Below are 140,470 nucleotides of genomic sequence, written 5' to 3' on the forward strand. Positions count from 1 at the left end.
CTCCCAGAGGAGCCGGGGGTGGGGTCCCTAAGCACCCCGCGCTCTCACCGCCTCTCCTCTGCTCTGCCTCGTTCTCCGGTTCACGCTTCAGCACCGCCGCCTCCTGGGCTCCCCCCGGAGTGGGAGGGAGCCGCTGTCCCCCCCCCCCCCGTGCCCTTTCCCTCCCAGGCCGCGCGCCGGGGCGCTGGGCTTTCCGCAAGCTTACAGACTACCCCGCCGACCGACGGACGCGTGAGCCTGCTGCCGGCCGCCGGGATCCCGCGGGTGGGAGGCGGCCTCGGCCGTGCTCAGGGGAGGGAAGGGGGAGGGGGCGGAGAAGGAGGAAGGGGAGGAGACAGATCGCGGCCCTAAGCGCCAGCGGCGCTGACACGCGAGTCCCCGGGCGCCCCATATCCTCGGCTAGGCCCACCTGGGACCCCACGAGGCCTCCTGACCCCAGCAGGGTGCAAGGCATGGAGTGGGGTGTCCACTGGAACGCCTGTTTGAATCTTAGTCATCTTTCCATTCCAGTTGCCCAGTCCAGGGCCTGGTACAGAATAGATGCTCAATAAATGCTTGAACGAATGGAATAAGATCCAGAGGTTGTTTAAAGAAAGATCTTAAAGCGTTCTAGGGTAGGCTTCTTTTCTCCTTCCACTATTCTGGGGGAGGGGAGTGAGGTGGGGCTGGCAGAGGGAATCGTAGAATCTGAAGTGTAAGTATGGGACAACTGAGGCCCATAGAGAGTAAGAAATAGGCCCAGGATCACACAGCAGCTTAGAGCAGTGCCCAGACAGCACCCAGCGCTGATTCTCCTACCAGTACCCAATTAGCCAGCCCAGAGCCCACTTCCCCAAGGCAACTAACCCGCTCCAGGTAAGTGGGATGGCAACAACATCTTGCCTCCAGGAGGGTGAGGTGGACCTGGGCCAGGAGGCAGAGACCTTGGAGGAAGGTAAGGGTAGGCCCTCCGTCATCTCATTAAGGGATGCCTGCAAACAACAGGTGCTCGATATATGCTCAGTGAGGGTTAGCTGGATGGAAAAGGAGGCAGGTGGTGGCAGCAGCTCAAGTGTTAATGGGATGACCAGCTCTCCCTCCTCTGGCAGGCTGAATGCAACTGAGAATACACATCATCTTGGAGGGGGATGGACCACCCGGGGCCTGCGGGTGTTTAGATTAGGGAAGATGAAGGATATGTCCGGGAACTCCAGCCTGGGTGGCAGACGGAGGTCAGTGGCCTGTTTGGGAGCCTGTCCAGAGCAGCCCACGCTCCTCTTCCTCTCCAGGGCAGATGGTGATAAACTAGGCAAGGTCAGGGGCAGACTGCTCAGGGGAGCGTTCCCAGAACCGAACTCTGGCTCCCCAGACAGCTGGAGTGATCTTCCCCTGACACTGCGCCCCGGGGCCCCTGCTATCTCCTGCTCTCCAGTGCTCAAGGGGCTTTTCCAGGTTGGGCATGACTCTGTTTGCTTCTGCCTGCTGCAGGCTAAAGACAGAGGCTCTGTATAGAGCCAGCTCTGCAGTGCTACCGCTCCAACAGGATGGCTGAGCTCTGGGATTTTAGCCTGGGGTTCACCGATGGCTTTCCAGGGGTCCACGAGCCCCGTCCTCCCATTACAGGCAAACTTATATGTCTGTGCATTTTTTCTAGAAGGGCTCTGGCTTTCATCAGATTTTTCTCAAAGGAGGCTGTGACCCAAAAGATTTGGAGCTGATGCTGAACAACCTTATTTACAGAAGGGGATCTGGACCTCAGGGTGGAGAAGAAACTGGCTCAAGGTCACATGGAAATTTAGCAGCAAGTTGGAAAGAAGCCGCCAAGACTCCAGACTGTATAATGCTATTTAAGGTCTGACTAAATGTCACCTCCTCCGGGAAACCTTCTCTGAACTCATCCCATCTTCCTCTGTGTTCCTTTGCACATACCTTGATGTGACACCCTATATCACAACTAGCCGCTTCAGTGGAATCTGTCCCTGCTAGAGTGAGACATCCATGAGATCAGAGACTGTGTCTTATTCATCTTTGTGTGGTGTGGCTGGTGTTTATTACATAAGCATTGTCGTTTATTGAGTGACTATTATGTGCCAAGGCACTTACATAATGCTCGCTCCTCTTCACAGTTGTCCTGCAGGGTAGGTAATATTGTCCTCATTTTACAGGTAGAAAAAAATCTCCTGGAGCTCAAAGGGGTGAGGTGGCTTGCCCAAGTTCCCACAGGGAGTGAGTGGCAGAGCTGGAATTTGAACCCCAAACCCTTTTGCACCACCCACATCACCATACTGCCATGGTGTTTGTTCAGCGACGAATGAATGGCAACCACCTGAGGAGCTGGTGCAGCGTGGCCCTAATGGCCCCTCTCAACTGGATTGTGGAGCATCTGGAAGTACAAAGCCCTGCTCCCCAGGCATCCTGGGAGAAAGGGATTCCAAGGAGGGGAAAGGAATTTGGCCTCCAAGGAGCTCACAATCCACTGGGGAGATACTCAGACACCAGTGGAGAAGCCAATAGAAGAAAAGCAATCCATCGTGAACTCTTTTTAAAATGTATTGTATGTGTGTATGACATCCCTAGTAGAAGAATCCCAGGATTTTGTCTTCTGTGTGTTTCTGTCTTGCTTCCTTGAGGCCATGATACTAGCTGAGGTCATCAGTACAGTGAGTTGGGAGAAGATGATTCTGCCACTTTTCTAGATCTTTGAGTGACACTTCAAATCCGAGGCTGATCCCACTTATTTAACCTGTGTGTGAGTTTCACAATGACTTTCTTGCTCTGTGATCATCAGTGATTTCAGATTTGCTAATGTAGCCATGCTTCATCATCACAATTAGAAACCAGACGATGACTTTGGAGCCTGACCTAAAGGAACTTGGAGTTTGTCTTTCTTCTCAGCATTGTTGATGCCCTTAAGAGCATTGGCCAGGATGTTCATGTGCACCATTATAGCAGCATGGAAATACGGCAGAAAGAGATGACTCATTTTTTGTTCTCCTATCCATCCATCCGTCCACCCAACCATCCATCCATCCATCCATTCATCTGTACATTCAGCTCTACAAGTACCCTCCCTCCCTCCCTCCCTTTCTCCTACCTACCCATCCCTCCATCCATCTATCCACTCATCTATCTGTCCATCTATCCATCCAAAAAATACCAGACCCAGCCCATGAGTCAGGCACTAGGCTATCTGTGGTGACACAGAGATAACCCAAATAGCATGGTTCTTGCTCTCCTGTTTCTCAGAGTCTAGTGGGAGAGTGAGCTGTGAATCAAAGAATCACATAAAGTATGATTAAAATTTTGCAAGAGCCATGAAGAGGTTCAGGATATCATGAGGGCCTCTACCAGGGGTCCCACCAGGTCTAGGGAGTCAGGGAGGGCTTCTCAGAGGAGGTGACATTTCAGCTACTCCCCGAAGGATCCATAGTCTTAATGTGGCTAAGCCAGTGGGAGGAGGAGCAGGAATGTGCAAAGGCCCAGAGGTGGGAAAGAGCTTGGTGTGTTAAAGCAACAGAGAGGAGGCTGGAGTGGCCACTGAGAATGGATCAGGGGTGAGCGTGGGGCAAGTCGAGGTGGGCAGGGCCACCATGCAGAGCCTAGCATGGGTTTGGGATTTTTATCCTGAGAACCATGGGGAGTTACTGAAGGGGATTTAATGCAATCTGAGTTGTGTCTGAAAGAGCCTGACAGTAACTAGACTTTATTGAGCACCTACTGTATGCCCGGTGCTGGGCTAAGTGCCCCAGAGGGAGAAGTGAAGATGTGGGAACCGTTTTCTCCGGGACACAGAACAGGATGGGTGACCCTGAAGACCATACCAAGGTCATGTATGATCGGGGCATGGGTCCTGGGAGGCAGATGTCCCCCCTGCCCTCCACCCCGAGGAGCCAAGTGAGTTAAGACTTTTCCGAATTCTTCTCTCCATCTCCCTACATCCTGGTGCGTGGACCAGCTGTGACCTTTCCTACAGCAGCGGGGGGAAAGTTTAAGTGGGAAATAAGAAACAGAGCAAGAAAGATTGTTTGGGTGTCTTGGGGACTGAAACAGGGCCCCTGGAACTCGGAGCGTTCTGCTGAAAACAGGGGACTTCCTCCGGGCTGCAGGATGCAGGTGGGGTGGCGAGTGGTACAAGGTCATTCGCTGCCAGCTGAGAACTGGTGGTGGAATTAGAGAAACCCCAGAATGGTAACATACACAGCTGGCCCTGGTGGGCGAGGAGCGTCCACAGTCACAGCGGCCAGGGTGGGAGCTGCTCTGATGGCCATATGTCCAGGTCGTGGGGTTGCTGCCAGGTGAACACAGATCCCTGAGCCTCACCCTAAAATTTGGATCTAGCAGGACTTGTGTGGGGCCTGAGTATCTCTGAGTGAGACAAATGGCTTACTTTAGAGCTCTGGGCCTCACTCTGGATGCACAGGAGAATCTCCTGGGGAGTGGTTAAAAACTATCCATGTCCCAAGCCCCACCCTCAGGAACTCTGATTTAGTTGGACTGGGAGTCCTGGCATCAGTAGTTTTTGGCCAGTGGTCCTTTCCTGGATTGGGGCGATTGAAACTGAGAGAGGGTTAAATCAGCCCAGGTAATTGGGCCGATAATACATAGTATGAGCCCTCAGCTCTCGTTTTGGGCCATCCGCTTGTTCGTCCGATCAGAAGATGTTTATTGAGCATCTACTATGTGCCACACACTGATCTAGGCACTGGGAATACAATAATGAACAAAAGAGTCAAAAACCTCTGCCCTCCTGGTGCTGACATTCTAGTGGGGTGGAGGGCAGAGATAGACAGTAAACAAAGACATAAGTAAAATACATAGTATATCAGAAAGTGTAAGTGCTGTGGAGAAAAATAAAGCCTTCTTAACATTGCTGGTGGGGATGTGAATTGGTGCTACCATGTTGGAAAACAGTCTGGCTTTATCTCCTAAAGCCAAGCATGTATGTATCCTACGACCCAGCAATTCTACTCCAAAGTATGCACCGTGGAGAAATGCTGGCCCATCTACACCAGGAATTACATGGAAGAATATTCATAGGGGCGCTGTCCAGAAGATTATGGTGAGGGGATTATGATGGGGCAGGGGGAACCATCTGGTTAGATGTAGGTTATTGTCAAGGCTATAGTTTTTGTTTCGAGTGGTGGTTTCACAGGTGTTTATTATATTATTAAATTTAATAATTAAATGCTGATGAGAGTAGGCTATGAATCAAGGGTTATGATTACCCCCTCTTTATTTTTTGTGAACTTGGGTTAAAGAAAAAAAGCAAGCAAGCAGGAGAGGGGCTAGAGCATGCTGCTGGTGGGAGGTGGATTGCAATTTTCTTTCTTTCTTTTTTTTTTGGCATGTGGGATCTTAGTTCCCCAACCAGGGATTGAACCTGCGCCCCTTACAGTGGAGGCCCTTGCAGTGGAAGTGCAGAATCTTAACCACTGGACCGTCAGGGAAGTCGCAGTTTGCAATTTTCAATCAGTTAATCAAGGAAGGCGCCACTGGGGTGACATCTGCGCCAAGACTTGAAGGAGGGGTTAGTGAACCACAGGAGAGATGTAGGGAAGGGTGTCCTAGGCAGAGGGCAAAGCAAGTGCAAACGCCCTGAGGTGGGAGTGTGCTTGGCATGCTCTAGGAATGGCAGCAGGGTCCGTGGGCTGGAGGGAGGGAGTGTGGGCACTTGTCCTGCATGGAAGAGAGAATAAAGCAGGCTTTGGGGAGGGGACAGGGAGGATGGTCCAGGGTTCCCCGAAGAGCCCAGATCCTGGATCTGCTCTTCTCAGCAATTTGCTGTTCGATTGTTTTCTTGGATTCCATGAGACACTTCAGTTTCCTTGAGGTAGTTTAACTAACTGGGTTTCTATTACTTGCAACCCAGTGAGTCCTACCTGGTTAAATCACTGACCCTGTCTGGTCCAGAAGACCATGGTGAGGGTTACTCCAGGAGAAGTTTCTCAAGAGATAAGTGCAAACTCGGGAGTAGATGCTGTGCAGTAGAAAACCACCCGGAGATGGGAGGAGACCCAGGCCGGCATCAGATACGGGGCATGGAATGGTAATTACTCCATCCGCTGAGTGCTTTTTAAGCATCAGGGGTTTTATTAACTTCTTTCCATCCTCCTGGGTATTAATATAGATTTTACAGATGAGGAGACTGAGACCCAGGGAGGTAATGACATACAAAGTGAGCAGCCGAGTGGGAAAACCCCATGTCTGGTTGACGGTGAAGCCCCTGCACCTGGGATAGGAGGTCTCTGACTCATTTCCGTTGGCGTGTCCCCTCATCTTTGGGTAACTTGGGGGCAGGTGAGTCCTTGTCACTTCTCCCTCTTCTCCAGCCCCTGGGCAATCTGGAGGCCTGCGGGCAGCTAGGCGTGGTGGGCGCACTCCATCCAGGACCCGCTGTGTCTCCAGCACGTAGGGAAGGGACCCAGAGAAAGAACGGGGTTCAGAGTCGGCTGTGGCGGGCATGTGGCCGCGATGCGGTGCAGCTCTGGGGTTTATGCAAAGCTGGTCCATCTGGGGAAGGCGGGGAGCAGAGAGGAGCTCTGACTTTCTCCAGGATCCTAGTGCATTTTTTTCCCCCTCTAGAAACCGCCAGTTTCGTCCCGGGGTGGGAAGGGTGGGGAGGGCTGTGAATTGAAATGGAAGCATAGCGCCCCCTGGTGGCCTATTTTGGGTCATTGCTCTAATGCTGGAGGGATTTCCAGGTAATTCATTTTATTTTTGCTGTGGTAAAAACGCGTAACAAAATTTATCATCTTAACCACTTGTAAGCATACAGCTCAGTCGTGTTAAACATATTCAAATTGTTGTTCAACCAATCTTCAGAACGTTTTCATCTCATAAAACTGAAATTCGATACCCATTAAACAACTCCCCATTCCTCCCTCCTCCCAGGCCCTGGCAATCACCGTTTTACTTTGTCTCTATGAATTTGACTGCTCTAGGGACCTCCTATAAATGGCCTCATACAGTATTTGTCTTTCTGTGACTGGCTTATTTCACTTAGCATAATTTCCCCAGGATTCTTTCCCATTGTAGCCTGTGTCAGAATCTCCTTCCTTTTTAAGGCTGAGTAATATTCCACCGTACGTACACACCACATTTTGTTTGCTTCCACCTCTTGGTTATTGTAAATAGTACTGCTATGAACATGCGTGTGCAAATATCTGAGATCCAACTTTCAATTCTTTCTAATCTATACCCGGAAGTGGAACTGCTGGATCTTACGTACTATGGACTGACTTGTGTCTCCTCCCCCTCCCCCAATTCATTTGTTGAAGCCCTAACCCCACAATGTGACCCTATTTGGAGACATGGCTTTTAGGATGTAATTAAGGTTGAACGAGGCCATATTGGGGTCCTGATCTGATAGGACTGGTGGCCTTATAAAAAGAGGAAGAGACGGAGTTCTCTCTCTCTTCTCCCGGTCTTCATTCACACATTGAGGAAAGGCCACATGAGGCCACAACGAGAAAGCGGTCCTTTACAAGCCAGGAAGAGAGCTCTCACCAGAACCTCACCAAACTGGCACCCTGATCTTAGACTTCTGGGCATACATTTCCGTTGTTTAAGCCCCCCAGTCTATGGTATTTTGTTATGGCAGCCTGGACTGACTAATACAATTGGTAAATCTACTTTCAGTTTTTGAGGAACCGCTGTATTGTTTTCCACCGCAGCTGCACCATTTTACACTTCCACCAACAGTGCACAAGGGTTCCAATTTCTCTGCAGCCTCACCAACACTTGTTATTTCCTATTTTGTTGATAGTAACCATCCTCATGGGTGTTGCAGGTAATTTTCCTCCTGACCATTCAGTGAAGGCTTACGTGTGCCCAGTACCGGACTAAGTGGGTTCCATGTTTGCCGTCATTTAATCCTCATGTTAGCAAGTGAAAGTGTTAGTATCATCCACATTTACAGATGAGGAAACTGAGGCACAGAGGTTGGAGGGACAAGTAACTACCTTTAATGTCACCAGCCAGTAATATTTACATCAAGGGCTCGAACTTAGTTGTGTGTCTCTCTACAGCCCAGGATCTTGACAGCAATCCTATTAACCTTGGTGATGATGGTGGTGATGAAGACAGCTAGTGGTCACAGAGCATTATGCCTGTGCCAGGCGCTGTCCTCCACTTTTTAACATATATTTTAACCCATTTAAGTTTTATAACAATGCTATGAGATATAATATTATTATCCCCATTTAACAGATGGTGAAACTGAAGCACAGAAAACTCAAGTTGCATGTTCAAGGTCAGATGGCCACTAAATAGTGGCCGGGATTTGAAGCCAGTGTCCTATTCTGCCTTCCTATGGGCACACATAGCTTCCAGCAAATCCTGTTTATGAAAATCCAAATCCTCCCAAAGTAAAAATAAGGGAGGGAGTATTTGCTGTAATAAAAGCATCACTACCACAACTCTCCCTCCTGGTGTGTATGTGATGCTGTACAGTTTGCAAAGGATTCTCACAGCTCAGAGGGATTAATCCTCATGCCACCTTTGTTGAAAAAGGACTGGTTTTGAGTATGAAAGGGCCCGTGACTGACCTGAGATCATCTCTGGGTTTCTGGGAGCTGGTACTCCAACCCTGGGCTCCCAAGGAAAGCTCAGGCATTTGTATCAAACAAATCAAGTTTGTACCTGGCTCCCTTTTTCTTTTTCTTTTTTGTTTAAATTTTTATTTTAAATTCATTTTGGGGGGCTTCCCTGGTGGCACAGTGGTTAAGAATCCGCCGGCAAATGCAGGGGATATGGGTTCGAGCCCTAGTCTGGGAAGATCCCACATGCTGTGGAGCAACTAAGCCCGTGCGCCACAACTACTGAACCTGCACTCTAGAGCCCGTGAGCCACAACTACTGAAGCCCGCACGCCTAGAGCCTGTGATCTGCAACAAAAGAAGCCACCGCAATAAGAAGCCCGCGCACCGCAACAAAGAGTAGCCCCCGCTCGCCACAACTAGAGGAAGCCCATGCGCAGCAACGAAGACCCAATGCAGCCAAAAATAAATAAATAAATAAAAAGAAAATTATTTAAAAAAAATTTCATTTTGGACTTAAAGAGAAGTTGCAAAGAATGCAATGACTTATTGTATATCCTTCACTCAGAGTCTTCAAATATTACCATTTTACCATATTTGCTTTCTTTATCTCTCTCTCTCCAGTTGATTGGATGAGGCCCACCCTCATTATGGAAAGTAATCTGCTTTACTCAAAGTCTTCCAATTTAAATGCTAATCACATCTAAAAATACCTTCACAGCAACATCTTGACTGGTGTATAACCAAACATGTGGGCACTACAGCCAGGCCAAGGGAACACATAAAATTACCCATCCCAGCTATCAAGGTTCTTTCATCCTTCTGCTTTTCTGTCCTAGATGTGTTGATATTTCAGCCTTAGCATTGTCACCTCAAGGTTACAAGATGGCTGCTGAACTCCAGAAATCACAATCTCAGACAACAATACTGTCCAGAGCAGTGGCCAGGGAAAAGAAGATTAAAAAGGTCTTTTCTTTGCCCATCTCTCTCTTAATAGACAGTCTGGGAATAGACTGGAAGACGGTCTTCCCAGAATCCCTTAGCAGACTTCTCTCTATGTTTAATTGGCCAGAATAAGGTCACATGTCCACCTCTAGACCAATCACTGGAAAGGGGACACAGGATGCCAGAATTGGCTTAGACCAATCAAGACTCATCCCCTGGGACCAGGTGGATGATTTTGGGTAGCAAGGGAAAATAGAGGAATTACTGCTGCCTAGGCAATCAACAGCGCTGGTGTGTACTCATGCTCCCTAAATGCTGAGGAGTGAACCAATGGATGACTTAAACTTGGTAGAGGCAAGAGTCCGATAAAGGAAACCAAGTGTGTAGAGAGTTGGCTTGGGTCTCCTTTGCAGGCTTAGCTTTCATGGCTTGCCCAGTGCCCTTGACGATTAACAGGCTACCTGGGAGACCCTAGCTGGTCAGGTAGACAGGGCAGCCCAGTTGCAGAGGAAGAAGTGGCCACCACCAGCCTTTGTCCTCTCTGATGTGACAATCTGGTTCCGTCCCATGGCCTCCCAGCCTGGGCTCTGGCCAACCCTCTGACACTGGGACAGCCATCTGCTGTTCTAGAAGCTGACTCTGCAGGCGGGAGACCATGGAGATTTCCCCAGCAGGGAGTGGGGGTGGAAAGAGAGAGGGAGGAGGAGGAGCTCTCAACCCCAAAGCTAAAAGCCAGTAAGAGAGGCCAAGGGTATCCTGAAATGGGTTGGAAAATTCAATCCTCATTTATAGGATACTTTCCAAGCCTTTTCACATTTATTGTCTTGTTTAAGTATCCCCACAGGCAAGGGAGACAGATACCATTCTTCTCATTATATGGATGAGGCTCTGGAGGTCCAGAAAGTCAAAAAGCCTTGCCCAAGGCCACTATATACATTTCCTATTGCTGCTGTAACAAATGACCACAGACTTAGTGGCTTTAAACAATACAAATTTATTACCTTACAGTTCAGGAGGTCAGAAATCCTAAAGTCAAGGTGTCGGCAGGACTGTGTTCATTCTGAAGGCTTCAAGGGAGAATCTGTTTCTGTGCCTTTTCCAGCTCCTAAAGGCCACTGCGTTCCTTGGCTTGTGGCCCCTTCCTGCATCTGAATTCAAGGCCAGCAGTGTAGCATCTTCCAATCACACTGCCTTTCCTCACTCTGACCTCCTGCCTCCCTCTTCTAAGGACGCTTGCGATTACATTGGGCCCACCATCTGGATAATCCAGGACAATCTCCTCATGTCGAGACCCTTAACTTAATCACATCTGCAAAGTTCTTTTTGCCATGTGCGGTAACATATTTGTCGCTTGTGGGGATCAGGATGTGGACATCTTTGGAAAGACATTATTCAACCTATCGTAGTTACCCAGCCGAGGAGTGACTGAGAACTTCTGAGCCCCTACATTGCTCCTTTGCCCTTCTCCTCAGCAGTTTCACTGTGGCTGCAGTCACTGACAGATCCTGTTTGTGCCTTGCACACCCCAGTGGCAGCATTTCAGTGGATCCTGCATTTGCCATTTTTAGGTAAGGAATGAACACATGGGCCCTGGAGTTTGGTTGTCTGAGTTGAAATCCTAGCTTCAGCTCTTCCTAGTTGTGTGATGTTGGGCAAGTTACCCTACTTTTTTGTAGCTCTGTTTTCTCATCTGTAAAATGGGAATGATGATAATAGATACCTGTCCCCTAGGTGTGGAGTATAAGGATTAAATGATTTAATGAATGTTGAGTGCTCAGAACAATATCTGGTTCATAATAACTTCAGTACATGTTAGCTCGCTTTTTTGTTTTTAATTGAAGGCATGACAGCCCATCATTTACTCTCTACCAGTGTGCTTTGCTCTCTTCTAACTTTGGGGTCTGAAGGTGTCAGGGTATTTAATGCCAGCCGCCGCAACAGACAAACCTGGAATCACAGTGGCTAAACACAATAATCTTTAACTTATCACTACTTAGAAATCATGATAGTTATTAGACTGGAGTCTTCATTTCAGCCAATGCCCAAGGGCTGGGCTAATCAATGGGGACCTTGGGGGCTGTAGCTGAGGGTTTTCTATGTCTGCCAGGCTCTCGGGTGGGATTGTAACCCCTGAGGGTGAGGGTCTTTCTCTGGGACTTGGATCATTACAGCCGCAGTGAGTGAGGGTCACCTGGCCCAAGTTGGGGTAGGGGGCTGCTGCTCAGGTTCAGGGCTCAGCTGGGAGTATTCTGGAGGTTTCTTATCACTCAAGGAGAATCTTTTTGTTTTTGATGACCCATGGCCATTTGAACCTTTTCTCCACTCAGGCTGAGATCCACAATGGTTCACTAGCTTCCCAAGCCACGTTTACAGGAGTCCATATAGTTAAGAAGTTAAATGCTTAGAATTCAGAGACAGAGAGGCCCAGGGTAGAATCCCATCATCCTACTCACTTGCTGCAGGCCCTTTCGAGGCTGGAAGGAGACAAGGCACTTATCTCTCAACATCCTTCCCATCCCCCACAGACTACTCCCCCCCAAATCAAGGCCTTTCTCCTCTCAGTGCTACAGCCACCAAACCCACTCCCCTGCCCCCATCCCAACATTACTGTCCTCTTCTCTTATGGTCAACGAAGTGAGCATTTTCCATGTTTAAAGATCATTTTAACATCTTTTCTCATGAATTGTCCGGTCACAGTTTTTGTCTATTTTTCTATCTGTTTTTCACATTTTCCCCTCAAATTTAAAGGGTTATTCATAAATTAGTGAGAATGGCCCTTTATCCATGATACATAAATATCTTATAAATATCTTCTCCCAGTTTGTCACTTGTCTTTTGATTTCGTTTATGGTGTTTTCGACATGCAAAAGTTAATGAAAGTTTTATGTAGTCAAATGTACTAATCTTTTATTGCATTTGGATTTTGAGTCATAGTTAGAGGCCTTTTTTTTTTTCCCACACACAAGTTATGGAGGAATTCACCCATACATACGCTTCTAGTAATTGCGGTTTCATTTTTTACATCTAGATGCTCATCATTTAGGAGTTTACTCTTTTTTTAAAAATAAATTTATTTACTTTTATTTATTTATTTTTGGCTGCGCACGGGCTTTCTCTAGTTGCGGCGAGTGGGGACTACTCTTCGTTGTGATGCGCGGGCTTCTTGCGGTGGCTTCTCTTGTGGAGCACGGGCTCTGTGTGCGTGGGCTTCGGTAGTTGTGGCTCGCAGGCTCTAGAGCACAGGCTCAGTAGTTGTGGCACACGGGCTTAGTTGCTCCGCGGCACGTGGGATTTTCCCAGACTAGGGCTCGAACCCATGTCCCCTGCATTGGCAGGCGGATTCTTAACCACTGCACCACCTAGGGAAGTCCCAGGAGTTTATTCTTGTGTGTTGTGTGAGGAGTGGATACTGGGTCAAAAGAAAAGAAAAACAGAGAAAGTATTTTTGGGACAACTGGTAAAATTCGAATAAAGACCCTGTATTAGACAATAGTATTAAGTAAATGGTAAATTTCCTGAGTGTTATAATGGTACTGTGGTTATGGAGGATAATGTCTTTTCTCTTATATGACCACCTGCAGTTTTTAGGGTTGATGCGACTCGATGTCTTCAATGAACTCTCAAATGGTTGAGCAAAATTACGTATAAGTATGAAGAGACAGTTAATAAAATGTGACAAAATATTAGCAATTGATGACAGGCATATGGACATTTATTATACTTTACTATTCTTGCAACTTTTCTTGAGGTTCAAACTTTTGAAAAATAAAAAGCTGAGAGGAAGTGTGTCATTGCAAGGTTTGAGCAGGCTGACGAGGGCGCCGGGCCCCTTTAAGATGGCCCGGTGCCTTACGTCCCGCCCCAGGCCCCGCCCACCCGGAAGGGCTCGGCCCAAGCCCCGCCCCTCCACCGCCTACGGCCTTTTCTTTCCAGCCCCGGCCCGGCCCTCCGCAGCGGAGTGCAGTCACGTGAGCCGGGCTGCGGCGCCCCGCTCCGCACCGTCATGGTGGACCCGATGTATGGAGCCCCGGGCGGCCGCCTGGCCCGGGCGCTGACGCGGGCGCTGGCGCTGGCCCTGGTGCTGGCCCTGCTGGTCGGGCTGTTCCTGAGCGGCCTGACCGGCGCAATACCGACCCCGAGGGGTCACCGGGGACCGGGAAGGCCGGTCCCACCCGCCTCCCGCTGCCGTTCGGTGCTCCTGGACCCTGAGACGGGCCAGCTGCGCCTGGTGGATGGCCGCCACCCTGACGCCGTGGCCTGGGCCAACCTTACCAACGCCATCCGCGAGACCGGGTAAGGGTTGGCGCGGACCAGCCGGGGGAGGGAGTTGCGTGGGCGCCGGACCTCGCCTGCCCCTAGGACCGGCCTCTTGCCGGTGACAGAGTCCCATCCTTGTCTCCCTGGGGGTCAGTGTCCCACCTCTGAGGCTGCTGCACCGTAGTTGGGTGGGGCTGATGCCGCATCCCTCAGCTCATGGGGACCAGTCCTTTGCCTTCAGCCAGGGATGACAGTACCTCTGTTTCCCTAGTGATACAGTAACTCTTATTCCCACGTAGGCCGGCAGTCTCCCCCTCAACCCTCATCTCACCTCCATGACCAGAGGGGTGGTAATGGCTCTCCAGGAGAAATTCTCACTTCTTTGGTTTTAGCTTACCCCGTGGGTGCCAGCCCCACTGCCTTCTTTCCAGAACCAGAGCAGCAGGACTGAGCTTGGATTCCAGGCCAGTCTGAAAACAGAGGGTCCCTAAATTCACAAAGACCCAGAGTGTATCATTGCTTGGCCTCTGCTCCTTGCTTCCCTCCTCTCTCCTGGTCCAGGGGGAAGTCACTTGGCCAGATACTTAGTATGGGGCCAAGCACTCCATCTTTGGCAGTCACCGTCACTATCCTTATCACTGGGACCCAGGCTGTCATTCTGTTGTATGGCTCTTACCTAACTCCTCTGCCTGTCTGGGCTCTCATTTCCCCATCTGTGGCTTGGATTTTGATGATGTGCTCTGGCTGGGAAGTCGGGTGGTGTCCCTCTCAGGCCTTGTACCAGGGCTGGTGCCCATTCATTCATTCACTCACCTGGTGCTCTTGGCTATGGGGACACAGAGCTGAGGGGGTCCCCATTCAGTCAGGGAGACAGTGCCAGGAGGGAAAATCCTGGGCGTGGGGAACATCTGCCTCAAAGCCTTGTCAGCAAGGCCCAGACCCTGGAGCCACGCTGTGTTGGGGAATCTTGGGGAACCCTGTGTCCCCCACTCCCCCCCCCCACCTGCACTGTCCCATCCTGGGGTCATCCCAGTGCTTAGAATACGTTACCCCCTCCAGCAGGCACGGCTTCTCCCACTGCTGCCCCCATCCATTTTGCTGGCTTGCATTCATTTCTGCAGGTGTTGGGGAGACATAGGACACTGTGGACACCCCCATTCTGGTGCTTTGTGGCACTTGGGAGTGTATTAGATAGACAGACCAGAGATTGTGGGGAGAGGATTTGCTGCAGACCCAGGAGCTGGGTGCGGCTAATCTGGGAAGGCTCCCAGGGAGAGGAAGCCACAGAGTGGGCTGGCATCTGTAGAGGGAATCAGAACTCTGTGGCGACTTGACTCTGGAATCTGGTGACCCAGTCTCTGCTGACTCATATGTTTTGGGCCCCCGCTTAGCAGAGCTAAGAGAGATGACAATCTCTGGATGCCAGGGACGGGGCACAGAGGTAAGGCTCAGCATGGGGAGGGGGCTTTGGCCCCAGCAGTTCCCCGCTAGGCTGTGTTGCTGTCAATTATGGAAAACAGAGAAGTGGGGAGAGGGCTCCCCTGCTTGTGCTGGATGGAAAGTTCTTCCAGGCTCAGCTCTGGCGCTGTGTGACCTTGGGCAAATCACTTCATCTCTCTGAACCTGTTTCCTTCCCTGAAGGTGGGCCTTGAAGGGAAATTTGGGGAATCACAGAAAGCACCTCTGTTTATTTACTAAAGGAAGGAGTGAATGAAAGAGAAAGGAGCGCGTGTCTTCTGCCCCCATTTAGCAGGTGGGGAAACTGAGAAGTGAGCCCTGGTCTCTTCCACACTTCTTGCTCTCACTTCACTGTTCCAGCATCTTTTCTGTCCAGTCTGCCCCTTTCCCTGTGGGTTTGACAGCACTTGGGACTATGATGTAGGGAAAACTGTATGGGAAGCCCCCATTTTATAAGCAGGGAAACGGAGGCCCTCAAAGACACCCTCCTGAGAACTCAAGAGTGAGATGTAAGAAAGACATCTGGGGTGTCCTGGCCCCCGAGCAGTAAAACCGCTGATTTGCAGGTGACTGTCTTATTTTTTGGAGGGTGGAAATCATGGTTTGACTCTTCTGTTCACCTAGAATTGGGATCCTTCTTCCTTTCTGGCTCCCAGATTTCACCAGATCCTGGGATTGTCAGGATAACTTGCACGTCTCCTTCCCCCATAATCTTTCCGCTTACTTGTGCTGTATCTGACTCTGGACTGACACTCCCCATGGAGCCTGAAACATTTAGATTTAATGCTAGGGGATCAGAGATGCACCCAGAGGCAGCGCCTGCGCCAGCCTGTCTCTGGTCTTGGTCCTGGGGAGGCCGAACCCTCCAACCTTACCTTTTCCTCCTTTTCTGACCTGATGCCCCCCAACCTGCTGATTGACCTAAATAGCCTTCGAGTTGGGAGAGGAAGTGAATACCAATAAGAGGGAACTAACCTATTAGGAAACTGGGAAACATCCCAAATCTACCACCCAACAGGCAGAAACCCAGCCCAGTAAAATGGATAAATACCACCCAACTGTTTCTTTTTCTTTTCTTTTTTCCTTTATCTATTTTTTTTGTATTTTATTTTATTTATTTTTTTATACAGCAGGTTCTTATTAGTCATCCATTTTATACACGTCAGTGTATACATGTCAATCCCAATCTCCCAATTCATCACAGCACCACCCCCAACCCCCGCTGCGCTCCCCCCTTGGCGTCCATATGTTTGTTCTTTACATCTGTGTCTCTATTTCTGCCCTGCAAACCGGTTCATAGGTACCATTTTTCTAGATTCCACGTGTATGCGTTAATATACGATATTTGTTTTTCTCTTTCTGACTTACTTCACTCTGTATGACAGTCTCTAGATCCATCCACGTCTCTACAAATGACCCAATTTCATTTCTTTTTATGGCTGAGTAATATTCCATTGTATATATGTACCACATCTTCTTTATCCATTCATCTGTCGGTGGGCATTTAGGTTGCTTCCATGACCTGGCTATTGTAAATAGTGCTGCAATGAACATTGGCGTGCATGTGTCTTTTTGAACTATGGTTTTCTCTGGGTATATGCCCAGTAGTGGGATTGCTGGGTCATATGGTAGTTCTATTTTTAGTTTTTTAAGGAACCTCCATACTGTTCTCCATAGTGGCTGTATCAATTGACATTCCCACCAACAGTGCAAGAGGGTTCCCTTTTCTCCACACCCTCTCCAGCATTTGTTGTTTGTAGATTTTCTGATGATGCCCATTCTAACTGGTGTGAGGTGATACCTCATTGTAGTTTTGATTTGCATTTCTCTAATCATTAGTGATGTTGAGCAGCTTTTCATGTGCTTCTTGGCCATCTGTATGTCTTCTTTGGAGAAATGTCTATTTAGGTCTTCTGCCCATTTTTGGATTGGGTTGTTTGTTTTTTTAATACTGAGCTGCATGAGCTGTTTATATATTTTGGATATTAATCATTTGTCCATTGATTCGTTTGCAAATATTTTCTCCCATTCTGAGGGTTGTCTTTTCGTCTTGTTTATGGTTTCCTTTGCTGTGCAAAAGCTTTGAAGTTTCATTAGGTCCCATTTGTTTATTTTTGTTTTTATTTCCATTACTCTAGGAGGTGGATCAAAAAAGATCTTGCTGTGATTTATGTCAAAGAGTGTTCTTCCTATGTTTTCCTCTAAGAGTTTTATAGTGTCCGGTCTTACATTTAGGTCTCTAATCCATTTTGAGTTTATTTTTGTGTATGGTGTTAAGGAGTGTTCTAATTTCATTCTTCTACATGTAGCTGTCCAGTTTTCCCAGCACCACTTATTAAAGAGACTGTCTTTTCTCCATTGTATATCCTTGCCTCCTTTGTCATAGACTAGTTGACCATAGGTGTGTGGGTTTATCTCTGGGCTTTCTATCTTGTTCCATTGATCTATATTTCTGTTTTTGTGCCAGTACCATATTGTCTTGATGACTGTAGCTTTGTAGTATAGTCTGAAGTCAGGGGGTCTGATTCCTCCAGGTCCACTTTTTTCCCTCAAGACTGCTTTGGCTATTCGGGGTCTTTTGTGTCTCCATACAAATTTCAGGATTTTTTGTTCTAGTTCTGTAAAAAATGCCATTGGTAATTTGATAGGGATTGCATTGAATCTGTAGATTGCTTTGGGTAGTATAGTCATTTTCATAATGTTGATTCTTCCAATCCAAGAACATGGTATATCTCTCTATCTGTTGGTATCATCTTTAATTTCTTTCATCAGTGTCTTATAGTTTTCTGCATACAGGTCTTTTGTCTCCCTAGGTAGGTTTATTCCTAGGTATTTTATTCTTTTTGTTGCAATGGTAAATGGGAGTGTTTCCTTAATTTCTCTTTCAGATTTTTCATCATTAGTATATGGGAATGCAGGAGATTTCTGTGCATTAATTTTGTATCCTGCAACTTTACCAAATTCATTGATTAGCTCTAGTAGTTTTCTGGTGGCATCTTTAGGATTCTCTATGTATAGTATTGTGTCATCTGCAAACAGTGACAGTTCTACTTCTTCTTTTCCAATTTATATTCCTTTTATTTCTTTTTCTTCTCTGATTGCCATGGCTAGGACTTCCAAAACTATGTTGAATAATAGTGGTGAGAGTGGACATCCTTGTCTTGTTCCTGATCTTAGAGGAAATGCTTTCAATTTTTCACCATTGAGAATGATGTTTGCTGTGGGTTTGTCGTATATGACCTTTATTATGTTGAGGTAGGTTCCCTCTATGCCCACTTTCTGGAGAGTTTTTATCGTAAATGGGTGTTGAATTTTATCAAAAGCTTTCTCTGCATCTGTTGAGATGATCATATGGTTTTTCTCCTTCAGTTTGTTAATATGGTGTATCACATTGATTGATTTGCGTATATTGAAGAATCCTTGCATCCCTGGGATAAATCCCACTTGATCGTGGTGTATGATCCTTTTAATGTGTTGTTGGATTCTGTTTGCTAGTATTTTGTTGGGGATTTTTACATCTATATTTGTCAGTGATATTGGTCTGTAATTTTCTTTTTTTGTAGTATCTTTGTCTGGTTTTGGAATCAAGGTGATGGTGGCCTCATGGAATGAGTTTGGGAGTGTTCCTTCCTCTGCAATTTTTGGAAGAGTTTGAGAAGGATGGGTGTTAGCTCTTCTCTTCTCTCTTTTATTTTTTAAAAAAATTTTTATTGGAGTATAGTTGATTTACCATGTTGTATTAGTTTCAGGTGTACAGCAAAGTGAATCAGTTATACATATATCTACATTTTTTTTTTTTTAGATTCTTCTCCCACATAGGCCATTACAGAGTACTGAGTAGAGTTCCCTGTGCTATAGAGCAGGTTCTTATTAGTTATCCAACTGTTTCTTTGAAAAGTCACAAAAGATAAACTTACACCATCAAGAATGGAAGAGGAGTGATAGCCGCAGATGAGGTGGTACATCCCACATAGTAGTGGGTGTCCAGGGCACACTGTACACTGAAGGGACAATGAAGGTGAGGGGAGATTTGTGACCCACTGCTCATCTCACAAGAATGGTCTGGCTTTTCCCAAATGTGGCCTCTTCATTAGATCCTGGAGTCATCTCAGAGGTATTAGCTGCCCCTGACATAAAACCACAGTGTGGCCCATACACTTTCCAAAAAAAAAAAAAAAGACTGGGGAAATAGATTCAGTGCAGCCGACTTTTTATTTTTGCCAAGGAAGTAGTGCATTAAAGACAAACCAGTACAATATTTATTGATCTCTGCCCATTTCATCTAATAAAAGATCCGCTATTTTAGAACCAAACAAGCAGGAAGGACATGATCTCTGAATCAAGAACAGTCTAATAGGGACATTTTGCTTTAGAAACACATTCTTTCCAGTGGTTTGTTGTTTTGTTTTGTTTTGGCCAGGGACTGGGGTAGAGTCTCCCAAAGTTGTCAGCCAGCACAGCAGTGAGGGATTCCAGAAGCCATTTGCTGATGTCCAAGCCTTCCCGTTTTACAGATGGGGAAGCTGAGGCTGGGAGAGAGTGGAGGTGTGGTATGACGCAGGGTTTCAGGTTTAACATCAGAGAGATCGAGGTTCAGATCTCTGCCCGGACACTTCCTACAGGTGGCTGTCGGCAGCTGCCTCACCCCGAAGAAAATCATTTGATTAGGGCTTAGGGCCCGATGCAGCAGAGGGATCCTCAGAGATCAGCCAGAGGGGCTCTAGCACTGAAATTCCCTCATGAATGGGAATCTCTCTCTTTCCAAGGTATTCTGGAAAGATAGGCAGACACCTACGTAGCCAGGTTTTCTGAGAACTCAAGCAAAGTGCACAAACCCCATCCAAACCGAATCACCCCAGCTGCCCTTTGGAATAAGGCGGATCAGAGAGGAATGCAGAAGGCACTCTCTCCGACAAGGGCAGTGACTAATTCCATATTTACGGTACTGTGGCCTGGCTGGGGGGCGGGGTTCGGGGGGGAATTGTCACTCTCCACTCATCCTTTTCCTTTCTGTCCAGCTTGAAAGAGTCACACTGCTCTCTTTTAAATCTTTGTAACTGTTACACAAGTACTTAACTTTCCATGGTAAAAAAAATTCTAGCAGTTTAGAAAGGTGAGGTGGAATGTGGAAGGTAAACTGCGCTCCCCACTCTTTCTTTTTGTATATGACCACTGTTAGTTCTTTCTTCTAGAATTTTCTATGCATAAACAGGCCTAAACATACATACATATATACATGTGTATACGTACTGGTATGTGTGTGTGTGTAATGTTTTTGTACATGGGGTTATCCTGAGTCCACCGTTTGTCCTTCTCTAATCTTATTTTTTTTTTAAAAACTTTGTGTCTGACATCTCATCAGCACCTGGCGGTCTGCCACATGGTTCTAGAAGCCCACCGCATATATGGATAGATTATTGTAACAGGCCCCTAACCCTGGATGTTTTGGGAGGGTCCTGTTTCCCTCAGCTCTAGTCAAAAATGCTGCTGTGAGCTCTATTTACAATAGCCAGGACATGGAATCAACCAAAGTGGCCATCAACAGATGAATGGATAAAGAAGATGTGGCACATATATACAATGGAATATTACTCAGCCATAAAAAGAAACGAAACTGAGTTATTTGTAGTGAGGTGGATGGACCTAGAGACTGTCATACAGAGTGAAGTAAGTCAGAAAGAGAAAAACAAATAACCGTATGCTAACACATATATATGGAATCTAAAAAAAAAAAAAAATGGTCATGAAGAACCTAGGGGCAAGATGGGAATAAAGATGCAGACCTACTAGAGAATGGACTTGAGGATACGGGGAGGGGGAAGGGTAAACTGGGACGAAGTGAGAGAGTGGCATGCACATATATACACTACCAAACGTAACATAGATAGCTAGTGGGAAGCAGCCGCATAGCACAGGGAGATCAGCTCGGTGCTTTGTGACCACCTAGAGGGGTGGGATAGGGAGGGTGGGAGGGCGGGAGATGCAAGAGGGAAGAGATATGGGGACATATTTATATGTATAACTGATTCACTTTGTTGTAAAGCAGAAACTAACACACCATTGTAAAGCAATTATACTCTAATAAAGATGTTAAAAAAAAAAAATGCTGCTGTGAACAAGGACGCTGATACGTATCCGTGGGGGCTGTGTGAGCACTGGTCACGGGGTGAGTTCCTGGCTGCGGCCTGTCTTCAGGGCCTCAGCACTGTGGCCTTGACTGAGCCTGCTCCCTGCAGAAGGAGAGCTTTCAAGCAGGCGCTGTCTGGAAGAAGGCCACTGGCCTCTCAGTTATAACCAGGACTTGGCATCTGAACAACCTTTTTGGTTTTATGTAAGTTGTGTATGTTCTCCCTTGATTCCCCCGCTTTTTTTTTTTTTTTTATCACGAGGGGAACTACATTCTGTACCCTGTTTTAAATTTCTTCCCATCACCAAGTCTACTGGATTGCTCCAAACCTCCCCTCTCAGGTTCATGATGAGACACATATTTAGTGAGTATAAAACGTGAGTTCTCTTCTGGCACCTGCCATGGCAACCCTCTGAAGTGGGAATCGCTTTGCCCATTTTACAGGTGAGGAAACTGAGGCCCAGAGAGGTTAAGCAATTTGCCCAGAGGTACGCAGTTGATAAGAGAGAGACCTGGGGATTCAGACGATGCCTGAGGGACCCACAATCCCAGACTCTCTTTGTCCTCCACTCTCCTTGAAATTTAAGACCTTTATTCTAGTCTCTTCTGTTTTTCTGTCCATATCTGTGATTATATGTGAGTCATTAGCCGGAAGTTCATGGCTCTTAGATTTGTTTGATAAGAGCTAACTCTTTCACCTTCAAGGACAAAACAATCCCCCACAAAACTCAGTTAAGGTAGAGGCTCAGGGCACATCATGCTCTGTGATGTTAGTCTCAGCTCTGTTGGGCAAGTGACTTCACCTCTCTGAGCCTCAGGTCCCACAACTGTAAATTGGGAGAATCAAACTCATGTCATAGGGTCTTTGGGAGAATTTAGAGAGAAAAGTAGACATGTGATGTGCTTAGCACTGGGGGCTATTGTTATCCACCATAGCAGGGCCTCATTACCAGTCCCCACAGCTCCATTTTATCTTGTAGCTCAAATTCTTTGGAATTTGTAGTTCCAAGTTCTTTGGAACTCTCAGAGCTCAGGCTTCCTTCTTTTACTTTCCCTCTCCTCCCCCCCACCCCCCTTCTCCCTGCAAGCTCCTACTTAAACTTCAAAACCCGGAGCAGCTGTCACCTCTTCTGTGAAGCCTTCCTAGATTTTACTCCGTAGCAGCAGGGTACTTTATTCCTTTTCTCGTCATAGCAGTTACATAGCAGTTACATATATTCATTCTTGTATACCCTCGGTGTCTGGCACCCAGTGGGTGCTCAAAGAAGCTTGATTGCCAAAACTATTGGGTGTGAGTATTTTGATAGTCATTTCCTCTCCTGTGTCTTCTCTAGGGCAGAGCTGTGCCTGTCCTGGAGCTCTTTGGTGACTTTTTAGCCAAATTCCTGTGAGACAGTCCTGGCTGAGCCTGGCTCTCCGTGTTGTGTAGCCTCTTCAAGGTCTCATTAGTGTCTTCTGTTGCCCTCATTTTCGTAATAGAAATTGCCTTCACAAGTGTTTTCCTTAGTTACAGAAGTCACCTGGGTGAATATTCTTTGTGTCCTTGGAGCAAGGATGAAATCCAGAACCATAAAGGAAGGACTGATAGGACAAAACTGAAAACTACCATATGGCAAAAACAAAAGCAAAAATCAATTAAAATACAGGCATTTTCAATATTAGTGACAAGCCAAGGGCTAATATGTATATAGAGAATTTCACCAATCAATAAGAAAAGGTGATGGGAATTCCCTGGTGGTCTAGTGGTTAGGATTTGGTGCTTTCACAGCCGTGGCCAAGGTTCAATCCCTGGTTGGGGAACTGAGATCCCGCAAGCCACGGTGCAGCCGAAAAATAATAATAATAATAAGATGAAAAAAACCACGGTAGAGAAAAATGAGTAAAGGACATGAACCAAAGAACTATAAATGACCAATAAGAAATAAGAAAATGTATGTAACTTAACTCATTAAAGGATTATAATTACATGATTGAATTTTTCAACTGTCACCTTAGTAAGGATGAAAAAGATTGATTTTAAGCAGGGAAGTGCACAGACAGGAGTTTGTACGTTGTAGAAATGCAGTATATACCCCAGGCATCACCTGGGAGCTCGTTAGAAATACAGAGTCTTGGGCTTTACCCCAGACCTCCTGATCAGAATCTGCTTCCTGAGAGCCAGCCTGCCTGGAATTGAATCCTAGCTTTGCCCTTCCTTAGCTCTGTGACCTTTGGTATGTGTATCAGCTAGTATTGGGCAACAGTGTTGTGTAGTAACAAACTGCCCCCAAACTCAGTGGCTTGAAATGACAACCGTTTATGCCCGTGGATCCTTGGAGCAGTTGGGGCAGCTCTGCTTCATGCTATAGTTCTGCAGACCTGGTCAGCAACATGTGTCTCTCATATTCTTGGGACCAGCGAGCTGGCCGGGCATGTTTCTCTCATGGCCATAGCAGGGACACAAGTGGAAACACGGGAGGCCCTTTGAAGGCTAATCTCATAACTGACACAAGTCACTTCCACCGCATTCCATCGGCCAGAGCAAGTCATATGACATGACTGAGCCCAAATCAAGGGGACAGGGAAGGACATTTGGCCAGTGGTGGGAGGGATGTAAAGCCACACAGCAAAAGGCAGGGACATGGGGGGAAGAGGCTGCGATGCCATCTACCACAGCAGGTACATAACTCTGTGCTTGAACTTCCTCCCCTCCTGTACGATGGAGACAAGAACGGTGCCTGCCTTGCCGGACTGTGGGATTGTCATGAGGACTAGTACATGAGTTAATAGATATGGAAGTGACTAGAACAGTGCCTGGCTCAGAAGAAACCCTCAGTAGATATTAGCTGGTATTATCGTGGGGGAGGGGTGGAGAATGAAGGTTAGTACAGCCCTGGGGGAGGCTGTTTGTCAGTATCTATTAAAATTAAAAATACATGTGCCCTTTGACCTAGCAGTTCCTGTTTTAGGGATTTAGCCTGACACGTGCACAGAGACAGACTGACAGACATTCACGTGAATGGCAGTTCATCACTGCGTTGTTTTCTATGGTTTAAAACTGCAGACAGGTGCACGCCGAGCTGAGGGCCCGTTTCACGCTTGCCCTCTCGCTGACCAAGTGTCCCCTCTCCTCCCCCTGCAGGTGGGCCTTTCTGGAGCTGCACACGAACAACCACTACAATGATAGCCTGCAGGCCTACGCAGCGGGCGTGGTGGAGGCCGCCGTGTCCGAGGAGGTAAGGGCCAGATGCGGGACCCCGGGGTTCCCCCCGCCCATCAAGTGTGTTCCCCAGGGAGCTTTGGAGGGTTCTGAGGTATGTGTAGAGGGGGCTCTCCCACCCCCAGCCTTCCATCTAGTTGGGGAGAAAAGGCTCACATGTATTTGTTAAAAATTTACACTGGGTGCTATTTGATGCATGTAAAAAATACACAACACATTCCAAGTTACGAAGCTTAGTAATAAAATGAACACCCAAACTAAACCCTGGACTGTTACTGAAACCACTGAAGCCCCCTCTCAACTCCGTTCCCCTGCGTCTCCTACCCCAGAGACACCCACCACACTACATGTGGTGGCTGTCATTCCCTTTCATTCATTCATTCATTCATTCATTCATTTATATTGAGATAGAATTCACATGCCATAAAATTCACCATTTTATAATGTACAGTTCAGTGGTTTTTAGTATATTCACAAGGTTGCACGACCACCACCACTGTCTAATTCCAGAACCTTCTCATCAGCCCAGAAAGAAACCCCATACCTGTTAGCAGTCACCTCCCTTTTTCCCCACTCCACCCAGCCCCTGGCAATCGCTAATCTACTTTCTGTCTCTACGGATTTGCTTATTCTGAACAGTTCCTATGAAAGGAATCATCCAATATGTGGTCTTTTGTGGCTGGCTTCTTTAACTTGTCTCCAGGGTTCCTCCACATTCTAGTGTATGTTAGTACTTTATTCCTTTTTATGGCCGAATAATATTGCATTGTAGGGATAGACTATTTTATTTATCCTTTCATCAGTGGGTGGACATTTGAGTTATTTCCACTCCCTTCCTTTGGTTAAACTAGTTTTACTACATGTGATGAAACCTTAAACAACATATTATTTTGCTTTACCTGCTTTTGGGCTTTTTAAAAGTGATAATCACAGATTTCAGAAGGCAGACCTCATCGGGAGTGGGTGAGGCCGTGGTGGGCTGGCCATGCTCCCACACTGTGTGTGAAGGTGTGACACCCACGTTGGAATGTAATTTGGCATTAACGTGTAGAGTTGAATACACACATGCCTTAGGACCCAGGGGCCCCACTCCTTCGGTGTGTACCTTAGAGGTGACCCAAGGGGTTCAAAGCAGCCCCGAGGCAAACACGCTCAAACGCCACCGGTGGGTGCACGGGTAACCGGATTGCAGTACTGTCACACAGTGCAGGATCATAGAGCAGTGAAAATGAATGAGCAGAGTGGATGGGTGTGAGATGCATGGTGGTGAGAGGGACAGAGCACGTCACAGGAGACGGTGTACAGTGTGACAGCGTTTAATAAACTCCCTCTCCTCATTCTGACACCCAGCTGCAGTTTGAGATGCCCTCCTGGGACCTCGATGTCTGGGGAGGTGTCAGACACTGGGTCAGGCCACGCTGTTTTGGGTGCTTGGTGGTATCTGAGACAAGATTCCATCTCTCAAGGGCCCCGTAGCCTGAGCCAGGAACACTGAGGCAAGGCCCGAAGTGGTTCTCACGTGAGGAACCCCAGACACACGTGCCAGGGGCTTTGCCCACGTTACCTCTCTGAGCTTGCACACCAGCCCCCGAGGGAGGCTCTCCGTCTGTTGGGGTGACGGGGACGATGGGCTCATATGGTCTTTCACCCCCCAGCAGGCTGGCCCAGCTTGTTCATGTGATGTCGGGGCGGGGAGGTGGGGAAGGCCTCTTGAGGGCTGGTGGAACTGGCACAGGATTCTCTTGCCGGGTTCACTGCGGTGTCCTCAGTGCTCAGGACAGGACATAGTAGGTGCTCAAAAAAAAAAAAAAAGGTAGTTGAGTGACTGAATACATGTATAGATGGGGGGGGGTCCCCAGTAACAGAGGAGGCGTAATCTAGGGCAGACTGTGAGTGCTGAAGGCTTTCAGAGGAGGGAGGCATCCAGAGGCATTGGGCCCTGGTGGGGGTGAGAGCTGGCTGGGTGAGAGAAGCCAGCGTGAGCAAAGGTGCAGAGGTGTCCTCACCAGAGCTCCTCGACTCTTTGGAGACCTGGATAGGGGTGAGGACTCTGAGCCCGAGTGGGGGCCAGTGGGGTCCTCAGGGAAGAGCGCAGCCCCGCTGCCCCGCCCCTGTCCTCGCCCACCCCACAGCTCATCTATATGCACTGGATGAACACGGTGGTGAATTACTGCGGCCCCTTCGAGTACGAAGTCAGTTACTGCGAGAGGCTCAAGAAATTCCTGGAGGCCAACCTGGAGTGGATGCAGAAGGAGATGGAGTTGAACAATGGCTCTGCTTACTGGCACCAGGTGGGCGTGGCCCCCATGCTCAGAGGGCTGGGGCAGCAGGCTGGGTCTGCTTTGGGGACCTGCTACCACTGCGGCTGCTACTGTTCCAGCTGGCCAACCTATCTGTCCCCTGCTCCTCCTAGCCAGCCGTTTCTCCCTTCCTCCCTCCCTCCCTCATCCATCCACCCATCTACCTACCCATCCTCCCATCCATCTACTCATCCATCCACAGATCCTTCCAGTCTTCCCTCCCTCCCTCCCTCCATGTCCATCCTTCCCTTTCTCCCTCCCATACAGCCATCTATCCATCCACCCACCCACCCCTCCATCCATCTACCCGTTCATCCATCCATCTATTCATCCATCCATCCATCCATCTAGCTTTTCAGCACATTCGTCCACCCACAAGTCTATCCATCTTTCACTCTCTTCTTCCCATTTATTCATCTGTCACCAACCTGCCCATCTTAGCCTAGTTGTCAGATATTCTATCCACCCGCCTTGTTGATATACCCCATTTGGTTGCCTGTCTCTCTCTCTGTTCATCATCTACCTGTCTGTCCATCTACCCTCCCATCTACCTGCCTAGCCATCTTTCTGACGGACCACGTTCCCTGCTTCATTCCTCCTCTTCCTTCTGGCCAGAGCCTGGGCACCTCTCAGTCTGTCCATCTGTTGGTCCATCCCCTCTGCTCTGTCTCTGCTGCTCGTACATCTCACCAGGGGCTGCCCAGTTCTCCAGGGTGATGCCCACACTCCTTAATGTGGCCTCAACACTCCCCCTGCACCCTCTCCCTCCCCAGCCTCATCTACTGACCTTCTTGATCTGTGCTCCAGCCTCCCTGGCCTCCTCCCAGTTCCTTGAACAAGATGTCACCTCTTCACTCAGGGCTTTAAAATGTGCTGTTCCTTCTGCCTGGAACACTTTTCCTTCCCCCCCTCTGCCCGGCTCACCCCCACCACTCCTCACCTCCACGTCCCCTCCCTGCACTTCTTCGTGGCACTCTTGTGAGGCATTCAGGTTCTGTCTTCAACTGGACTTGGGCCCCATGAGGACAAGGCAAGGACCACATCTGCCTTGTCCACTGTGGTATCCCCAGTACCTAGCACAGGGGCTGGCACATAGTAGGTGCTTTATAAGTGAAGGTTTGTTGAGTATTTACAGATGAAGGAGTGAATCCCTCTGGTCCCATCCATCTGCTTCAGTACCTGCCTGAACATCTGTCCTTCTCTTCACTCTCCTGTCCATCTAGATGATTGCCTTTCTCTCTGTCCTTCTCTCGTTTAACTCGGTAGCCACCATCCATCCATCCATCCATCCATCCATCCATCTGTCCTTTTGTTCATCCATCTTATGGATGCTTGCTAAGTACCTGGTGTATGCCCAGCACAGGCCAAGGCCCGGTGGGGGACACAGTGATATACTCCATGGTTACAGAACAATGACAGTGACAGTGGGGAGAAGTCAGCCACGAGACAAGTGCGCTGAGCCAGCAGCACAGCCAGTAAAACTCAGAACAGGGAGCAGTCAACAGTGGGCCAAGGCAGGCTGGGAGGCTTCCTGGAGGAGGTGGGTTTGAGTTGGGTTCTTAAGTGGGGTGATTTGGGGTTGCCACAGGATGGAGACATATAGTTAAATGATGGCAGGAGGGTGCTTGGCATGGAGGGGTGGGTGGTGGTTAAGGGGGGGGTCAGGGCTGGCTGGAGCCTGGAGGGTGCACCTGAGCCTCCCTTGCTGGAGCCCCTCCCATTGCAGAAGGCATGAGCCTGGGGGAGAGGCCTCACACTCCCTCTGCCCCCTGCCCCCTCCCCCTCCCCCTAGGTGCGGCTGACCCTCCTGCAGCTGAAAGGCCTAGAGGACAGCTATGAAGGCAGTGTGATCTTTCCAACTGGGAAGTTCACCATCAAACCCTTGGGGTTCCTGTAAGTGCCACCCCCAGAGTGGACAGGGCAGGGGAAAGTGCCACACACGTTATAGTCAGACAGACCTGGGTTCCAATACCAGCCCTGCCACTTCCTGGCTACATGGCCTCGGACCGGTCGCCCAACCTCCCAGTGCCTCAGCTTCCTCTTCTGTGAAATGGGTATGTAATGGCACTCCCAGCAGGCATGGTAACCCTCCGGCACTCTGACCCTCCTCAGCCTGTTGCAGATCTCTGGGGACCTCGAAGACTTAGAGCTGGCCCTGAATAAGACCAAGACCAAGCATGCTATGGGCTCTGGCTCCTGCTCCGCCCTCATCAAGCTGCTGCCTGGCCAGAGTGACCTCCTGGTCGCCCACAACACCTGGCACTCCTACCAGTACATGCTGCGCATCATGAAAAAGTACTGGTTCCAGTTCAGAGAAGGGCCCCAAGGTGGGTAGATGTGGGTGGGTCTGTGTGTGAGCATGTATGTGGGTACACAGTGGGCATAGTACTGGGAGGTGTGGGCCTCAGCCCCGTATACACTGGGGTCACCATAAGGCCACTCTAAGAGTTCATGTTATTTTTAACATGTTTATTTCCTTTTAATTTTTATCTCACAAGGCGTATCAGTAAGCTACTGCTGCATAACAAATCACCCCAAATTTAAAACAGCAAAGGTTTAAAACATAGCCATATATTTTTGCTCACGTGTGCATGGGTCTGCTGGGTGGTTTTGTTATTCTGGGACAAGCCTGCTGATCGTGGCCGGGCTCACTGATGCTTCTGTAGTCAGCTGGGGTGAGCTGGCTGACCTAGAATGGCCTCGTCTGCACGTCTGGGGGTTGGCTGTCAGCTAGGATGATGTGACAGCTGGGCTACATGGTCTTTCATCCTCCCACAGGCTAGCTCAGGTTTGTTCATGTGACATCTGGGCAGGGAAGTGTGGAAGGCCTCTCGAGGGCTGATTGAAACTGGCACAGCATTCTGTTGCTCAAAGTAAGTCAAGTGACCCATGCAGATTCAAGAAGTGGGGAAATAGACCCGACCATGTGATGTAAGGAACTGCAGAGTCACATTGCAGATGACGTGGATACAAGCATGGGGAGAGTTACAGCCATTTTTGCAAACAGCTACACAGGAATGGATGAATACGTTCTTCCTGTCAAATGTGAAAACCTTGCCACTAAGGCCCAAGTGCCGGATAGTGTGCCCGTCATTCCTGGCCCCAGTGTTAGTCTAGAGGTAGCCACTGCCAGATGTTTGCCGTGCCTCCTTCTTGGCCAAACTTAAAAAAATTAATGTTGCCAGGAGGTGGCGAGAGGGTGGGGAAATGTATACCCTCATTCACTGCTAACGGGAGTGGGAGCTGGCACGGCCACTTTGAAGAGGAGCCCAGCTGGCGTCTAACAAAATTTAAAATCTGTCTTGCCTGTGATCCAGCAACTCTCTGGCTCATATCTGTCCCTGGAGAAACATTTCTATTTCTGCAAGGGGATTGTGTACGTGGATGTCAGCTGCATTAGTGGTTTGGAAACAACCTAATGCCCATTAATTTAAATTTAAACTTCTAAATTGACATTTGTACAGAAAAGTGTGCTCATCATAAGTGACCAGCTGGAATTTTTGCACGTTGAACACACACCTGTGTGTGTAATATCCAGACAGAGAAACAACATTCCCAGCCCCCAGAAGCTTCCTTCCTGTCCCTTTCCAGGCACTGTCCCCAGCCCGTAGTGACTTCTCACAGCCTGGATTAGGTTTGATGGATTTGGAATGTTTTGCGAATAGAATCATGCAGCATGGGCTTGTTTGCATCTGGCTTCTTTCACTCAGTGTAACGTCTGTGAGTTTCATCCACGTTGTCCTCTGTAGCTGCAGATCTGTCGTTCCCATTGCTGTGTATCCACTATCGTCTTAATATCTGAAAAACCTATATAAGTCATACACGTATGTTATAGAAAATTGGAAAATGCGGCAAAACACACATACACACAATGAAAGTCACTGGAACACCCCACATCCCACAAGAGATCATTTCTGCAAACACTTGGTTATGTTTTTTTAGACTTTTAAAAAACGTACCTCACTTTTCCATTTGTTTTAACTTATCAATATTTTTATTATACTATTTATATGTAAATACACCCTCACTGCCACAGATTCCAGGAATAGAGATGAAGAAATACATCTCCCTTGATACCTTCGTCCCAAATTCCAGATCTCTCCTAAGAGGAAAGCACTGATGCCATTTTGGTTTGGATCTATCTAGATTTTGGGGGATGCATTTATAAGTGTGTATATATGGACCTTTTTAAAATTAATAGACTTTATTTCTTAGAAAAATTTTACATTGACATAAATTGAGTAGACAGTACCGAGCGTTCCCATATATCCCCCTTCCCACTTTCCCCTGTTACTAGCCTCTTGCATTAGTGTGGTTCATTTGTTACAATTGATGAACCAATATTGATACATTATTGTCAACTGAAGTCCATGGTTTACATTTGAGTTCACTCTTTGTAGAGTTTTATGGATTTTTGATGAACGCTCAATGACATGTATCCGCCATTACAGTATTCTACAGAATAGTTGCACAGCCCTAAAAAGTTTGCTTTCTGGGTTTTTAAAAAAAACATAAATGAGATCATGCTACATGGATTGTTTGCCACTTGTTCCTCTTGTTCCACAGCCGGCCTTGGAGAGCTTTTGATATTGCCATGTTCGGTCCACCTTTTAACAGCTGGATGTTAAATTTTAATTAGTCCCCAGTTGAGGATATGGGCCATTTCCAGGTCTTTGCTCTTCCTCCCTTCCTCCCTTCCTTCCTTCCTTCCTTCCTTCCTTCCTCCCTCCCTTCCTCCCTCCCTCCCTTCCTTCTTTCTTTTTAAAAAATATTTATTTCTTTATTTGGCTACACCATGAGGCTTGTGGGATGTGGGATCTTAGTTCCCCGACCAGGGACCGAACCTGGGCCCTCACCAGTGAGAGCAGGGAGTCCCAACCACTGGACTGCCAGGGAATTCCCAGGTCTTTGCTGTTTCAAACAGTACTACAGCAAGCAAGTGGGCCCCCAGATGTGTTTCCTGGTGGAAACGCTGGGTTAAAAGATGAGTATAATTAAAATTTTAGTTTCTAGATAGATAACAGCCAAATTGCCTCAAAAAATGGTTGGGCCAATTTACACTTCCACCGCCATTCTGTGAATATGTTGTCTTTCCCCACAGCCTTGCTAGCACTGGGTATTATGGTTCATTTCAAATTTTTTTGCCATTCTGCTGGGTGATAAATGATGTCCCGGACGAAGTTTGTTCTGTTTTTTTTTTTAAATTCACTTTATTGATGGATAGCTTAAATACACATTTAGAGCATATAATTTGATGGGTTTGGACAAACATCTGCAGTCATGTAAACACCATTCCATGAAGATATAGAACATTTTCGTCACCCTAGAAAGTTCCCTGCGACCTTTGCAGTTAGCTTCCCCGCCTCTCCCCAGGCAACCGCTCTTCTGATTTCTTTCCCATGAGGTTAGATTTGCCTGTTCTAGAACTTCATATAAACCTGCACTAACTTTTAAAAATTTTCGAAGGGAACTCCCTGGCAGTCCAGTGGTTAGGACTCTGCCCTTCCACTGCAGGGGGCACAGGTTTGATCCCTGGTCAGGGAACTGAGATCCTGCATGCCTCACGGTGCAGCCAAAAAAAAATCGTTTTTTCTAGTTTTTTTAATTAATTTATTTATTTAATTGAGGTGAAATTCACATAACATAAAATTAACTATTTTAAAGTGAACAATTCAGTGGCATTTAGTGCATTCACAGTGGTGTGCAACTGCCACCTCAGTCTAGTTCCAAAACGTTTTCATCACCAAGAGAGGAAACCCTGTACCCACTGAGTAATCACTCCCTTTTCCCCCTCCTCCCAGCCCCTGGCAACCACCAATCTACTTTCTATCTCTGTAGATTTACCTGTTCTGGACATCCCATAAAAATGGAAACATACAATGGTGGTTTTCTTACGACTGGCTTCTTTCACTCAGCGTCATAATTTCAAGGCTTCTCCATGTCGTAGCAGGTGTCAGCACTTCATTCCTTTTTCTGACTGCCTAATATTTCACCGCATGGAGATACTACAGTTTGTTTATCTATCCATCTATTGATGGATATTTGGGTTATTTCTTTTTGTATTCTACACTTATTTTTAATAATTAAAAAAACAAATTACTCAAGTCATACATGTTCACTGTAGAAAGTTAGAAAATAGAGCACAAAGAAGGAATAAAAATCACTTGTAACCCGCCCTGCCACCAGCCCCTGAAAAACCACCATTGGTGTTGGTTGTTTTCCCTTCCAGTTTTACCTGTTCATTGATGGCTTTGCCCTTTTTACTTTTATCTATTTATTAGTTATATAGAAATAGCTCCTTTGGTCCATCCCCTCATCCCTAGGGGCCCTCATCCCTACCCCAGAACACTTTGTACCAAAAGTCCATCCCTTGACAAGTGCTGGTCTGGTTACGCAGTAACCTTGATTGTAGGCCTACTGGGTACCCACTGTTATGCTAGAAACTACCTCCACGATCTTATAAATTAAATCTTTACAACTGCCCTGTGTGAGATGAAGGATTATTATTCCCAGTTTGCAGATAAGGAAACTGAGGCTCAGAAAGGCTAAGTAACTTGACATAAATCAAACAGTTGATAAGGGCCTGAACCGGGATTCTGCCCAGGTCTCCTCCCGACAAAGCCTGTGCTCTCATATGATCCATCCATCTCACTTCCAGGAAATAAAATCTTGAGGAAGTGTCTGCACTCCTATGTTCATTGCAGTATTCACAATAGCTGAGATATGGAAACAACCTAAATGTACATCGCCAGACAAATGGATAAAGAAAATGTACACGTACACACACACACACACACACACACATACACACACACACACACAAAATGGAGTATTATTCAACTGAAAAAAGCAGGAAATCCTGCCATTTGCGACAACATGGGTGAACCTGGAGGCCATTATGCTAAGTGAAATAAGTCATAGAAAGACAAATACTGTATGATCTCACTTTCATGTGGAATCTAAAAAAGTTGAACTCGAGGGAATTCCCTGGCGGTCCAGTGGTTAGGACTCGGCTTTCACTGCTGCGGGCCCGGGTTCAATCCCTGGTTGGAGAATTAAGATCCCGCAAGCTGCGTGGTATGGCCAAAAAAAAAAAATGTTGAACTGATATAAGCAGAGAGTAGAATGGTGGTTGCAGGGGGCTGGGGGGAGGGGGAAATGGGGAGATGCTGGTCAGAGAGTACCACCTCCCAGTTAGAAGACAAATGAATTCTGGAGTCTAAAGCACTGCATGGTGACTGTAGTTAACAACGCCGTATTGTATACTTGAATCTTGCCAAGAGAGTAGAACTTCAGTGTTTTCACCACACACACAGCAGAGGTAACTACGTGAAGTGATGGATGTGTAAATTAGCTTGACTGTGGCCATCCTTTCACAGTGTCTACGTCTATGCAGACATCACAGTGTGCACCTTAAACACAGACAATTTTTATTTGTCAATTATACCTCAGTAAAGCAGGAGATAAACCCTCCCCCCACCCCCCCAAAAAAAACCAGAAAAACAAACTCCATGCTCTCAGACTTCTGGGTATTTGCTCTGTGAATTATCTTTTTCACAATAGGTTTTTGCAATTAAAAAAAAAAAAGGAAAGCCAAAAAAAGGTACAGTAATCAAAAAAATTATATATATATATGTATATATATATATATATTGCTACTAGCTTTTACACAAATGGCCTGGTTTGCTGACTCTCAGAAAGACTGGAGTAGGGGTTTCCTCTGAAGCCTGCCGTTCCACCTGGAGACTCCCAAGTCTTGCTGGGAGGGGGGAGTGGGGTTCTCCGTATGCGCTTGTCTGACCAGGCCCCCTCCCCGCCCCCCCCCCCCGCCCCCCGGGCTCACTCTCCCGCCTGCAGAGCAATCTACCCGGGCTCCCGGCAACAGGGTGACCTTCTCATCCTACCCTGGTACCATTTTCTCCTGTGATGACTTCTACATCCTGGGCAGCGGGCTGGTGAGTCATCCTCTGGTGTCACTTTTCTCCCCGGGGGCAGCTTCACACCCAGCAGCTTAGGCACAGCAGGGGGACGCAGACACCCCCCATTCCCGCATCACCACCAACCCAGGGCCGAGGCCGTCCTCCACCAGGAAGCGCTTGTAAAATGTCGCTCCCCAGGTCACGCCCGGGCCTCCAGACCCTGCAGCCGGCCTGGGACTCTGCATTGTCCTGCAGCTCCTCAGGAATCCCTGGTTTGGGCCCTTTTGAAATATCCGTGGCCCCAGTGACCTCATTTTGTGTTTATGTATTTAGGACAAGCCATCTTTCTCCCTACCATGACTCTGCTCTTTCTCGTTCAGCCTTCCCTCTTGCTTTCCACAAAACCCCCTCTAAACCTGGCTGGGTTTTCTGAATAAATGTTGTTTACAATGTGTTGTTTTTATCGGTTTTCCTGGCTGGGCTCCAAACTCATTTAGAAATCTGTTCCTGGCACCCCTAGACGACACAGCAAGCCCTGTAGTCGCCAGGGTAACACTGCAGAGGAGAAAAAACATCACTTAAAAAAAAAATCCTAGATGCAGAAGACGCCAGTTCCTGGGGAGGGGAGAGGAAGGGGCTCTTTTTCTTCTATTACTTTGTGAGAGGAGCGTGGGATTTAGTTCCCTTAAATGTGGGAAGAAGCATGAGAGGGGCCAGGCAGTGGGTGAGGGGACCCCCTTGCTGCGGTCTGGGGTGGGGAAAGCAGGAGTGAAGCCTGGGGAAGGACAGTTGAAACAGTTTGATCCAGTTACGAAAAGTGTCCGGGAAGGAAATTTACCTCCATCTGGGTTCTTAACTGTTTTTGTGCCACAGACTCCTTTGGCAGTCTGGGGCCGTGAACCCCTTCTCAGAATAATGCTTTTAAATGCACAAGCCAACATATATGGGATTATAAAGGAAACCAATTATATCGACATGCATTTATCGAAATATTATATAAGTAAACTTTTAATGTAATATACAAGTATACCTCGTTTTATTGAACTTTGCAGATATTGCAGTTTTTACAAATTGAGGGTTTGTAACAACCCTGCATCGGGCAAGTCTGTCAGAGCCATTTTTCTAACAACATTTGCTCATTTTGTGTCTCTGTGTCACATTCTGGTAATTCTCACAATATTTTAAGGTTTTCATTATTATTATATTCATTATGGTCATCTGTGGTCAGTGATCTTTGATGTGACTATTGTAATTGGTTTTTTGTTTTTGTATTTTTTTTTCTATTTTTAAATTAAGGTATGTACATTGGTTTTTAAGACATAATACTATTGCACACTTAATAGACTATAGTATAGTGGAAACATAACTCTTATATGCACTGGGAAATCAAAAAATCCATGGGACTTGCTTTCTTGTGGTGTTCGCTTTATTGCAGTGGTCCGGAACAGAACCTGCAGTATCTCTCGGGTCAGCCTGTATGTGCTGCTTTATTAGCACGTTAAATAAGAAACTCCAGGGACTTCACTGGTGGTCCAGTGGTTAAGATTCCGTGCTCCCAAGGCAGGGGGCACGGGTTCGATCCCTGGTCGGGGAACTAAGATCCCTCATGCCACAAGGTGTGGCCAAAAAAAGAAAGAAAGAAACTCCAGTTGCAGGTGGGCTACCTGCCATAATTTAGATGTATGAGGAGCGTAAACGATATCTTGAGATGTGTGCAATCCTGTCCTATGGTGGGAAAACATCTGTGATTTCTGTTGGTGACGATCTCAGGTACGGCTAATAACACTGTCATGTGTCACCTCATTAGCAATGGAAGGAGATGCTGCACTTCGGTTTGACATTAGTGGAAATAAAGATGTAATGTTTCCCCGCCCAAGTCTGCAGACTCCCTGAGCACTGTCCCAGGTTGAGAACAGCCCCTGGCGCAGAGAGAGGAAACTGCCCTCCAGGGCTTCTGAGGCCATGCGGGTCTGAATCCTGGCGATGACGTGGGACACTAGAGGGATGAGGAGGGTACAGTGTGGAGGGAGTAGAGAAGCTCTTCCTACCTGGGCATCGCTATTGAGAGGCTTGCTTTGCAGATTCCTCTTTGAAACATCGTATTGATGGCTACTGCTATCTCGTAGTTGTTTTCCAGCTTCGTATAAAAAAGGAAGAAGCATGCTAATATCCTGCTGTAGGGGAGCAAGCCCCGATTTAAGAGTTGGAAATCTGAGGATCAAATCTTGGCCCAGCCACGTAGCGGCCATGACCTTTTGGCAAGTCTTTTAGCTTCTCCAGGCCTCAGTTTACCTTTCAAGAAGAAGGGGGCTTAATAGCCGTGCTGTGTTTTCCCCCGGAGGGCTGTAAGAGTTCATGGAGACTGTAGCAGTCCACCAGGCTACCAACTCCAAGCCTCCCAGCTTTCCCTGCGGAACTGCAGGGAAGGGGTAGAGATGGGATGCTATGTCTCTCTGGGGAAAGAGTTGACCCACTTGGTAGGGGGAGTGGGTCCCGTAGGAGCGGCACCCTGGGCTCTCTTAGGGGCTGTTCCCCAGGGCAAAGGTGGATGCATGATCTTGATCATGACCCCCCCTCAATGCTCATCCAAAGAACTAGTGAGGAACATGCACCTAAGCCAGGACATGAAGTTTTAAAAAACTAGTCAACAAATTTGAACCACGATTGATGCAACGCTGCCACTTGGTGGCACCACGCCCCGGCTGTGAGTTAGGGGGCCCTTTCGTGCAGCGCCCCCTCGGCTCTCCCACAGGTGGCCCTGGAGACCACCATCGGCAACCGGAACTCGGCCCTGTGGAAGTACGTGCAGCCTGAGGGCTGTGTGCTGGAGTGGATGCGAAATGTTGTGGCCAATCGCCTGGCCTTGGACGGGGACTCCTGGGCCGATATCTTCAAGAGGTTCAACAGTGGCACGTGAGTGGGCTTCTGGCACTGCGGCGATCCCACCCAACCTCCCCACTAATGCTCAGACCCTGGGAGACCTGACGTGGCACCAGGGCCACACCCCCCACACCCTCTGCAGAGTCCTCTCCTTGTTTTATACGTGGGGAAACTGAGGCACGGGGAAGGAAAGGATTTGCCCCCCTCTTGCAGGCTCCTCCACCCAGGGAAAGGCTCCCAGAGGGAGGACAGGAAGACACTTGGAACTTGAGAGCTCTGGGGACAGTGGAGAGGGCCATCCGAGGAGATGGACATGGGTGGATGGGGGCCCCATGAGCCAGAGACATGGGAACTGGATAGGGCAGGGTCTTAGAACATTGCGCAGAATTGACCTTTGTTCCAGTAAGCACTAGGGAGCCATAGACTCTTCTGGAGCAGGTAAGCAGCACGATGAGAGAAAAGTCTGAGGACGCCTGCTCAAGCTGCAGCGTCCGGGTGACGGTCGGATGGCCGGACGCGCCCAGACCACCCCGGCCCCATGATTCCTGACTGTGTGTGGCCCTGGGGGCAGGGGGAGGCTGGGGCAGTGACCACAGGGTCTGTTCAGCCCTCCTTCCTTGGGCACGGCAGGTACAACAACCAGTGGATGATCGTGGACTACAAGGCATTTGTCCCCGGCGGGCCCAGCCCTGGGAGAAGGGTGCTCACCATTCTGGAGCAGCTCCCGTGAGTACCCGGAAAGGGGCAGGGCATTCCAGCAGAGGGAACTGCCGAGGCAGAGGCCTGGAGGCAGCTAGCTGAATCGTGTGCGGGAGGGGAAACATCAGGAAGGCAATCCTGGAGGAGAAGGCAGCTCCTGATTGGGGCTAAAGATTGGGGACATAATCTAGCCCCAGGCAGTGGGGAGCCATTGAGGGTCCTTGAGCAGGGCAGCGCCCACAAGAGCCCCCTTTCTCACCACTCCTGCCCCGTGTCCCTTCCCGGTCGCAGGGGCATGGTGGTGGTGGCCGACAGGACCTCGGAACTCTACCAGAAGACCTACTGGGCCAGCTACAATATCCCGTATGTCCCCCCTTCCTGGTATTCCCGACCCTTTGCTCAGCTCTCCGTGCTGGGGAGGGGTGCTTCCCAGGTGATTCTTTAACTCCACAAAGAAACCCACCCTACCCCCTTTTCCTCCAGGAAAGCCCTGATGGTTTTAGGGTACAGTTGTGAGGTCGGCATCCGTTCGGCCTCCCAGTCTGCACCCACCCACCGCAGGGTGGTAGGAGGCGGCCTGGCTCAGGTGCCGACCCCTGCCGTGGCTCTCCAGCTGGAGCTGCTTTAACTGGGCTACACAGCCAGCACCTCTTGACCCTCACTGTGCTTTACCTGGGTTATCCCCTTTGATCCGTGCAGCCACCGTGCGTGGTAGCCACGGCTCCTATTCCCATTTCACAGATGATGAAACTGAGGCCTTGAGAAAGTACCTAACTCTCCCAAGGTTCCATAGGTGGCCAACAGTGAAGTCAGAATTTGAACCCGTGCCTCTTGGACCCCAGAGCCCTAACTTGGCCACCCCACCAAGCCACCCCACAGCACAAACAAAAGACATGGTTATTGCTATCCCGACTGTCGTGGTTGTTGGTGTTAATGTCCTGGCACGACCACCCCCTTCACCTCCCTGGCCACGGTCACGGCCGGGTGAAGTCAGTGGGGTTCGTGAGTGACCATCCTCGTTCCCAGCAGGTCCTTTGAGTCTGTGTTCAACACCAGTGGGCTGCCGGCCCTGGTGGCCCACTTTGGGGACTGGTTCTCCTACGACGGGAGCCCCCGGGCCCAGATCTTCCGGCGGAACCAGTCGCTGGTACACGACCTGAACTCCATGATCCGGCTTATGAGGTACGCGAGGGACCATGAGCCCAGAGTCATGTGGTGGGGCTTTATTGTAACTCATTTCAACCTCCCAACAAGCCCGGGGGGGCGGCAGGGGGGTGGTGCAACTGTGTAGCAGCCAGGACAGCAGGACCGAGGCAGCGCTCAGCTGAGCCCTCTTGCTGTCCTCATGTCATGGGTGAGGATGACGAACAGCTGTGGAGTGACCGCCCTGTGCTGGGCTCCGTGCTTGGCACTGGGAAACAGGCACAGAACGTGTCCCCACTGTCCTTGGGGAGCACCCTGTCCTTTGGGGGATGCAGAAATCCATCCCGTATTCACACCGATGTGGACGTGTAACTAGGACCAGGAAATGGTCCTGGAGTCTGAGCTCCAGGAAATGCTATGAAGGGACAAAACGGGGTCTCTAGCCTGGCCTGGGATGGGGGCCCAGCGGGATTCCCGGAGGGAGGGAGGGATGGCAGAGCCGAGGCTGAGTGAGGCCTGTGGAGTGACCAGCTGAAGGGGGAGGTGGTGACTGAAGCCCAGGCGGCGGGAGGGAGCCGGGCACGTTGCAAGCAGGCGGCTGGGTGAGGGGCTGCCGCTAGCAGTCTGGCCTCCCCCGCTCCCCGCACCACTGATGTCTTCTCTCTTTCCGCATCCAGGTACAACGACTTCCTGCATGACCCCCTGTCATTGTGCAAAGCTTGCAACCCCAAGCCCAACGGGGAGAATGCCATCTCGGCCCGCTCTGACCTCAACCCAGCCAATGGCTCCTACCCCTTCCAGGCCCTGCACCAGCGCTCCCATGGGGGCATCGATGTGAAGGTGCCGGGCTTGGGGCTGTGGATGGGGTCAAAGTTGGGGCGGGGAGCAGCAGAGCCTCGCAGGTGGGGACAACTCAACGACCTGCCCTCCCCTCTACCCCCAGGTGACCAGCACGGCACTGGCCAAGGCCCTGCGTCTCCTGGCGGCCAGCGGCCCCACGTGGGACCAGCTGCCCCCATTCCAGTGGAGCACCTCGCCCTTCAGCAGCCTGCTGCACATGGGCCAGCCCGACCTCTGGAAGTTCTCACCCATTGAGGTCTGGTGGGACTGAGGCTCCATCTCTGCTCTGCTGCGTCTGCCCCTGCTGACCCCAGCGGGGCCACCCGACTGGCTGCCACCCTGCCCTCCTGGCTGTCCCCCCGCCCCGGTCCCCCGTGTGAGCATTGCCCCCCGCGCTGTGCCCACGTTGGGGACCTGGGTCGGCCAGGTTCACTCTCGTCTGGGTGGCCTCCTGTGTGGGGAACGGAACCCGATGGGACCCAGGACTGACTCTGTCCCCCTAAGTGGGTGATGCCATCCCCGTCTCCCTCTGCGTCTCTCTGCGTCTCTCTGCGTCTCTCTCTCTCTCCCTGCTTTTCTCTCTCTTCCAGCCTTGGGCCCCCTCCTCGTGCCGCCCCTTCCTGAGGGCGGGAGCCGGATCCTGGGACCGGGTTCCGGGGCCCCTAGGGGGGCCGGCAGGAGAGGCCTGTTCCAGTGCCTGCTTCCCAGTGCTGTTCCTGCCGGCGGCTCTGGAGCTTCAGCCCGCGAGACCCGGGCGTTGCCTCCGGTTGGCATCTCTCCTCCCAACCCCCGACCCCAGCCCCACTCTGCTCCGTCGGGAAGTAGCTCCCCTGTTTCTCCTCCTGGAGAGCCTCCTTGAGGACAGAAACTTGAAACCAAACAAGAACCAAAGTTTCTGGCCACTTGTGGCTGGAAGGGCGCGAGTGTCCTTCTCTCTCCGGGGGCAGGCAGGAGTGTCAGCCCCCTGCTCCAGCCTCGGCCCGTGCCCCCCCAAACCGAGGCCTGCCCCTGGCCTCAGGGCAGTGCCCACAGGTCCCCTGCTGCAGGAACCAAATCGCAGGCTGTGCTGCCATTAAAAAGAGAGGCCATGGCCCCTGTGCTGTGCTTCTTGGGGCAGTGGGGAAGGCTGGGTCGGCGCCCTCTCTCTTCTCAGGTTCGGGTTCTGACCATTCACCTATGCATCTCCTGTCCATCCTTCTGTCTGTCCATCTGTACATTCATTCACCTGCCAACCCACCCACCCCTTGTCCATCTGCACAGTCATCCATCCATCCATCCGTCCATTTTCCAATCATCCATCCATCCATCCGTCATCCAGGTACTGACCCATCTACCCATTCATCCATCCATCCATATCTATCCGACCATCCTTCTATCCATATGTTTATTGAACACCTACTTTGTTCTGGGTCCTGTTCTAGGGCTCTCTTAACCACCAAGACCTTCCCAAATCCTACTGGGGGTTGAGGTGGGGGACAGATCAACACAACACAGAGTCCCTCCCCACCTGATCTTACCCAAAGCCTACAGTGGAGACTCGCACAATGCGGTGTGCTTAGGGAGAGGAAAGCACACAACCTGGGAGTCCGAGGCCTGGGCTTGAATCCTGTCTCCACCTCTTACTAGTTATGGGACTTAATCTCTCTGAGCCTCGGTTACCTCATCTGTAAAATAGGTAACCATGTGAGCAGCATTTCCCCGCGCATGTGTGTGCACGTTTGGTGGGGGGAGGGTGAGGATTTGCTGCAAAGGTGGCTGTGACGTAGCCCACACGGGGCTTCACACACTCAACGTTCATTCATTAGCGAGAATTTATCGAATGCTTAGAACATGCCAGGCACTGTTATAAGGTCCTGGGGATACCTCAAAACAACAGGTATCCCCCCCCCCCAAAAAAAAAATCCCTGCTCTTGTGACGTTTACATTGGGGAGGTAGATAGGTAGTGAAAATAGACATACAGTGTGTAAGATGCTGGTAAATGCTCTGGAGAAACTAAAGCACAGTTGAGGGCTGGGGATGGATTTGCTATTTCTTTTTTTTTTTTGGCCTCGCTGTGTGGCTTGTGGGGTCTTAGTTCCCTGTCCAGGGATCTAACCTGTGCCCCCTGCAGTGGAAGCGTGGAGTCTTAACCATTGGACCGCCAGGGAAGTTTGCTGTTTCTCACCATAGCTTTACAATTCTTGTTATCTGGGAATTGACAACTTGTGGTTCTAAAAATTAACTTTTCTGCCGGTACATTTCCCAGCTCCCTTAAGAGTGTTGTCTTTCCCAGGTCTCTTGAGCTCACAACAGCCCTGTTAGGTGGGGTAGGCCGGGATGTTCACATGTAGTTAAAAGATGAGGATGCAGACTTGGAGAAGGGAAGTGACGTGCCTGAAATCTCAAGTCTTGGGCCCTTCCGAACTAGGACGGGGCCCCAGGTCTGCAGACTCTCCCATGGGACACAGCTCTCCCTCCCCATCTCCTTGTGATGGCGCAGGCCCCAGCAGAACAAAGGTCACCACCCCCCACCACTGTGCGCCAGCCACTGGATCTTCCCAATCACTCTTGAGGCTGAGGCTTTTATGAGACCCATTTGGCAGATGAGCAATCAGAGGCTCAGGCTGGTAGAACTCAAACAGGGCCACTCTGTAGGAAGGGGCAACTCTTGTCTCTTCCCTAGAATGATTCTGGTCCCTCTTTCTGCTTTTCAGGAGTTAAGGGTAGGTGTGAAGCTAAGGTGACTGAACAGAGAATGGAGGGGGTCATGCAGATGGTCCCCCACTGGAGCTTCAGCTGATCCAGTAAAGGCAGGACCCACCTTTGCAGGGGCAGCCTGAAAGGCAGTCTCCCTCAGCATCTTTGCACTGGGAGTTTCCCACAATCCTCAGCTTCAAGATGGCAGCCGCAGGCTCATCTGTGACTTCTGCCCTCCCCTGCAGGATAAGGGTCTGGCCAGCTGGTCGGCCCTGGCCCACAGCGGCTCCTCCTTTAGTGGGCAGAGATGTCTGCCTCCCTTCTTCGGGGGTTTTGTGCCTGATTCAGGCGGGACAGTGGAAGCTGGAGACTCCTGTTCTGGGCAGGTTTCCCTGAACTGAATGCCGTTTTAGGCCCTGTCCCCCTGGGAACAATTCTGAGGCCAAGGGGCTGATGATTTCCCATCCCTGCCTGCCCTTTCCTGCTGTCCTCTCTCCTGGGTTTTTAAAGTACATGTGCTGTCCCTCCTGGCTGGAAATCAGCACGTAGGCCTGTCGCTGGGATGGGTTTTCCCTGAATTTCACAGCACCTGCTCTTGGTCAAGGTGGGTGGGGGACCGCAAGCCCACGTGGATCTGTGTGGTATCCCGAAGGGTTAGGTTGGTTCTCAAACTTCACTTTGAATTTGGGGATCCACTAGTGCCCCAGGGGCTGCTATAGGTAGTGCAGGGGTGTTCTTGAGTGGCTATGGGGGGCTCCCTTCAGGACCTCCAGACAGCCCCGGCAGTTCCTCTTCTGTCTGGTTTATCGGCTGGCTTCAGTAACGTGCTGTCCTTGGAAGAGAGGGTTTGTGTTTGAGAGGGTTTGCTTGACGTTGACCAGAGATGGGTGTCCAGTGTCAGTTTACACACCCCCACGAATGGGGGGCTCACTACTCCGCTCCCAGTGGTTCTGTGATAAAATCATTCTGTTATCAGGAAGGACTTCCGATCAGAATGAGGTTGGACTCTTCGGCCTCCACTGGAGGCCCGCATCCCATCCCAAACCCCTCGTGTTCAGCACAGCTCCCCCTCGCCTTCTCCCTGCCATGCAGGGATGCCCCCTCCCGGCACACAAGCCCAGCAGGAGTTGGGATCCTGGCCTCCAAGTGGGAGCCCAGGGTTCCCAGGGGTGGGGGTGGGGGGGAGGATGGAACGGTGCTCAGTGCTGAGAGCTGGGGGCGACAGCAGGCACGGTGGGGTGGAAGGGAGCGAGGGAGGGAGACAGCCATGATGGAGAAACTCAAAGGAGCTTCATTTCAATAAATAATGCTTTTCTTCTTCAGTGAAAGTTTGCACATTAGAAAAGTGAGTAAGGATGGACTTTGGGCTTTCTGCGAGGAGAGACGAGACGGTTCTTCCACCCTGGACTGTGGCCCTGTCCACCTTCCCAGGGAGAAAGCCTGGGTCGGGGACATCTCATCTTGAGGCCCCGCTGCTGTCCCTCCTGCCCACCCTGCTCTGGGTACCAGGTCTATTCCATGTGGGCGGTTGCCACCCTAGCAGGGGTGGATAAGAGCGGGGCGCGGGGAGGGACCACCGAGCAGTCACCCAGATACCAAAGAGTTCAGTTCACAGCCTTGCCGTTGCTTCCCTTCCGGGCCCTCCGCACAGTGTTCGCGTGAGAATGAGGTTACCGGCTGGCCCGGGCCACAGGCTCCCAGCAGACACAAGAATAATATTTAACAACAAGTCACTGGATGAAACTCCAGCCCTTCCAGGGGTCTCCCGGGTAGGGGGAGGCGTCCTCACTGGGGCAGCCCGCTCTTCATGCCCAGCTGTTTCTTGAGCGCCGGCAGCTGGGCCAGGCTGATGTTGCTGCCCCCACAAACGATGACCACGAGGGAGGACAGTGGGGTGCAGAGCTTCCCCTCTCCTTGCAGCTTCTGAACCACGTTGCTGTAGATGGCAGCCAGGGCTGCCCCACAGGCGGGCTCCACCAGGATCTTCTCGTCATCTGCCAGAGGAGGGGGATGGTGAGGGTAGAGCCAGAGTTGCGCAGGGTGCAAGGGAAGAGCTGGGCCACTGGTAAAGCATGAGCCAATCAGCTCTCAGCCCTGGGCACAGACTCTTGTCCTGGACCAACCCCACCCCGCCACCATTACCCTACATTGGACTTCCAAGGTCTGAGCCAGGGCGGAGTTTCATCGTCAGTGCTAACACTGATAAAATGATTGTAATTTCCTGAGCACCGTGTGGAGGATTCTGAGGAATCATCTGAGCAAGAGTGCCAGGGTTGATTAGCCAAACTAACTGTGAGTGTAGGAGAATTAAGTGGCAGCTTAAGTGTGTGTGTGTGTGTGTGTGTGTGTGTGTATGTTTGTCATGCCTGTCCCAGGATGAACCCAGTAAGAGTCCAACTTAGTTACAGACTCACCTCTGAATCCAACACTGAGGCCCATAATTTCCTTTTCTTACACTGGCTACCAGGAAACTCAGAGCCAACATTTTAGATACTCCGTTATTTTTCCTTGCTGTTATGTTATCAGACTTACTTCTTCATTTGTCCCTTTGGTCTTTCTATTTTTACCACCACATTGCATTAACTTCCATTAATGGGAAATTCCAGGGAGGGACGGGAGACAGAACTGTGAATGGGAGCCCTTGGCACGCCAAGTGGACAGCCACTTAGGTCCTGAATCAGCAGGTTGGGTCTTGAAAGGACTTGGCACATACCCACAAACTTCTCAACAGCGGCCACAGCCTCCTGGTCCGAGACAACTTCAGAGAAAATGGGGTGTTCCTGAAACACCTTCATAGCCTGTGCTGTCACAGTGGTCACGCCCAGGGCTTTGGCAACACTGGAGAGGCAAGGATGGAGAAGGGGGGGAAGAGATAGGAGAGAGGAGGGAGGCAGACCACGTGACTACCTTCTGGCCAATGAGAGGTAAATGGAAATATCGTGTCTTTAAAGGGAGGGGGCATAGCTTCTGCCCTGACTTCTTCCTGCTAGGTGGAGTATGGGTGTGATAGCGGGCACTTAAGCAGCTATTTTGGGCCATAAGTCTACATGATAAGGATTATGGAGAACAAACTCAAGGATCCTGGGCCCCTGGCTTCGTGGAGTTGCCCCTGGACTGCCTACCTCCAGATTTTTTTTTATATATGAGAGGAAATAAAGTTCAATTTTGTTTAAACCATTGTTATTTTGGGCTCCTGTATAATGTGGCCAAACCTAATCCTAATCAAACACCATCTGTCAAAGGTTTGGGGCTGGGATAAGAACTCCTTGGGAGCAGGAGCTGTGTTTATTCACCACTGTCTCCCCAGGATCAGCCAGTGTCTTGCACATATTAGGGGCTCAGTAAATGGTTGGTAAATTAGTGAGGTGTGTAAAACCCTGCCACAGAGGACACCAATTAATGATTAATATTAGACTTTTCATGCAAGGAAGTGTGATGTTCATGGTACAGAGTCACACAGACTTGGGTTTGGTCCCAGCCATACCACTCACTGGCTGTGTGACTCTGGGCAAGTGACCAAAGCCTCAGTTTCTTCACCTATAAAATGGGACTGGCATCAGGATCTGCCTCACAGCCAGCACCGAGGGGGGAGCTCCCCAACGCTCGCGGAACATAGTGGCAGCACCCCTGCCTACTTACCTGGTAATCTGGGGCAGGGTGACAAGCTTGCCGGCCTTGGTGGAAGCGTGGAAGCTGTTGGCTCCGATGGTCTCCATGGTGATGATGGGCACGTCCCCCCAGCCCACCTCCACCAGCCCCTGGGCCACTCCGCACAGCAGGCCTCCACCCCCCACCGCCAGCACGATGGCCCCCGGCTTTGTGCTCATCGTCTCCTTCAGCTCCTTCACGATAGAAGAGTGGCCTTCCCTGGAGGAGGTGGGGAGGCGGGGCAGGTCAGGGCTGGGCTTCCTGGAGACCCCAGGCAGTCCTGAAGATGCCACTTACCCTCTGTATTTGCCCTCATCCCAGGCGGCTGATGGGCCTCGGGGCTGGTCCCCTCGTCCCCGACTCCACCCTGATTTCCAGCTGCCAGCATCTGCATCTCTACCTGAGGGCTTTCTCTGGCCACTGGAGCACTATGACTGTGGCAGCTGGCGGTGCCAGGAGATGAAACGCCCTGGGAGCAGCCCCCAACCAACTATGGGGATTAACAATTACGGGAGCTGATGCACAGATGCCCCAGTATCACCTTCTGCAGGTGCGGTAACTCTGGTTCATGTTCCACGCTGGCTTCCAGGAGCCCCCGAGGGATTAAGCTCCAGCTGCCCACAGCGGTCACTGGCCCATCAGTGCTCTTTATTGGCTTCCCTCCTCACTCCTCTAATGAATCACTTCCCAAGTCAACTGCTTCCCCTGAAATCTTTGTCTCGGGGTCTGATGCCCGGGGACCCAATCACACACACCTGTGTATCTGAGCCCACGTGTTCGCTCATGGTCAAGGAGAATGGGCCTTGGTGCACGTGTGTGCGGGCACCAGCTGCCATGCCTGTGTGTGTGCTTCTACATGGTGATGTGCACACACGTGTACACCGCTGTGTGTGATGGTGTGCTTCATGGCAGGTGTCTACTCAGTGGCGTAGCGGGGTGGTCACTACCCACCCCGGGTGACCCTGGGCTCCACGTACCAGATGAGGGGGTCGTCAAAGGGAGGGACGTAGATCCAGCCTGAGTTGTTTTTTGGCAGGGCCTTGGCCACCCTGACAGCCTCATCCAATGTCTGCAAGATCACAGAGGAGGCGGGAGGGGTGAGGGGCTGGGGGACCTGGCCCTGCTACCAGGTGCCCTCCGTGGCCCCTGCCCCAGGTTGGCACTCACCTCACCCACCACCTTGACCATGGCGCCCTCATTCTTGAGCCGCTGGATGGTGAGGGCAGGCGTGGTGCTGGGCACGACGATCGTGGCGGGGATGCCCAGCTTCCTGGCCGCATAGGCAGCTGCCATGCCTGCGTTGCCTGCTGCCAGGGGTCGGGGGCGGATAGTGTTAGTGGGACTCCCTGACCTCCAGGCTCTGAACCCTCCCTGGGTGACCGCTGGCCTCCAGCTGGAATTCTAAATTGGGACTTCTGCAGATATTTGCCACGGCTCATTGCTGGGGAAACCAGGGCCCAGAGAGGTGGAGCCCCTGGCCCCAGGACACACAGCGGAGGACAGGAGGAGGCATGCAGGCCACTTACCCGAGGAACAGACAAAATGTTCACAGCCTCGCTCAGCCCACTGTAGAGACAAAGAGGGAGGGGATCAGGCCGTACATCTTCCCTCCCCAAAGAGACTGGCTCAGGGAAGGGTGAAGGAGAGGCAGGCCACTGATGGCTCTGGGATCAGTCCACAAGGGGACCCTCTGGACTGGCACCCCCTAACCAGAGGAGGCGTTAATGGTGGGTGCTCAGGCACTGCGGGGAGGTTGCAGGGCCTAGCCTGTAGCTCCTAGGATTTCACACCGCACTGGGCCTGGCCTGTCCAGAAGGAGGACCTGCCGCGCTCTCCCGGATGGTGCAGAGCCCGTGCTGTACCGTCTTGCAGAGGTGTCCGATGCCCCGGATCTTGAAGGAGCCGGAGGGCTGGGCACTGTCCATCTTGAGATAGACGGTGGTGCCAGCCACTTTGGACAGGGTCATGCTGTCACGGACGGGGGTCTTCACGTGCAGGGGTTCGCCTGACATCATTGCTGGGAGAAAGGAAGGAAACCCAGAGGGTCAGGGGAGCTGGCCCTGGTGGCAGCTGCTGCCATTCAGTAGGCAGTGTGGCTGGGAGGGACCCTGTCCCTAACTTCCCAGGAGGCCAAGGACAAGGCCCAGATTATAGCAACATGGAGACCTGAGTTCAACTCTCAACTCGGCCACCTACTTGACATGGGACAAGGAATCTCCCTTCAGCCTCAGCTATCTCATCTGTAAAATGGGCATAAGGGTCATCTGCCCCCCCCACCTTGCCCACCCCAAGACACACATAAGCTATGCTGGGAAGCTACAAACATCAGAAATAACATCCAGGGAATTCCCTGGCGGTCCAGGGGTTAGTACTCCTCGCTCTCACTGTCGAGGGCCTGAGTTCAATCCCTGGTCGGGGAACTAAGATCCCACAAGCTGCATGGCGTGGCGAAAAAGAAAAAAAAAAAAAAAAGAAATAATATCCAGACTTTGTAGCTTTTGAAGAGCACGAGGTGGAAATAGATTTGCAGGTACTGATTCAGAATGAGCCACAAGATGGCTAAGTGGCTGAAATAGGGGCGGGATATCAGGTCTAGTCTGTGCAAAAAATGCAGGGACACACGCACACACACACAATCCACATGATCCCATGTACACAGAACATCTCAGGAAACACATAAGAAACCAGTCAGGGTGGGGGCCTCTGAGGAGAACTGGCACTCGGCATCCCCTTATGTACAATTTGAATGTTTTGCCATGTGCGTATATATTACTTATTTAAATATGCATTTAAAAAAATTTTTATTTTAAAAATTATTTATTTATTTAATTTTGGCTGCATTGGGTCTTTGTTGCTGCATGTGGGCTTTCTCTAGTTGCAGGGAGCCAGGGCTACTCTTCATTGTGGCGCGTGGGGCTACTCGTTGTAGTGGCTTCTCTTGTTGCGGAGCACGGGCTCTAGGGCACGTGGGCTCAGTAGTTGTGGCTCGCGGGCTCTAGAGCGCAGGCTCAGTAGTTGTGGCGCACAGGCTTAGTTGCTCTGTGGCGTGTGGGATCTTCCCGGACCAGGGCTCGAACCCGTGTCCCCTGCATTGGCAGGTGGATTCTTAACCACTGCGCCACCAGGGAAGTCCAAAATATGCATTTTAAAAAAACTAACCTTCGGAAAGCCCTGTACCCAGTTAGGGGAAGCTTTTTATTATTGTTATTTTTTATAATAATTATTATATTATTTAATAATCACTTCTAAAGTGATTACCATGTGCCAGGCACTGTCTTCAGTTTTACAGATATTAACTCACTTAACCCTTTTAACAGTCCTAGGAGGTGTCATTATTCTCCAGTTCTCCTGGTGAGGAAACGGACTCTGTTTTACAGGTTGACCACGTGTACCTCTTATGATGCGACACTGACGCTTTTCTAGATGGGAGGCGGGGTAGGGTCTATGCTTCCTCCTCTTGAACTGGGTTGGGGGCGGGAGGGGCGCTGTGGCTGCAGTGGAAGTGACACTATGTGACCTCCAAGCAGTGATGTGCTGGTGAACATTTAACTATGGCCTCTCCAAAGGAAAAGAAAGTCCTGATTTCTAGTGTGTGGCTCTAGCCCAGCGTGGCTCTCAAGGCTGGTCCATGTAAGGTGACCCAGCTTCCACCTGGTTGGTAAGCTCCCTGTCCTAACCCAGACTCCATGATGGGCGCAAGCCCAGGCCGCACGCGGAGGCCACAGGTAGGTGCCCTGCCCGACAGTTCCAGCTGAGATTCCAGCTGATGGCCAGACATGGGGTCTGACTTAGGGATGAATCTAGCCCAGCTACCGTCATCACACTGCAGCCCCCAAGTGAGACCCAAGTGGGAAGTACCTGGCTGAGTCCAATCAAGCCCCAGAGTCATGACAGGTAAAGAATGTCTACTGTTGTTTTCAGTCACTCACCTTGGGGCAGTTTGTCACACAGCAATAGAGACTGGAGTATTGACTTGCCCAAGGTCACACAACTAAGGAGTAGGGGAGGCAGGATTTTTATTTTTTATTTTTGGCCATGCCGCGTGGCTTGTGGGATCTTAGTTCCCCAACCAGGGAATGAACCTGTGCCTACGGCTGTGAAAGCGTGGAATCCTAACCACTGGACTGCCAGAGAATTCCCAAGTCGGGGAGACAGGATTTGAACCAGGCAGTCTAGGCCCAGAGCCAGGCTCTCTCCAGGACACATGGGTGTGGCTCAGGCTTCCCTGTCTGCACGGATTCTGGGTGACTGAGAAACTAAGGTGGCCCAGAGTCTGACCACACCCCCGCATACACATGCAGGCTTTCCATCCTGCCTCTCCTGCTGAGTCACAGGGGAAACTGATTCTCCCCAACTTGATCGGAGCCAGAATTGATCAGCGGGTGGTTGAACAGCCTATCTGCTCCTCCCCTCCCCCCGACCCCAGAAAGCCAGGCAAGGGTGGCTACCCTCGCCCATCCCCCCACTACATTTCCAGTGACTCCACTGGTCCAGCCCCTGGAGCTGGCTACTCCTGGCCCAGGCATCCCCCCTCCCGGAATGGTCCAGATATGCCTGGCTTGGAAGAAAAGTGGGGGATGGCGTTCCTGACCACCCCAGCAGCCTTAGCACCCCCCAAATATGGGCCTCCCATGTCTGTCTGAATTAACTGACATTCAGGGCCTGGGTTGGGGGGCCCAAACACACACCACCTCTCCCCTAGATCTGCTGAATAAAAGTCAGAGACAGGAGGCACTCCAAAACAGGGGCATCCCCACATCTGTTTGAATTAACTTTTAGCTCCTGGAGGTTATTCCTCAAACAATGGCACTCCTGTTCTGGCTGACTGGACCTTAAGGTCTTATGCAGGTCTTATGCAGGGAGCCAAGTCCTGGCCTCAGGGAGCCCTCCTGGTTGGGGCGGGGGGAGGCACCCACCCCTTTCAGGTGGATTTGGAACACCCCCCCCAACCCGTCTCCCATTGTGCCATCGGATGCCCTCAGGTGAGGGGGCAGGGTCCCTCCAGCACAGTGCCCTGTGGAAAGGGGGCATCTGTAAACTGCACTGCGCAGCCATTCCCACCTGCTAAGGAAGGTAAGACTTCAAAAAAGTAGGCTGAGCCAGGAGCGGAGGAGGGAGAGGGCGCGGGAAGCTGCAGTCTGCCTACCTGTCACCCAGCGGTCAGAAGTTACAGTCTCACGTGACTCACAGTAAGAGCTCAATAAAAATGAACTATTATTACACACGGACTGAACACTTTAAGTGCACTATCTCATTTCACCCTCACAACAACCTTAAGAGGAAGGTTCTGTTATTATTACCCCCACTTTACAGATGAGGAAACTGAGGCCCAGAGCTGGCAGTGAACCCAGACAGTCTGGCTTCAAAGCATGGGTTTTTATGCTCAACTGACTCTACCTCCCCCTCTTCCCCTGGGAAAACCCAGGCTGGCCGCAGGCACTCCAGTCGCAGGGATGGAGCTGAGGATGGATGGGGCCGCTTACCGGGCAAAGGCGATGAGCTGGCGGCTGGACAAAGCGTGCGAGCAAGGGAGGGATAGATCGGAGATGGTCTAGATGGGTAGACGGCCCACGGACAGATGAAGTGCCGAACAGGTAGAGAGTGTCTTCAGAATTGTCCCGGGGCTAACGGGTCCCGGCTTTATGCCCCCGGGCGCCTCCGGGCAGCCAATGGGGCCCCAGGACAGGCCACACCCCCGCCAGGCCCCGCCCCCTGGCCCAAGGCCGGGGGCTTCCAGGAGGGGAACCGGCAGCTAGCTGCGCCTTTCTGGCAGCTGCTTCTGTCATTTTTCCAGTCCCGCTGGCCACCTCCCCTTCCCCACCCACAACCTCACTTGCAAATGAGGACAAACACCTACTTCCCTAGGGCTTTTAGGAGGCTGCTGGAGGAGGGTGTGCGATAAAGCACTTAAAGTCGCTAGTGCGTGCTTGGCACTTAGTAGGCACCCAAGAAACAAACAGTGGAGGAAGTGGATACTATAATTATCCCCATCTTACAGAAAGGGAAACTGAGGCACACAGTAAGAGGGATGAGCTGGCACTTGAACGCAGCAGTCTGACTCCCAAAACTGCAATCTAAACACAGTTTTTTAAATTGCCGTCCCCTGTCATCCTTTATGACTCCTTTGTCCTAAAGGGGCAGACAGCCTTACGGGTAAGACCCAGGAGGGTCAGGGTTCAAATCCTGGCTCTGCCATTTACTGGGCTGCGTGGCCCTAGGCAAGTCACTTTGCCTCCTGGGGACCCTGCTCATCTGTAAAATGGGGATGATAATGGTACCTCCCTCCTAGGATTAGATGACATGATAACGTATGTATGTATGGAATTGAGTGTGAGTGTTCAGTAAGTGCTGGCAGCCATCACCATCATCCTCACCGTCATCTTCATCATCACAGAAGTGGAAGGTCTTGCCTCCCTGCCCCATGCCAAGCCTCGGATCTGTCGCTGGCTGTCTGCAGGGGTCTGTATCCCCACAGGGGTGGTGCGCATGCGCGCGCGCGCGCGCGCACGCACACACACACACACACACACACACACACACACACACACACACACACGGTCGGCTTTCTCCCTGGCCCCTTCAACAAAGGTTTCTTGTCCAACTGGCCAGGACGAGAATATCGATGAGACAGAGGGCAGAGAGGGCACAAACAGCCCACACAACCATCCCCCTCCATGCGACAAGCTGTCCCCTCTTGCTGGCCCCCTCTGACTTTCCACAGGCCATCCCGAGCCCCCCTTCCTAGTGGGACATCCACAGGTGTGTGTTGGGGATCCAGGGTGGCAGAGCTGAAGGGATGTGGGCATCAGGAAGCTCACGCGTAGCCGCAGCCTCCCGGGGTGCATCTGAGTGTATACAGCTGGCGCTCACTTTGCCCGAGTATCTGCTTGTGCCTGATTCCATGTCAAGTGTTTCCTATGTGGGTTTTCACTTAACCCTCAGATAACTAGGTGAGTGGGCATTTTGAATCTCACGTCACCGGTAAGGGAACAGGCTCAGAGATGAAGTAAAACTGCCCAAGGTCACCCAGGAAGGCAGGGATGAAATGAGTCGACTGAAATAAAACCTCACAAGGTGAGAGCTGTGAGTTTCAGTTTTATTTGGGAACTTACTGAGGACAGTAGCCCTGCGGGGGGGCGGGGAGACATCCTCTCAGATCGCTCTAAGGAGCTGCTCCAAAGAGGTGGGGAGGGGGGAGGTCAGTACATATAAGATTTGGTGAAGGGGGTACATGCAATCCAGCAAACATCTCGGTACAACGTTGCTGCTAGTCGCCAGGAGCAGACATCTCCGTTAATGATTTTAGTGCTTTTCTAGGTATGAGAAGATACAAGAAATTGGGTTCCTAAAAATTTTTCCTGAAAATATCCAACTGTCTGAAGGCCTGTTCTGCCAGTTTTCCCAGAGCACAGAGTGCCTCACTCCTGATCGCAGCCCTGAACTCCTTTTGGGCAGCGTGTGTTGAAGGTCAGAGATTGCAGTGGCTAGCGACTTCATTCTTGTAGAACCAGGTGACGAGTGACATTTTTTAGTCGTCAAATGCAAAGTCAGGAATTCTGAGTCCTTCGTGGATACAAGGCTGATGGAGGGGTTGGAGGTGGGGGTCAGGGAGGGCATCTGGCCCAGCCTGGTCACAGTCAGAAGTCCCAGATTTAGGCTTTTGATGCTACCTCCACATGAGGAAGGCAGCTATTTTAAGTGCTGGATTCAGCTCCATTCCAGTGGAGCAGCACCCTGACTTGGTGATGGGAAGCTGCAAGTGGTGGAAACAAGACGATTAATTCTTTCTTTTGACCTCTATGTATTGTTCCATTTATTTCGACAAGAATGGATCATGGCTGTGATTTGAAAAACACCAGATTAAGAAAATCAATCATATAAGAACCAACAAGAGAGAAAAAGACAAAATATATATCGTTTTTGATATCCTGTCTGGGCATTAAAAAAAAAAAGGAACTTTACTGGGACTTCCCATGCTTCCAATGCAGGGGGCATGGGTTCTATCCCTGGTCGGGGAACTAAGATTCCGCATACCATACTGCACAGTGCAGCCAAAGAAAAAAAAAAAAAAAAAGTAACTTTATTGAGATATAATTCACAAGGCGTACAATTCACCCGTTTACAGAGTATCAGCTTTAGAACATTTTCATCATCGCACAAAGAAACCCCCTACCCAATAACAATCACTGCTCCTTTCCCCCCCTCCCTCCAGCCCCTGGCAACCACCAGTCTGCTTTCTGTCTTTATGGATTCTTCTATTCTGGACATTTCATATAAATGGGATCATATACTATGTGGCCTTTTGTGTCTGGCTTCTTTCACTGAGTATTCTGTCTTCAGGGTTCAACCACATTGTAGCATGTGTCAGTGCTTCGTTCCTTTTTATTGTTATTTATTATTTATTTATTTAAATTTTTTTTTAAATTCAAGACCCATTTATTCTCTAGTTCTGCCCACATAGAGGCACCCTCCTTGAAAAGGTGTTGAATCCTTCCGTTCACTTTAACATCTTGTGTTGAAAACACGTGTTCCGAGGTTTCAACTATGAGATCCACATTCTTAAAGCACTAATTCTTAAACCTCATCTAGATTTCTCCCCTTGGATGGGGGGAGATGAGCAAACACAGCGAAGAACAGCTCAGGACTGTGGGCTCTGCTCGCCCAGAAGACCTTGTAGCTTCCCTGACCACCCAGCTGGAGCCAGGATTAAGGCCCTTAGAAAAGGGGCCATCGCCATCGCCCCCAACTCCTGTCCTCTTCACTAGGCTGGCTGTCACCTCTAGTTTCCCTGGAGTTCGGGGATTGCAGACGGTCTCCGCTCACACTTCTGTGTCACGCCTGCTGCCTCAGCACTGCTGAGCCACACCAAGGGGGAACAGCACACAGAACTGCTTTTCAACACACCAGTGTTCCACGCCAAAGTTAAGCCTGCACGTTCTTTTTCATCAGAGGACATTCGCAAGGCCATGACTTCCCCCGGCTCCCCACTGCCCTTGCCAGCAGACTGGACATGCGTGGCCGCAGTGCTGAGTCGGGCACACCCCCCTGGCTCCACTCCGGCGCGCTCTCCTGGAGAACTGAGGGCGGTGCCCTGGGCGCATCAGCAGGATCTGTCCTGAAGCCAGTCCTAGAGTGACGAGAGCCACACCTGCAGGTCTGTTCCACTGACCAGCCGCACAGGACCGAGCTGGGCCCATGGACCTTGGTCTGGACTGTGTCGGCTGGTCATTCTTGCCTAGGTTCACAGGCCAACAGCCCGTGTCCTTCCCTTCCTGCTCATCACCGCACCAGCGGCTCTCTCCTACCTGCTGCCGTCACACGCCTGGCAACCTCGTGTTCCGGGGCCAGCCAAGAACTGAGACCCCAGCAGGCCCCTAGTTCCCAGCAGGCAAACTCCCCATTAAACTACCGCTGCCTAGCGGTGTTCTCGAGGCTTCAGAGCCGGGAGAGTGCGGAGAGCAGAGCAAGCCGCGGCGCCCCCAGCCCCAGACCCGCGATCCTCCGCGGAGGCGCCGGATCCTCGCCCCACCACCCGCCCCAACACAAGTGACCTCTGCGCCCGGCTGTCCCGCGGACCCGGCGCACCTCCGACCACCGTGACCCAGGACGGGGGCGCGGGGCGCGGGGCTCGGCCGGCGGCGGGCGCTGGCGTGGGCGGGGACCTGGGTTCCGGCCCCGCCGCCCGGAAAACTTCGTTCCTTTTTATGTCTTTATAATATTCCATTGTATGGATAGACCACATTTTTGTTATCCATTCAGCAGTTGATGGACATTTGCAGTCTGGGCATATCTTCATTTTTAAAAAATGTAAAAAAATATGTACACGTGTGGGTATATGTGTGGTTCTGTGTCCCATCACATGGATGGAAACCCGAGACCCTAACAGGGCAGGGGGCTCACCCATGGTCACCCTGGAGAGCAAATGGAGCAGAACCAGGTAGAGTGGCGGTGTGATGGGGACATTGTGACCAGTCAGCTGCTGGAGGGTCTTAGAGGGAGGCTGGCCGCTGTCATTGTACAGACCTCAGCCAGGTCAGTTCATGCCCATGACTCTAGCATCCAAGGCGTGTCCGTTTCCAGATAGCAAGTGAGTCAGTTTCCTGACAGGACCAAGTTCAAATCCAACTTTTGCCATGAACTTGCTTTAACTGATAGTAGTATCCACCCCTTAGATTTGTTGTGAGGATTTAATGACTTAATTGATGTAAAGTTGTAAGGACAGTGCCCAGCATATAGCGGGCTCTTAATAGGTGATGGCTATTTTCTTTTTCTGGTACTCAAGAGGGCATTTTCATCCCTAACTCTATGTAATAGGGAAACAGGGCTTTCCTTTCCCATCTAAACCTCCCTTGAAAGGTCTTGAGAAACAGGGGAGGAAACTGAAAGTCCCCTTCCCCCATTTCACAGATGGGCAAACTGAGGCCTGGATCTATCCAATGTAGGGAGGTGAGGGCAGAGCCGGTAGTCCCAGGAGGAGGGTGGGAGTCTGGCTGTGGAATCTTGGGCAAGTTGCCTCTCTCACCTCTGCCTGCTGGCTCTGTTGCATCACACCCAGATCAGTGTTTCCTTGTTTGTGGGAAGTGGGGATGATGACGACTGTCTTCACAACCCCGAGGAGGAACAGACAGCTCTCATTTCTGTTTGCCCTCCCTGGTAGGTGCAGCCAAGCCCCAGAGTCTCCTGATTAGTTAAGGTCTCTGGCTCCTGAGTCCATCAGACTTGGGCTGAAACCGACATCCATCTGTGTGACCTTGGGGTGGTCACCTAACTTCCCTAAGCCTCAGTTTCCTGCCCCAAGAAATGGAAATGATGGTACCTCCTGGGTATTGCAAGACAGAGATAGTGGCAGCCCAGTGTCAGGCACCGGGTAAGGGCTGAAAGAACAGTAGCTGCTATTATGATTATCTTTGGTAGTGTTATTATTGTCCAGGACTTTCCCACCCCTCTGGTCCCCTTTTCCTGAGTCCTCCCTCCAAGCCTGGCTCCTCATTCATGTTTGTTCCCCATCAAGTCTGGGTTGGAGCCTCTTTGAGTTTCTGCAGCCTGGCAGCACCTGGAGACTCGCCCCAGAGGACCATGAGCAGCCTGAGGGCAGGTCTGTACTAACTTGTTCCCCTCTGGATTTCCCACTCTCCCCTCCATTCACTCAACGTCCTATACTGCACGGGACCGCACCCTCCACCCCCTAACAAAGAATCATCTGGCCCCAAATGTCAGGAGTGCTGAGGTTGAAAAATTCTGTTTAAGAGTAATATGGAATGAGACTCTATCCTCCCTTGTTCTATCTTCTCTACTGCTATTAATATGACCAAGTGAATTAATTAACCTCATGTGGGTGAAATGTGCTTTATCTTAAAAACTGTTGTTCAGGGAATTCCCTGGCAGTCCAGTGGTTAGGACTCTGTGCTTCCATGGCCGGGGGCCCGGGTTTGATCCCTGGTCCGGGAACAAAACTGTGGTTCTATGTCCAAATGCTACTCAATCAACCCCCAGAGAAGTTAAAAGATTTTTTTTCTTGGTGCGATTAATACAATCCGATCACACCTCCCTTGTTTTGGATTTAATGCATTTAACCTCTGTGGCCCTGGCTGTACTACTGGACAGCTAGCCCTCTTTATTTTCCTTCACCTGGCTTCAACCCATCATTCAATTTGGCCAAGACCTTTTGGAACCCTCCTCGGGCCATTTGACGGTGCTGTCTGTGGTGGTGCTGCCCGGCTTTGCCTCATCCCCAAACATGGCAAACAGCCTGTTGGTGGGCCCTGTGGCTAAAACTGGCCACAGCGGGGCTTCCCCCTTGGGATTATCATCACCCATCAATCAACGTGTGAGGAGTTGACTGGGTCCAAATGGCCTAATGAGGGATTTTGTTCAAAGTTGACCAGAAAACCAAGATATTCGCAGCGGGTTTCAGTCTCAGAACACAAACCCCATGTGCAACAAATGAAGACTTTTTAATTTTCCTCTAACTCGGCTTAATTTTTGTTTCAAGCAGATAAATAATTGGAGGCACTGAGGGGTTTTCCCTCCCCCCTCCCCACCAGGGGTGGCAGTGACATTCCAGGGCTGAGTCAACACAAGGTGAGGTGGGGATACTGTCTGGTCCTCACTTGTCTGACCCCCGCCCCAGCTTTCTGGGGGGCCCTTCCTCATTCCCAGCCACGTGAATCCTTGTCCCATAGTCTGGGGGCCACGGGCAACCATTCCAGAGAAAGGTTGGAGACTCAAGGTATCTTCACTCCCCTCCCTGTTTTGGCCACTGCCTTAAACTTTCTCTTATCTCCATTCCCTGAGGCAAAGTGCACGCCCCCTCTTCCAGCAGTGGAGTGTGGAGTAGACGCCTATCAACTGTAAATCTGCAGGAAAGTTCGAGTAAGTCGTTAAACTTTGGTAGCTTGAAACTATCCGCTGGGGGACTATCGATACCATGAAAATCAACAAATGTTACAAATGAGGACTCCTTCCTTCTTTCCTTCCTTCCTTCTTTCTTTTCCTTTCTCTTCCTTTTTCTCTCTCTTTCTCTGTTTCTCTCTGATCTGTCTCTCAGTGTCTCTCTTTGCCTCTGTCTCTCTGTGTCTGTCTCTCTGTTACTCTCTGTCTCTCACTGACTGTCTCCTAACCAGGGGAGGGAAGTGAGGGGGAGGGAGTGATACGTTAATATTCTCAAAATATTATTCTTCCATCATACATGACTCTGCTATGCATTTCCCCTGATTATGCAGAAACATAACTATGGCAAAAGGGAAAAAATTGTTACTGCTGATCCCAGACTGGCTCCTGTTCATTGCCCCCCTCTTTATTTATTTATTTATTTTATTTTTTATTTAAAAAAAAATTTTTTTTTAAATTATTTATTTATTTATTTATTTTTGGCTGTGTTGGGTCTTCGTTTCTGTGCGAGGGCTTTCTCTAGTTGCAGCGAGCGGGGGCCACTCTTCATCGCGGTGCGCGGGCCTCTCACTGTCGCGGCCTCTCTTGTTGCGGAGCACGGGCTCCAGACGCGCAGGCTCAGTAGTTGTGGCTCACGGGCCTAGTTGCTCCGCGGCACGTGGGATCCTCCCAGACCAGGGCTCGAACCCGTGTCCCCTGCATTGGCAGGCAGATTCTCAACCACTGCGCCACCAGGGAAGCCCCTGCCCCCTCTTTATTTAATGGTTATAGTCAATTTCTTTTCCAGCTTTTTCTCTGTCATCGGCTAGCTTCTCAACATCTGCATCCAAGCAGTGGGTTTGTTTCTCCCTCCATTTTAAAACATAGGACTTTAGTCAGTTAAGCTCGCTTTGAATGAGAATGAAAAAGAAAAAAAAGCACCTCATTATTTAAGCACCCTCTGAGGAGAAGCTTTCTGCAAAGCAAAGAATCCTCTTGTAAGAAATATTGTTATTTTCCGCTACTTTTGCAGGTTTGGGTATAGGGACTTAAAAAAAAAGACTTTTTATTTTAGAATAGTTTTAGATTTACAGAAATGGAAGTCTAAAACTGCGTAGATAATACAGAGTGTTCCTATATACCCCACACCCAGTTTCCCCTATTATTAATTTACATTAACACGGTACATTGGTCACAATTACTGAACCACTATCGATACATTATTATTCACTGAAGTCCATATCTTACTGAGTTCCTTTGTTTCTCCCTGACGTCATTTTTCGGTTCCAGGATCCCATCCAGGACGGCACGTTACATTGACCCATCCTGTCTCCTTCGGTTCTTCTTGGCTGTGACAGTTTCTCAGACTTCCCTTGTTTTTGATGACCTTGACAGATTTGAACAGACCTGTCGTGGATTTTATGTTTTTTCTCATGAGTGGAAGGACGGGGGTTATAGGATTTGGGGAGGAAGACCATGGAGGCGATGTCTCATCCCATCTCATTAAGACCAGGCCAACTACCAACATGACTCATCACTGTGGATGCTGACCTTGATCACCTGGCCCAGGTGCTGGTTGTCAGGTGTCCCCACTGTAACGTTCCTCTTTCTTCCAGGTGTGGAGTTTTGTTGAGTTGCGTCCATCTGTATGGTTCACAGATCCCATATTTACACGGGGGACTTCCTGTCCTTGTTTTGTGATTGCCCTTCTGTCTGCATGTCACTTGGATCTGTCTGTCTCAGTGGGGGAATCATTACACAAAGCCGAAGGACAGACTAACACGCTTCCCCCTCCCCTGGTGACAATACGCCTCTCATGTTGGGTCCACACTGTCTCCTAGACAGATCCTCTAGCTCATGCTGTCCAGTATGGTAGCCCCTGGCCACCTCTGGTTATTTACATTAAAGTAAAATTTTTATTGAAGTACAGTTGATTTACAATATTGTGTTAATTTCTGTTGTACAGCAAAGTGATTCAGTTATACATATATATACATTCTTTTTCATATTCTTTTCCATTATGGTTTATCACAGGATATTGAATATAGTTCCCTGTGCTATACAGTAGGACCTTGTTGTTTATCCATCCTAAGGTTATTTACATTTAGATTAATCAAAATTAAACAAAAGTTACAATTCAGTTCCTCAGTTGCACAATCACGATTCAAGAGCTCGGTAGGCATGGGTGGTGAGTGGCTACCATATTGCACAGCGAAGATTACGGACCATTTTCATTGTCATGTTTCCATGATGGCCCCCGCCTCCTTGCCCCACTCTGCCCTCATCCCCACCTCTCCCATTTCCCCAGGACAAATGACGTTATCAGTATTGTTTTCCATGAACCTACAGGTATTGATGCAATCATAGACTGGTGTATCAGGAACTTTTGGTTATTGTTGTCTTTTTAAAAGCAACATTGTTTGTTTTAAAAAAAAGTCATTATATCCCTGTTTGTTGAAAGCATCCTAAGAAGTTGTTTGGAAAATCTGGGATTTTTGAAGAATGCACTAATCATTCCATCTCTAGACTGCTGTTCTAATCTACAGATCCTGGACTTGAGCTGCAGCATCTAGATTTCCGGTCTCCAGCCACCCCGCTCACTTCAGACTGGCCCCCACTGCCAATCCTAATTGGCAAGAGCCAGTTCCTTAATATCTACCCTGCTGCTACTGTCTGTCTTGAATTCAGTGCGTTTTATATACTGACCGACTCCTCGGTCTCAGGTCTGAAGTCACAGGGAGCTTCTATCAGTAACCGAGGACCACTCAGTTCAGTTCTGGGTTTTTCCTCCAATCGCATGGCTTGTCCCTTTACTTGTGCTACTAAATGTATAAAAGTATATCGAGTTGTACCACCTCCTAGATTCCCTAATTGTTTAATATATTGTGCAATATTTAATACACTGCACCCTTAAAGCTGTCTATCCATTTATCTTTATTTCAAAAATCTGAACATAGGGCCAGAACTGTTCCCCTTTTTCCTCTGGGCCCCATTTTCCCCATCCACAAAAAGGATGGCTTAGATGGCCCTGACAGATTCTTTCAGCTCAGATATCATGGCTGTGAATTTGTAAGTCTCTTGGGACAAGAACATCCATGTTGGATGTGGGATCCCTCAATGATTGGTCCCGTGGGCTACTTGCTGGGCACGTCACTTAAACTTTCTGTGCCTCAGCTTCTCCCTTAATAACTGACTCCTTTCCTTTTCAGGGCAAGAGGAGAGAGGGAGAGTTCCTCTGCACAGGGTTTCAAACTCAAAGAACTCCAGGAAACAGGCAGGAGCCTTCTGGGTGTTAGGGATGCAATAGTGAAAGATGGGTACAGTGGCAAATAGAACTATCCCCCACGGGATAGTTCTACAGAGGACAGAGTGAATCAGCTCCAGCCAGCAAAAACATGGCCCCCTAGTTTGAGACCCTCTCTGCTCTAGAATGATTTATCATCTTGGCAAGGGTCTGAGACATTAGCTAAGATGTATTGGGTGTTAGAAGATCCAGGGCAAATCCCAGCTGGGTTACTCACTAGCTAGACTGGCTGCTTGACTGCATGAACCCCAGTTCTTTTACCTGTTAATGGAACTGAACCTCTGTGGCTTGGAAAGTGTATGACGCAGAGTCCAGGGTTAAACCTGCAAATTCAGAGGGCCAATTACCTGTGTCCAAGACTCCATCCCTCCTCTTTACGCAGTTCCCTCGCCCTGGGAACAAGAAGGCCAGCTGGGGGTGAGGATGGTGAAATGAAGCTTAATGAATAATCCGGGAGACTGGCCAGGGTGTTTGGCAGCCTGAGGTGTCAGGGACAGGGGCTGGCTAACAGATGTGGATCTGGGAGGGAATGGGTCAGTGACTTGGACCCCTCTCCAGCCTCATCTGCTCTCTGATGCAGCCACTCTGGCTTCCCCACTCCATCCTCTTCCAGGTCAGGAGCTCTGGGTCTAAGCCCTGGCTCTGCCCCTGCTGTGTGACCTCAGGAAAATGACTTGGCCTTTCTGAGCCAAATCTGATTCCACAATGTGGAGTTCATTACAATACTTACCTCCTCCAGGGTGTTGTAAGCGTCCTGTGATAGAACTATGTCATGTTCCCAAACTTCAGACATTCATGTGCTGCCTTTGCAATTTTTGCCACACTGTTGTGTCACATCTTTTATAATACTGATAAAGCAACACTAGCAGCGACAGCAGCAAACACAGAGTACTTCCTACTGTTCTAAATAGTTTACATCTGTTAACTTTTTTTTGTTTTTTTGTTTTTTGGCCGCACTGTGCAACATGGGGGATGGTTCTCTGACCAGGGATCGAACCCGTGCCCCATGCATTGGGAGCGCAGAGTCTTAACCACTGGACCGCCAGGGAAGTCCCCATCTGTTAACTCTTTTGATCCTCACATCAACTCCACTAGGGAAGCAGTATTTTTTTTTTCTACCCGCCAAATGGAAATTCAGTATTATAATCAAAACTTCAAAGTCTTCCTCCCATACTGCTTTAATGTAAGGAAAAATAGCTTTTAATTTAATTTAATTTTTGGACAGGAAAGTAGTATTTATTGGTGGGCATGAGTAAGGAGAGGACAGCGCCGAGGCTCTCATGAATGCAGGACCTGCCATTTGTCCAGGGGGCCACGATGAGGGATGTATTCGACCCCACAGCCATCCAGGATGAACCACTTTTCTGCCACCATGTTTTCAAATTCATCTGCTTAAACTTAGTAAATCCCCACTTCTTGGAGATGTGAATCTTCTGGAGACCAGGGAACTTGAACTCAGCCCGTGTAGGGCCTCAATCACATGCTCCTTGTTCTGCAGCTCGGTGCGGATGAACATTACGACTTGGCCAGTGTGGACCCTGGCCACTGTGCCCTGGGGCTTTCCAAAGGCACTGCGCATACCTGTCTGGAGCCTGGACTGGGGACTCCATGCCAGACATGAATGTCCACCGGAAAGGGCTGTCTCCAAGGCCCCTTAGGGCAACCCATACCGGCAACAGGCTGCATGCACTACTGGGGAAATAGTATTTTATCCCCGTCTTACACCTGAGGAACCAAGGCACAGAGAGGTTAAATAACTTACCCAAGCCACAGCCAGTAAGTGCAAAGCTGGTATTTGTACTAGAGCCTGGCTTCAGGGTCTATGTTCTAACTGTTACTGCCTCTTCATGCCAGAAACTTACTGCTACTATTTAATATTAAAAAAAGAAAAAAACCTCCATTTTTAAACTTTAATACCTGCCTTAGCTTCTTCCTAAGCAATAACATCCATAAAATTATGTATATTATTTTATATGCACACACACACACACACACAGAGGATATAAATACCCAACTATTAAAAAACCTTTGGGAATCTCTCATCAACACAAAAGGGCTGGCATACAGTAGGCATGCAATAAATGCAGCTGTCATGCTTCTTGTCCAAACCTGAACTGTATGCTAAGGCCCCACTCCTCCAGGAAGCCCTCCTTGATCACACCCCACCCTCAGCTGCCCTATGGGGACCTTCTGCTCTCTGTTCTCCTAGGGGGTGTTAGCGTTGTCACTGAATTAGTGACTTCCTCTCCCCTCCAGGCTGGGGGCCACCTCAGGGCATGAACTGGGTTTTATCACCTCTGTGTCCCCAGTGCCCAGACCAGGACAGGACACCTGACAAGGATGGTGTTTGTTTAATGTGAGGATGGGGATGAAGCTGCTAAAGTCCTCATCAAGGATCATGACCAAGCAGTTCCACTTGACCCCAAGTGGCCAGGAGTTAATCATCAAACCCGGGGAGGTCACAAGCAGGTCAAGAAGGGCACAGACCATCTGGGCTGCCAGGTGCTTCCTGGACCTCACTTCCCATTTGATATATAGGGAAACTGAGGCCCCCCAAATGGATGTGACCAGCTCAGATTCACCCAGTGAGATGCTGATAGAGACAAGGCATGAATGTGATCACGTCATTCCCCTGCCTAAAGCCTTCCATGGCTGCCTAGTGCCCCTGGGTGAGGTCCAGACTCTGGATTGGCACAGGCATCCTGTGGACTCTGGTCCTTGCCCACCTCCCCAGCCCCAAACCCACCTGCTGTCCCATCCTTGCCTTTTCTGTTCGAGTCCTCTTGCACATGTCTCCGTTCCTGGAACACCCCATGTTTTTCAGTTTCAGACCTTTGCTTTCCCTGTTCCCGATTCCTGGCTCCTCTCAGTCTCCTCCTCCAGGAAGCCTTCCCAGCCCTCAAGGGCCAGGTGAGGTACCTGCTCTGGGCGCCTGCAGCCCTGCCCCACCTCTTTCTCCCAACATCTGACAGCATTGATCAGAGCTGCTCTTCAGTGGTATCTTGGGGCTTCTTGAGGGCAGGGGACATGCTGTCTTGTTTGAGGCTAAAGGTCCCAGGACTTGACACATAGTTGGTGTCCAATAAATATTCTTTGAATGAATGAATCGGTTGTCAGAGTCATTCATTTGAACAATAAATAATTGTTTGGGTCCCAATGTTGGGTATAAAATATCAGAGGTGAGGAGTAGCTTCAGAAGAAAACATGCCTTTCTCATGTGACAGATAATAATTGCTTCTTTATCCTTGTTTTCTCGTCTCAGACCTAAGTTGACCTTGACAGTGGTCCAGGGGAAGTGGCTTGGCATTCGGGACAAGCACTGGACTTGGAGGTGTCTGTGTCACAACAAAGGTGGTCCAGGGTGAGAGTTAAAGGGTGCCCCTCGCTGGCTGGGTGGCCTTGGCCGAGTGAGTCCCCCTCTCTGGGCCTCAGTTTCTTCATCTGTGAAATGGGACCAGGTAATCACATGTCTTGGACAGCAAACCGGGAGGCAGTGAAGGCTGATCTTGTCCCCTTTCTCCTCCAGTGGGGAGCTGTCCCTTTAACACAGGAGGAGGGGTCAAGGCCACAGGAAGCTGCAGGAAGCTGGCAGAGCCAGTGCCCAGGCACGCTGGTGGGCAGCAGGCTGGGGCTGAGCTGGTCTGGGGACTGTTGAGAAGGAAGGTAAGGGGTTCTGGGGCCCAAATAGAGCCCTGGGGCTCTGTGTACATTTGTGAATGTGAGTAGAGGCTAGTCTGGAAAGTTCTGGGGCCAAGTCCCAGCTGAGTGGACAGAAAGTGGGAGGGTGAGATGGTCCGAAGTCCTCCCAGGAACATGGGTTCAGCTCAGGGTGCTTGTGGCCCGTCTGCCTTGGAGTAGAAGGCTAGGGGTCTGGGACCCTGAGGATCGGGGAGCACATCCTGATCCCAGGGGGGTGGGGCTGACATTCTGCCAGCCAAGGGGTGGCTGAGGGTTCCCAGCCCTGGCACCAGAGACTTGACTGTTGAGCGTCACCCAGGTGGTCTCTGGGGAAAAGCGTGAGGGACAAGGGAGGTGGAAAAGGTATTCAGTTGGTCTTTACCCCAATTCATAGATGTAGCAGGTGTCCTCCTGGGCATCTGGGCTCGATAAGGCTGTTGGAAACTTGGGGTTCATTTATTTGACTGATGCCTGCTGTCCTCTTCTGGGCAGTCGGTATAACCAAGAGGGCTGGGGGAGCCTGGGGACTGAGGCAGGAGCATTTAGCTCCTAAGGACAACTGGCAGTTAAGTGCTAAATGCTCACACCTTTAATGATAATAATGCTAATATAAAAGAGAAAGTAAAGCATGGTGGGTAAGAACACAGATGCCAAAGTGCACTGTCTGAGTTTGAATTCTGGCCATGCCACTTCTAGCTGTGTGACCTTGGACAAGTTACTTAACCTCTCTGGGCCTCAGTTTCATTGTCTATAAAGTGCAGTTAATAATTGAACCTATCTCAGGGTCGTTGTAATGATTATATGAGATAAAATATAAGGTGGTTGGTATAGTGCCTGGCTCAAAGTAAGTCCCATATAATTATTAGCTATTATTATATGTGAAGCAGAGTTGATGCCTTTACTTTATGGTCTCACTTAATCATCACAATGATCCTGTGATGCACAAGCTCTTCTCCCAGTTTGTTGTGTGGCTGGTTCCTTTTCATTTTTCAGGTCTCAGTTTTAATGGTCACCTCCTCCAAAAGGCCTTTCCTGACCTCCTGACCCAAAGTAGGTCCCCTGTTATTCTCTTCAAGACTCCATATATGCCTGTTTCCCTTTTAGCAGTTCTCACCATTTCTGATTATTTTGTTTGTCTATACAGTTATTTGTTGCATGTCGATCCCCTTCTGAGATTATAAGTCACCTCCAGGAGTAGATGTCTGTCTGGTTCACCATGGTATCCCCAGTTCCTAGGTCAGGGCCTACACCTTGTAAGCATTCTAGAGTAACAATGAGCCTACCAGCACTGTTAGAAGACCCCAATGAGATAACGCCTCCAAAAGACTCAGTCAATTTCTGGTAATTAGATTCAACAAAGGATAGCTATTATTATTATTATTAATCTGCACCAAAACCTGTGAGTTGGGATGTTATTATTCCCATTTTACAGAAGGGGAAATAGGCACACAGAGGTTGAGACACTTGTCTGGGTCACACAGCCAAGAAGTCATAGCTAGTTTCTAACTTTGGTCTCTGATTGACCCCAAAGCTCACATGCTTGGGCTCTGGGGCTGAGGTGAGGCCCAGGGCTGGGTATGCGGGATTTGTGTGACCCATGGGCTACCCTCCCCCAGTGCCATGCCCTGCTTAAGAATTGTCCTGGATGGAACTGGGTGGAGGTGGTTCAGGCTTTGCCATGCATGGGGAACCCCCGGGTCATCCCAACAAAGGCCCAGAGTCAAATCCAGGGACAGGAGACCTGGAAACCTCTGAAGGGGGGAGCCCAGCTCTTGACTAAGCAGGGGTGACAAGAAGCTTGGGCTTGTGGTGGGCGGGGGAGGGCGCAGCGCTCCTCCTAGTGGCAAATAATGGAACTGCAGCCCCACTATTGGGCGGCCCAATGCCTTTCTGCTCCAGAAAAAAAAAAGGGGGGGGGGCGGTGGGAGGGCACAGCGTTTGCTCCTTAAAAAAAATCCTTCTAATTTTCTCCCTTCTAATTTCCTCCCTCTCTGCTTCTCGCCCTTACACACTGGTTCATTCACTCACTCAGTCATCCGCACTTTGGCTTAAAACCTCCCAGCGGCTTCCCATAGCAAGTAGAATTAGAATAATATCCCAACTCTTCACCGTGGGCTGGAACGCCCTCCTCTGCATCCCTGACCACCTCTCCTTGCTCGCCTCCTACTCTCACCTCCACCAGTCCCTTCTCTCAGCACCAGGAACGCTCTAAGTTCATTTCCCTCGAGGCGGTGGTTCTACCTGCTGTTCCCTCTGCAGAACGCTTTTCCCTTGCTTCTCTTCTTGTCATTCATCTCAAAGTTCCCCCTTTGAGAACTTGCAGGTCAACAGAAAAGTAAGTTACCTCTCAACCAACCAAAAATGCACAGCTCCGATCTGCCTCCCAATTCAAACTGTTAAAAACTCTAAACCATCGCCAACAGCAAGACGGGTGGTTTATTACATTTAATGAGATGATTGGAAACTTGAACACTTAGCAGATATTTCATGATATTAAGAAATCATTTTAATATTTTTAGACGTGATAATGGCATTGTGATTGCATTTTGAAAAATAAACATCAGTGAGGTATAATTTCCATAAAATAAAATTAGCTTACTCAAGGTTAGAATTTGAAGAGTTTGGACAAATGTATACTGTTCTGAAACTGTGGCTACAATGTTTAAAAAGAGTTCTTTGCTTTTAGAGCTACGTGCTGGAATATTTACAGAAGAAATAATATGGGAGGAAAGTTATAATAATAATAAAGGGGGAAGAAATAATAATACAGGAAGGAGGATTAGGCGTAGATATGGAGAAAACAAGGCAGGCCATGCGTTGATGATTGTTGAAACTAAGTGATGGCTACATGGGAGCTTCGTCAGACAGTTCTTGACACTTTTGCTGTGTTTAAAATTTCCATAATACAAGTTTAAAAAAAAGTTTCTTTCCTGGGAGACGTCTTTGCTGACCACCCTTGCTAAAATAATACCCTCCCCTCTAGGTCACTCCTGTTTGAAATTCTGTGATTCTGTCTCCCCAGCTAGACCGTGAGCTCCGGCAAAGCAGGGGCTGCCTCTGACGTGTCCCCTCCTGGGTCCCAAAACCTGGAACTGCCTGGCACATAGTAGGTGCTCAGTAATGTCTTTTGAATAAATGAATGAATAATGAATGATGAATGAATGAATTCTCCCACTCTCATTCATTTATCACCACTATTGGCCACGTTCTCCATCCCCAGCGCCACAGTTACAGAAGAAAAGGGCCCCTAGTCCAAACGTCCTTGTCCAGTTGGTGAAACTGAGGCCCAGAGAGGCCCAGACACTTCCCTGGAGCCTCACAGCTTGGCAGCCATAGGGCACTAAGGGAGCCAAGCGGAGGAGCTTCTCCCTCTCCCCGTCCCCTGTTCTGGTTACAGGGACTCTTGGCTGGAGCTGCCGGGGCTAGGACGTTTGTGCCCTCCTGCAGGCCCTCTAGGTGGTTGCTGGGATGGAGGACCCTCTGGCGGAGTGTGCCAAGGGTGAGCACTTCCACATTGTCACACCTCTGCTGGAGAGCTGGGCACTGTCCCAGGTGGTGGGCATGCCTGTCTTCCTCAAGTATGAGAATGTGCAGCCGACTGGCTCCTTCAAGATCCGTGGCATTGGACATTTCTGCCAGGAGGTGAGGGTGTGTGGGCAGGAGGGGAGAGTGAGGTTGTACAGATGGAAGGGGACAGCTGTGGGCAGGGCGAGGGGTGGGGAGAGTTGGAGTGGAAGGGTCTAACTCCACCCACACAGGCCTCCATGACACCTGCTTGGGTCAGCCCCCACCCACATACCTTGTCTTCCCAGGTGGCCAAAAAGGGATGCAGACACCTGGTGTGCTCCTCAGGTGAGCCCACCCCTTTCTACTTCATGAGGGTCCTCAGGGCTGGGTTGGGGGAGGAGGAGCCGGCTGGAGCAGCAGTAGATGTCCAGGGCTTGGCCTCTTTTTTTTTTTTTTAATAAATTTATTTATTTATTTGTTTGTTTTATTATGGCTGCACGTGGGCTTTCTCTAGTTGCGGCGAGTGGGGGCTACTCTTTGTTGTGGTGCGCGGGCTTCTCATTGCGGTGGCTTCTCTTGTCGCAGAGCACGGGCTCTAGGCGCCCAGGCTCCCGTAGTTGTGGCACGTGGGCCTCAGTAGTTGCAGCACGTGGGCTCAGTAGTTGTGGCTCACGGGCTCTAGAGCACAGTCTCAGTAGTTGTGGTGCATGGGCTTAGCTGCTCCATGGCAAGTGGGATCTTCCCGGACCAGGGCTCGAACCCATGTCCCCTGCATTGGCAGGCGGATTCTTAACCACTGCGCCATCAGGGAAGTCCTTGGCCTCTTCTTAAAGGTCCAGTCTCATCAAGGTCATGGTCAGATGGCTGCTTTGTATGTCCTTTTCCCAGCCCCCTTCCCATCATTCAAGCCTCCTGGTAGTAAGTGATAAAAACCCAATCATACGGGTTTAAGTTACAGGCTCCAAGAATTGAAGAATTCTTGGGATAATTGGCTTTCAGGCACAGCTGGATCCAGGAGCTCTCCTCTGTACCTCTCCTTTTCTTGGCTTGTCTTTCCTCTGTACTAACTTTACTCTCATATAGACCACATGGTAACAAGATGGCCATCAGGAGTTTTAGGCTTGCCTCCTACCATCCTACCAACCCTGGTGAAAAGGGAGTACCCTTTCCCAATGGCCTCATCAATCCATGAATTGGTCTTTTTGGCCCAGCTTGTCCCATGTACTCATCCCTGAACCAATCATGGTTCAGGTGATTGCGTTCTCTGATTGGCTCCACATAGATCACGTGTCCACCTCTGGGGCCAATGGTGGGGCATATAAGTGTCGGGAAGGAGTGACTCCCAAAGGGGAATGGAGGGGGTGGGAGAACAGTGTGTCAACAGGCTAATGCAAATGCCCACAGCACCCACTTCTCCTGCCTCCACAGGGGGTAACGCGGGCATCGCTGCTGCTTACGCTGCTCGGAAGCTGGGCATCGCAGCCACCATTGTGCTCCCCGAGGGCACCTCTCCGCAGGTGGTGAGGAGGCTGCAGGCGGAGGGGGCCGAAGTTCAGCTGACTGGAAAGGTAAAGACCTCAAGACGGGGAAACCAGCTGAAGGGGGCCGTTCCCCCTTTACTCCCACCTCACCCCCAAGAGATCCTGTTTCCTTTTCCTTTCTGTGAACTGTGCCTGGGACCCAGTCATCCCTGAGGATGGCTGAGCTGAGGGGTGAGTGAGATGTGTTGTATATTAAGGGCTGGGATCTGTCAACTTGCCTCTCCCCGCCTTGAGAAGACTTTTCCTGTGTGAACCCAAGAGAAGCGGGAAGCTGGTGGTTACCAGGAGTGAATCTGTCTCCCTGCGTCCTCACTAACACTTGGTACTATCCATTTTAAATTTTTGCCATTCAATAAGACAAAAAGTGTAAAGAAAGATGATGACAGCATCATCCCCCATTCTGAGGCCACCCCGAAATGAAAGGATATTCATCTGATAAGGATATCATTGGTTCACTTTGTTACCCAAGAAACAGAGACCCAAACATGTCATCCTTCTCCCCTCCTGGGAAGAAGAAGAAAAAAAAATCCATCCATCCATACATCCATCCATCCATCATCCCTGGAAAACAGGCTTTTAAAACCCATCAAAGTTAAAACTAAAAGCCATATCATGGTACCCAAAAGCTGGTCTCCAAATACTTAGTGTATACAATTTCCTTCCTTCCTGCCTGCTTTTCTGTCTTCCTTTCTCCTTCCTTCCTTCATATATTCATCCATTCATTCATTCATTCAACATCCTTCCGTCCATCACCATTTCTCCCTCCCTCTGCCTTCTTTTCCACCCATCCATCCATCCATCATCCATCCAACAGATATTCATTGAGCACTTACTATGTGCCTGCACTATGTTAGGCAGTGCTAAGAATACAGAGGTAATAAGACGTGGTCTCTACTCTTACAAAGCTCCAAGTATTGTTGGGGAGACTCGCAGGTAACCAGATGATGAGAATAGAACACGATGGGTCCTGCCTGGATTGTAGAAAGCACATGGCATCCATTTGTCCACTTGGAAGCCTCTGCCTTTGTCCCAGGAGGCTGCTGGGTCCACACCAGCTCTGGTCTCACCGTCAGGGGTCTCCTCAGCTCACTGGCCCCTGGAGCCATCCAGGAGACCTCAGGCTCTGCTCCAACCTCCATAGCCGTCTGACTCCCGTCTTCTGAGGGCCTCGGTTTCTCTTTAGGTCTGGGACGAGGCCAATCTGAGGGCGCAAGAGTTGGCCAAGAAGGACGGCTGGGTGAACATCCACCCGTTTGACCACCCCCTGATATGGTAATGCTCGTGCCCCTCTCCCCATGGAACTCAGCACTGAGAGACCCTCATTGAGTCAGGGTCCTCCCACTGGACAGAGGGGAAACTGAGGCCCAAAGAGGAGAAGAGGCTTGGAAGCCAGGCACATGGAGGTCCAGACCCCACCTCTGCCACTTGTGATTTGTGTGACTCTGCAAAGCATCTCACCACCCATGCCTCAGTTTCCACGTGTGTAAAATGGAAATGCTAATAATAAATCCCCTTGACTGAGTGTGTACTTTGGGACACATTTAATCCGTTTAGTCTTCCCCAAAGCCCTAGAGATGGTTTTTCTAATGCCCATTTTACAGGTGAGGAAACTGAGGCACAGAGAGGTCAAGCTACTTGCTGAAGATCACACAGCTAGTAAGTGGCGGAGACCTTGGGTCCCAGGCCCAGGACTCGAGTTGGGCTGGTTCCAAGTGTTACTCTGGTCTCCTCTTAACCAGACACAAGAACGCTGCCTCTTTCCAGCGTTGTGGAATGGATTAAATGGATTGAGCATGTGCCTGGGAGGTTGATGAAAGGGGGAAAGAATGAGTGAATGAATAAACTGAGTGGATGAAAGCTGAGTGAACTGTGGCAGGGTCTCCCTCCACGTGCCATGGGTGGGGAGGTGGATGGCGACGCGGGGAGTTTGTGTGGATGTGAGCCTGTGGGGCTGGGGCCTCCCTCACCCCTGCTTCTCTCTCCTGCTCCCTCATCCTGCAGGGAAGGCCACGGGAGCCTGGTGCGGGAGCTGAAGGCAGTGCTGGGGACCCCACCGGGTGCCCTGGTGCTGGCAGTGGGGGGCGGAGGCCTCCTGGCCGGGGTGTCGGCTGGTCTGGCAGAGGTGGGCTGGCAGCATGTGCCCATAATTGCCATGGAGACGCAAGGGGCACACAGTTTCAATGCGGCCATCAAGGCAGGCAGGCTGGTGACACTGCCGGACATCACCAGGTAGGCATAGGCTGGGGGCATTTGTGGGGCGCTAAGCTGCCCTAGGACCTCCCAGTCCCACTTAGTGGAAGTGGGGCACTCAAGGGGGGGGGGGTCACCTTTTTTTTTTAATTAAAAAAAGATTTTTTTTTTGCCACACCATGGCATGCGGGATCTTAGCTCCCAAACCAGGGATCGAACCCATGACCCCTGCAGTGGAAGCACAGAGTCTTAACCACTGGACCACCAGGGAAGTCCCCTCAAGGGGGTCTCCTTAATCCTGCATGGCTGATCTATAGGACTTTTCATTCCCCGCTTAAACCCATCAGTGTGTTCCCCAAGCTCTCAGGCCCAAATCAGACTCCTCCCCATTCCACTTCCGCCACTGGCCTGTCTTCCTGTCCCTTGAATGGGTCATGCTCTTTCCTCCCTCCGCGCCTTTGCACGGGCTGTGTCCTCTGCCCAGAAGTCCTAGGGTTCCCTCTTCTTCTTTTGGCTGTTTTCTCTCCCCTCAGAGAGATTCTCCCCTCAACCCTGTCATCGGAGGTTCCCCTCCCAAGTTCTCCCTCATAGTGTCTACCTACAGTGGGTATTTATTTACTTGTTCTTGTGTTTCCTTACTCACTGCTGTCTCCCCTCCCAGACTTGGTGCTTGGTAACAGCAATAACAATAATCGCAACCAACACTTCTGTAGAACTCACTATCTGTCAGGCTCTATTCTAAGCACTTGAAATGTTTTAACTCATTCTCTACGACAACGTTGTGAGCCAGCTATTGTTATTATTCCAGTTTTTCAGATGAGGAAACTGAGGCTCAGGGAGGTGAAGTGACTTTTCCAAGGTCACACAGCTAGTTTAGAGCCAAGGTTTGAAACCAGGCAGCCTGGCACCAGAGTCCATACTCTGGGCCACTTAGGGCTCAGAGCCAGTTCTTATGAGCTCAGCAAAGCCTCTCCCAGGCCTGAAACACTGCCCAGCTCAGGAAAATACCAGCAGGTAGGTGATCCCAAGCACAGAGGTAAAGAGCATGGACTCTGGAGCCAGACTACCTGAATTGGAACCCACATTCTGCTATTGACTAGCTGTGTGGCCTTGAGCAAGTTACTCAACCTCTGTGAACTTCAGTTTCCTAACCTATAAAATGGAACTCATAAGTTTCTAACTCCAAGGGAGAGCATAAGGATTAAAACAGAAAATCCAGGGACTTCCCTGGCGGTCCAGTGGTTACAACTCCGTGCTGCCACTGCAGGGGGCGCAGGTTCGATCCCTGGTTGGGGAACTAAGATCCCACATGCTGCATGGCGCAGCCAAACAAATAACAAACAAACAAACAAAACCCCTGTCAGAAAATCCAAGCATCCAGCACCTTGTAAACATTCAATGAATATTAGCTATAGTATAGACATGGTAAATGTTTATTAATGAATAAAATGAAAAAAAGATCATTTTCTAGGCTTGGCTTTCTGGGGTCTGTGCAAGAACAACACAATCATGGCTGTAGAGTCAGAGGGGGTGATGTGCATTCATCAGCCATTCTTGGGACACACAATTTTTGAGTGCTTCCTCTGAGCCAGGCGCTGCTTGAGATTCTTGAAATGCTGGGCCCCCGGCCCATTGCAGGATGGGCGGGGGGCCCGGGGCTGGGGAGGGCTGGCGCTGTGCGGGGAGGAGACTTGATTCCCCAGCTCCTCTCCGCACCCCTGCCCTCCCTGCCCCACCTGCGCGCTCCTACAGTGTAGCCAAATGCCTGGGTGCCAGGACGGTGGCTGCACAGGCCCTGGTGTGTACGAAGGAGTTCAAGGTCTTCTCTGAGGTGGTGGAGGATTCTGAGGCTGTGAGCGCCGTGCAGCGGTTCCTGGGTGAGTAAGCACTGCCCCCCACCCGGGCTCAGAAACTGGCAAAGTCCCTGGATCCCCTGGAGAGAGTGTGCTCCCTCTTGTCTGTATCCTCAGTGCCTATCGCAGGGCAGGGTATACAGTAATCATATAGTAAGAGCACGTTGAGTGGATGGAAAGGGTGGGGGTGAAGAAGGGGTGTGTCCTGCTGTCTCTAGCCTCCGGACTTCTGTACCCACTCTTCTTCCCTCTGGCTGCCCATCCTGGCCCTCCTCCCTATTGGTTTCATGTAACTAAGGGCTACTCAGCTATCGTGGCACCTCCTCCAGGAAGTCTCCTCTGATCTCTCACCCCCACCCAACCTGGGTTGAAGACTTCCTATGCACCAATCCCAACAGTCTCATAACTGCCAGATTCTTATCCAACTACATCACTAGACTATGAACTCTATGAGGGCGGGGGCTGGTGTGTCTCGTTCATTGTTGTGTCCCCAGGGCCTTCCTAGCACTGGGCCTGGCAGGGAGGGGGCGCTCAATAAATATTTGTTGAGTGAATGGATGACTGTATGAGTGAGTGGAAAGGTGGATAATGAATAGGTGGATGGATGGGTGGATAGACGGATGGATTGATGGGCAGTGGATTGACAAATGACGTGGATGAAATGGATGGAAGGATGGGTGGACACATTGATTAATGGACACATTGATGGATGGACAGACAGACAGTCAAATGATGGATAGGGGCTGAATGGATGGATGGATGAATGGATGGATGGATGGATGGATAAAACAATGATTGATAGATACACTGATAGATGGACAGACAGTCTAATGATGGATAGAGGGAGGGCTGGATGGATGGCTAGATGAAAGGCAGACGGATGGAGGGATAATGGTCAGATTGATGGATGGAGAGAGAGTCAGACAAATGATGGATTGTGAGATGGATGTCTGGATGGCTGGCTTCATGGAACTGCAGTGCCCAGAGCCTGCTGAGCCCTAACTGGTTTTTCCTCCCTTTCCTCGCCTCCACCCCCGTCCCCCTACTCTGGGCAGATGATGAGCGAACGCTGGTGGAGCCTGCCTGCGGGGCAGCCTTAGCTGCCATCTACTCAGGCCTCCTGGGGAGGCTCCAGGCTGAGGGCCGCCTGCACCCTTCCCCGGCCTCGGTCGTGGTCATCGTGTGTGGAGGCAACAACATTGACAGTGGAGAGCTACAGGCTCTGAAAGCCCAGCTGGGCCAGGGCTGAGGGAACCTGGTTTAGGAGGGCCGGCTGGGCCCCAGTGATCCCCAAGAGGCTCCTGGACACCCCTGGAGGGGGTTGCTGGCTGAGGGGCCTCTGTGCTCATGGATGGCAGTGGCAGCTGCCCTGTGTTGCTATGCTGGCTGCCTCCTGCAGGAAGCCCTCCTGAACTGCTCCCTTTGGCTTCCCTGCAGCTCTGGCCAATAAACCCTTTCTGAGTTGGGCCTGTAACTCCAGTAGGTCCATTTTTTCCACCTCCATGAACTCAGAGAAGGCACACAGCAACCTGATGCCAGCACTCTGATGAAGCGACTCTTTTCACATCACACGGCTTGTGCAACAAAGCCAAGAATTCAGAACTCCGGTTCCTAAGGGAATCTGGCCATGCTGAGCTCCTAACTGGGCTTCCCTTACCTGACGGACCTGCTCAGGAAGGGGAGGGGGACATTCTGTCACTTCTCAGGCCTGGGCTGGTAGGACAATATTGCCAGTCTTTATCAAGTGCTTGTCATGTGCCAGAAATGCTTCTAAGAACTTTCTATTCATTGTCCTCTTTAACGTTCACAAAGGCACTATGAAGTAGAAACCATTATTATCGTCCCTGTTCTACAGATGGGGACACTGAGGCATGGAAAGGTGACATAACTAGCTCGAGGTCACACAGGCTGGAATGTAGCCCAGCCAGTTTCAAACCCTGTGATTTTCGACATGACTGTATTTCTTGGACCTCCGCCTTCTTTGTGTGGTGGGACATTGGAGAAGGAGGTAGGGCCTCCAGGTCGGTCTGGACACACCTGTGGGTCACAAGGAGGGTGGACACTGGTCCTGAAACTGGGCACCTGCAGCCCCTGGGAAGGATCTCTTCGGAAACCGAGAGAAAAATTAGAATCCTTTGTGGCCACCAGGGGGCAGCAAATTGTCTCCAATGGGGAAGCCCCCGGCTCCAGGCAGGTGAGACCTGCCCCAGGGTCTTCCTTGACTCTACCCAGCCGGGGGGTGCTGAGGTCCCAGAGGCGAATGGGCCCACACAGTCTTGGCATTGGGGGAGCCCTATCCAACCCCTCCCAGCGCTGCAGGAAACAAGGCTCAGAGAGGGTGGGGGCCACCCTGTAGACATCGACCTCGGTTGCCAAGGTTGTCCCTCCAGAAGCCTCCAGGACCCAGCCCTATGTCCTTGTGGGTTCCTAGAATAGTCACTGAGTGCTCCAGAGCGGGACACAGCCAGGCTTGAGCCTGAACTTTGTTCCTACTCACTACCCCAGTGACCTTGAGTAAATGATGCTCTGGTTCAGTACCTCAGTGTTCTAATCAGTAAAATGGTTTGTTTGCAGATTACTACTAGGACCCGGCATAGGTGTAGTCTTTCAATAATTGCTAGTTCTTACCACCTCCTGAGTGTTCCTCCTGCAACAATGAGGGGTGTGGAGGAAATAGTAGTTATTCTTTTGTTGAGCACCTACTGTGTGCTTTGGGTCTTAGCAGTCATTTCGTTTAATCCTGCAATAACCTATGTGGTAGATAGTATTATAATCTTCATTTTTGCAAATGAGGAAACCGAGGCACAGAGCAGTCAAGCACTTACTCCGAGTCACACAGCTGAACTGGAACGCTACTGTGTAAACACCTGGGCTTGCGCCTCTAACCACGACTGCTCTCCTACCTCCTTTCCTTTGCTTAAGCCATGCCCCCGCATGCCATGCCCTCTACGATTCTAAATCCTACACATTCTTCGAAGGCCAGTGTAAGGGCAGCCTCCTCCCTGAAGCCCCTGGGGTTGCTTCAGCCAGAGACCATCTCCCCAACCCCGCACTCCTCCAGGTGAGCGGCAGAGCCCGTCTCCACTCCAGGTGCTCTGTCTCCCACTCCGGCTCCTGTCCTTGGCTGCACTCATGGGAGACTTGTCAGCTGCCGTTTGCTCCTCTCCTGGTCTCGGCAAGCTTGAGATAAGAACCCGAGGGGCCTGTTGACCCTGTCCAGATAACACACGTCAATTACCTTGGAGGAGCCCTTCCTGGCTGGCACCCAAGGAATGCCAAGGGCAGGGCAGAGGCACAGGGCGAGAGCAGGACGTGGACGGTTGAAGCTGAGGTGATGGTGTTATGACCTGATGTAGCAGGCTGGGCACTGGGGCTGAGAAACTATTGCCATTCTGCCTTTGCCCTCCTGGACCACTCAGTGGGGGAAGTGGGGAGCCTACAAGGAGGGTCCTGGGAGCAGGAGATTTTCTATATTGGTCCAGGGCTCTGTGGAGAGCACTGAACACTGGGTCACCAGGTGTGTGTACCTGCCTGAGATACACCCAGCTTCCCCATCCCAGCTGGGGCCCCTCTCCTGGGAGGGGGGCCCTTTGGTTCCCTGTGGGTTCTGTCGGCCGAGGTTCCCTCTGTCTTCTCATCAGCGGGACTCTAAAACCCCTGCCTCCATCTAGTCCTTCACTCCAGCCTTAAGCCAAGGTGATGGTTGAAATCCAGCCTTTGGTTGGCAAAGGAGGTGTTTTTACCCCAGAGCTGGCCCCAGGCATGGCAGGGGCATGGGAAGGCGGGCCAGGGTCATGCCGCTGCTGCCCCCTTTTCTCCAGCCTGGGCAAGAGCCCAGTACAAAGCGGGTACGTGCTCCAGTACCTTCAGAGAAGGGTCTGACCCTCAGTTGTGGACACGATGGCTCAGACTGGCTTTATATCTCAAGTCATCTGTGCATGGCTGTGTGCTTTTGTAATTGTAGGCATGCATGTATGTTTGTGTCCATGTGTGGGAGAGTGCATGCACTCGTGTATTTATGAGGCAACACTTGCAATTCATTGAAGGGTTTCCCTCAAACTGTGTAGAGCTTCACATTTTTGCACTTGGGACTTATAATCCAGTCACTAGATGTATACGATGAAGCAGGTCAGGGGCTAGACATTAGGGAGTGGTGGGGATTGGAGCAAACTGGAAAGCTCATATTCTGCCTAAAGGAGGTGGCCACTGCTCAAGTTTATCCAATAGCAGGTCCAGCATAACAGATCTCCCAACTTCTTAGTGTTAGCTCAAATTCAAAGCAATTTAGGAAACGCCATGTGGTCTGTTTGCCTGCATATTTATAAAAAGGTCCTGCAGGAAAGGAGGAGGAACATGTGACCGCAACCTCAGCCAATCCAAGCACTGTATTTTGTCTGGCCATGGTGACTGGTTCAAGGGCAGGCCCAGGAGCCAAACTTTCCAATCAGAGCAGCTCTCAGGATGTGAGCTGGGGATTGTTTGGCAAATTCTGGAGACATGTTTGATTGCCACAACTGGGTTGGGGGAGCGTGCCCCCGGCACTTAGTGGATGAGGTCCAGGGAAGCTGCCCGACACCCTACAATGCACAGCATGGCCCCCACGGCAAGGAGTAACTGGACCTTAGAGTAGTAGAGCCGAGGTTGGGAAACCCTGTGTTAGGCAAATCTCATCTCTTCTGGGCCTTGTTTTTGCGAGGGGGGAGGTGTCTCTGGATTATTTCTATTTGTGTATTCCTGAGAGATGGCATGCTGTTTTAATTGTTATCACTTTATCAAGCAACTACTCAGTGCCTGGGAGGATTCCCTGTCTTACACATGAAGAAAGGGATGCTGAGAGAGAGGTAGAGCCCAGACCCACTCCAGAGTCAAGGACCCTATTTACCATAACAGCCAGAGTAGCCAGGGGTTCCACAGTGGAGGAAAGGAGGCAGGTGGAACCACGGCCCGCCCCCTGTAGGACCTGGTTCGCTGAGCTGTGATGACGGGCAGGTAGTGAACCCAATGAGGCAACGCATCTCACCAAGTCCCTAAACCCACTGGACTGCTTTTTTAAAAAAAATATTTATTTGTTTTTTTATTTATTTGGCAAGCCGGGTCTTAGCTGCGGCTTGCCAGCTCCTTAGTTGTGGCAGGCGGGCTCCTTAATTGTGGCATGTGAACTCTTAGTTGTGGCATGTGGGATCTACTTCCCTGACCAGGGATTGAACCCGGGCCCCCTGCATTGGGAGCGTGGAGTCTTAACCACTGTGCCACCAGGGAAGTCCCTGGACTGCTTTGAAGAAGAAACTTCTGGAAAATTTAAATGATCCCACCAACACCTCACCAGGATAGTGGCTGAATTTACGGAATCCATTTACGGAAGCTCTTTATATGAAGGTGGGGTTATTGATCCTAGTTTATAGCAGAAGAAAGGTTTAGAGAAGCAGCGCCAGGAGCCTCCAGTCACACAGTGGGTTGATCTGTTCCTTAAGTGTCTTAATCTTTTGGTTAGTTGAGATAGGCTGGTTAAAGAAAGCTTCTTTGAAAAGGTGACACTTGAGCTGAGGACTGAAGGTAATGAAGGAGTATGTGGGGGTGTATGGGGGAAGAGCAGAGGGAACAGCATGTGCAAAGGTCTTGAGGTGGGAAACTGTGAGGAGACCACTGTGACTGCAGAGGGAAGGGCAAGGGAGAGAAAGTAGATGACGGTGGAAGATGGACAGAGAGGTAAGGAGTGTGCATGGGTGGAGGGAAGGGGCACCAGATCACAAAGAGCCTTGCAGGCTGTGGTCAGTACTTTGGTTTTTACTCTGAGGATGATGGAGAGCCCTAGGAGAGTGGAGCATGAGACCATATCCCTGCCTCCCGTCTCCCTCTGCTCTGTCCCCAGCCTCGATCTTCTTCTCCTGTCCTGAGAAACCTTTGCACATGATTGGCGCTCACCCCACCACCAACTCGAATCTCCTGGATCAGGTGGGTGCAGCCATGCCCCCCAGCTGCTGAGAGTATTGGCTGCTGACGGCCCACAGCTGCCCCCTTCTCCAGAGAACAGCCAGTGGGAGCCACTGTGTTTAGAGATGCAGCCTCTCTTGCAACCTCAGGGTGGGGGCAGCTCTGTGGTCCCATCCACAGAGCAGAACTCCCCATGGGATCAGACTGAGACCCGCCTCCGCCTGAGCCCTCCCCTCCTCCTGTTCACCTCCCATCCCCTTCTACTCGTGATAAATCACGTGCCAAGAACCCCCATCTCAGGCTCTGCTGGTGGAAAACCCAACCTAAATGGACCCTCTCCCCCTGTCCCCATCCCACTGGCTTCTCTCTTCCCCAGTGTTTGTGCTTTTAAAACTCCACCAAAAATGTCACGTGCAGGTTTCTTGCCTGGTTTCCAAACTCCCTGATAAATTCCACTGGCTGGGCAACCCCAGGAGAGATTTCTGGAGCAAGAAACCCCATAAATCACCCTGCTGCCATTCCGGCGTGGGCAATATCTTATGTAAAAAGGTGTTTCCTGGGAGCGCCACGGGCAGGAGAATCCTATTACAAGCCGCCCCATTAATTATAAAGAGTCAAGTCGACCCTTTGCTGTGATTTTTTATCTTAAGTCCGAAAACTGATTACCTTCACCAATCCTTCCCCTTCCAAAAAAACCCTAAAGAATAAAATAAATGTTTGAAGAATAAATACCAAAGTTTCTCCTTTTAGGGGAGAATCAGCAGAGAGACAGAGAGAGAGAGAGAGAGGGAGAGAGAAAGTGGTGGGAAAGGGTCTTTTTTTTTCCTTTTAAGGTAAAAGTCATTGAGCACTCAGCCTGTGCAGGGCATATTCAATTCTCCGGACTCCTTCACCCCAGGAAGTGGGTGCTATAATTCGTCCCATGTTACAGATGAGGGAAACTGAGGCTTGCCTAAAGTTACATGCTAGCCCTTTCTTCTGAGGTGGTAAGGTGGGCAGAGAATGGGCCAGGCTGGGTATTTGAAGACTTGGGTTCGAAGCCCACCTCCGCTTCTTACTAGCTAGGACCCTGAGCAGATGAATTAACCTCTCTGAGCCTCAAAATTCTTCTCCTGCAAAATGAGGAATAAAAGCACCCCGGGAAGGCTTCCAGGGAGAAGACATGCGACAGCAAACACAGAGGGCAGAAGCTGGGCATGTCCCTTGCCTGGGTGACTAACAGCCTTCCCACTGGCCTTCCTGCCACCAGTTTTGAGGCTGCCCTCACTCCCATCCCCAATCTATTTCGCACTCAGCAGCCAGAATAGTTTTTTTTTGTTTTTTTTTTCTGGGTTTTTTTCAGCCGCACCGTGCAGCATGTGGGATCTTAGTTCCCCAACCAGGGATCGAACACATGCCCCCTGCAGTGGAAGCTCAGAGTCCTAACCACTGGACCACCAGAATAGTCTTAAACAAGCCCAAGGCAGAGCGTCACCCCTTCTGCTGAAACCCTCCCGTGCCCCTGGCTGCATTTCAGATAAAGGTCTGATCCCTCACCTAGGCCCACAGGGCCCCGTGTCATCTGGCTTTTGCGGACCTTTGGGGTCTCAGCCCTTCCTTCTTTCCCCCAGCCCCAGACTCCCTGAATTGCAGCCACACCAGCGTTTTTCTCTTCCTAGAACTCACCAAGCTTGATCCTGTCTCAGGGCCATTATCAGCGCTGTTCCCTTTGCCTGCCACACCCTTCCAGAGCTCAGCAAAGTTGGCAACTTCTCATTCAGGACTCGGCTCAAGTGTCACCTCCTCAGAGAGGCCCTCATGACCCACTGCCTGCCACTCAGGGCCAGGACAAGGGTGAGGCGAGCAAGGTACTCACTTTGGGAGGAAAATGTAAGAGGTGCCACAAAACTCGAAATCAATTAAAAAAAAAAAAGAAAAAAACCTCAGAAATCAAGAAAAAGATTGTAATAAAACAACTTTAAAATGAAAATTAATGCAACAGAGATTCATGGTGAAAAACATAGGGGCATTTTACATAAAGATAGGATTTCACCTTGCACTTGGATGTCTCATCTCCCCTGAATGGCAGATCTGTCAGATCCTGTCTTTATTTAAAATGTTGCCGTTTTGTTCATTACGGATTATTTTGCATTAATTTTGAGTTTTCAAAAATATTATATAGAAGTACGATTTATCTTGATTTCTAAGTTTTTGGTGTGCACCTCCTTTAAATTTTGCACCCAACATGAGTACCCCACTTGCCTCACCCTACACCAGCCTGGCTGACTGCCTGTTTTAACACCCAGTTATTCCCAATCTCACCACCTTCTTTTCTTACCACTATTTGGAATGACCAATTATTTTTTCCCTTGGTTACTGTCTGTCTCCCCCACTAAAATATCAGCTCAGTGAGGGCTGGGATCAAGTCTGTCCTATTCACATCTGTACCCCAGAGCCCAGAAGAGTGCCCAGTGCATACTATTTCAACAAATATTTGCTGAATGACCTAGTGAATGAATGAATGAATGAAGAACAGATTCAGGAAGGCAGGTAGAGGTCTGGACAACTTGATTGCAGGGTCTTCATTCCACCTCCCATCCCCATTTTTCAGACGAGGAGGCTGAGGTCCAGAGAGGGTGAGTAACCGAATCATAGTCACACAGCACAGCCACATCAAAGCTGGTCCAAAACTGAAAATCCCATGGGACTGTGAGTTCATCAGAGAGAAGTCTCCAGTGACCTGGAGTGGCCTTTAGGGACCAGCTCTCTCTGAGTGAACACATTCCTGAAATATCATCCCCAGACCCATCTTGCCACCTAGGGTTGTGCCAGATCCATGCATCATCTTTACTATTACCTAATTCACAAGTTTCTTGAAACCTTAAATGCTGTTTAGAAAGAGAACAGTTATCACCACTCTAAATGGAGAAACAGTATCACTTCCCAGAATTAGATACATGTAGCAATATATAAAAGGATAAACAAAACGATGCCATTACATCCTAGCTAGCTTCTGTCCTGCCGAGACTCCAAGCCTGCCTGCGTAAGCCAGGGTTAGCAAGCTAGCACCAGAGACTCTCCCTAAAACAATCAGAAGGGCTGACAAAGAACTGAAAAGACAGTGACTTGTTCATGAGGCATCAGGCACCTGTGAAAAATGCCTGGTTCCTCCCATGGGTCCGTGTCCCACACTGTTGGTTAAATAATAGCGTGGCAGCATCGCACAATGATACTGATTTTGATCTCAGGGACCCGTAAAGGCATGTGAGGCAAACTCTTCCTCCAGCAATTTCTGCCATTGAGAAGCAGCAACAGCCCGAGAGCCTGCAGCAGGTATGAGCAGAGGTTCCCAAGCTCTCCGTTAGGTACCAGGTACCTCCCTTCCCCCCAATCCCTGGCAACCACCAATCTGCTTTCTGTCTCTATGGACTTACCTGTTCTGGACATTTCATACAAATGGAATCAGACAATATATGGTCCTTTTGCAACTGGCTTCTTTCACTTAGCATCATGTTTTCAAGGTTCACCCATGTCTTAACCTGTACCAGTACTTCATTCCTTTTTATGGCTGAATGATATTCCATGTAGGGACATGCCGCATTTTCTCTTTTCATCCGTTGGTGGTACATTTCTTTTTAAAGAGATTGCCAGGGAATTCCCTGGCAGTCTAGTGGTTAGGACTCCACGCTCTCACTGCCGAGGGCCCAGGTTCAATCCTTGGTCAGAGAACTAAGATCCCATATCCCACAAGCCACGCAGTGTGGCCAAAAAATAAAAAGAAACAGATTGCCAAATTATTCTTCATTAGACCTTGATCTCTTACTATTCTTATCTTTACAAGCCCTATAATTTTCCATTAGATAACATTGATATCTTGAAGTATGTTGTGGAAAGTAATAAATTGCATCTCTGTCCAAATAGGCTGTGAAGTTAGTCCTGGTTTTAGAAAATGTTTTAAGCATTTCTTCAAAGAAGAAAATGGGATAATGATAACAGTAGCTACAGCATCTGATACACAGCCATTGTTATTATTCCGGTATTATTATTATTTCATTCAGTGTTTATTAGTCAGTGGTCTGCTCCGTGCCAAGCACTGTGTTTAGACCATAACATATGAAGACTTATTTAACCCTTGTGATGACTCTTTTTTTTTAAAATATTTGTTTATATGGCTGTGCTGGGTCTTAGTTGCAGCATGTGGGCTCTTAGTTGCAGCATGTGAACTCTTAGTTGTGGCATGTGGGACCTAGTTCCCTGACCAGGGATCGAACCCAGGCCCCCTGCATTCAGAGCACGGAACTTTAGCCACTGGACCACCAGGGAAGTGCCAACTCTTGTGATGACTCTTGAAGTTAGATCTTATTGTGCCCTTTTTATAGATGGCAAAGCTGAGGCTCAGAGAGGTAGAGTGCCTGAAATCAAGTCACATACATTTCCTGGTCTCAAGTTGCTCACAGCCTGGGGATCAGGACACAGACACAGTGTGGGTCGAGGTGTTATAATGGAAGAAGCAGTGGACACAGTGCTACGGGTGCCTAGGTGGGTGACACTGCTTTGGCCAGCTGCTTCAACTTCATGTGGTATGACCGTGGAAGCGGGGTCCCTGCTGCTTCTGAGCAAGGAGAATTTACACCATAAGGTTTTCCTCCAGTGAAAACAGGATTATTGAGAACCTGCGTGTGTTTCTAAGCTAATGCTTTGAAAAACCGAATGTGCACCCTCATCTCCTGGGGCTTGTGCACTCTTTGGCTCTGAAGTTCTGGGGTGGGGCCTGAGATTCCGCACTTCGCTGCTCTTGATCCACGGACCATACTTTGAGTATCAAGGGGCTGGAAGATTTGAATTCAGATCCCAACTTTTGCTGTAAACTTTCTCTGGGAACTTAGGCTAGTCTTTTGCCATCTCTGAGTCTCAGTTTCTTTCCCTGGTCAATGGGGGCATTGCCCTCCATCTGGAACATTCTCTGAGGCATAAAAAAATGAGTGGTATTATCACTTTCTGCGTGCTTGCCTGAAAGCATGGACACCTGCTGGGGTGAGAGGTTTCCTCCCAGACCCCCTGGAGCCCATCAGCAGGTGCTGGGGGTGGTCCTGAGCCCCGGCACAAAGTGCAGAAAGAGGAGGCCAGAGGCGGCAAGGCCCCAGAGAAGCAGTGGGAGAGGTTTCCGTTCATCACAGAAATGGCCCATTTGCAATGATCGGTTACCCAGGTGTTAATAACGCTAATGGCATAGGAAGGGTAAACTCGGTCACTTGGCTGAACAGAAGAAATATGCAGAGAAGTGCTCGGGTTTCCATAAATCAGCCGGATGCAGCACTTTGAGGGAGACAGGACTTAAAATTCCGGTCAGGAGATGGGTATTCTCATAATCCGAGCTAGAGAGGTAATTTATTCTGTTTATATCTTTTTACTGCACGACAAGGCTTGGGAGCAGGAGCCCTCCACAGCCATTCTGCATTTTAAATATTAGTCCTAAGCACAGTGGGTCAGATCTCACGCTCGGGCTCCGTGGGGTGTTCATTTCAGGGCAGGAGGACAGAGATGGGGGCGGGGCAGAGCATGCACACCGGGGGCTGGAATACATGTGGCTTCACTGTCCAGCGCTGGCCAGAATTACAGCCTCGGGGCAGCAAGGGAGAGGCGATGTCCCCCTTTTCCCAGAGCTGGAAGGCGCAGCCAGGGGCTGGCTAACCTCCTTACCTGCACAGCTCGCAGTATTTTTTGTCCTCTCGGAGATTTTTATTTTTAAATGATAATAAATACAGGCGATGAGGAGATAGAGGAGATGAACAGATACATTAATGTAGGAGGAAAGGGACGAGGACGGGGGAGAGAGAAAGAAACAAGGACAAACGTGGAGAAGCTGGAAGTCCTCTGTCTTTTGACCTTGGCAATTTTCACTGAGCCCTTTGCCCTTCTGACTGGCTTTGTTTAACCCCGGAAAGGCTTTTAAACAAAATCCAGTGAGGTTGCTACCAGTAAGAATTAGCATTCATTAGAGTCTTTCTTGAAGCTCTTTTTACGGCAGCTGGAGCACATTCATTTCATTCATTCATTCATTCATTCATTCATGTAGTTGTTAGACACAGAATGAGGTCTTACCTGTGCCGAGCAACGTCCTGGGTCCAGGGACAATGTGGGCTCTGGAAGCAGAAGGTCTTGATTCAAAACTACTCCATGTCTGTGTGACCCCAGGTGGCTCATGAGTCTCAGTCTCCTCATCTGTAAAATGGGGATAACAACGCTCATCCTGAAGGGGCGTTATGAGGATCATATTAGACTCTGGACAAGACTATTTCAGGCAGAGGTCCTGCAAGTTTGGGAGACTTCAGAAGCAACGGGGGAGCTTGACAAATGTGAAGCGTCTTGGGCACCACGCCAGAGAGCAATTCCAGCCATGAGCCAGGGGGCCCAGGGATACGTATTTTTAGCAAGCTTCGTCTTCTGATCACACTTTAAGAAAATGGTTGTGGGTGTGTAGGGACAAATGTCCCTTTCCAACTCTCTTCCTTCTCCACCCAGCCTTCCTTAGGAACTGCCTCCCTAATTAAGTGCACCCAAGACCATTACAGTGACACCTGCAGGGTCACTGCTGCAGGAGTGGGGGTGGGATTTCTCCTCCCAGAGCCCCTGGGCCCAGCAGGCACTAGGGGAGCTGAAATGAGCTCACAGGAGTGGGGGTGGATTTGAGCTGATTTTGACAAGCGTCCCCTTCTCTCTCCCCTTGTCATCATCCAAGGAAGCTGGTGTGTGTGTGTGTGTGTGTGTGTGTGTGTGTGTGTGTGTGTTTGGCAGAGGATGGGGATGAGGATTGAATCCAAGACCTATATTTCCTAAACCTTGGCCTCGGGTTAAATTGCATCTCTCCAATGTGGATGAAATGCCATTGTGAAACCATTTCATGGTGGAGCAAACTGAGGCTCAAAAAGGTGATGCAGTGACTAGCCAGATAGTCTCCCAGACCCCAGGGCCCTTGTTCTGTTCTTCCCTCATCCCACTCCTAGGTGACCTCTGCTCCCAACCCTCCTAACTAACAAACACTCAGAGGAAGAGCCCCTGGGGAATTAGTCTCAAGTCCAGATCGTGACGCCAGGATCACATCCCTCCTGGACTCTGGTTTCCGAAGCCACCCTCTGAGATCTTGATGGGGCCACCCCAGGGTTATTCAAGGATCCCCTGACACAAGAGTGGGCCTCTCCCATGTCTAGTGCTCCCAGAGTTGTGAGCATGCCAAGGGCAAGTCTATGCTCTCTGTCTATGTGTGCATGATCTCTCGTCTCAAAAAGAAAAAAAAAAAAAAAAAAAAAAAGACTGGAAGGAAATGCATCAACTACTTTACTTGAGATTCTGGGTGACTGCCTTTTCTTCCTTTCGTTTATCTGAAATTTCTAGATTTTCCACAATGAGCAAGTAGCATTTGTCTGATAAAGAAAAATGTGCTATAAGGAAAGAAAAGAAAAAGTCAGGTCACCTCGAATTAATTCTTGTGATGTCCACATAAAAGGACAGATGAGGAGAACTCTTAGCATGTGCGCATTGGTGGTTCGCTACCCACCAGCTCCCTGTCTCCCTCCTTTTCCTGCCGCTGCTGAAATGGGCACGCTCCCCCCACCCTAAGCTTGGGGGAAAAGGCATCCAAACGCGGGACCCTCTTCCATCTATTCTTCTCTCCTCATCTGCTTTTCTCATCTTACACTGTTAGAGCAGAAAGGAAATGAGGCATAGGAAGCGCTCCTCCAGTCCCCACTTTTGAAAGTAGGGAAACTGAGGCAGAGAGAGGGAGGGACGTGTCTTTAGGGAGTGGCCTCAGGCCCATTAAGTCTCCTGGAGGACTCCCTTCCATCATGCTGGTTTACGGAAGGGCACAAGCAGGCACTGCATAAAAACTGCAGGACAAACAGCCTTGCTCTCCCTGGGGGCACTTTCTGTCCTAATAAAGCCTTGCAGGTAACTAGCACTGGGCCTACCAGCCTGCTTTTTGTTTGTTTGGTTTTGTTTCTGCCACCTGGAATTACATGGGGGTGTAATTAGGAGTGAAGCTAGAATTCTTCTGGGGACGAACAAATCACACATCCATTCAGTCATCAAATATTTTGAAGGCCTACTATGTGCCAGGCTGGCGTGTGTTAGATCGGGGTATTATGTAAAGCAGGGGGAGATCCTATTGGTGCATAGTAGCAGTCCAAAAAAAAAGAAAAGAAAAAACATGACAGGCACCTTCCTTACCTGGTAATTGCCAAAAGACCCCCCTGCCACCCCTCTAGATGAGGAGAGGTCTTTGCACCCATCAAGTCTGTTTTATGTCAGAAACAAGACCCAGAATAGTTCCATTCACTCTGAGTGACTGAAGACAGGGGCACAACAAACAAACAAACAAAACAAGGAAAGAAAGAAAGAAAACCACACAGCACGGAGGGAAAAAGAATTTTTTTATTAATCTTTCTTTTTAAAAAAGTTGATTTTTTGTGGGTTTTTTTGTGGTTTTTTTGTGTGTTTTTTTAGGTAAACCTCTTTCTGCGTCCCCTCCCTCACTCTGACCACCCTCCTCTTAAAAATATAAAATGTCCAACCCCAGATAACTAGTGTACAATAAATAAACAGTAAACACAAAAACATACTTTATTTGTTTCTTCTTTATACAAAATAAGGAAACTAGAAGCGTTCAACTTCCAAAAAATTATAATACTGTACATCCTGACCGCCCAGCCTCCAGGACCCGGGCACGGAGGGTGGTCTGTGGGCCAGAGCCCAAGAAATCTTGGCGCCTTGCCCAGGGGGAGCGCAGGGTGGGCGAGTGTTTGAGTCTGGCCTGGACCCCCGGGCTCAGAATAAATGTCAAAGGAAGGAAGAGGTGGGGGTCTGGACCTGGGCCGCCAATGTCCGGACCGCCCCCCGCCCCTTCCTAGAGAAGCTGACCGTGATCCTCAAGATTGGCCACCAGGGGGCGCCAACGCGCAGGTGGCTCTGTCTTCCTCCCAGTGACACCCCCATCCAAGCGTGTTTCTCACTCTCTCTCTCCATCTTTTCTCTCTCTCTGGCTGGCGCTCTCTCCATCTTCTCTCTAACTCATTTTGCTCCCTTTCCTCTCTTCGATCTCTCTTTTTCTTATCTTTTTTTTTTAAAGACGGGAAAACAGAGTGAGAAATAAGATTACAAAATGGCACTCGGATTGCAAGGAGGGGGAAAACAATTGTCTCTGTCCCTTGGCTTCAGCCCTCTCTTGGTCCAAAGAGGTGCGGGGTGGTGGTGGGGGGTCGGGGGAAGTCTAGAGCGTGCTTGAAATCTCTTGACCCTCCGGAGTATTCACTTTGGTCCCAAGAAATTGCTCGCGGCTGCCGGGGAGCGCTGGCGGAGGGCGGGGGGTCCCCGGAGAGTCCGAGGGGTGGATGCAGATGCGGGGGTCGGTACCCCTCCGCGCCCAGCCGAGAAGCAGCTGCCGCTTGAGTTCGGACTCGAGAGAGAGCCCCCGAGGGCGCCCCGCGCCGCGGCCGCGTCGGGCGCTTTGGTTTCGGGAGGCTGCGTCCCGGGCGCGGGGGGCTGGGGTGGGGTGGGGACGGCCGGGCGGGGCCCCAGGGCCGAGCGCGGGGGGCGGCCCGGCCCGACGGCCTTACCACACGGCGGCCTCGTTGAGCTCGGGGTTGGGGTGCGACAGGGGTCCGCTGTAGCCGCTGGTGCCGCTCATGGGGAAGGGTGGGCTGGGGCCGCCGCTGAACACCTCGCCGGGCATGGGGTGCAGCGCGCCCGGCAGGCCCGGCTCGGGGCTCGGCGTGTCCGGGTGCGAGATCATGTCGGTGAACCTGGGGTTGTCGGCAGCGTGCGGGCCGGCCAGCGGCGGCTCCAGCGCGCCCAGCGGCGTCGAGCCGGGCCCCGAGGCGGCCAGGAAGCTCGAGTCGGCCGGGGACTGCGCCTGCGACGGCGGGCCGTGCGCGAAGAAGTCGTAGTTGCCTCCCGGCGCGTAGTAATCGCCCTGGTAGTCTGCGGAGGGGACGGGGCGGGAGAGGGGAGAGTGAGAGATGCGAGGTCGCCGAGGGACTCGAGGGACCCGGCGGAAGAGACCCGGGGGAGGGAACCCGGCGAGACGAAGGCCAGAGACGTGGGACGTGGTGGGGGCCACCGGGACAGGACGTTAACGGGGGACCGCGCGACACTGACTCGAGGTTAGAGAAAGACCCGTGGAGAGGCCTGCGGACACCAAGGGAGGCCGGAGGGGCGGAGGACCAGCCCCGGAGCTCGTGCTGGGCAGAGGGACAACTGGAAGTACGGAAAGCCTACACTCAGGGGCCGGGAGAGGCTCAGAGACGATGAGGAACACGCAGAGAGGTTCCTTGACAAAGAGAGACGGAGGGGAGACAGCGGTGGCGGGAGGCGCAACAGACAGTGACGATTCCTGACAGTGTCTTAGAGTTGGTGAGAGATACACAGAGAGCGAGAGTCACGGCGACTGCCAGATAAGGAGACAGGGAGAGATCGGCAGAGGACAGGGTGAAGGGGAGCGGAGAGGGGATGCAGCAGGGAGCCCCCAGACTCAGAGTCGATGTCAAGGCAAGAAAAGAGCCTCAGTCACCGAACCCACGGCTGAGACGAAGACCCGGCTTTATTCGACTAAGGCAGAGACAGTCTAGGGGACGCAAAGAGAAAGATGAGACGGCCGTGTGGTTAGAGACACGGGAAAAACCCGGCAAGAGACCCAGGAACGAGACGGAAGGTCGGGAGAGACAGAGGCGCCCAGAGACGCGCGAGATGAGTCAGACAGACGGCCAGAGACGCTGGGGCTGAGAGGCCGGGGAGAGGAGTAGGGCGGGGATGCAGGGGCGGCGGACGGAGACCAGGACGCGAAGTGACTGAGATCGGCCCGCGACCCCGCCGGGGAGAAGCGCGGCCGGAGCGCCTAAGGGCTGGCGAGTTGGGCCCCGGCCGCGGAACCCTGGACTCGGAGCGCGCAAGGCGGCCTCAGCGCCCGCTCCTTCGCCCCCTGCGCCCCGCCTACCCGGCGCGGCCCTGTGCCCCGCGTCCGTCCCCGTGAATGTGGGACTCCGACCGTTTGTCCCGGCCTCACCTGGCCTGGAACGGAGAAAGTTGAGGCCCAGAGACTTGGGAGAGGGGGAGGAGGATGAGAACGTTCGCCGGGCCGTGTCTAGAGTTCCGTGTGCCTGCGGTCCTCCAGGCTGACCCCGGGCGGGTTTGCCAGGACCCCAAGGTTTTGGAGTATTTGGGGACATTGAGCGCTTTTGATAAACTGATGATAGCTATGGGCTCTCTCTCCGGAAAAATGCACAAAGGCGAATTTTGCCCACAAATTCAGGGAGCATAGGGGCTCCAGATGACACGCTCGCCCATTCTCAACAAAGTGTTTCTGCATCAACCGTGTGACATCCTCCTAGAGCCCCCTTTCCTAAAGTCCTTCCGCACAGCCTCTTCCCCTCCCCCCGGGTGGGCCCCGAAGGAGTGGGGTGTGGGAACCCAGGAAAGGAACACCGTGTAGCCCGCACTCGTGACAATAACCCGCTTTGTACGGCGGGAAAACCGGCGCGCCCGGAAGCCGCGGTCTCCTCTGCAAACCCACGCCTCCTGCTTAGTGTTGGGGGTCTGTCACCCCGGCGAGTTCTGGACGCCCCCTGCCGCCCCCTTCCCTCTCCAAACCCCCCCTGACATCAGTCCAAATGGGGAGTGTCTGGAGGCGGGCTTGGAGACGGTTTAGGCGACAGCTAAAACGGTCGCCAATTACTTTTTAAAAACCACTCATTCCATTCTCCCCGTAAGTGAAGAGAAAGGTTGGAAGCGGCGAATTTGGGGCCCCTAAGGGACGGGGATGGGGGACGGCCACGGCGCGTAGCGAGCCGGCTAGCCAGGGAGGGCCTCGGCCCCCGCGCGGAGCGCGCCGCCTCCGCCCATATGGCGGCCGGGCCGGAGGTAATTGGAACAAACGCCGTCTGAAAAGGGCACAAAAGCCGCAGCTGGGGCTTTGTCCGCGCTCCCACGGGGAGCCGCCGGCCCCGCCGCCCGGCCCCTTTCTCGCCCGCTGCCGGCCGCCGACGCCGGGATCTCCCAGCACGGATTAGGCGGGGCTGCCTCCCTGGGATTGGGGGGTCCCCACCCCCCCGATTCCGGGGAAAGAGGGGCCCGCGTGTCCAGGCCGTCACCCCGTCTAGCAGACACGCGGGTAGAGGAGGCGGTGGGATTGGTGAGAGGCACACTGGTCCTGGGGGAAACCTTGGTTAATTACCCAGGCGGGGAAAAATTCCGGACTGGTACCTCCCCGCCAGCCTCCCTGCGCCGGGCGGAGATTTTGCGCTCAAGGAGCCAAAGATAGGTGAAGAGAGTTGGTGAGTAGAGGCCCCAGGACAAGTCCACCATCCCGGCTGCCTCTGGTGTCTGTAGCCCCTCAACCTGGGCCCTGCCATCTCAGTCTCTCCCGGAAAAGCACATCACCACATTTCATCCACAATTTCTGGGGCCCCTGGCCAGGCCAGAAGATCTAACCTCCCAGGCCTGCGGATGTACCAAAGCTGGTTATAGGGTTCTCTTATTTTCCCTTCTGGGTCTGCCTGGGCACCAGGCTCTTGGCCCTCCGCATTGCCACCTCTCCCCAAACTGGGCTACTAGCCTCTGCCTCTCCTCCCCCAGGCTGGGTGGCGCTGAGCACAGATTCCGCTCAGGCAGAGGCATTCCTGGGGGCTCCCCAAGCCCAGAGACTCGGGAATAGAAGGGGAAGGTGCCTTCCTAGAGTCCACAAGTCTGAAACGCGTAGGATGGTGAGTCAGTGCAGTAGTGCCCCAAAACAACTGGGTCTCAAAAAAACCAAAAACCAAAAAACCAACAACAACAAAAACAAAAACAAAAAACAAAAAACGGAGGTGAGGGAGTCAGAAGAGGTCATCCAGGAAGGAGAGCGAAGTAAGTTAACATAGTGGGGTGAAGGGAGGAGAGAGGAGGGAAGGACGAAGGGAAGGGGTGACCAAGAGGAGAGTTCGCCCAGGCCTGAGCCTGGTAATACCAACCATGAAATTCCTCTGTGCAAAGTGGGCTCCTCGCCCTCTGCAGCCCCCAGGACGGAGAGTGCATAACTGGGTTGGCTCAATCCTTGCCCACCCCAGCCCCGATGAACCCTGGTGTGCTTGAAGCTGGAGGGTGGGCGGGAGTCCTAGTCCAGAGCAACTGCCAGCCTCTGGGCTAACCGGGCCAGATGCTGTGTACACAGTCCCCGAAGCCCAGCAGGCGATGCAGACTTGGAAGATAGCAAGGGGGCAACCCCGGATGAATCCTGACCCCTCCATCCCTACTGCCGGTGTTGCCCTCCAGTGCCTGCTTTCCTGCTGGTGCCAAATACACCAGGCCGTGGGCCAGGGCGGCAAAGGCTGTGTGTCAGGTTGGGATGGGATGCATGCAGAAGTGCCTGACTTGGTATGATGCGTAAGAGTGCCAGTATATCTAGGGGGTGGGGTATACCTGTGTTGGTTGCGGGTGATCATGTGTCTAGATGCGTGTCCCTGAGGTCTCTGAACTCATGTGGTCCTGCATGGGTGTGTCCCTGCTTTTCTCATGTGTTTATCTGTTGGTACCACTGCATGGTTGAGTGAACCCATGTGTCTGATTTTCTGTCCAGGAAGTATCTGTGGGTGAGTGTACCTGTGTTGATGCGTGTCTCTTAAGGTGTGCTCATGATTGTGTACATCTTGCATGGGTAGAAGGGAGGGAGGGGTCCCGGGGCAGCCTGAGATCACGGCTATCCGGCCCTGCACCCTCAACCAGCATTGACCTAGGTGTGGGGCACCGCGTCCAAGGAGGTTGCTTACCTCCATAGTAGGTGTACGGAGTGGACCCCAACATCTCAGACTCGTCCAAGCGGCCTCCCAACGGGCGCATGCGCCTCGGACTCCGGAAGAAGGCGTGTCTCCGGGCGCCCAGGGCGCTCAGCTGTTTCATCCGGCGTTCTTTGGACCGTCGGTTCTGGAACCACACCTGCGACAGAGGAAGGGGTTGTGAACTCTGTTCCGGGTCCCCTTCTCTCCCTGCCCGGGCCACCCCCGCTGGGTCCTAGAGCCTCCTTCGCACCAAGAATGCCCTGAGCCGGGGCCGGGCCGGATTAGACCAAAGGGGTGGAGAGGGGCCTCGGCGAACCACCCAAGGGTAAAGGATTTCGCGGACCCGTGGGGCGACTCATAAAGACTTGGGCTTCCTGGTCCTCGGCCCATCCGCGGCCTGACGGCTTTATAAAGGCCTGCCGCCCGGCACGGCTCTGGTCTCGGCCCCGCGACTCCCCAGCCGGGCTCTGGCCGTTTGTCTGTCTGCCCGCGCGTCGGGCGCAGGGAAGGAGCACGTGAAGAACATCGCCTCTTTCTCTGCTCAGAGGATGGGAGGACAGGAAAGGTCCCGTACTCCAGCGAGGCTTAAAACCTTCCCTGAAAGGGGCGGGGGTGGGATTCAGAGACGTGAAGTGACCCGCCCAAGATGACACGGCCGGAAGACAGCAGGGCTAGGCTGAATCGTTTGGCTAGGAGTCTGACCAGCTGGCCCCGATCTCCGGCGCACCGTCTGCCCCTAGACCGGACTCGGCGCGCTCTTAGCCAAGGAGGCTGGGTGGGAGGCTCCGCCGAGCTTCGCAGCTCGCGGAGGCAGCGGGGCTGGGGAGGGGTGACCCGAGCAGCCCCGACCCGGGCCGCACCTGGATGACGCGCATGTTGAGGCCGGTCTCCTGCGCCAGCTGCTCGCGGATGTGGCGCGTGGGCTTCGGTGTGGCGGCGAAGGCGGCCTTGAGCGTCTCCAGCTGCTTGGCTTTGATGGTGGTGCGCGGGCCGCGCCGCTTCGTGCCCGAGTTCTGCTCCTCGTTCTCGTTGTTGGCCGTCTCCTTGTCCGACGACGTCGAGTTGTCCGTCTCCTTGGGATCGTCCTGGAGTGGGTCCTGGAGGTCCGGGGACAAACTGCGGTCCGTACAGGATGACACTGCGAGAGGACGGAGCGGGAAGGGGGCAGGGCGTCAGCGGCGGCCCGAGACCTCTCCAGTCGGGTAGCCTGTTCCCGCAGGCTCAGGCCACCACCAACCCCGGCGGGTTCCCTCCCAAACCCGGCGACAGCCCCTCCCCCAGGGGCCCGGCGCCCGCCCACTCCCTCCAGGCGGGGCTGGGCCTTCGGAAGCACCCTTCTCAAGCCCTCGCAGCACTTTTCAGCTAGTGCTTGGGAAAGGGGGAGTCGCGCTCTCTGGAGAGCCCGGCCTTCTAGGAGAGGGGACGGGAGGAGGGTACAGATGCCCTCCGGGCCTGGGACCTTCCTCTCCCTCCTCTCCTTCCTCGAGACCTCAATTAGTGTCCTCCCATTGAGGCTAGAAATTACCAGGAGCTGAAAAGACTCGGAAAGGGGAAATTGTGCGGTTCCAAACTGGGGGAGGAGGGCAGCTTGGAAAAGGCTCCTGAATTGGAGGCGGGCGGGGAAGAGCTGGCAGTGTAGGCAACCTGGAAGGCTGGCTCCAAACGCTGACTTTCTTTCCCAGCCCCCGCACCTGCCCGTGCCTTGACCTGCCCGGTGCGAGTGGAGAGCTCTGAGCCGTGCACCGCAGGCACGCAGGGGGCAAAGGAGGGAGCGCAGGCAGGCCTTGGCTGGAGGGCGCTGGGGCCTGGCCTGGGGAGGGGCAGGGGGCCTCCTACCTGAGTTGAGGCTACCCTCCTTGAGGCTGGACGAGCTCAGGTAGTCGTCCTTGCACACGAACTTGTTCTCGTCGATGACGTAGAGCTCCTCGCCCGTGGACAGCTGCTTGTTGCAGACCATGCAGGTGAAGCAGTTGAGGTGGAAGACTTTGCTGCGGGCCTTGCGCACCAGGTCACTGGGCGAGATGCCTTGCGCACAGCCTGCACACTTAGTGCCGAAGCGCCTGCAGACACAACACGGCCTGTCACCCGGGGCCAGCCCAGGGTCCCATCCTCCTGAGGCCCTGACCTCTTCCCACCCTGCCCTAGCTTCTGAAAAGCCTCCGTTTCCACATCTGTCAAATGAGATCCCAATCCCGTCCTCCCTGGCCAGAATGCAAGACGTGAGACAAATATCCAGGTCTGTTCTTGAGACTGGGACTGTCACCTGTCACGCCTCGGTCAGGTTTATTTGGACTCTGCTGGGCTTCCAGCAATGGGCGCAGCCTTCAGCCCAGCGGAAGGCCCAGAGCACCTCAAGTCGCGCCCCGCCCCCACCCCACATCCCTACCGGATCGGCCTGGGCTGCTCCTGGCAAACTCTGCTCTGGAGGTCGTGAAGCATTTTAAGCCAGGCAGGCCGGCTTTGGACCACTTCTCGGCTTTGCCTCCTGGATCCTTAACAGTCTGCTGGGGTCCAGGTAGGGCCAATGAGCCTGGCTGTCGGGTCCTAGCAATGGAGCTGGCGGGAGCCCCTCTTCTGAGCTGAACCTTAGCAGGAAGGAGGGAACTTTCTGCTGATCCTCAGCACCACCAGCACTGGACACTTTCCAGTCCCTGCTCTGGGCCCCGCCTGAGCAAGTCAGGGGCCTGTGGACTCTGAAGGGCAGGGACTGAATCTCCAGGTCCCCAAATCTCAGGCCCTGGCAGGCAGTGGGAAAATGTGACCAGAAGGCAATCCAAAACCTGCATGGCCAGAACACGGGCTCTCTCCAATGCCACCTTTTCTGTGTTCCTGGTCTAAATCCTTTTCTTTCTTCCTTGAGCGCTGGGAGAAGGCTGGCCTCCCCCGAAATGGATGGCGCAGACCGGCACTGGGAGGGGTGAGGTGCCGGTGGAGGGGGAGGGCGAGGGCCCAGGACTCTGGGGCCCCACGTCTACTTGTACCCACGTCTCTAAACAGGGCGAATTTGGGTGACGTTGATGTAGTGAGGGCATTAGAAGCCATAAGTCACTTTTGGCCTTATCCGGCAGCATAATTGGCCATATGCACCTTATCAAAAATCATTAGGTGCTTTGCAAGCACCACCACATTAGGGGCCTTGGGCCTCTGGGGCCGAGGAGTTTACACGTGTAAAGGCGCGTCTGACATTTTCTCCTATTCAAGTTCCCTAGTGCCAGGTACTGGGTTCGGCGAGCAGCCTTTCTCCAGGGCGTTAATCACGCACCCCCCCTTCCCTCCACGCAGTTGGCCCTCACAAAGCCGGGGGAAGCAGGCAGGGCTGAGCTGCCAAAAACCCCACAGCCTTCCAGGCCGACCTTCGGCATTTCTCAGCTGGGAAAGTGAGGCTCAGAGAAGTGATGTGCTGTGACCTGCCTGAGGGCTCCCGTGGGCAGCAAGGCTGGACTCTGGAGGTCCTGATTCCAGCTTCCATTTCATTTGTACTTTCAACAGAGGAGAAAATGTTTAAGGAGTTGATGGGGGGAGTGAGGAGAAGATTCCCTGCCCCATCACCAAGGGAGGCCTTTCTGGCTGAGCCCCCTCAGGAGCTGGGAAGTTTCTGTTTGTCCAGAAGCACTCTGGGGCTCCCACCTGCCTGGAGCCCAGCTTCTGGACTCCCGAACTCTGCCTGGTGGAAGAAGCCCTCAGCTGCCCCTAACTTCGCAAAAATCCGTAGTCTCTCCGAGCCTGGCTGGAAGCTTCCACCCTTGGGGTGGCCTCAGCTAGCAAGAGGCAGAGACGGAGGGGCAGCAAGTTTGTCAGGCTTCCTCCCCCTGGCCCACCACCGATCCAAGCCGGCCTGGAAAAGCCAAGCTACAAGCAGCCAAGCAGTGTTCTCGTCACTCTGCCTGGGTTCAGGCCCTTGCTGGACCGAGGACAGGAGGGGAGTGGTGGGCTCCCCGGCTCCCCATTGAATCTGGTGGGCCTGGGAGGCTGGGATGGGTTTCGTGGTGTCCCCTTCCCCGGCGCCCCAGCGGAGCGCCTGCAGGGCGGGCGCTCGGGCAGCAGGGCGGCGCGGCTTCTTACCTGAAGAAGTCATTTTTGCAGTAGAGCTTGCCCTCGCGCGAGAAGCACTTCTCCGAGAGGTTGGTCTTACACTCGCAGCACTGAACGCATTTGATGTGCCACGCGCGGTCCAGCACGTTCAGCAGAAAGCGGTCGAGGATGGGCCGCTCGCAGCCAGCACAGTGCACCATCATAGCCCCGCGCCCCGGCGGCTCGGGCCGCCTTGCCCTCCCTTTGGGCCCCCGGCCCTCGGGCCCCCTGGCCCCGCCGCTGCTCTCCGCCTCTTCTCTTGGCCGCCGCCGGGCGAGTCCGGTCCGAACCAAGACTCAGCCGGTCAAGTCCTTGGGTGATTGCGGGCCTGGCGCTGGGCTGCCCTGGGCGGGGTGGGGAGTAGTGGCGTTCACAGCCTCATGCCCCGGGCCGCGCGCCCCAGTGTATCTTGAGTGGCCGCTGGCTTCGCCTCTGCCGAGCGGCTTTCCCCGGTGGCGGAGGCGCCGGCACTTTCCCCCACTTTCAAGCGGTCCCGATCCTCATCTTTGTCTGGCCGCCGCCTAATTCGCGCATCCTTATTCAGATTTGGTGACGTGGCGAGGCACGTAGGGGGCCCGGCGGCCAATGGGTACGCGGTGGCCATGGCAACCTCTTAAATTTATAGCATATCTAAATTGGCTACAGCGTTGCGGTCCGGACAGAGCAAAAAAAACAAGGCATCAGTATTGTTGAGTATTAGCTTGTACCTGGTTCGGAGGCTAAGTAAGTATTTACCTTCCAGTTTGGGGCTGGGGGCTGGGGGCCGCGCGATCTGAAAACTGCGTCTCTCTTCTCTCTCTTCACACATATTTGGAGGGCTGGGGTTCGAAGGCCTAGTGGGAGGGGGACCTCTGCCCCCTTCACAATCCACGGAACTTGCAGAAGTTGCCCGAGGCCGGGATCGCGCTCTACGTCTGCCTCCTCTTCCCCAGCCCAGCCCGTCGTTTTGGACTCCCCCATCCGCGCGCCCCTGGGGTCAGCGTCCTGGAGCTGCGGCCGCGAGGTTCTCGGGACTCCCGGAGGCGGCACCGGCTTCCTTTGTCATATGCGGGGGCTGGGGCCCAGCCCGGCCTTTCTCAGGGAGAGGGAGAGAGAGAGAGAAAGGCCGAGCAAGCCCAGACCCAGGTTGGCGGGGGATGTCCTCTGGCCCGGTCTCAGACCGCGGAGTTGTTTCCAGCCAGAGCGCGCTGGCCACGGGGCTCGGGGGAGATGTGGGGAGGGGGAGATCCAGGATGCACCGGCCTTCCCGAAGCCAGCTCTGAAGTGATGTTCACCGCGTCTCCGCTTTCCTCGCTGCACCTTCCAGATCCCGGGTCAGCCAGTCGGGGCGCCGCGGTGAGTGGGTAGCGCGGCCGAGGCGGGCACGCTGGAGATTGCGCGGGGCGGTGTTTGCACACGCTGGGCGTCCGGGCGGAGTGTGCAAGTTCGAGCCATCATAGGAGGCAGGAAGTGCCATTCCACGGGGCTCGGAGGGTGTGTGGGGCGTTCGCAGGTGTGTGTGGAGGGGGAATGTGACTCTGGTGGGGGGAGGGAGAGGGCCATGCCTCCTTTCTCAAAGCGCCAACCCAGCGACTGACCGGGGTGCTCTAAGTTAGGGAGGCCAGGCAGGCAAAGTGGGATTTTCCCTTCCCGTTCCAGGAAAGAGGGCTAATGGGGTCTGTAGGGCCTGGGCCCGCAGGCTGGGAGCCAGAGGACCATCTGTGTGCGCTGAGGCTTGGCTGTGGATGTGTGTTTGGGTGCATTTGCTGAGTTTGTTATTATACATTTGCTGTTTGAGAATCTTGTTTTTGCCTCTCTTTAGAGTTACTCATGAATCAATCATGTGAATACATTTTGGCACGTGTATTTTTTGTGTGTTTATATCTGTGCATAGTTCTGCTAATATTTGTGTGTATTAGTCTGTGTGCTCCTGTTTTTGTTGGTCAGTGTGTGTATATATATATATATGTATATATGTGCATACGTTATCTGCAGTCACATGAATGTGATGGTGTTTGCCTGTGTGAGTGTGCATCTGTGTAAGATTATTTGTATAGGTGTGTGGTAACATTGATGTGAAAGTGGACTTTGAAACATCTGAATCGCGTGCAGGCGAGTGTGCGTACATATGACTGAGCTGGGCTGGCTGTGTTTGTGAGTGCAGAATTTTTTGGATCTGTGTTTGTGGGCCAGTCATCATGTGTGTGTGTCTGCGTGTATGTATTTCTGCAGATAGCAGTCTTTTTGTTTATGTGACTCCTGTAGTGTTTATTTTTCTGGGGGGGGAGGTGTATGTTTGTGTGTGCACTTCTAGTGTGCTTGCCTTTGTGGATTTGAATGGGAGCAGGATTTGTGAATGCCTGTATTGGGGCAGTTGGTGGAGGCACAGAGATGTTCACTTTCCCCCCTGGATCCTGTCCAGACCTCCAGCTTCCCCCCCACAGTCCACAGTTTCTATGTGAAGTGATCTGGCTTCTGACAGGGAATTGACAGGTGCTGGTCACTGGGTGGGGCACTGACCCAGAAGCTGGGCTTCTGAAAAGAAGCCCCTAAACTGGGCAGCTTCTGCTGTTACTCCATCCTCCAGCTTGCCGAGCAAGGGACAGGTGTGGCTGGATGGAGCTCGGCTCAGCCAGGAACAAGCAGGCCGGATCTTGCCTGGTCTCCCAGGCCTGGCTGGGAGAGCTCCAGGAGCCCCAAATGAAATTGCAGTTTCTGGCAGTGCCTGGCCCTGCCCTCCTGGGGTATGAAGGGTCCTTGAGCTCAGACAGGGCAGGGACAGAGAAACAAGAACCTGAGAGGAGAGAGGCACCCATGCTCCAAGTGGAGGCGAATTGCGCTGCCTACTTGGTCTTTGTCTCACTGGGGCTTCTCCCTCTCTCCTGAGTTCTCTTCACTTCATTTCCTTTCTGTCTCTCTTTCTTATGTTCAGCCTCTGTTCTTTTTCTGTTTCCCTTACCCTCTGTTGCCCCATCACTTTCTTTTTCGGTTTCTCTGTTTTTATTTCTCTGCCTCTGCCTCTCTGCTGGGCATCCAAATCCAGCATCTGGCTCAAAGGCTGCGATGAAAGATTCTCATTGTGTTCCATGCGGATTTTGGGGGGTGTGTGGGGAACTACTATACAGTCATTAAAAGCCACCATCTAGATGGGAGCCTTCTCCCTTGCCCTGGACTAGGTGCGCTGAGCCTAGCCGCCACCTCCACCCCCAAGTGGGTACCTGAAGAGCCGGGTCTGCTGTGTCTTTCTAGCCCCAGCTCTGCCCACCACGCTGGCTGCTGGGTGCCTGTGTGCCAGGCTCCGTCTAGGACAAATCCACCCACCCTCACCTCCTGGATGTGCTTAAATGCCAGTGCACAGCCAGGCCCCAGCAGCTGCGGTGCCAGGCCGGGGAGGTAGGAGGAATGTGGGCAGTCTCAGAGAACAGCTCTGGCCCCTCCACCCCCCGGAGCCTGGATGCGGGCGAGTCACCCGGGGCTGGATGTCCGGTGGCAGGAGATGAGGGCTCTGCTTCCAGAAGCCCCGGCCTGGCCTTCTCCCTCTAGTAGCTGAGTTTACCCATCCTGTCTAGGTCACAGCCCCTTGGAATCGCCCTGGGAGCCTCAGCACAGCCCACCCTCAGTCCAGAACCCCCTCGCTCCAGCCCAGTCGCAGGGGATCCTGCTTGGCCCTTGTCAGCCCTCCACCTTCCAGGGCGCACAGCCTCCGAAAAACGCCAGCAGACCAACTATTAAACGAATTATCCCGCCCTAACAGCGCTAACAGATGGCGACCAGGCAGCGAAATCCCCTCCTATATGTAACTAATAAACCGCTTGTGTCTTAACAGGGTAATGCATGGAGACGCAATGTCACTTATACAAGATGTTGATGGAATTTACTATATAAAAATCTTCCTCCTAGAGTAAAGAGTATCAACATTACAACTCGACAGACGGCAGCGGGATAAGTAAAACAGACAAAAGACAAACAAGATAATAATCTGTTTCCAATCACTTAAGCCCTGTAGAGTTAGTAATATGCGGTTTGCATATTCCCCCTTGAGTTCGGTAATTAATTACCGGCGCGGAGGCACACAGCCGCTCGGGGTGGGAGTTTCGAGGCGCGCTGAGCTGGGGATTGGGGCGGGGTGCGCCTTTCCCGACTTCTGCAGCCTGGGACACGGGGCAGCGGCCGCAATGGGGACTCGTCTGGGCGTTTGGAGCCGACCTTCTCGCAGGTCGTAGAACACCTCCCGGCTTCTCACCGGAAACTCTCCAGCCTGGGGAGATTCTGCAGCCGAGCAGAAACGGGGGCTTTTCTGGCGGCCAAAGTATCTCCCTTCGCCCCATCTGAAGACAGCCCCTCCCTTTGAACGGACTGGGGTGGCCTGCTTTCTCGGGGAGCGCGCGCGTTGGGGGGACCCGGGAAGCGCGCCCCTCGTCCTCGTCTCCCCGTTGTCTCTTGGGCGACTCAGCCCATCCTCTCCCGACTTCCATCATTACCGCCCCCCACCCAACACGCACACTCCCCCCCACCCCCGCCCTTGCTGGAGCCAGCGCGGCTTTAACATTAAACAAACGCAGCGAGCGCCTCAGAGCTGCGCTCTCGGCCGGGTCTGCGCGGCGGCGGCGTTACAAATTGTAAATTTAAATTGCTCGCCGGATTCATTACCTCCCCTCTTTGATTTCAGCCAGCCGTGAAAAATTATACTGGTGTACCACTGAGAAACTGTTTTGCCGCAAAGAGCCCGCGCCTAATCACTGGCTTTCTCCCTCCGACAAAAGTGTAATTATTTTGTTTGGGGTGTAAATATAGGTCGCGCTGCGCACACATTCTCAGCGTCCCGCCGCGCCGCCGCGAGGAACCGGCCCCCGAGTAGGAGCGGGCGTGGAGGCTGGGCCCTACCGCCCGGAGGCCGGAGAAGAGCGGCTGGCTTGGCGCTCCGGAGAGACCCAGAGAGCCGAGCCGCCAGGTGCAGTCCACGGTCCCTGCCCTCGGGAGTTCGGGTTTGCCCGATGATCCCCGGACCGTGTGCGCCCAGGCTGGCCTGCGTGGACGTCCACCGGGTGCGTTGCGTGGATCAGGGCGAGGGCTTAGGCCTAGGCATCCGGGCAAGGGATGCAGAAGGGGTTGGTGGGGGAATGGGAGTGAGGTGGCAGTGGATGAGCTTTCTGGGATACCCGCGGGGGCGGCCAGCTGGGGGCAGCCCCGAGTCCAGGCTGGGAGAGTGTGCGGGCCTGGGCGTCCCCAAGAGGGCAGGACATAGGCTGAACCTTGGAAGTCAGGGGCGACGAGGCCAGTGTGTCCCCTCGCTGTGGACTGCTTGGTTTCCAGAACATCTCTGCGGGGCGCAGGGCCTTCCTGTCAGTTGAATCGTGCGCGGCTTAATTAACGGTCTCGTTAACTGGGCTGGCCCGACCTGGAACGTTTAATCAAAAAGGCAGGGAATCCCTCCCCTCCCTCCCTCCCTCCCTCCCTCCCTTCCTTCCTTCCTCCCTTCCTCCCTTCCTCCCTCTTCTTTCCTTCATCTATTTATTCATCCATCAACAATAGCAAAGCTTCTCCCCTCCTTAAACACCCCCTCCCAGCGCTGGGGAGCAAGGCTCTGAGTCTCCAGTCCAATATCTGGGGCGGGACTTTAAGGGGCCTGAGGGGCGTGAGCGGTGGCAGGAGTTGGGCAACACTGTTGTGTTCAGTGGCTTTGGGACAGGCACTGGGGCCAGAAGGCCGTGGTCAGCTTTATGGGGCAGGCTGGTGGAAGTCTGCTGAGAAGCCCTACAAGCCACCAGGGGCAGGCCCGGCCGGTATTTCTGAGTGGGAGCAGGTTGGAGGCCAGCGGCTGCTCGCACTTGGCCGTTCGGGGAGATCCAGCTCCAAAGTGAATGGGTGTGTGTGTGAGCGCTGGCCAGCTTAGAGACCTGGCTGGTTGGGGCCAGGGTAGGGTGGAGCATGGTGTCCCCTCTCTCCTTCCAGCAAGACACCCCCTCCTGGAATGCATCTCTCAGAGGCCCCACCCATCAGGCTGCCCTGCCAGCTCCCGCAGGCTACATCGCTCTCTTTGGCGCTGCAACCCAGGGCCCAACTTAGGCAGCAGTCGCAGGGAGGGTGCAGACTGGAGCTGATCGCTGGGGGCCCGAGGGGGGGCCTGGGGAGGACAGAAGGAAAGGTGCGAGCCAGTCCTCCAACTTGTGGGGGGCAACGCTGACTCTTTGTTCAGAGAGGGAACGCCCCATACTTTGTGCAGAGCTGGAGGCTGCCCCGACAACTGCCCGGTGAGGCGCAAATCCTAGGTGGCCAGACTAGCCGAGGGTTTGAGCTGAGAGCCGCTGGCATCTTCTGCATTCTCCCCGTGGCGGTTTAGCCTGGAGGGCCGCCCCAGCCCGTTGATGTCCGAGAGCAGGCAGCGCTGGGGCGCGTGGGGTTGTGGTCATGGCCTCTCTGGCCCCGTTGAGGTAACCGACGGTGGAGGCCATCACTGGAGCTCCGGGAGCTGTTTTTAAGTAGATGCTTGCAACTCTGCTGCATCTCTGGAGCCCAAATGGGGAGCGCTAACCTCCAAATTCAGCATCCTGCACACTTTCTAATTATCCTCCCTCGACTAGCTAGCTAGTCTGAGTTGGAGTCTGTATCTCGCTTCCCCTTTCTTTTATCTTGGTCTTTTTCGTGGTCTCGATAGCATTTCTCTTTCTCTCTCTCTCTCCCTTTCCGGCTCTGGCACTCTACCTCCTTCTCCTCCTCCTCCTTTCCCCATTCTCTCCCACCTCCTCTCCCCGCCCCTCCCTATCCCACCTCCTTTTTGTTAGCCCAATATGGGTTCCTTTAGAAATCGCCCAACTTTGGCAGCCCGCGCGCGCTGTTTGTGCATGTGTGTGTGTGTGTGCGCGCGCGTGAGTGTGTGTATTTCTCGGCTGCTAATGATTGTGTGTTGATAGAGCAACGCAGTGGCCTCATTAGCCTTTGTTTAGAAGGTGTTAAAAGGGAAATCTGCATCGGAAAGCCGCGGTTTACACCGCAGCCCGGCTGAACAACGCGCTGGAGCCGGCTGGGGGGTGGAGGGGCTGCCCACCGCCCTTGGACCCCGGGAGGGGGGAAGGGTCCAGGGAAGGCGACCCCCAGCACCTTCCTCCCAAGACGAATATGTTTACCCTGCTGCGCGCCCCTCTGTTCCTCGGGGACCACAGCGGGGATCGCGCTTTCTCTAAAACTCCTTTGAGCTGCCCAACAGTGCGCGGTGGCCTTTCTCCTCCGTTTCTTGGGGGAAGAGGAGGGGAAGGGCAGAATGCCGTTCCGAAAAAAAAAAATTCCAGGGATTTTTTGAGGCGGGGGGCGGTGAGAGGTCTTATTTTGGAGGTGAATACCAGTCAGTCCGCGGCGGCTGGAGCTGGGCTCCGGGTCTTTGGCTGGTTGGTTTGTGGCAATATCCCTGCGGCCTGGACGCAGGTGTGGAGGCCCCAGGCATTAGAAAGTCTGCAAGAGTTCTCTTTCTTTCCTCCCAACAAATTGGCAGACGGACTGAGGAAGAGTCTTTCTCGCGTGGTTACGCTCATTCCTAAACTTCCCCTGTGTACCCCTACCCTAGGGCTCCTTTAGGGAACGAATTCCGTGAAGAGTACATCGTAGCTTGGCTGGCCGACTTCTCTGAAGGTTGGCGGACGCGCATAACTTTATTGACCATGGGCTGGAGTGTGTGCGTGTGTGTGTGTTTATGTATGTGGATGTAGGATTTGGAGAATGACCCTCACACGCGCGGCATTTCCCACTCCCTCGGGGAAGCAAGGTTTCAGGCAGAGGAGAACGTGAGAAGAAATTCTTTTTATTCTGGGTTCTATGAAGGGGCCCAGAAAAAAAAAAAACATTTTGAGCCGCCTCTGTGGGTGAAGCTTGTTGAACTCGGAGAAAGACGCCTTTCCTGGCAAAAGGGAGAAAAAAACTCTGCGGCATTCCAGCGGTGGGATGTACAGTCTCCGATCAGAGCGTAATTCATTCCTTTTTGCTGGGCCTCGGTTGCATCGGAATTAACCCTTTCTCATCTTTCTGGCTTCCCTCTCTGAGTTTCGGTTTTCCCTCCCTTGGATTTGATGCTGCGGGTCTTGGGGTCTGGGTGGCCTTGCGTGTTCGCAGCCCCGTATACCCACGGCAAAGCGTTAGACGTCGCTTTTTTCCCCCTCTTTGGTCGAAGGCTAGGCTAGGCGTTGTCTGGGGACAGATTGTGGGCGGCTAGGGCCTGGGGCAGTGACAGTGAAACGAATTCCAAACCTAATCTGAACTCGCCACGTGGACTTCCCTGGCCCCCAACGCTGTGTAGACAGAAGCAAGGTTCCGCGTGAAACCAAGTTAAAATCGACCGCCGTAATGCAGTGGGATGGGATCAGGGCCGAGTTCGGACGATGCGGGGAGAGGACGAGAAAACCTCTACCTGTCCGCTCTGGTCTTTCTCTCTTTTTTCCCGAAGCAGGTTTGGCGGAGAAGGCAGCGGGTGCGCCCCCGGTCGCAGCCTGGCTACGCGCGGGCGCGGGAGTTTGGACCAAGACAAAGACGGGAGCTGTCCGCGGTGCTGAACCTGACGCGCCGCCGCGAGGGCAAATGGGCTCCTGTCACCTGCCCTCTCCTCCTTTACGCCCTCGTTCTAGCTCTCCTTCACTCTGTGATTCTTGCCCTCTCCTGCGTTTATTTCCCCCTTTTGTCTTTCCTTAGAACTCGCGTCCTGTACACAGGTGTGTGTGTGTGTGTGTGTGTGTGTGTGTGTGTGTGTATAATCAAAGAACAAAACAATTGATTAAAAACGGTGTCTTCTCCTTTCTTCCCAAATAAATGATGAAAGAAAGGTTTATTTAAAATGTACTCTAAAACAGATATAAACAGCTATCCCGACCCCCAAAGAAGTGGAAATTCATGCTTAAAACAATAGAACTAAGCATATACAAATATCATGAATCTGTCCTTTGATTTATTCTGAAGAAGAGGTAAGGGGTTTAGAATATTTAATTCCAGGAGTATCATATCCTTGGCATCTTAACTTCTTGAGTGGGAAAATATAAGAGCTGAGAGGACTGGTGGTCAAATATGAAGGTGGACAGGCTAAGGAGCTTGCCTGTGAGTCAATAGATGGCTTATGAGGGTGAAAGCGATGGACATTAAGTTGCCTTAACCCTTTGAGGAAAAGATGAGATCTGTAAGGATAACAATCTTCTGGATTATTAACAGGGAAATGATTCCATTTGAAAGTTTGGGTACAAAAGTGTTAATCTGGTTCTTCACTTTCTAAATGTGCGTGGTGTTATCTAGACTTCTGGCATGGTGTATAACCAAGTATTGATTCCTCTGCTCAAATTTGTATGCAGCGCTTGTCTAAAGAAGTTTGTGCAGGGGAGAAAAAAATTACATACTCCCTCGAAGGGGGGCACACCCATTTTAGCGCACACAGAAGGATACACAATCCCTCTGGCATCTCATAGATACACTGCCTCCCAGAGAGCCCAGATGCCCTGGGGCCACCTGTTCATTTGGTCTTCTCAGCACCCTCCAAGCCTCCCCACCAGCTAAGCCCAGTTGTCACCTAAGCTCAGTTGTTAGTATCACCAAACCTATGGAGAGGGGTCCTTGAGAATTCAATGGAATAGATTCATTCCGTTCCCCACCTGGACATTCTAGAGATAATTTGCCCACAAAAGCAGAGGAACTAGAATTCTCAAACGAGAGTGATTTGTAATAAGAGGTTGCATTTTGGGACTGAGGTAATGGCACCCCAGTTCTTCCACACCCTGACTGTTATCTTCTCACCAAAACACTCAGAGATCTTTTATTAAGGCCAAAGCAGTCATCCTTTTGGATCATATACCTTTCAACCTCTTGGAATGCAGAACCTCATTGTGCCAGGAGAGAAACCCTGCCCTTGGGTGGGTGAAGGAGAAATGAAAAAAAAAAAAAAAAAGCCACTTATTGAATGACCATTATGTACATCTGATTCCTTGATCTTCATTGCAACTCTGAAAAGTGATAGATATTTATCATGGCTTCATTTTACAGATGATGAAATAGAGGCTCAGAGATGTTCATTAAGTTGGTTATGGTTACACAGTGAAGACCTGTGATTTTAACCCAGGTCTCATTGGTTATGGGGCCTGTGCTTGCTCTAGGGGGTCACACTGACAGTTATACGGGGGATAGTCCAGTGGTTACTCTGCTAAATTTCTTTAGTACAATCCCTTTGGATTTCCAGGCCATTATGGCCCATGGTCTGGATTTGGAAGTTGGTTTAAACCCTAAATGTGAACGCAAGAAATTAGAATGAAGAGGAAACAGGACTCTCCCTTCATGTGGGTTGGGTGGGTGTTTCACAAAATAAGAATAGTTTTCTGTGAAAAGAGTCCTGGACCATCTCCTAAACCCACACCTAAGAGTCATTCTTGATTCCCCCTTTCTCTCCTGCCTCGTATCCAATCCAACAGCAAGTTCAGTTAACTCTGCCTCCAAATACATTCCAACCCATCTACTTCTCATCTTATTCCCTGTTATCACCCTAGTCTAAGCCACCATCATCTCATCTGTTTTATAGCAGTAGCCTCCTGACTGGCCTCCCTGTTTCTTCTGTCCTTGCCCTCCTCTGCAATCCATTCTCTACTCTATAACTAAAGTTATGTTTTAAAATCATAAGTCAGATCTTGTCATTCTCCTGCTTTTAACTCTCCAATGACTCCCCAATGCACTTAGAATAAAATCCATATTCCTCACCGTGATCTGCAGGGGCCTTTGTGATTGGCTCCTGCCCACCTTTTGTAACACCCGCCTCCCCTTCAGTGCCCCACCTTGTTTAGCCTCACACACACCTAGTTTTTCTCACCTAAAGACCTCTGCACTTGGTTTGTCCTTTTGCCTTCAGATCCTTACAAGATTGGCTCCTTTTTGTCACTGAGGTCTCAGCTCAAATGTCAACTTCTCAAAGAAGTCTTTCCTGACCATCTTATCTAAAAGCACCCCATCCCCAGTGACTCTTTAGTCCACCTCTCTGTCTGTTTTCTTTGTAGCCCTCATCAATACCCAGAATTATCCTATTTATATGTTTAGGTGCATATTGTCTATCTTCCTTAATAAAATATCAGTTCCATGAGGGCAGAGACTGTGTTTGTCTTGTTCACTGTTGAATCCCCAGCGCCCAGCTCAGTAACTGGAACATAGCTGTTCAATACGTATTTGTTGACTGAATGAATAATGAAGGAGTACACAGACGACGAGAGAGCTACAGAAATGAATGGAGATGGATGGGCAAAGCTGAGAAGGGACTGAACTTTATTTGCCTATCTTCTGGGCTCTGCAAATGGAACTGCTGGCTGGCTGGGTTCCCAGTTTGGAAAAAGGAAGTAAGAAAAGTTTGCCCAAGGACCCCAAGGGGGTGTAGTCTTTGCAGACTAGATATCAAGTCAGGATGGAGAAATGGATCTTTGACCTTGGAGAGTGATTTTTATTTGTTCTTGTTGGGTCTGAAACCTTCACTTGGTTACAAACAAAAGGGTGATAATGGAAAAACACAGTAAACCAAGAATTTGTCTAAGTTACAAAATCTTTTTCTTTCTTTCTTTTAAAAAAAAGTCTAACCAGTCCTACTTGCAGGGAAAGTAATACAGTGTTGTGTTATCAGTTCAGAATCTGGAGCCCAATTCCCCAGGGTTAGAATCTGGCTCCACCGCTTACAGGCTGTGTGATATAGGGCAAGTCATTTAGGCTCTCTGTTCCTCAGTTTCCTCATCTGTAGAATAAGGATAAAAGAGTATACCTGTCTCAGAGAGTGGCCATGTGGGATTGTTTTAGTCTGTTTTACTTGTGTCAGAGCTTGGTATAGGAGAGGCAAAGGGGAGCAGAGCATGTTTGGGGATGTGGGTTTGGGGAGGTGATGGGGCAAAGAGACTGAGTTACAAAGGGAAAAAGATGAGACTCACCTTCAAAAATCTCATTTTCTTCTTCAAGAGCTCTTCTCTTGTCTGTCAAGGTAGAAGAGGGTCTGAAATTAGAGGGCTTGGCTGAGTCCTAACTCCAATGTTGAGCAGCTCAGTCATGGCAGGTAGGAACTCCCAGCTTCTCTAAGCCTCAGTCTGCTCATCTGTAAAGTGGGGCAATAATTGTGCCTGCCTCATAGGGTTTCCTGGAGCATTTGGGGAGATATTTGGGAAACTGGAAAGCAGTAGACGGCTGCTATTACTGGGCCCTATTCGGGGAGGGGGAGCTAATTTCTTTATTCTTTACAAAGTGTCTCCTTGAGCTGGTAAAAGTGAGTGAATCCATTTTGTTGGGCCCTGGAATAGATAGAGTAGGAGGTGAGGGTTATCTTCTTGGAGAAAGGGGTAAATAATTATGTGCTTGGAGTCAGTAAAGGGCCTTCCAATATCCAATCCCAGGGCTGGAGCTGGCCCTGCTTCAGACAGAGCTGGTTCCCAGAGGCATTACCTGGACCACTATGGTCACTGTCACCCTTCAGGCGGAACCATCCTTTACATGATAGAAGTGCTCTACAAGATGTGTCTCCATCCCATGATGGCCAATGTCACTAGATGCTAATCGCACTACTGGAATGTGACTTTAAGGTAATTCTCCTGGCCAATAATCCTTTTGTTAAGTTAATGATCACTCCCTAATCTGTAAGCATTAAAAAGTCATTGAACCTTTTTAGGTGCCTGATATTTTGCTATGCAGTGAGGTGATTCATAGAAAACACAGCATCTTTTGGAATTCTCAGAACGGTGCTAGGACCGAGGGGCTGTTATTAGCCCCATTTTACAGATGAAGAAAGGAAGAGAGGGTAGTCACACAGCTAGTAAGTGTCAGAGCCTGCCCAGATTTGTTCCTGGATCTGATGACTGACCATGATGTAAATGTACCTTTCCTTTTTTTTTTTTTTTTTTTTTTGTAATAGTTTTAAACAGAAACTGTCACAATATAATATGGACTGTCTGTAAAAGCCTTCTGTAGAGGGATGCAAAAATATTAGTTGTGAATAGAGCAGAAATACTTAAAATGGGGCCCAACTCTGAAAGCCATACTTCTTTCAGTGTGGTTCCCCTGTTGGTGTACCTCACGGACACATAGTTGAATAGATCACATAATGATGACACTAAAGTGGGACGGTGTCTCCCTTTCTCAGAGTACCTTCCAAGGCAGTTTTCCTTCTTCTTCTTGGGTTCTTCTCTCTTTGGCTGACTGCATACACCTCCCATTTTTCACTCAGCATTCTCGTGTTGCCCATCCTTACTGGAGACCCCAGGAGCTGGTAAGCTTGGTGGGGGGCCGGGGTTGAGGCTGAACCATATTCATCCCTGTCTCTCCCTTACCCACTCCTTCTCATGGTTGTCTTATATCAGAAGGTTTCGATAAAGGTGTTCTGAATGAGTGAATGAATAGCCAGATGACCCTATAGCATTTTCCCCTTAACATTTGTAACCACCCCGCATCATAATTCATCTGCTGATACATATAGATCAGGGTTTATCCACCTTGGCACTCTGTACATTTGGGGCTGGGTAATTCTTCATTGGGTGGGGGACTGTCCTGTGCATAAGAAGATGCTTAGTGGTATCCCCAGCCTCTACCCACCAGATGCCACTAGTGCTTCCCCCTGCAAGTTATGACAACCAAAGGTGTCTTTAGATATGTCCTCTGGGGTACAAAAATCACCCCTGCTTTGAGAACCTCTGATCTCAAACCAGATCTGCCAGACTTCCTCAAGCCCCAGGATTCCAGAACCTACCCTTTTTCTCCTTGAACAAAACACAGTGATACTGAGCCTCTACTATGGACCAGACCTGTCCTGGGTCTGGGTGGTGGTGTTTATAAAGGTAAATTTGATGTATGCAAAGAGCCTTCCTTCATTCGCTCATTTGATAAACATGTGTTGGACTCATACTGTGCCAGAGGCTGCAGTTACCATGTGAACGAGTACCCCTTTCCCCTGGCTCCTAAACTTCTCTCAACCTAGCAGGGGAGACCTGCCATCAACTTGAATTTCCATACGATGTCTACATGTGACTATGAACACATAGGAAGAGTAAGAGCTCTGCTGCCTGTTCGTTAGTTTGTTTGTTCATTCATTCATTCATTCATTCATTCATTTCCCACAAAGTATATCAAACTGGGTGCTTTGGGCTTAGTTACTTAATCTCTCTGAGGTTCACTTTTCTTATTTGCAAACCAGGAAAAATAATAATGATAAAAGAAATGAATAAGTTCATGAAGTTGTTGTGAGGATTGGATGAGATGATAAATGTAACGTGCTTAGTACAGTGCCTGGCACAAGGCAAGTGCCCAAAGAAATATTAAGTAATAAGAAGAACAGTACAGATTTGTTGAATAATTGTTTGGAATGAATGCGTGAGAGTGCCTTGTCTACAAAAAGCAATCAATAAATACTTACAGAATAGAATCATGCCCCCTTTTAAGAAGAATAAGGAGTGATCTCTCAGAGTAAAAGAGGAGGGTATAAGGTCTCTTACCTGGACCAGATTCCTGGGGCTACTAGATGCGATCTGTTAGGGATCAAGTTCCCCTGTCTCCCTTTTTTTTTTTTTTCCCCTAAAGCCAGCAGGTATCTCTGCTCTCTCTTTCTTTTCTCTCTTTCTACCCATCACTGTTAACCTGGGTGTCTGTTTCTCCCTCCTCTTCTGGGAAGCCCCCTTTACATCAGTGGTTCTCAATCGGGGGTGATTTTGTCTCCCAAGGGACATTTGGCAATATCTGGAGACATGTTTGGCTGACGCAACTGGATGGAATTTGCTAGTAGTGGGCGGAGGCCAGGGTTGCTGCTACACATCCTACAATGCCCAGGGCAGTCTCCTCCAACCCCAGAATTATTCGGCTGAAAGTCTCAATAGTGTGGAGGTGGAGAAACTCTGCCTTACATTCTGAGGCTGGCAGGAAGCCCCCATTCCTCTGCCAAGTGTTACGGCCCTGACGCCCCAATCCCTGCACTAAAGGTCCCCACTGGGGGAGGGGTGTCATGCTCAGCCAGGCTCCGCCCACTCCCTCCTGAGCCAGTGGGGAGCCCCCCGCTGGTCAAGGTCTCAGGGCCAGTGCATGGGTTTCTCCGGAGGCTTCTTCTGGTAAGCAAGTGTTTACGGAAACTTCTCAGAGCCTCTTTGCCTTTCTCCTTCCCTCCAGGAGGCTTTGACATTTTTGAGGTCTCATGAAACCAGACCTGAGAAGGCTTTGTTTTTGAAGATGCTGTTGGGTCCCTCTCTGGAGGGAGCTGATCCAGCGATTGCACGTGGCTCCCAGCCACACTATGTCCCTGTGGAATCTTGCAGGAGAGGTCAGGGCAGAAGTGACCAGGTGGTCTGGGAACAGATGCCTGTGAGTTTTAAGGGGCACCAGAAGTCTTGTGGTCTAAAAGATCTCCCAGGGACCTGGGTTCGATCCCTGGTAGGGGAACTAAGATCCCACAAGCTGTGGGTGGGGGGCGGCCAAAAATAAATAAATAAATAAATAAATAAAAACCTCTGGAGTTCCCTAGCGGTCCAGTGGTTAGGACCCAGTGCTTTCACTGCCAGGGGCCCGGGTTGGATCCCTGGTCGGGGAGCTAAGATCCCACAAGCCACACAGCACGAAAAAAGGAAAAAACACCCCCCCCAAAAAAACAACCCCCCCCCAAAAAACAACCAACCAACCAAACAAACAAAAAATCCCAAAACCGAAAACCAAACAAACAAAAAAACTGTAAAAGATCTCCCAGCCTTGTCTGTTTCAGTGCAAGGCATTCCCACCATTATCATTATTCCTCCAGGGCCTTTTGAGAAATAAACAGTGGCAACAACTTATCTGGAGATGGCATGTGCTGGGAACTGTGCAAAGCACTTCATGTGTGTCTTCAGGGTAGGTGCTATTATTCCACCCATTTCGCAGATGGGGAAACTGAGGCACAGAGAGGTTAAGCAACTTCTTCAGGATTTTATGACCTGTAACTTGCAAAGCCAAGATCGAATCTCAAGATGTCTGAGGCTAACTCACCAAGACACTTTTCCAACAGAGATGTTTTTATTTGATTAATCTCATGCTGCCTGACTCTGCCACTCCCTTGCTGTGTGAGCTTGGGGGAATCATTCTACCTCTCCGGGCATGAGTCTGTGAGGTGTAGCCGGTGAGTCAACCACCCCGGACCCACATGGACTTGACTGGGGTGTTTTTATTTGAATTGATCATTCTCCACTGTAGACAGTGGCAGCCCTTTCTGGGCTCTGATCTCAACAACGTTTGAAGAGGAGAGAGTAGAAAATTGGCAGTGTCCTGCCCCTCTTGGTGATGGCAGTGATTCTTTTCAAGTGAATTCTGACTGCTTAAATTTCAAGCCCTTCCTTCTATTGTTACTACAGCTTTATAGACATCCAAGACCGGGAGCAAACAGCTGCCTTGGTATTTCCCACATGGTGGCAAAGAGGGCAGGGATAGAAACCCAGATTTCCAAAGGGAAATTCAGGGTTGTGGGCATTATTCAGTCAGTGGTTTGTTTCTCCCCTCCTCCAACAATTTCTCCTCTTGCACCTCATCGAAGGATCAAAATGAATCAGCAGACATTTACTGAGCTTCCTCCGAGGTCGAGGCACTTTGTGAGGGGCTGGGGAGCAGGAAGATGAATCAGACCCAGCTCTTGCCCCAGGAGTTCAGTGAAGAAGGTTAAATATGAAACCAGGAAAAGATACAAAGTGCCCCGGGAAGGAAGAGTTTGCGGTGACCAGGCTCATCGGTGTAGATAAATAGAGTGATTGCTGACTGTACATGTTCCCTGAAGAAACTGAGAAACGAGGGAGAATAGGAATTTCAGTTTCTGCTCCAATGAAGAAGCGCCCTGCCCTTTGCTAGTTGTGAGACTGTGGGCAAGTCTCTTTACCCTTCCACACTCTTCATGGCTTTTCTAATCTGAGACCCTCAAGGGTCCTCAGAGGCAAACTTTGGAGAGTGTAGGCAGAGGGAAGATTGGCCAGTGTTGAGGACAAGCCACACAGCATCGGGAGGCCTGATTCTGCCTTTGGATTTGCTACGTGGCCTTAGGAAAGTTACTGAACCTCTCTGTTGCACCCCTCAGTCTTTGAGTTGGGAGTCATGTGTCCCCAGCCTAATTTGCATAGACTGGAGCTTCCTGGAGAACTATGTTGGAGTTGTCTGCAGCGTGATGATTAATATTTGGCAGACACAGAGTTCTGTTTCCTTCTGAGAGCAAATTGATTATGGACAGGGGGAGGCTGACCAGAAACCCACTCTTTCCCAGGAATGGGGAGCCCGGATGGGGGTCATGGGGAGGGCTTGGTGCAGTTGACCCATGGGAATTTATTGTTGTCCTCCATCATTGCTGTCACCTAGGGCTTGTCCCCGGGAAAGATGGAAGCCTCACCAACAAATATATAGTTGTCCTCTGAGCCTGGGTTTATGAGTACAAGTCTGGAGAGAGAACTCAGCAATGAGTCAATCAACAAGCATCTGTTAGGAGAAAACGATGTGTCAGGCATTGAGTGCTGTTTGTCGTGGATGCAAAGATCTTCAAGGATCTCATAGCTTCTTCCAGGATCTCATAACTTAAGGAGAGGACTCCAGGATCTGCACGGGGCTCCCGAATGTCAGCCCCGTCTACTCAACTATCCTCAAACTCCCTCCCTGCCATACCTGCTGCCTCTCTGGGCACTGCATCCGTCCAGCTCCCTGAGCCAGAAATCATGCTGGCACCTTCTCTCTCACTCCCCTTCTAATCTCTCCCAGATCCTGCTTATTCTCTTTCTTTCACGTCTCTCTCCTACTCACGGCCAGACCTTAGTTCAGGCCAGAACCTTCTCTTTCCGGGACACGCTGCCCCCATCCCATCTCCTTCAATTCATTCTCCATGTCCCAGCCAGAGCAATTTTGTTGTAGAACAAAATTGACCAGGTTACTCCCATGCTTAAAACCTTCCAGGTGGGGCTTCCCTGGTGGCGCAGTGGTTAAGAATCCACCTGCCAATGCAGGGCACACGGGTTCGAGCCCTGGTCCGGGAAGATCCCACATGCCGCGGAGCATCTAAGCCCGTGCGCCATGACTACTGAGCCTGCGCTCTAGAGCCCATGCTCCGCAACAAAAGAAGCCACCGCAACGAGAAGCCCGCGCACTGCAATGAAGAGTAGCCCCCGCTCTCCGCAACTAGAGAAAGCCGCGCACAGCAATGAAGACCCAATGCAGCCAAAAATAAATAAATAAAATAAATAAATTACAAAACAAAAACAAAAAAACCCTTCCAGGTGCTCCCTCATTGCTGCCAGGACAAAACCCAAATGTTCTGGTTGGTTTCCAAGCCCCTGGCGCCCTGTCTGCCTCACCTCTTCCCTCCTCCCTCCCTACATTCCACCTGTCCTGAGCTTTGACTGGATTTGCCAGCACACTCTCTCCCTTCTGAGCCTTTTATTTTGACTGCTCTTCCTTCCCCACTGACACCTGCCTATCTCACCTTTCACGTCCTCCTGGACGTGTTTCTTTCCAGGAATCTTTATACTCCCACAACCCCCTTGTCTGTTTCCCCACAGGGCCCTGAGCTCACTGTGGGCTGGGGATTGTCCATAGCATTCAGCCCAGCGTGTGGCTCATAGTAGGTGCTCAATTAATAGTTACTGAATGAATGAATGCCAAAGTGCCAACAACCAGTGATCAGGCATTTTTAGGAGGTGGGGAATCTGAAGATTTTGTGGGGAATTGGGTTTTTTGTTTGTTTAGCTTTCTTTAAATCAATGTGTAATGAACTGCACATGTTTAAAATGTACAATTTGATGAATTTTGACACATGTATACACCACTGAAGCCATCACCACAATCAAGGTAGTGAACATATCCAACATTCTGAAAGTCACCTCACGTCCCCTGGTAATCCGTTCTTCCTCCTCTTCCCCTCCTCCCTATCCCTAGGTAACCACGGATCTGCTTTCGGTCACTACTGATAAGTTTGCATTAAAAATTTTTTTATATAAATGGAATCATACAGTATGCATTCTTTTGTATCTGGCTCCTTTCATTCGGCATAAAAGGGGACTTGGTTTTGAGTTGTGCTATGAAGGATGGAGGTATGACTTAGAGAGGAAGCAGAGAGAAGAAACCAGTGTGAAGAAAAATTCAAAGGTAGAAAAATGCAAGGTACCTAGACTGGGCTGGATCAAGGGTCACTCACTCATTCGTTCATCCAATATTTGTTGAGCTCCAACTATGTACTAAGCACTGTGCTAAGCGCAGAGCTAGAATGTGTGTGTGGGGGGGGTCTTCTTGCTCCTCTGGATTCATTCTCCATCCTTCTCCGCCTGCTCTGGGTTCCAGGAGGCTGACCCCTGTGGACACAGCATCCCTGGGATCTCTCCCCTCTGACTTCAGGTTGGGCTTGACCAGGGGGCTCTCTGGCAGGAGGTCAGAGGGAGGCTGGGCAGCTATTCCTCTGGCCTCCTCTCTGGAGCCACAGCTCCCGAGGGCGACTGTCTCTACTGCCTGACAAGCCAACACTCCAGTTGTTTCTCTGGCATGTTGACAAAAGCTGATGCTCACCTCTTGAAATCTTGGGAAAAAAAGCTCTAGAAAATGGTCTGGGGGTAGGGGTGGGTTGTTTTCCAGAGCCCTCACCCCTTAGCATCCTGGGAGTCTCCTTGGATGACACTAGACTTGTGGCCTCCCAGGGAGAACTTGATGTAACTTCCAAACCTAACTCACTCCAAGACCTTCCCACAGCGGTTTCTGGGAACTGAGGTCCTAGTCTCACCCGCATGAACAATTTCCAAATAGTCAGAAAGATATTTCTGAATTTGCACCCAGCCCTGTTTTGATTAACACGCTCTTCCTAACAACACAGCTAGGGCTTGGTGCTGAAAATTCCTGAATTGGAAGCAACAGTCCCTTACTCTGTCTTTTACAGAACCAAACGTTTGATTGGTCGAGCTGACCTGAGGTTTGTCACAAAGACGGTCTGTGACCCCCTGAGTGGACTTCACAGACAAGGACACACATTTTCTTTTCTTCTTTGGAACCAGACTAGCATCTTGAAGAAAGATCCTTTCATCCCTGCATTTTCTGTGACTTTCACTTCTCATGACTTATTATCCTTCTAGACCATAAAGAAATGTGTTTTCAGTTTTAGGGGTGGTGTGATGTGGGAGGAGAGAGAGCGCCCATAAATGCCTGTTAGTTTGAATAGGGTTGTTTCTTGAATACTTTTCTCCCTGATTGTGGAAGGAATCCAAGTTCATGGTGGAACATTTTGGAGATGAAGCCAGATGTCAAAGAATAATAAATGGGAAGTGTCTAATCCAGAACAAGCTTACTTCAACTAAATCCTAGTCCTCCCTCAGGAGAAGGGAAACTTAGAAATGGGACTTGTTGAGGAGTCTTGGGAGGTGAAGGTTTTTGAGGGGCTATGGTTTGATGGAGGAATTGGGTCTGTTCAGAGGGGACTTGAGGGTTGGATAAGGGCCGGTGGGTGGAAGTAATGGGGAGGCAGATTTAGTATCCATAGAAGGTCAATCCTGCCAACTGTTAGGTCGGTTGAAAGAAGAAATGAGTCTCTCCATCATGGAGGGTGTGCAAGAAAAGGTTGACAGGATGTAGAGGGGATTCCAACAGTGACCAAACCAGACTGCTGGCTCCCAAACACCCACAGACTGGACGCATCAGAATCACGGGGGCATTTGCTGAAAACCCAGACTCATTCATTCATGTATGCAATTGATGTTTATTGAGCACCTACTATGTGCCAGGGACTGGGCTTGGCAGTGAGGCCACTATAGTGACAGGACAGATGAGATCCTGGCTCCCACGTAGCTCCTATTCTAGTCGGGGATGCAGGCGATAAGACATAAATAAGGTACCTTCTTTGTGTTGTGATCAGTGCTCCAAAGTTAACCAACTCAGGTCATTGATGGAGGGCAACAGGGGTGGCAGACCCGCTTTATATTTAGGCTTCAGGTGTTGACATTTAAGCTGAGACAAATGAGCCAGCCTTGGGAAGATCCAGGGAGAGCATTCCTGACAGAAGAGACGAGCGCTGAGGTAGGGGCTGGATAAGAGGTTGTTAGCAGGGGATGGTGTGGGCACGGGCCAGATGGCGTGGCGTCCTTCGAGGAGTCTGGATTTTATCTACCTGCAGTGGAGTCATCAGAAACCCCCTGGAGGTGGTGGGGCTGGAGAACCCACTTTTTCAATCTGTTTTCCTGGTGATTTTGATATGCACTCAGTTTACTCTTGTCTCCAGACAAGAGGACCTTTGAGGCATCTCCTTATGCCAACTGTCTTTCTCTTCCTCACTACCCCTGCCCCCAAGGTACCCAGCATCTCTGGAAGGAGCTACAGGGAATCTGGAGTAATGTCCTTGTTTCTTCTCACCCCCCACCCCCTGCTTTCTCTGTTCTTCCAGAGAAGACTTTTAGAATAGGGAATGAGCCATGAAATCGGAAATGAATAGGACTTGGGGCGACCTACTGTGTCCAGCTCCTTCTGGCCGGGAGTTCTAGGAAGAACTTTCTAGAACTTTCCTGCAAACCAGAGATGGGCAAAGTGGTACTCTTCTTGGGAGAGGGTCTGGACAGGCGGGTGGCAGGACCAGCTGGTGCAAAATGGAAATGAGGGACCCCTTGCTCAACAATTATTAAGAATTTCATGATGGCGACAGCAGAGCATCAAATCAAGTGCGGGGCCCTGCGGGACTTCACAGGTTGCCCGCCCATGAAGCCCACCCGGGAGGGAGGAGATAAAAGGAGGAGGAAATGAGAAAAGAAGAAGAAAGTGGGTGAGAGGTGAGGGAAAGAGGAGCAGGGAGCAAAAGGGAGAAGGAAGGAGGGAATCTGGGGCTGGTGATCCGTGGCCTGGCACAGTGACCCCTTCTCACTATTGTTTATGGAGGACTTTCTGCTACCAGGCAGTGGACAAACCTTTACTTACCTTACGCCAAGGAATCCTCCCAACAACCCCTGAAGTAGGTGTTATTATGATTCCCACTCAACAGATGAGACAAGTGAGGCCCAGAGAGGTAAGGTCACGAACCCAAGGTCACACGCTGGGAGGGGCAGACCTGGAATCTGAACACAGGTTCCCAGAACTGGAACCCACACTCTCAGCCACTGCTCTACTCCTGAAGTCCCCGAGGCCAGAAGTTTCTGGCACAGGGAAGGGTGTGGGGGGCAAAGACCTGGGTTTGAGCCCTGGTTCTAATAGGGTTGCTGAGACTGGTCACTACAGTCTCTCGCTTGGACAAAGGCAGTAGCCTTCACACTGCCATCTTTGCCCCTTTCATTCTCTACCCAAAAGTGTTTTTTACTTATTTATTTTGGCTGCTCCGCGTGGCCTGCGGGATCTTAGTTCCTCAACCAGGGATAGAACCCTAACCGCCTGCAGCAGAAGCGTGGAGTCTTAACCACTGGACCGCCAGGGAAGTCCCCAAAAGTGTTTTTTTTAAAAATTGCTATTATTATTAAAACTTGCCATTTTAACCATTTTTCAGGGTACAATTCAGTGTCATTGATGTTATGCCATCATCACGAGTATCTGTTTTCAATACTTCATCACTCCAAACGCGAAGTCTGTTCCCTTTAAGCAGTGACTCCCCCCACCCCCGCCCTCCCCCAGCTCCTGGTAACCTCTGTTCTCCTCTTTGTCTCTATGGATTTGACTATTGTAGATACTTCGTGTAAGTGGGATCATACAACATCTGTCCTTTGTGTCTGGCTTCTTTCACTTAGCGTCATGTTTCTGAGGTTCATCCAGGTTGTAGCCTGTGTCAGTGCTTCACCCCTTTTTATGGCTCCATGTTATTCCATTGTCTGGCCCGACTACATCTGTTTATTCATTTGTTGATGGACACTTAGGTTGTTGCCACCTTTTGGTGACTGTGAATAGGGCTGCAACGAACATTTACGTTCAAGTATCTGTTTGAATCCCTGCTTTCAGTTCTTTTGAACATATACCCAGGAGATGGTGATGTTTCTAGTGTAAGTCAGATCCTATCACTTCCCTTCTGGGAGCCGTCGGTGATGGCAGCTCCCATCACACTTGAATAAAATCCAAGCTGCCTATGTGACCGGTCTCCTCCCTGCCCACTGCCCTCATTCCCCATCCCTCTCCTCCCACCCCTTCTGCTTCTGCCACTCCCATCTCCATGCTGCCCATCACACTCCTGCACATTTCTGGCTCTGGGCCTTTGCACTGGCTGTTACCTCTGCTTTTTTTTTTTTTTTTTAATTTTTGGCGGCGTTGGGTCTTCATTGCTGTGTGCGGAATTTCTCTAGTTGTGGCCAGCGGAGGCTACTCTTCGTTGAGGTGCGCGGGCTTCTCATTGCCGTGGCTTCTCTTGTTGCAGCGCGAGGGCGCTAGGGTGCGTGGGCTTCAGTAGTTGTGGCTCGTGGGCTCTAGAGCGCAGGCTCAGTAGTTGTGGCACACGTGCTTAGTTGCTCAGTGGCATGTGGGATCTCCCTGGACCAGGGGTGGAATCCGTGTACCCTGCATTGGCAGGCAGATTCTTAACCACTGAGCCACCAGGGAAGTCCCTCCCTCTGCTTTTAAATCCACTAGCCCCAGGGACTTCCCTCGTGGTCCAGTGGCTAAGACTCCACGCTCCCAATGCAGGGGGCCCGGGTTCGACCCTGTGTCAGGGAACTAGATCTCATATGCTGCAACAAAGAGTTTGCATGCCCCAACTAAAGATTCTGCATGCCGCAACGAAGATCCTGAGTGCCGCAACTAAGACCCGGTGCTGCCAAAAAAAAAAAAAAAAAATCCACTAACCCTAGATACTCACGGGGCTCAGCCCTGCTTCAGTTAGACCTTGGCTCAAATGTCACCTTTCCAGAGAGGTCCTCCCTGATCCTTGTCTAGAGCAGCTCCCACCCCTTCCTATCACACCTCATCCCCTTGCCCTGCGCTCTTTACAGCACCTGCTACTCCTTACAAGTCCATACCCCTATCTCACCTACTACAGTGTCGGTTCCAGGTCCATCTCTGTATCTCCAGGCCTAGCCTGGTATCCGGCACGAGGGACCCACTCATTGGATATTAGGATGCACCGTTTGAATTTGCTGATATTTGACTACTGTTGACCTTGCAAAAACGACAATTCCAAGTGTGTTCACCTAATCTTGAATGAATGAATGAACAAATGCATTTCTCCTCTCCGAGCCTCCACCTTCTCATCTGTAAAGTGGGGGCGGTAATCACTGAGTGGGGGGGGGACAGGATTTGAGTCTAGCGCCCCCAGGAGTGGCTGTGGCTACCCCACCATGCGGAAGGGGCCGGCGTCCATGGGAGGCCCTGCGGCTGGAGATACAGGCATGATGAATGGATCGTGGAATAGGTCCTAGGAGCGGACCGAAAGGATGGGAATGACACTATTTAGCTGAGGAATGACCTCCTGACACGCTTCAAATAAATGCAGGCTTGTTATAGAGATGGGGAGGCAGCTGCTTCTGTGGCTGCTGCCTCTGATTCTGGCATAAGAGAATAGAAGGGACTGGAATTGCGTGCGCGTGCGCGTGCGCGTGCGCGTGCAGGCATGTGCACGGGAGAGTGTTCCTGTGTGCGTCAATCTGTGTGTCCATGTGTATCTATGTGTGTCTCTGTGTGTCTGTCTTCTTTGTGTGTCTGTATGTCTTTGCGTGTGTGCATGAGTACTTGTCTGTATTGTGTGTGTCTTTATGTGTCTGTCTTTCTGTGTTTCTGTATGTCTTTGTGTGTGTGTGTATAAATGTGTCTATCTGTGTGTGTCTTTGCGTGTGTGTGTGTGTGTCTCTGTGTGAGTGTGCAGGTGAGGGTGAGAACTGCTCGGATGCCTGAAGGAACCTTCTCTGCATCCCCTGAGCTGTTTACTTTCCAATTTAATTAAAAATGCATTGGCTGACCGTCTGCTATGTTCCAGGCCCCATGTTGCTGGGAGTGACCTGAGAGTAAAACCAAAACCAAAACATCTGGTTAAGCAAAGAGCGTGCCCCTTGGAGTCTGACCAGCAACAGTGAGTTGTGAACACAACAGTTAGTAATCAACCACTAACTGGGTGTCTCAAGTACTTTATGTGGATGTTTTAAAATCGCGTTTCTACTCCTACGAAGTGGAACTATCAACATTCCTGCTTTGCATATGGGGAACATGAGGCACAGAGAGGGGAATTTACTTGCCCAAGGTCACACAGCAAGTGAATGGTGAGATGCGGGGGGAGGTGGTCAAACCCAAGGAGTTGGATTCTACAACTCACATTCTTTTTTATTTGCACTCAAGATCTTAACTGATTGACAGTAAGAGCAACCATTGGGGAGAATTTGTTTTTCCTGGTTTGGAAGGACAGTTAAAAACAATCCCCCCACCACCCGCCTGTCCCCAGAACTAGGCAATAAAGTTACACACAGTTGCCCCAAGGGCTGCACAGGAGCTCACTGCTCACAGGCAGGAGTGAGGGGACCCATGGGGCTGGGGGATCTGGGGGAAGGGTCCACATTTACTCCTTCCAGGCAACGGAGGAGCGCCAGGCGGGAGACGTCAGCGGGCCAGTCCCGAGCCAGTGCTTAGGCCAGGTGGAGGCGGGAGGGAATTTCAGCTCACACAGGACAGGGTCTCTTATAGAGTGGTCCAAAGATGACCCGTAACCATGTCACCAGGGATACAAGCTAAAGATGCAGATTCCTGGGCCCACCCCAGGCCTACAGCAGCAGAGTCTCAGGGGGATGGGGCAGGAATCTGTATTTTCACAAAGGTGTCAGGTGAGTCTTACATTCACTCATATGTCAGAACCACAAACATTTGGGGTGTGGGGAGAATCTGAGGGAGGTTAGGTAGCGCCAGATCATAGATGGCCTTGAATGCTATATGACATTTGGACTTTGTCCCGAGGGCCACAGGGAGCCATTAAAGGTGTTTGAGTAGGGGAGGGCCTGGTTTATTTCTCTGGTGGCACAGTGAAGGCTGGCTGGAAAGAAGTAAGGCAGCAGGCACGGAGAACTGATATAGGACATGGGTGCAACAATTCATGTGAGAAATAATAGAACCTGAACTTGGACAGGGAAGTCTGGGTAGGGGGCAGAAAGTTATTAAGCAGATTATCTATGGAGCTGGAGAAGTTGTGGAAGGTCTTGTATGGAGGTCAGGGATTTGGGGGGGTGCAAATGCCGTGATCATCCAATATCGGGCCCTCTTCCAGTTTAGATCCACCTATTGAATGTCACCAAACCAGAGAAGGCTTCCTGGAGGAGGTGATCCTACCCCCAGGCCTCAGTGAGGGGTGAATGCAGAGAGAAAAGAAAAAGGATTTAAGGAGAAATGGTCCAGTGTTCAAAGCTACTCCCTCCTGAGGGGCTTCCTGCATCCCAGGCATTGAGAACTTCTCCACCAAGTGTTTCAGAGACCCCTCCTGTGTGTGTGTCTTCCATCAAGACTGGAGAAAGTTGATTAGTGTGGGCAGCAGCCAGGACTAGTGTTTCTAATTAACACGCAGGCAGGGAGAATGCCTCTTCTTCCAGAGTCTGTATTCAGCTGATTGAATATCAGGGCTGGGGCTAAACTATGAATCGTGTGTCAAAAATAAAGCCGGCACTCTTTCTCTCGTTAAAGGAACAGCGTCCCTGTTTCCAGTCGTCTGCTGGGTTGAGGAATCTGATGGCGTGAGGCTTTGATCCCTGGAGCTGGGTGAGGGGACTAGGGGCTCCGGGCAGAGATGAGAAAGAAGGGGCACTTAGGGGGTGGGGGGCACCAGGCTTGGATTGGGAAATGCCAGAGGAATGTGGAAGAGAACCCCAGGTGGGTTTTGGGAGCTACCGGTTCAGGAGGAGAAGGAAGAGAAACGGGCCATAAAAAGAGAAAGGCGGCTCGCCGTGGCAGGGGAGAGAGAGAGAGGGGCGAGCAAACACAGGTTCATTAATCTGTAGTTCGTCTGCCTTTTCTGTTAGGAGGATGAACTTGATGAGTTAATTAAGTCGCAGTCTGTAAAACCAGTTTATTTGCATAGCAAACTCCTGGGCCAGTGTGCTGTGAGTTGAGTGTGTAGGAGCAGACAATTCGGGGGAAATTACAGCCTCATTAATATGCTAATCTGGTTGCAGGCCTGGAACGGAGTTTTGGGTTGGTGGTGCTCCGGGGTGGTGGGGGTTTGGTTGCTTAGCAACCCTTTTCTCCAGGTAACCCTTCTCTGGCTTGCCCTTGATATCCCCCAAAGGATTGCAATGTGGAAGAGGAGGTAAGCGGGGAAAGCATTCTGTTGTCACAGAACAGTGAGCAAAATAAAAGGCAAACACACACACACACATTCACACACACATCCACATTATGCCGGTGTCTTTACAAACAGGCTTGGGGAGGGGGCAGGGAAGGCTGTGTGGGTGTAACAGACAGACAGCAACTTGCAAATGCAGTGTGTGGTCTGTGGAAATAAACACAGGGGTAACACCCCCCTACACACACACACACACACACACACACACACATACACATACACATTTTTGTGTGCAAACACAATTGTTAAATGTGTTTTGTTTAACAAATAAACTCACATAATGAGATTCTCAGTTTATGTAATAATACGTGTTCTATGTAATACCCTCCCATCATACACATATGTACACATGCATGCACACACACATGCAGCCATATCCTGTGTGCAGAATCTTTACCAATAACACAATAGATACAAATGCACTAAACACAGTGTAATTTTCAGATTATGCAAATGGTAAATAATAATCGACTGTAAAATGCACACACACACACACACACACACACACACACACACACTTCACAGAGCTTGTATAAATAGGCCCTGGTAAAAATGACAGGTAGGTGTGTGCCTATGTGGATGTATGGAAATGTACATGTGCCAAGTATGATGTCTACGCAAATAGACATTGAGCGTAATATACATGGGCATATACACTAGGTATACCAAGAGTCACTAGGTACACACACACACGCACAGAGACATGACACAGAGTCCCAGCCCTTTTCTCTCTCCCTTGTCACTTCTAATCTGAACAAAACCTGCTTTAAAAAAATTTTTTTTAAAAATTTATTTATTTTATTTGTTTATTTTTGGCTACGTTGGGTCTTCGTTGCTGTGCTTGGGCTTTCTCTAGTTGTGGTGAGCAGGGGCTACTCTTCGTTGCCGTGCATGGGCTTCTCATTGCGGTGTCTTCTCTTGCTGCAGTTGCAGAGCACAGGCTATGGGCACGTGGGCTTCAGTAGTTGTGGCACATGGGCTCAGTACTTGTGGCTCTCGGCCTCTAGAGCGCAGGCTCAGTAGCTGTGGCACACGGGCTTGGTTGCTCCGCGGCATGTGGGATCTTCTCCGACCAGGGCTCGAACCCATGTCCCCTGCATTGGCATGCAGATTCTTAACCACTGCGCCACCAGGGAAGCCCCAAAGCCTGCTTTTATATTGTACACCATTGCTTCTCTGGATCCCAGGCTCAGTGACTACCCTTATCCCTGGTTTCCCCCTTCCCTTGTCCCTTCCTCCTCCACCCAGCAGCAACGTTATCTTCTTTGGCCCATGTGTATCTGATAGGTAGCAAGCAAGACATCCAGGCTTCCCCAGAAAGAGCAAAATATGGGATCAAGGGTGTTAAGGCCTCATCCTGCCATAAGGAAAAAAGTACCATGCCCAGATGGTTTTACAGGTGAGTTCTACAAATATTAAGAAGCAGATGCTTCTTGTATTATATGAGTTGTTCCAGAAAAAAAAAAAAGAAAAAAGGAAAGCTGCCCAGTTCACAACCTTGACAGTAAGTCTGGATAAGTGTACAAGAAAAGAATCAACAGTAATCTGAGAAACACACTAAACCTAAATGGTATGGAGTGTATTTCTATCTCATTGGTAAAAACCAGAAAGTTGAGAACATCAACAGCTGGTGAGCATGTGGGAGAACGAAATCCCTGATGCATGCTGGTGGGCAGTTTGAGGAGTAGTTTGCCAGTATTTTATGATGTTTAATGTTTGCATACATCATACTGCAGAAATCCAATTCTTGGGTATTAACCCCAGAGCACCAGTCACGCAGATATATAAGAACACCTGCGTGAGGCTGTTCATTGCAGCATTGTTAGTGTTGGCAAACAGGCAAGCTGACTGTCCTTCACTAGCTGAATGGACAGAGGAAATGAGGTGCAGGAAGGTGAGGATGATTCTGCAGCAGCCAGAAAAGCAAAGCAGAGCTACACATTAGCAACATGATGGCCATAGAATATTTTATATGAAAAAGTAAGAAACAGAGTAATATGTGTAAAGCCCTATCACTTATATAAATTAAAAAAATACCAAAGTCTCTCAACAGCTGAATGGATTAATACACTGTGGTACATTCATACAGTGGAGTACTACTCAGCAAGGAAAAGGAAATGAACTGCTGATTCAGGCCACAACACGGATGAATCTCAAAAGCATTACACTAAATGAAGGAGGCCAGACACAAAAGACTACATGCAGTAGGATGGTTCCATTTATATGAAAGTTGAGCACAGTCAAACCTAATCTACAGAGGCAGAAAGAAAGCTGGGGGCAGGGGTGGTAGAGTTGACTCCAAAGAGGTACAAGTGAACTTTTTCTGGGATGATGAAGTGTTCTATGTCTTGATTGTGGAGGTTACACGAGTATATACATTTATTAAAATTCATCAAACTAGATAATCAAAACAAGTACCTGAATTTATTGAATGTAAATTAGTCCCACCAAAGTTTATTTAAAACAATATTTTATTGTAAATAATAAAATAAAAAGTAATACTTTAGAATTTTAATGACTATATATATATTTGTATGTATATCTTGGTGTCTCTATCTTTCTATGTGTCTATGTATGTATGTATGTATCTATCTATCTATTGGACATACATAAGAGTAGGTGCCTGTAGTAAGGAGGAAAAAGAAATTGTGAATGGGGAATTGGGGTAGATTGGATCATTATTCTCGATCCTCACTCCCTTCTGTTATAGAATTATAATTCTCCACCTTCCTATCTTCAATGTGGTAGAGCGAACTTCTCTGCCTCTTGACTTTGAGTTTGGTCATGTGACTTCACCAATGAAATGTTAAAAGATGTGACACAAACAATGGCTTTAAATGCACATTTGGGTTTGCCCTCTTCTCTTGCACTTCTATGATCTGCCATGATAAACTCATGCTCTAGGCAGCTGCTGCCAACTCAGTCTGGGACCCATGGAGCAGACCTTTGCCCATCAGGAAGCCTGGAGCCAACCTGACCCAGCTGGGCTCAGCCTGGATCAGCCAAACCACTGGATCAGTCAACCTGCAGCCCCCCACGTATGAAAAAAAAATGGTAAATTTGTTGTTGTAAGCCTCTGGGATTATGAGGTTGTTTGTTATGCAGCACTATTGCTGTAGCAGGCGACTAATACAAGAATAAAAGAAAAAATGATAATAAAATAAAAAGCAAAGGAGAGCCTTGCATGAATAAATGGTGGTAACACACCCTATGAATTGAGAATGGTCAGCTTAATTGCAACACCTGAGGTTAAGAAGAATCCAACCCACCCATTCACAAACTCCCTATATATCTGCAGGGCACCTTCACTTCTTGGCAGAGCGACCAGGCCCAGAATCTGTCTTTCCTCATCCTAAACTGGGGAAGTCCTACCTCCCTTCCTACATGCTGGATTGCCTAGTCTTATAGTCTCCAGTGGTAGGGGAGGAATTTATTTACTTACATCTGTCTGATCTCCCCCAGAAGGCTCTGCACAGCTCCTCAAAACCACTCTCCTTCACACCCTCAGGGCCTTTGCCCAGGCTGTTCCTCTTGCCTGATCTGCAGTTTCCGTGGCTGTATCCTATTTACCCTTAAGAATCAGATCAAATAGGCACCTAGGAAATGTTTTTTATAGTAGATTTCCCCACGTGCTGTACACCGTGTAAAGTACTTCACAAATATCATCTCACTTTATCTTCCTAAGAACCTCATGACATAGGTACTGTTGCTGTCCCCATTTTACAGATGGGAATCTGAGACCAGAGAGGTTAAGTAATTTGCCCTTGGTCACACAGCCAGCAGGCCATGGAAATCGATGAATCTGACCCCAAAGTCTAGGTTCAAAATTAAAGAACTTTGCTTCGAAATGTCTTTCAGGATTTTCCCCTTCCATTGGGTGTTTCTGTCCTAGCAAGATGGTGGCAGGAGTCAGGGAGACTGTTCCGTGACGAAAGCCTTAATGTGCTTGAACCTGAGAACATCGCCTTGGGGAAGGGCTTTGTACCTTAAGAAATTATAAATATTTCATTTTCCCCTCTTCCCTCCCGCCTTGTCAGTCCCGAGATGGAGTTATCGACAGGAGCCTGGGTGATGGACAGATTGGCGGGGTTCTGTATTGATGAGTTCATAGATCGTTGGCTATTTTTTTCATTCTCTGAAAAAAAAGAAGTCTTGACAGCTGTTTTCCCTGTTGCGGTGGTGGGTGGGAGCAGCTGCCGCAGCTGGCGGACAGCAAGGCCTGGATCAGGGTGGTGCCCATCAGACAATCATGTCACCTCGACCTTCAACTTCTATCCCAAATCCCACCAGCTTCCACCCTCCCCACTGCTGCCCCTGGTCCCAGGCCCCACCGTCTCTTGGCCGGTCATCGCAGCATTCTTCTCCCTGCCTTTCAGTCCATTCTACACCCAGCAGCCGGAGCTGTTTCAGAGCATAAGCCAGCTCCTGTCACTCCTCTGTCCCAAGCCCTCAGATCACCACCGTCACAGCTGAAGCCCAGAGTCCTTCCTGTGGCCTCCAGTATTCTCGTCCGCACCCCTTACCTCTGTTCTCTTCCTCACTCTGCTCGAGCCACAGCCTCCTTGCTGTTCCTCAAACTCCCCAAGGATGGTCCTGTCCTGGGGTGTTCACACCTGCTGTTCCCTTTTGCCTGGTTTGCTCTTCCTGCAGCTGCCCGCCTGACTCTCACCCTCACCTCCTTCAGGTCTCTGCTCAAATGACCCCCTGCCCAGCCTTCCCTGACTGCTTTGCATAAATACCCCTGTTCCTCATCCAGTTTTATGTTTCTTCATGGCACTTATAACCTCCTGACATTATTCCTAAGTTATTTATTTGTTCATTGTTTCTCTCCCTAGAATGAAAGCTCCATGAGGGCAGGGACTTTGAATGACATGTTCACGGCTATATTTATATTACCCGGAACAATGATGGCAGATTACAGCCTGTGGACAAAGGTAGCTTGCAGCCTGTTTTTGTAGATAAAGTTTTATTGGAACACAGTCACGCCCATTCATCTCTGTACTGTCTGTGGCTGCTTTTGCTCTACAGCTGCAGAGCTGAGTAGTTGTAACAGAGACGGTGGGGTGTGTGAAGCCAAAATTAATTACTATCTGGCCCTTTACAGAAAAAGTTTGCTGATCCCTGACTTAGAACACAACCTGACACACAGTAGGTGTTGAAGATTTATTTGCAGAACTAATGAATACAAGACAATCTTTTTAAGGTTAAGTAACTGGGCATTATAGCCATGGACAATCCTTGCCTTGGGGAAATGAATCCCTCATATTATCTTCCTAAAGGACTTCCATGTCCTCCAGAACTTTCTTGGTTGCAAGTAACAGGAAATTCAACCTGATTAACTTGATCCAAAAAAGGACATTTGTTAGCTCATGCACTGAGAAGTTGAAGGTTGACTCCTTCAGGCACAGTTGGATCCAGGGGCTCATCCTTCTAGGTTCAAGGTCAGAGAGAGGGAGAGTCTCTACTTTTCCTGGGAGTGTGATCTTGGATAAGTTGATTACCTTTCAGAACCTCAGTTTTTTCATCTGTAAAATGGGGAATAGTGTGTCTCCCTCATACGGTAGCTGCAATGGTGAAGTGAGTCAAACCAATTATGGCAGGCTAAAGGAAAAAGATGTCCACGTTCTAATCCCCGCAAACCGTTAACTGATACGGCCAAAGGGACTCTGCAGATGTGATTTAGTTAACAGTTTTGAGATGGAGAGATTATCCTGGGTTATATGTGTGGGCCCAATGGAATCACCAAGGTCCTTATAAGATGGAGGCAGAAGGATCAGAGTCAGAGAAGATGTGAGGACGGAAGCAGAGATCAGAGAGAGAGAGAGGAGAGAAGATGCTGCACTGCTGACTTTCAAAAAGGAGGAGGGGCTACAAGCCAAGGAAAGCAGGTGGCATCTAGAAGCTGGAAGAAGTAAGGAGCAGATTCTCCCCTAGAGCTTCCAGAATGAAACCCCTTCCCTGTCAACACCTTGATTTTATTCATGAGACCCGTGTCACTCCTCTGACCTACAGAATTATAAGATAATACATTTTGTGTTGCTTTAAGCAACGGGGCTGCGGTCCTTTATAGCAGCTCTAGGGAACTCATGCTCCAGGTAAAGCCCCTATCACAGTGCCTGGCACAGAGTAAGCCCTTGGTAGATGGGAGTTGCTATTGTTATTGGTCAAATGTTAGCATTCTCCCCACCTTTACCATTAAGGCTCCTGTTGGATCAGCCCAGCTGTTTCAGACAAAGCCCCCAGGGTAACTCCCAGTCCCTGAAACCCATCCCGGCAGATGCCAGGATTGGGGTGAGAGAGCCCCAAAGCCTCATCTAGGAGCCACAGCTGACCCAGATCTGCACGAGGTCTAAAAGCTGCCTCCTGACTCCCCAGCCGGCGAGATTTCCTTCCACCAAGCATCCCTGTCACTGCTCCCCCCTCCCTCCCACACTGTCTCCTTTAATCCCCTCCCCACTAAGCTATTTTTAAACCACTCCCCTTCCCACTCCCTATTGATCGTCAGCCTGTTACTCCCTGAAAGCACTTTGTGGCAGGGGCCCAATAAATGAGTCAGATCTTTTGTCACCATCTGTCCCTTTGCTCATTGAGGTCAGCAGCAGGAGCCCAGGCTGGAGAAGGTATAATCTCTGGGTCCTCCAAGCAAAAGCTTTCAGGGGTTCCACTTCCTGATGGTGGAATGCATTCCCCCTTCAGTGCGCAGGAACCATCCTTCTGGCATTACGGCTGAAGGCTGGCGCCAGAAATGGCCCGTGAAGTCCTGTGTCCTCATGCTGATGGGCTGGGGGCAGCGGGCAGCTTCTGCTCAGAGGGCAGGTGTTTGAGCCTCAGCAGAGGAGGAGGCTGCTGGCAGGGGCTGCCTGAAGGAGATGCAGTATATGTATTTATTTTATTTCACATTTACTCGTATGGCATTTACTTTGTACCAGGCACTATATTTTAAGTGCTATCCAAGTATTAACTTATTTAATTTTCACAGCAACATTGTGGGGTCAGTGCAATTACAGTAGTCTCTCCATCTTCAGATGGGGAAATGGAGGCACAGAAAGGTTAAGTAACTTTCCCAAGGTCACACAGCTAGTCAGGGGTGGAGCTGGAATTTGAACTCAGGCAGGATGTGTGTTTCACCACTACAGTCTGTGCATCTCCATCAGTGGTAACGAAAGTTCTTCTTTTCTTCTTGTGGTGTGACTCTCATTTCTAGTTCTCCTCCTCTTCCCTACTTATGATTACCCTGACACATCTGTCCTGGATGGGTTTCCATAAACCTCCAGTCTAGGGCCAGCTGCCCGGAACTTGCCTGGTGCTCCCCAACCTTCCCTATCATGGTCATTGGCATTTTACAACTTGCCACTGGTGGGCTGATCTTCCCAATGACCCCAGGAAGCAGGTGCTGTGATCATTACCCCCATGTCTCAAATGGGGAAACCAAGGTTCAGAGTGGTGAGGCTATTGCTTGCACAAGGTCATCCAGTTAGGAAGTGGCTGAACCAGGACTTGAATGCTGGCATTCCGGCTCTGAAGCCGGGATCTGGGCTATGGCGTCCCTCATACCCCAGGATGGCCACTGTGTTAGTTGCCTAGGGCTGCTGTAACAAAGTACCACAAACTGGGTGGCTTAGAAAAACAAAAATTTATTGTCTCACAGTTCTGGAGGCTGGCAGTCCAAAATCCAGGTGTTGGCAGGATTCTGTTCCCTCTGAAACCTGTAGAGGAGAATCTTCCTTCTCTATTCCAGCTTCTGGTGGTTGCCGGCAATCTCTGGCATTCCCCTGCTTGTAGATGCATCACTGAAGTCATCTGTGTTCACATGACATTCTTCTGCATGGGTCTGTCTCTCTGTCCAAATTTCCAGTCATCCTGGATTAGGGGCCACCCTAATGACCTCATTTTAACTTGAATACCTCTGTAAAGATCCTATTTCCTGGGCTTCCCTGGTGGCGCAGTGGTTGAGAATCTGCCTGCCAATGCAAGGGACACGGGTTCAAGCCCTGGTCTGGGAAGATCCCACATGCCGCGGAGCAACTAGGCCCGTGAGCCACAACTACTGAGCCTGCGTGTCTGGAGCCTGTGCTCCGCAATGGGAGAGGCCGCGATAGTGAGAGGCCCGCGCACCGCGATGAAGAGTGGTCCCCGCTTGCCGCAACTGGAGAAAGCCCTCACAGAAACGAAGACCCAACACAGCCAAAAATAAATAAATAAATAAATAAATAAAAATAAAGGAATTCCTTTAAAAAAAAAGAATGTGAAGATTTAAAAAAAAAGAAAAAGATCCTGTTTCCTAATAAGGTCACAATCGGAGGTAAGGGTTAGGGCTTCAATATATCTTTTTTGGGGGGACATACTTCAACCTGTATCAGTGACATTGTCATGAGATGCTTGGGGAAGGGAGGAGGTTTGCCGAGCACCCTGTATCCCAGGATGTTTCCTTCCTGGGAAAGGGATCAGTGGAGTCCTAATAACTGGGTTTTTGTATTCTTTCGTCTGACAGCTTGTTTTTCATTGTGCTGTGTGCTCTATGTTTTACATAGAGACTGTAAGCTCTACGAGGGCAGGGCTTGTGCCCCCTTCATGTCTAGCACAGTGCCTGGCATTCAGCAGGCCCTCATAAACCCTTGAATGAAGAAAGGAATAAATGAATGAAGGGCCACCTCCCAACCCCAGCCAGCACAGGGTTCCAGTACTTCAGCCCTCCCAGGCCCGAAAGGTAAATTGCCTTGTCAGGAGTCCTGAACCCGTAGCTGAGCTATTCACTTTTCAGCATCGTAGGGCCCCCTACCCAGCTGCTAGTTCAGCAATGCTGAAACTATTAAACGCCATTACGAATTGGATTTTAATCTCCTGTAAATAGGCCTGCCATTCTAGTGTCATGGGAAGCAGTTAGGACCCCCTCTCTTCCTTCTTTCTTTCCTCCTTCCAGATACAGAGACTTTCTGATCTCCCCAGCTGAGTTAGGGGTGGGGACTGATGCCCAAGGGATTTTACTAGTTCTGGCTGGGCACGTCCTCACCTACCCACCCACCCACCCACCCATCTAGTCACTGGGAAGGAGCCCAGGGCAGGGGCTAGAGGGTCTTGTGAGGGTGAGGGTCTAACGGAAGGAGCTGGAGACACCCTTTGCTATGAAGATGAAGCTTCTAAATCCGGGGTTCTTAGGGATCCATGCCAGGGCTTTGGACGGGCACAATGTGCCCTGTAACACTCTGGGTGGTGTGCGGTGTGTAGATCTCTCCAGCACTGCTGTGATGGCCTCAGACCAAGCCCCCATCATCTTGTCCCTTCCAACGGACCTCACCTTCCTCTCCTCCCCTCCAATCTCCTCTCGGCACAGCAGTCAGGCACAGTTCCCATGCACAGAAGCCAAATGTTGGCAGAGGGGGAAACGGAGGAAGAGAGTAATTCCATATGTTAGAACAGAGTCCGGAATGTTTGGAGGAGTCAGGATAAATGGTACCGTTTCCCTCTTCTAGTTCTCTTTTATCCAAGCTCCTCTCTCCAAAAGCTCCACCCCAGAAAGGGATTCTTTCCCCTGCTCCCCCAGCTGATCAAGGAGGGGCAGGGGGTTCTGCGGGGCTGGGGCTGGGAAACAGCAGATCGGGACCTTGAATAGTAGGGGCTCTAATGTAGGGGAGTAGGCAAGCCCCTTGGCCATGAATTCAGGAGGTTCAATCTCAACCTTCCCTCTGATTAGCTGGTGGCCTTGGTCTTTCCTCTCGCTGGGACTCAGTTTCCCCATCTGCCAATAGGGAGGCTGATTACACGTCCTGGAAGGTGGAGGTGGGGGAGTTGCTGTTCAGCGCCCCCCTCCTTTCTCCCCACAGATATCCCTGCAAGAACAAAGCAGGACCACTTTTTTAAAAATTGCTATTTTATTTTATTTTTTTGGCTTGCAGGATCTTAGTTCCCAGACCAGGGATCGAACCCGTGCCCCCTGCAGTGGAAGCTCAGAGTCCTAGCTACTGGACCACCAGGGAAGTCCCCAAAAGTGGACTTTTAGAACCTGAATCTTGGAACGTGTGTGTTGAGGGCTCTTGCTCATTCACTTACATTATGTTTGTGAGATTCACCCATGTCCTGTGTAGTTGTGGATTGTTTTTTTTTTCCTCATTGTTGTGTAATATTCCATTGTATGAATGAGCCATATTTGATTATTTATCTATTCTATTGTTGATGGGTATTTGGGTAGTTTCTAGTGTTGGGCTATTTGTCTATCCTGGACCACCTTGTCTTCCTACCCACATGTCACCTCACCCCATCCCCCTATCTTCCCCAGAGACAGAGCTTGGCCAATTTGCCAATCAACAGTTATCATTGGCCAGAGCTGAGGAATGGTGCCCCCTTCAGGCGGGGCTGTGCTCTGCACTGGCTGTGGTCTCCTCCGCTGCCTGCTGATTCACACCCTCCAACCAGTCTCACTTATCTACTGGCATCTGAGATGGCAAGGGGTCTCTGAACCCCGGTGGGGGCAGCCAGTTGGAGGGAGCCATCCCCCAAGTTCCATGCCCCTGGGTGTCACCTAGGGTGCCCAGCTCAGAGCCCAGCCCGAGGAAGGCAGGTGCCCGTGGGGTCCATGGAGTTGTCTCACGCGGACCCTCCCCAAGGCCTATCACTTCCAACGTGGGTGCCCAGGGAGGAGGAAGGGAAGGGGGTGGGTGAGTTGAAACAACAGAAAAGTGTGTGTGTTGGTGGGGGGGGGAGAAAGCAGAGCTCTGTAATTATAGAGGAAGAGGCAGTGATAAAATGATAATGGGCGAGTTTTGACCCAGGCTAACCAGTTCCGGAGCTGTGAAGTAACTCTGAGACACGTGATGGAGGGCAAGGGGCTGCTGCCCAGACTGCAGCTGAAACAGCGCTTTCACAAACAAGACGTAAATTGGATGCAAACATCTAATTAACCTTCTCCCTCGGTTCCCTCTCCGCGGAGGGGGAGGCAGCCCTCCCAGGGCTCCCTGCCTTCCCTCAGGGGATGGATTTGGGGGAAGAGGAGGAGGGAGGAGGGGAGGTGAGAGAGGGAGAGAGGAAGCCAAGCTTTTTTTTTTTTTTTTTTAACCAGCTCCCCTCCCGGCTGAGCTAAGCCTCCAGCAGGGTTGGTTTTCTCAGTGGCCTCAGGCTTGATCTGAGATCTGCATTCCTGTTTAATCGGCCCCAGTAAGCTCATATTATTCAGTAGGGCCAGGTATGTGGCCCTAGAATCAGGGAAAACGGAGAATTTGGTTTTTCTTTTTTGTGTTTGGTGGGGATGCGGTGCTGCAGAGCCTGCTTCCTGTGGGAATTCTCTAGGTTTTTGAGTCCTCAGAACACTGAGTATGGGAGTCATCTGATGTAGCAGCTGTAAGAGTGTGCATTTGGAGCTTCCCCAAACTCCCCCCCTGATAGCTGTGTGACCCTGGGCACCGTAACTCATCTGTCTGCACTTCATTCATTCACTCAACAAATATTTACTGAGCTCCCACTGTGAGCCAGGCTTTGCTCTAGGTACTGGGAATACAGCAGTGAACAAAACAGATAAAAGACAAAAACCAAACCAAACCAAAAAAAATTGTCTTCCTGGGGCTTTGAAGCGTGTATGGGTGGTAGACTGGAAGACAGGCAATAAAGGATGGGCTGGCATGTGTCTGAGAGCGTGAACTGCCAGGGTTTCAACCTTAGTTCTTCCACTTACTAGCTGTGTGACCCTGCACACGTTCTTCAGTCTCTCTGTGATCAGTTTCATTTCTTTTTCTTTAATTTTAAAATATTAACATATAGGAATCTTGAAAAAATAGTGCAAAACTCCTGTATAACCTTAAGTGTTAACATTTTCCTGCTCGCTCTGTCTCTGTCTCTGTTTTTTTCTAAACCTTTTTGAGAGTGAGTTACAGACATGTAACTCACATACATACCTCTTTACCCCTAAGTGCTTCAATGTCGGTTTCCTAAAAACAAAGATATTCTCTTATATAACCACAGTACAACAGTCAAAATCAGGAAATAAACATTGATATAATACTATTATCTAATCAAGATCTTCTTTAGAGCTCCCCACTTATCCTGATAACATCCTTCATAGCAAAAGAAATTCTGGGAGCACACATTGCATTCAGTGTCATATCTTTTCAGCTTCGTTTAGTCTGGAATCAGTTCTTCTGTCTTTGGGTTTCAAGACATTGATGCTGTTGAAACATCAGATGTAAGGTCCAGATGTAAGATCTGTAAGATGTGCCTCAATTTGAGTGTATCTGATGTTGCCTTATGATTTGATTCAGGTTGTGCACTTTGGCAGACATTCTATAAGGTGATGCTGTGTTCTTCTTGGTACATTGTATCAGGAGGCACAAGATACTGATTTGTTCCAGTACTGGTGATGTTAACTTTGATCACTTGCTTTGGGTGGTGTCTGCCAAGTTTTCCCACTGGAGACTTACTATTCTCCCACTGTAATAAGAAAGAACATTGTGGAGAGATGCTTTAAGATGATGTAAATAGCTAGTTACTCTTCAGACTTTGGTTGATTGGTTTTAGCATTGTTTGGTGATTCTTGCCTGAATCAATTATTATGATGATATTTCCCAACTGTAAAGAAGAGAATTCCTTAATCATTTATTTACTTACTATGTCAGCATGGGCTCATGGACTCTTATTTTATTAAATGAGCAATAATCCTTTACTATTACTGTTTATTTGGATGCTCAAACGTCCTAGATTTGGCCAATGGGAGCCCTTCAAGCTGGCTCTTGTGCTCTTTGATTGGTCCCCCTCATTCTTTGAACACTTCCTTACTGTCTTGCACAGGCAGATATTTCAGACTCACTTTGTGCTTTCCCTGCCCCAGATCTGGAATTAGTCATTTGTCCAAGGGGCCCTGGTTCCTTTTAGTGGGGAATGGTATGTAGACGCCATGGTCTGGGCTCCAGGTGTGCTCACTGCTACTGGGGTGCCACTGCATGTAGGCTCTTTCAGCACACCTAGCTGGGTGCCACAGTTTCTCCATCTGTTAAATAGGGAACAATCATCCTTACCTCCTAGCTTGTGTGAGAATTAAACGAGCCAGTGCCTGAAATGTGCTTAGAACCATGCCTGGCCCATGGATAAGTGTTAAATAAATAAGGAATACACATATTGTTTTAGATAGTGATAAGTGCTCCTGAGAAAAAGCAACTGTGGAAGTGTTCCAATATTATTGATATATAGGATAATCAAGGAATGCCTCACTCAGAAGATGACATTTGAGTGCAGACCTGAGGAGGTGAAGGGAAGCAGGCAGAAGAAACAGGCAATGCAAAGGCCCTGAGACAGGGACATACCTGGCCTGAAAGTAGATGCCAGTTCCCCAGACTCCAGGAAAACCAAATTTCTAGGTAGAGGCACCATTTTTTGAGAAGGGAGGGTAGTCTGTGGGGGGGTTTGAAACCTAGAACCTGGCATGGGAACCTCCAGGGACATAGTTATCATGGATCAAATGCGCACTCTGTGCCTCAGACTGGGCTAAACATTTCCCATGGTTTATCTCGCTTAGTCCCATAACACCCTTAGGAGCTAAGCAATATTATTATCCCATTTTACAGTCGAGAAGTTTGAGGCTTAGGCTGAATGATTAACTTGGCCAGGATGCAGTTAGTAAGCAGGGACAGGGCAGAATTGGAAGCCAGTTTATCTGACTCCAGACTTTGCCAGAAGTGGCAAGGAGGTGTGAGCTGCTTTCCCATCTCTGCTCTGTTACTGCCTGGCTGTAAGACTACTGGTGATGTGGGCCTCAGTTTCCCCATTTCCCCAAACGGCAGTACCTCATGCCCTGGGTAGTGCCGGCTGGACTCAGATCAAACTAGAAGACGAGGTGTGTAGGGCGGGGGCAGCTCCTTCCGAGACTCAGCGATGGGCTTCTCCGCATCGCTTCCCTGCGGCCGCCCCTCCCCCCACGGCCCTTCCGACGGCGCCCCCCTTCCTCTTTTTCACCCCATCTTCCCCAGGGGCAGCCAGCCAGCAAAAAGAGTCCCTCGGCAGCAATGATGAAGATGGATGTGTGATTGATTCAGCCCCCCTTCCCTCTGCCCTTCTGGTAGAAAATTAAAAGACCATTTGTTAAGGGGCGAAAGCCCTCAGGTGCATCCTGAGGCCGGACAATTTGTCTCTGTGAAAAGGATTCTATTATGAGAGAGGCTGGATGCAGGCGGAGGGCGGGCCGGAGGGGCGGCTGGGGAGGGGGGAGGCCCTGAGGAGTGAAGGGGCTCGGGCAGGGGTGGGGGGAGGCCCAGACAATGGGGGGGGGGAAATAATAAATACATCGGAGCGTGCCAGCCGCGGGGCTCCTGGCTAGAGAAGCGTGGGGGGAGGGGGCCTGCTCGGGGCTGGGCGGGCTCATGTGCTCGGGCCTCCGAAGCCAATTCCTTTTTCATGACCCTTGTCCGGTACCAGAAGGGTGTCACCCGGGAGCTCTGCCTCCCTCCATTAAGGAGGGTTTGTAAATGACCCTCTTTAAGGAGCGAGTTTCTCTTT

At 50.6% G+C, this 140,470-nt stretch overlaps 4 protein-coding genes across 12 annotated transcripts; 2 read left to right on the forward strand and 2 right to left on the reverse strand.

Moving 5' to 3' along the window:
* Positions 1–13,365: 13,365 nt before the first annotated feature.
* On the forward strand, positions 13,366–41,374 carry PLBD2 (phospholipase B domain containing 2). Of its 3 annotated transcripts, none has more exons than XM_082355725.1 (12): positions 13,366–13,753; positions 24,424–24,517; positions 26,634–26,792; positions 28,594–28,694; positions 28,914–29,128; positions 34,659–34,756; positions 37,473–37,633; positions 38,231–38,326; positions 38,591–38,662; positions 39,326–39,481; positions 40,120–40,282; positions 40,386–41,374. In XM_082355725.1, exons 1-12 carry the CDS (start codon positions 13,464–13,466, stop codon positions 40,551–40,553), a joined length of 1,773 nt encoding a protein of 590 aa, XP_082211851.1. In that variant the 5' UTR covers positions 13,366–13,463; the 3' UTR covers positions 40,554–41,374. The 3 variants fall into 3 exon arrangements, with proteins under 3 accessions (XP_082211851.1, XP_082211852.1, XP_082211853.1); XM_082355726.1 differs by having other exon boundaries at positions 39,329–39,481; XM_082355727.1 differs by lacking the exon at positions 38,591–38,662 and having other exon boundaries at positions 39,329–39,481.
* Positions 41,375–42,311: 937 nt separating this feature from the next.
* SDS (serine dehydratase) lies at positions 42,312–52,240 on the reverse strand. 2 transcript variants are annotated; one of them, XM_082355746.1, is made up of 8 exons: positions 52,091–52,240; positions 48,470–48,624; positions 48,134–48,173; positions 47,775–47,911; positions 47,585–47,676; positions 46,599–46,826; positions 45,673–45,797; positions 42,312–44,953 (listed from the first exon to the last, which is right to left on the reverse strand). In XM_082355746.1, exons 2-8 carry the CDS (start codon positions 48,620–48,622, stop codon positions 44,745–44,747), a joined length of 984 nt encoding a protein of 327 aa, XP_082211872.1. In that variant the 5' UTR covers positions 48,623–48,624; positions 52,091–52,240; the 3' UTR covers positions 42,312–44,744. The 2 variants fall into 2 exon arrangements, with proteins under 2 accessions (XP_082211872.1, XP_082211871.1); XM_082355745.1 differs by having other exon boundaries at positions 47,775–47,914; positions 52,091–52,239.
* A 7,896-nt stretch (positions 52,241–60,136) lies between these two features.
* On the forward strand, positions 60,137–76,793 carry SDSL (serine dehydratase like). Of its 6 annotated transcripts, XM_082355740.1 has the most exons (10): positions 60,140–65,641; positions 65,807–65,943; positions 68,981–69,064; positions 69,356–69,600; positions 69,771–69,810; positions 70,894–71,033; positions 72,190–72,278; positions 73,008–73,235; positions 74,949–75,073; positions 76,105–76,793. In XM_082355740.1, the coding sequence occupies exons 4-10, from the start codon at positions 69,427–69,429 to the stop codon at positions 76,296–76,298; spliced, it is 990 nt and encodes a 329-aa protein (XP_082211866.1). In that variant the 5' UTR covers positions 60,140–65,641; positions 65,807–65,943; positions 68,981–69,064; positions 69,356–69,426; the 3' UTR covers positions 76,299–76,793. The 6 variants fall into 6 exon arrangements, with proteins under 6 accessions (XP_082211870.1, XP_082211869.1, XP_082211866.1 ...); XM_082355744.1 differs by having other exon boundaries at positions 60,137–65,943; positions 70,894–70,985; XM_082355739.1 differs by having other exon boundaries at positions 60,140–65,943.
* A 13,727-nt stretch (positions 76,794–90,520) lies between these two features.
* LHX5 (LIM homeobox 5) lies at positions 90,521–98,996 on the reverse strand (the record flags this gene model as incomplete). The annotated part of the gene is made up of 5 exons (XM_082354741.1): positions 90,521–90,934; positions 94,753–94,918; positions 95,622–95,899; positions 96,598–96,821; positions 98,824–98,996. The coding sequence occupies 5 exons, from the start codon at positions 98,994–98,996 to the stop codon at positions 90,567–90,569; spliced, it is 1,209 nt and encodes a 402-aa protein (XP_082210867.1). The 3' UTR covers positions 90,521–90,566.
* Between the last annotated feature and the right edge of the window lie 41,474 nt (positions 98,997–140,470).

The sequence above is a fragment of the Balaenoptera borealis genome (assembly GCF_965194805.1).
Source record: "Balaenoptera borealis genome assembly, chromosome: 14".
Lineage (NCBI taxonomy): Eukaryota > Metazoa > Chordata > Mammalia > Artiodactyla > Balaenopteridae > Balaenoptera > Balaenoptera borealis.

What these genes read in the sequence shown, in the direction of transcription:
- PLBD2 (XM_082355725.1), top strand. Translation starts at nt 13,464, where the DNA reads ATGGTGGACCCGATGTATGGAGCCCCGGGCGGCCGCCTGGCCCGGGCG. An exon ending in ACATCCTGGGCAGCGGGCTG is followed by an intron (nt 34,757 to 37,472) that starts GTGAGTCATCCT and finishes GCTCTCCCACAG; the next exon opens with GTGGCCCTGGAGACCACCAT. An exon ending in AAGAGGTTCAACAGTGGCAC is followed by an intron (nt 37,634 to 38,230) that starts GTGAGTGGGCTT and finishes TGGGCACGGCAG; the next exon opens with GTACAACAACCAGTGGATGA.
- SDS (XM_082355745.1), bottom strand. Translation starts at nt 48,622, where the DNA reads ATGATGTCAGGCGAACCCCTGCACGTGAAGACCCCCGTCCGTGACAGC. An exon ending in ACATTTTGTCTGTTCCTCGG is followed by an intron (nt 47,915 to 48,133) that starts GTAAGTGGCCTG and finishes GACCCCTGGCAG; the next exon opens with CAGGCAACGCAGGCATGGCA. An exon ending in CGCTGTTGAGAAGTTTGTGG is followed by an intron (nt 44,954 to 45,672) that starts GTATGTGCCAAG and finishes CTCCTCTGGCAG; the next exon opens with ATGACGAGAAGATCCTGGTG.
- SDSL (XM_082355743.1), top strand. Translation starts at nt 69,427, where the DNA reads ATGGAGGACCCTCTGGCGGAGTGTGCCAAGGGTGAGCACTTCCACATT. An exon ending in TTTGACCACCCCCTGATATG is followed by an intron (nt 72,279 to 73,007) that starts GTAATGCTCGTG and finishes CTCATCCTGCAG; the next exon opens with GGAAGGCCACGGGAGCCTGG. An exon ending in ACACTGCCGGACATCACCAG is followed by an intron (nt 73,236 to 74,948) that starts GTAGGCATAGGC and finishes GCGCTCCTACAG; the next exon opens with TGTAGCCAAATGCCTGGGTG.